At 33.7% G+C, this 144,179-nt stretch overlaps 7 protein-coding genes, 1 long non-coding RNA gene and 1 pseudogene across 15 annotated transcripts; 4 read left to right on the top strand and 5 right to left on the bottom strand.

The window, feature by feature from the left end:
* Positions 1-19,876: 19,876 nt before the first annotated feature.
* On the bottom strand, positions 19,877-24,752 carry LOC132296226 (protein FAR1-RELATED SEQUENCE 5-like). The gene is made up of 4 exons (XM_059794438.1): positions 24,647-24,752; positions 21,577-23,782; positions 21,435-21,493; positions 19,877-19,989 (listed from the first exon to the last, which is right to left on the bottom strand). Exons 1-4 carry the CDS (start codon positions 24,750-24,752, stop codon positions 19,877-19,879), a joined length of 2,484 nt encoding a protein of 827 aa, XP_059650421.1.
* A 7,645-nt stretch (positions 24,753-32,397) lies between these two features.
* LOC132294968 (probable xyloglucan endotransglucosylase/hydrolase protein 33) lies at positions 32,398-35,462 on the top strand. The gene is made up of 4 exons (XM_059793021.1): positions 32,398-32,796; positions 32,890-32,990; positions 33,725-33,933; positions 34,892-35,462. Exons 1-4 carry the CDS (start codon positions 32,559-32,561, stop codon positions 35,292-35,294), a joined length of 951 nt encoding a protein of 316 aa, XP_059649004.1. The 5' UTR covers positions 32,398-32,558; the 3' UTR covers positions 35,295-35,462.
* An 865-nt stretch (positions 35,463-36,327) lies between these two features.
* Positions 36,328-43,952, bottom strand: LOC132294967 (benzaldehyde dehydrogenase, mitochondrial-like). The gene is made up of 11 exons (XM_059793019.1): positions 43,560-43,952; positions 42,230-42,364; positions 41,998-42,140; positions 41,751-41,904; positions 41,422-41,651; positions 40,992-41,081; positions 37,761-37,934; positions 37,539-37,676; positions 37,092-37,229; positions 36,934-36,995; positions 36,328-36,842 (listed from the first exon to the last, which is right to left on the bottom strand). Exons 1-11 carry the CDS (start codon positions 43,630-43,632, stop codon positions 36,569-36,571), a joined length of 1,611 nt encoding a protein of 536 aa, XP_059649002.1. The 5' UTR covers positions 43,633-43,952; the 3' UTR covers positions 36,328-36,568.
* A 7,684-nt stretch (positions 43,953-51,636) lies between these two features.
* Positions 51,637-60,262, bottom strand: LOC132294966 (U4/U6 small nuclear ribonucleoprotein Prp31 homolog). The gene is made up of 9 exons (XM_059793018.1): positions 60,133-60,262; positions 59,809-59,858; positions 59,655-59,720; positions 59,378-59,515; positions 58,111-59,003; positions 57,936-58,006; positions 56,737-56,839; positions 56,485-56,560; positions 51,637-52,086 (listed from the first exon to the last, which is right to left on the bottom strand). The coding sequence occupies exons 2-9, from the start codon at positions 59,809-59,811 to the stop codon at positions 51,979-51,981; spliced, it is 1,458 nt and encodes a 485-aa protein (XP_059649001.1). The 5' UTR covers positions 59,812-59,858; positions 60,133-60,262; the 3' UTR covers positions 51,637-51,978.
* A 1,352-nt stretch (positions 60,263-61,614) lies between these two features.
* On the bottom strand, positions 61,615-67,946 carry LOC132294965 (U4/U6 small nuclear ribonucleoprotein Prp31 homolog). 2 transcript variants are annotated; one of them, XM_059793016.1, is made up of 9 exons: positions 67,825-67,946; positions 67,561-67,614; positions 67,410-67,475; positions 67,084-67,221; positions 65,739-66,631; positions 65,546-65,616; positions 64,417-64,519; positions 64,167-64,242; positions 61,615-62,032 (listed from the first exon to the last, which is right to left on the bottom strand). In XM_059793016.1, the coding sequence occupies exons 2-9, from the start codon at positions 67,561-67,563 to the stop codon at positions 61,904-61,906; spliced, it is 1,479 nt and encodes a 492-aa protein (XP_059648999.1). In that variant the 5' UTR covers positions 67,564-67,614; positions 67,825-67,946; the 3' UTR covers positions 61,615-61,903. The 2 variants fall into 2 exon arrangements, with proteins under 2 accessions (XP_059648999.1, XP_059649000.1); XM_059793017.1 differs by having other exon boundaries at positions 67,561-67,609.
* A 5,348-nt stretch (positions 67,947-73,294) lies between these two features.
* On the top strand, positions 73,295-80,701 carry LOC132294961 (spermidine synthase 1-like). Its single transcript, XM_059793015.1, has 9 exons — positions 73,295-73,682; positions 78,052-78,128; positions 78,239-78,361; positions 78,920-79,024; positions 79,294-79,366; positions 79,454-79,525; positions 79,622-79,817; positions 80,137-80,266; positions 80,379-80,701. Exons 1-9 carry the CDS (start codon positions 73,496-73,498, stop codon positions 80,442-80,444), a joined length of 1,029 nt encoding a protein of 342 aa, XP_059648998.1. The 5' UTR covers positions 73,295-73,495; the 3' UTR covers positions 80,445-80,701.
* On the top strand, positions 73,691-76,989 carry LOC132294963 (uncharacterized). Its single transcript, XR_009478249.1, has 2 exons — positions 73,691-75,041; positions 76,344-76,989. It is a non-coding gene; the product is annotated as an uncharacterized LOC132294963 (long non-coding RNA).
* Positions 80,702-84,389: 3,688 nt separating the features above from the next.
* Positions 84,390-95,121, top strand: LOC132294962 (26S proteasome non-ATPase regulatory subunit 2 homolog A-like; annotated as a pseudogene).
* Positions 95,122-97,884: 2,763 nt separating this feature from the next.
* LOC132294960 (serine/arginine-rich splicing factor RSZ22-like) lies at positions 97,885-106,109 on the bottom strand. 7 transcript variants are annotated; one of them, XR_009478248.1, is made up of 8 exons: positions 105,964-106,109; positions 105,658-105,755; positions 103,872-103,960; positions 100,771-101,014; positions 99,730-99,858; positions 99,526-99,606; positions 98,764-98,997; positions 97,885-98,623 (listed from the first exon to the last, which is right to left on the bottom strand). XR_009478248.1 is itself a non-coding variant. In XM_059793008.1 (7 exons), exons 2-6 carry the CDS (start codon positions 105,744-105,746, stop codon positions 99,534-99,536), a joined length of 624 nt encoding a protein of 207 aa, XP_059648991.1. In that variant the 5' UTR covers positions 105,747-105,755; positions 105,964-106,109; the 3' UTR covers positions 98,648-98,997; positions 99,526-99,533. The 7 variants fall into 7 exon arrangements, 6 of the variants coding, with proteins under 6 accessions (XP_059648991.1, XP_059648993.1, XP_059648994.1 ...); XM_059793008.1 differs by lacking the exon at positions 97,885-98,623 and having other exon boundaries at positions 98,648-98,997; XM_059793010.1 differs by lacking the exon at positions 97,885-98,623 and having other exon boundaries at positions 98,648-98,997; positions 99,730-99,855.
* Positions 106,110-144,179: the final 38,070 nt, after the last annotated feature.

The raw sequence follows: 144,179 nt of genomic DNA, 5'->3' as shown, positions 1-144,179 counted from the left end.
CACCGATCAGCAGTGTGTCGACAAGGTCGCAGAGATAGCTTTCGGAGAGGTTCCATTCTACTATGTTGGGGCTGATGGAGGTTTAAGGTACAAGGGACGGTTAGTGGTACCTTCTGCTGATAATTTGAGGAAGGATGTGATGACTGAGACTCATCACTCTGAGTTCTCTGTTCATCCAGGAGGCGATAAGATGTATCAAGATATGAAGAGGAACATTGCTTTTTTTGTTTCTCAATGTAGTACTTGTCAGATGGTTAAGATTGATCATCAGAGGCCGCCAGGAGCTCTACAGCCATTACCAATTTCGGAGTGGAAATGGGAGAGCATATCTATGGATTTTGTGGAAGGGTTGCCAAATTCTTTCAAGGGGCATAATTCCATATGGGTCATTGTGGATAGGTTGACCAAGTCAGCTCATTTCTTGCCTATTTGCACTGACTACACTTCGGAGCAGTTGGCGAGGCTTTACATTTCAGAGATTGTGAAGCTACATGGCATTCCATTGTCTATTATATCGGACAGGGATTCGAGCTTTGTATCTGGATTTTGGAAGAGTTTTCAGCAGGCTTTAGGTACGGAGTTACACCTTAGTACTGCTTATCATCCTCAGACTGACGGACAGACTGAGAGGGTGAATCAGATTATGGAAGATATGCTTCGGTCGTGTGTTCTGGATTTCAAGGGCCACTGGGAGGAATATTTGCCACTTGTGGAGTTTGCTTATAACAATAGTTTCCAGAAGACTATTGGTATGGCACCATTTGAGGCATTGTACGGTCGACCATGTCGGTCACCTGTTTGTTGGATGGAGGTTGGAAAGAATCGATTCTTAAGTCCTGAGTTCATCAAGGATACCTCTGAAAAGATTGCTCTTATTCGAGATCGCATGCGTACTACCCAAAGTAGGCAGAAGAGCTATGCTGATCGTCGTACTCGGGCTTTGGAGTTTCAGGTTGGGGATCAGGTTCTACTCAAAGTGTCTCCTATGAAGGGTGTTATGTGCTTTGGGAAGAAAGGGAAGTTGTCACCGCGATTTGTTGGTCCATTCATGATTACGGATCGCATTGGAGCTATTGCTTATCGGTTGGCACTTCCGGATACTTTGGATCACGTCCACAACGTGTTTTATGTTTCCATGTTGCAGAAATTTTCTTCGAGATGAGGATCGGTATCAGCATATCGATGTTGGGGAGATTGCGTTGCAGCCGGATGCAACTTATTTAGAGCCACCGTGTCGTATTGTCGATCGACGAGATCAGATTCTTCGTAATAAGGTTATTCCTTTGGTTCGTGTTCAGTGGAGTCATCACAATAAGTCTGAGTCCACTTGGGAACGAGAGGATATCATTCGCTCACGGTTTCCTGAAATATTGGAAGAAGGTAAGAGTGAATTCCGAGGACGGAATTCCTTTTATTAGGGGGGAAGAATGTAATACCCCTAATTTTAAAAAGGATATTCCTGGTATTTAATTTATTATTTAAGTGCATTTTATTTGATTATGTGTTATTATTTTTTTTATTAAGTGCTTAATTATTTTTTTTTTGTGGTGATTTAATTTATTTAAATGATATTTATTTTTAGTTATTTGATTGGAATTACTTGTTAGTATTTTAATTATTTAATTGGCATTAATGGTTTAAGTGTAATTGGTTTAATTATTCTATGTGTGTCTTATTTTATGTGTGTCTTATTTGGTTTAATTGGGTTTACTAATTATTATTTTGTTCAATTAGATTATTTGTTAAGTATTTAATGGTGAATAGGGTAATTAGGTAAATACATCTAACTAGGGTTTTAATTACAGTATAAATTAGGGTTTTATATTATAGCCGTCGTAGGTTTCTACGTTAATTGGATGGGCCGGTTAGGATTGTGAGTTGGACTTAAATGAACCTAGGGTTTAGGAAAACTCTATAAGTATAAGGTAGACGTCTGTGTAGGGTTTTTTTAAACAAAGCACACATTTTGTGGAAGTGGAGAAGGAAAAACGCAGTTTTTCACATTCTGCCCAGATTTCATCAAACATCCGATCCTGCTTCGTCCGTGGTTCGATCGAGCTAAATTTTGGAGGAGAGGTTCACGACTCAGTGACGCACAATTTGAACGGTGAAGATCAGAGTTTGACATCGGGAATAGTGATTCATACTCGTGAACAGTAATTGGGTCGCACAGGTTTTTTTCATTCTGCCCAGATTTCATCAAACTTCCGATCCCGCTTTGTCCGTGGTCCGATTGAGCTGAATTTTGGAGGAGAGGTTCACAACTCAGTGACATACAATCCGAACGGTGGAGATCAGAGTTTGACCTCGGGAACAGTATTTCGTACCCGTAAACAGTAACCGGGTTTTGGAACTCGCCGGGATTTTTTAAGAAGACGACGTTGAAACTTTGAACAAAAGTTTCTGAGGCAAGATTCTATCCTTACTCTTTCCCTTAGGCTTCATACTCTTTGCACTCTTAAATGATTCCAGGATTAATGAAGATTAAACCAAACTAAAATGATATCTGTTTTGCTATGAAACTGGTAGTTACAGTAGTGTTGTATGCTTGTTCAACCTAGACTAAGTATGTTTGTGGATGCATTGTGGTTCTGTGGTTCACGTTTTTCCTTACCACTGCTAGTATAAATTATTGGAAGGATGGGTCTAGATGATAGCTATCTTAACTTCTGTAATAGCAACTGTTGGAACTTAAATACTATGAGGATTTGAGTTTAACACTAGATCGGTTTTGTGGAACACTATAATTTGAGCATGTCTACATACATACTGTGAATATTGTTTTGATACTTACATTATCACAGTTAGTATCAACTGTGGAGGTTAGGATTTTGTGATACATACCCTACATATCTGTATGTCATTTGTAAGGTGTTAAATGGAAGTTTTAATTAATTCTGTCTTTATATCAGACTAAAGGGAACAACTTAAATTGGGCATGTATATGTTGTTGTTGTAACCCTGTTTATCAATGCTTATTTTATCACTGTTAACATTGAATGTTGGATGTTGGAATTTAGTTGATATATACTTGATTTATTGGTATTATTGACTACTGGAGGATTGGGAAGTAGGCACCGGTATGGGACGGTGGCATACTAAGGATGGGTTTGGTTTTTAAAACAATACCATTACCCACCTACTTGGAATAAGGATGGGATTAACTAAAAGTTAAGTCCCGTGGATTTGTATTGTCATGGCAACTACTTGTTGAGCAGCAATACCAGGGATTTTGGATAGATTTTATATATGTACTGTTATGGTGCCTCGGTATGAGCTTGAGCCTCAGGACCGATGGCTAGGGAGCGTATATGCATCGGGATGTGTAGCTGGCTACGATGGTTGGAGGTGTACCCTGTTTAGGTATAGGTACATATGCCCACTTCGTGTGCGTTTTAGCATGTTACCTCTATTCAGGTTGAGACCGGCCTGTTGTCCAGTGAGAGTCCTTTAGTGTGACTATATATATATTTACGGACTATTAGCTATTGTTGAATTGTTTAGGATGTACATGCGTATCGGGCCTCTGTTTGGATTGTAGTAGTATAGAACTTGCGCGTGGGCCTAACCCACTTCTATTTTTCAGGTACACGACAGTTCCAGGCTTAGACGTGTTCGTGCTGAGCAGAGGTCTCTATTCACTCTTCCGACGATGTAGGGCTCTCTCTATAGTTTTATTTCTGGACGTTTATTACATTTGTTCTATCTTCCGTTTGGATGTTTAATAGGGGTCCACTAGAGATGGATTCCCAAGTTGTAAACTGATGGAGTTTTGGAGTTTGGGTTTGATGGATCTTAATAATTATAATATTTTGCGGATTCTATTTTGTATTCCTTCCAGCTTTAATTTCATTTCTTAATTTATTTTGTATTCCGTGTTCATTATAAAATATTAATTGTTTGATATTCCTTCGGGTTTGGGCTTGGGCCTGATCAACTCGTGTCTCGGATCCGAGGGATATCACACCACCTTACAAGAGAAAAGGGACACACAGATAGACACACAGAGAAATAAGAAGAGAACACTAAAGCCCTGCCGAATCTTTGCCTCAAGAAGAACAACAAGCGCGCTATACAAGTGTTATTCTTCATTAAAGCCCTTCAACATTTGAAGATTTTGAATACGAAGAACAATAACGCACGTCACACAAGTGTCATTCTTCATTGAAGCCATTCAAAGATTTTAAAGAACAACAAGCACGCCAGTACTGTTCGATCCTTCGAAGACCTTCAAATTCATCGTTTGAGATCAAGCTTCATCGGCCCTCGATCGGAAATCCAATCAAGTCTTCTTCAATCTTGAAGATTTGAAGAGCATTCAACCACTGGTTCAAGATCAAGCTATCACAGCCCTTGCACTGACTTTTCCAAGGAGATCGAATCAGAGGATACACTCTTTTTATTATAAAGATATTTATAGAGAATTGTACCCGAATGTTAAAAAAAATAATAAAATTGATATTTGCTCCATATTTTGTTCTTTTACGCACAAATTTTGTATTTGTAATAAAGAACAAAATATGGACCAAATATCAATTTTATTAATTTTGAAAAATTCGGTACAATCCTCTGTAAATATCTTTACAATAAAAGAGTGTATCCTTTGATTCGATCTCCTTGAAAAAGTCGGTGCAAGGGCTGTGATAGCTTAATCTTGAACCACCCTTGCACCGGTGGTTGAATGTTCTTTAAATCTTGAATGGTGGATTTGAATTTCTTCGAAGGAGAATGGCACTTGCGTGTTTGTTGTTCTTCAGAATCTTTGAATGGCTTCAATGAAGAACGGCACTTGTGTGACGTGCTTTGTTGTTTTTCTTCTTCAAAATCTTCAAATGTTGAAGGGCTTTAATGAAGAATGGCACTTGTATGGCGTGCTTGTTGTTCTCCGTCTTCAGAGACTTCAGAGCGTTTGTTGAGGCAAAGATTCGACAGGGCTTTGGTGTCCTCTTCTTCTTTCTCTGTGTGTCTATCTGTGTGACCCTTTTCTCTTGTAAGGTGGTCTTGTATTTATACGTCAAAGAGTGTATCGTCTAATTTGGAAACTCCCCAGTTGTAAGATTTTCCCATAAATAAGGGATTTATTTCCTTTTATATTGAAATCAAATAAAGTATTTGTTCCCTTTTATATTAAAATCAAATCAAATTCAAATTTGAATTAATTTGAATTTAACCGCACTTTTCTTTAAAGGTCTAAACCTTTAGGATTTTGACACATGTCCATTGATGAGTCTGTATTTGTGAAATTTAATTAATCAAGAAATATTTAACTTCTTGACCGATCTGACGATGATTAGACCATCACAAATTTTAGGTATATACAGGGACATCTAATTTTTACCTGAAAAATTCAGAAAAAATATAGAGAGACAGTTCCAAACACATAAATTCACTATAAAGAATAAAGTCACAAAAATTTTAGTGTCCTCAAAATCACCACTATTGATATACTCCGAGAAAAAGTTATCCAACCAACCCAAACTCGTCAATGCAAAACATCTGCAATGATCCATTTCCCTTCACTTGAAATTGATTGCCGGACATTTCAACACACAAGCCAATCCTCATTCTCTACACGAAGAATAATTAATGAAATTGTGAACTTTTTTTTATAGATGTTACTGCCACTAGTTGATATTCAAAATCTTTAATCAATGCTGCAACTGTTGGGAAACGTGCAAGTTTTAAAAACTTTTCGAGGGATTTTGATTCATAGATCTTGATTCATCACATAGAGACAAGTTTTATGAAAAAATAAAACATGATGTATCATTCAATTAAAAGATTGAATACTTACATCAAGGTTTGAGTAAACCTTAGATCTTTCCTCTAAAGTGAATGTTCTCACTTATTGTAGATCCCTTTTGCTAGACACCTTTTCCATGGATCTCCATCTTCTTGGTAATTGTTTTGCCTTTAGGAATCACTCATAAGCCTCCATGAATTACCTTGGAAAACTAGGCTTGTGGGAGCCTCCATTAGATGAGAACATAAACCCTAATTTTCTAGAGAGAGAAAATATATATTCCTTTTTCCTTCTACTAAAAATCACCCCCTAAAATATACATAGACCATGTATATTTATAGGCAACATAAAAATAAAGAAAAGGAAACAACAAATCCTTCTCCATCTCTAATTCATATGTCTCAAATCTAATATGATTCCAATATCAAGTTGGGCTATGAGTGAGAATCCATTGGGCCTATTATTTTATTGGCTACAATGAATTAATAAATGGCCAGGTCCATGGACTCAATTCAATTAATTCATAAATTAATTTCTACTCCACTAAAAGAAATTAATTGAACTCCAATTAAATAATAAATAACCTCTAAGTTAATATTGCACTTTGACCCCTCTATGCATAATTAGTTATCGGATAAATAAAGCCATCAATCCGACTACTTAATTAATATATCTATTTTGGTACCTCTGATTATTTCTGGCTCGATCACAATAAAATATTTGTTTGACAAAAATAATAATTTAAATAAATAAATATAGAATAAATCATTTTGTCTAAAAACACACGAAGGCCTTCGAATTTACTTTGTGATCAACCATAATCAATACAAAATAAATACAAGTAGCAATGATGCAAATATTGAAAATCTAACCCTCTAACTATTAATTACATAACTACCCAAAGTGTCGGTCTAAGGATCCCGAAGAATCCGCCGAATAAATCAAAGTAATTATTAATTAATAAAAGAGTCTATACTTTTCTTATGCTTAAGAGTCAAATGCCATGACGGTGATAGGGAGTAATTGCATACGACGGCTCTCGCAATATATCTCAACCTAACGCGGATCCAGTTTAAGTCTTAATTAATTATGAGTCCATCCATAATTACCGACTATGAACAATTTATAATTGCTATTTATATATCATGCATTGATTGCCATCACATACATATATATATAAATATTTCTTGTAATTACATGAACACTATCAATTTCATAGTGAATCGAAACATAATACATTGAATTCACTAATTATATAAATCATAAATATTTCAGATATATCAGGAACATATGTCACTATAATCCAGATGAGAATTTGCTATGCCAGGGCATATAAATCCCAACAGCTCCCATTTGCCCTCATAGCCAATTCAAATTGCACCTAACTCCAATGTTATCCAGATGATGATCAAAATTATTGATCAATGACACCTTTGATAATGGATCAACAAAGTTGTGTTCCAATGCAATGTTCTAACTACAAGTGCATTTTCTTGCCGGACAATATCATGTAGAACATGATACTTCCTCTCAGTGTATCTTGTTCCTCTATGGAACCTTGGGTCATTGGTTTGGACTACTTCTGCACTATTGTCACAACATTGCTTAATAGGCAGGCTAGTATACACCACAGCCTCTAAATCAGTGAGATCAAACTAATAGGCTTCCTTTGCCGCCTTTAAGGCTGCAATATATTCCACCTACAGGTTTGAGTCAGCAGTTGAAATCTGCTTAACAATCTACCAACTGATCTCCCTTCCATTAAGTGAACATACACTGAGTCATGAGCCTCATAGTATCTACTTCTGATTGAAAATCAGAACTAGCATACCTGACTAGGACCATATCATCACATCCATAAATGAATATGATATCATTGGTTCTCCTTAGGTACTTAATGATATTTTTCACAATAAACCAGTTGTCAAGTCCAGTATTGGACTGATCTCTACTGACTATCCCTACTATGTAGCGGATGTCCTGTTTGGTATAGACCATGGCATATATGAGACTCTCATATGCCGAAACATATTGTTCCAGTCTCATTTGCTCAATCTCCTTTGATAGTCTTGAAAAACTACTTACTAGAGAGAGCCATCCATATCAATAAAGCAAGAACTCATTCTTTGAGTTATGCATACCAAACCTGGTCAAAACTTTATCAATGTAGGATTATTAAAATAAGCCTATTTTCCTTTTAACCTGATCTTGCAAAAGCTTGATCCTAGGAATCTAGCTTACATCCTGAAAATCCTTTATTTAAAAGTAATTGAACAACTACCTCTTTATTGATGACACAACTTCCACATCATTCTAAATGAGTAGGATGTCATCAATATATATAGAATTAGAAAAATAATGACATTCTCTTGTACACTCATGATTTATTCACTAAGAAATCTTCTGATATCTTTTTGTAGATTAACTTGCCTTACATAGGAATCACCCTACTAGAAAGTTCTACAAGATCCCAGAATTTATTAGAATACATAGATTCCAACTCTGATTTCATAGTAACTCACCAAAACGATCTGTATCCACATCGGTTCACGCTTCCGTGTAGCTTACTGGGTCCAGCTCATGTTTAACAAGGATGTCCATAATGATCTCACCTAAAAACATGATTCTGTCGAATTGGATGATAATCCTCCCACTACATCAATGTACCAATGCAAGAATCTGTGTAGTAGATGATGCTAACGCATCAATAGGGAATTCATATATTATTTTCAATCTCTATATCAAGTGTGTTCACATGTGGTACATCTGGTACTCATACCAAATTCTCTAACATTATGCTACTAGGTATGTGATTCATAATATGATTCTCCTATAAATAAACAGTGAGTGTAAACAATCAACTTTTATCTTTGAGATCATAAAATAATCCATCCTAGTGACATTTAGAGTAGCTATCAAATCTAGCATGCCTATGATCTGCTTCCAACTTACTTGTCCATATCAAGCGCACATGTGCAAGACTACCCCATATGTGCATATGATTCAAACTAATATTTAGTAAAAAAACACAGCTCAACGGTATCCTTGAGACAGACTAAGATGGAATGCAGTTCATAATGCGCATCGATATCATTAACGCTAAACTCTTAAATGAAAGAGATAATGTAGCATAGCTGATCATAGATCTAACCATGTTAAGTGGAATTCTGTTATTCCTATTCGACACCTAAATACATTTAGCGTCAATTGCGGAAAACTGGTACATAATACCCTTATTGACCATATAGTCTTTGCACTATCCCAAGAAATACCCATACCCTCGATCAGATCGAAGTGTCTTGATAAGTTTACCTAATATGTGTTCCACATCAGTCTCAACCTTCTCAGAAAATACCAAGAGTTTAAGACTTGTGTTGCATCAGATAAATTTATTCAAAACGTGAGTAATCTTGCTTGGATGTTCAAAAGACCACACGTGTCAGTGTGTACCGACTCCAATTGTCCTTTATGTCTATTTCATCTGGCTGATTAAGCCCTAAGAGTTATCTATCCTTCAAAACAGGATTCACAAGTTTGGTTTGGGCTCCCCTGCCTCACTAGGTAATTAACCTTCTTTGACCAATCATTGAATCTTATTTTGATTGATAACAACCCAAAAATAGACATTAAAAATACAATGAGTCAGGAATAACAATTTTTCTCTTAACATTTAATCTAGAATATGCAACATTAGTTTTTACATCCTGCAAATCTTAAGAGTTTGTGATTATAGTATATTAACCATCTTTCAATGCACCAGAAGCAATCGCATATCTATTCAATTTTATAAATCCAGTTCTACAAAATAACAACACAGTTTTTATAAACCAAAAGTGAAATAAGAATGAGATTGCGTTTCACTTCTGTGCATAAAGATAGTTCTCTAATACTAATATCCTCATACTCTCTAATTTCAGATGTAATACTCCCACTGTCTTAACTACAACCTTGGCATCAGGTCAAAAGATAAATATATATCCATATCATCAAGGCTTCTGGATTCCTTAAATCCTTACAATAAATTGCAAACATGTTTAGTGGCTCCAGAATCTATCCATCAGGTATTAATAGACGCAACCACATAACATGGCTCAATGATTAAATATATATTTTCCTATGCCACATCATTGCTTAAACAGTTCGTCCTTTAGTGTTTTAGTTAGCGACAAAAGAAACAATTTTCTTCGCCCTCATACACTGCCTTATTCCCTTTAACCTTTTTGAATACCCATGTTTTGTGCTAGCCTAGTCCTATTATCATCCTTCTTCTTTGCTTTGCCCGTCCACTTGGGCTTAGAAGAAGATGGTATAGACTAGGTTAGATTGATAAGAACGCCCATACTCTTGATTATCCCTTCATCTGTTACCAATTCTATAAGAATATCAGCGAGTGTGAACTCAAACTGATTCCTTATTTAGTTCACTCTAACAGAGTCGAACGAGTTTGGTAACAAGGCAATAATCATGTCAACTTGAAACTTACCACCCAAGTCAGCCTTATTGATCTCCAGCTAATTTTTAAATAATAAACAATCATTTTTCAAAATTCGATTTCATACTGGAGTTCCTTAGGCTATCTTGATGCTATTCAAGTCTGACATAGTACTTTGGCATACTCTCTATCTAATCTCACCAAAACATCTTATTAAATCTTAACATGATACTTGAAGAAAATAAAATAATGTAAATGTTAGCTTTGGAACGTATTCGAGGTAAACTCTAGAATATTGCACCAATTCATCTCATTTGCCTTATTTCACTTATTCAAAGCATTAATGTTCTCTTGGGTATCTTAAAGTAAAAGGATTAGGTTTTAGGAGTAGTAAATACATTTGTACCACCACGTTGTGAATAAAATATCTAAATTCTTTTTCTAGTCATTATAAATGAAGTCCACATACATTGAAATTAGCAAGCAGATAAAATGGATTAGACATAATCAGTCTGAATATAAATGCATTCATACGATAAACAAGGTGAATTATTAATACTATTATGCATATTTAAAATTAAAATGAGTTTGTTAACCACATAATATAATAAATCTCAATCGAACAAGAGATCATTATCATTATTGGTGAACAATCCCATTTAATTAATGCGGATCCCTCAACTCTGTAGCATAATAAATCAACCAATCAATATGTCAATAACTTATCCTGTTGGAGGAGTTCATTATTACTATTGTTGAGATTCATTTACTATTAGGTGAGCATTTCCATTAAAATAGTATGTGGGTCCCTTAACCACTGCATGAAAAATCGGATAACCAATACACCAATAACTTATTCAGTTGGCGAAGTTCATTATTGCTATTAGCGGGCAAATCCCATCATCTCCATATTTCTTAAGACAATGCCTTGTCTATCTATATGAAATGATTCCCGATTATGTTTAGCCTTTCTAAAATCACCTAGTGTAGACCACTCCGTTGGGGAGCTAACACTATTGATTTTAGATTGAGTGTATAACGTTATTAATGCTCTAATAAAAAATAAAATATTAAATATCTTGTCATTATAATCTAGACTCTTTAAATCATGCGTAGGGCCTTATTTTTAAAGATCTAAGTACAATGAACATTTAATATTATTATTTTCATGAGACAACCATTCTTGTAATATTAAGACTCTTCAAATCATGCATGGGGCCTTATGTTTGAAGATCTAATTACAATGGTTTTAATAACGAAGGCCATGGGGTAATGTATAAAAATCCCCGCTCCTACTCAATTTTTAATCATTCATAATTAGGGTTTTGAATTTATTCATTTACATGATATAATGTATGCAAAACGTCTTGATTTTAATCCAATTAAATTTAGAAACTATTTGGACTTAAATGATTCACTAATATTTAATTTGAGGCACACTTCAAAAATAATTTACAAAAATAATTTTTCGTTTCCCAATAAGTGGCCTCTAATTAATTAGTAATCAAATCCAATTAATTTTCATAATTTAATTAATATAAATCAAGTCATTTAATTAAATATCATGGATCTAATGCATGAATACAATAAACAATTAATTATTCCATGCATCAGTTAAATAAATAAATAACAGACAGAAGCAATTTAAATGGCCAATGGATTTAGCTTTTAACATTTAATTGCTCTAATAACTGCATGATGGTCTTCCATCAGCATGAAAACACCCGCAGGAGGTTGATACGCGCTAGGAGAAGCAAAACGAGGCTTGCTACGCACCTGGAAGGTCATTCACGAGCTCCCACGTGCCTCTGGAGAGTCCCAGCGCGTGTCACACGCTCCCACGCGCTTACATGCGCTGGAAAGATGATTCAGTGCATGCCACGTGCCGGCACGCGCGTGGGGAAGGTTCCTTTGTCCAGCGCGTGTTCCTCACGCGCCGGATGGTTGACTTTGTCTGGCGCGTGTATCTCACGCGCCAGAATGCTGACCTTGTCAGCGCGTGTACTACACGCGCTTTTCCATTGGCTGTCCTCTTCAGTGCACCATGGGTGCTGCTACACTGGATTATACGTCCATCTTCCGGCGCTGTCCCTCGCCGCCGGTATTGCTCCGGTCGCCGGAAAATCGCCAAAAATTCCAGAAAATATTTTTAAAATTCCAGAAATTAAATTAGGCCTTAAAAAATTCCAGAAAAATTCTGAAAAATTTCTAAAAAATCCTAGAAAATTCCTGAAGCCTAATTTAACCCTCTCGGACCTTCTTGAAGCTTCATAACATCCTTTGATGAAGATTACATGGCTTTAAATAAATTTACAATTTGAAATACAATGGAAAAAATTAAATTACATCATTGAACTTTCAAACGGCTAAATCAAAGTCTGAATTACATTCATGTAAAGATAAAATTACATTCCAATAACCTATAACCTTCATCCATGGCCCAAACATTCATCATCATTCATTCACAATTATACATACATCATGATCATATAATAATATAAACATATGCATATATAAATTTGGATCCATGATGATGATTTTGATAAAAACATGATCTCTAGTAATGAATCAAACCATGCTCTGATACCACTGTTGGGAAACGTGCAAGTTTTAAAAACTTTTCGAGGGATTTTGATTCATAGATCTTGATTCATCACATAGAGACAAGTTTTATGAAAAAATAAAACATGATGTATCATTCAATTAAAAGATTGAATACTTACATCAAGGTTTGAGTAAACCTTAGATCTTTCCTCTAAAGTGAATGTTCTCACTTATTGTAGATCCCTTTTGCTAGACACCTTTTCCATGGATCTCCATCTTCTTGGTAATTGTTTTGCCTTTAGGAATCACTCATAAGCCTCCATGAATTACCTTGGAAAACTAGGCTTGTGGGAGCCTCCATTAGATGAGAACATAAACCCTAATTTTCTAGAGAGAGAAAATATATATTTCTTTTTCCTTCTACTAAAAATCACCCCCTAAAATATAGATAGACCATGTATATTTATAGGCAACATAAAAATAAAGAAAAGGAAACAACAAATCCTTCTCCATCTCTAATTCATATGTCTCAAATCTAATATGATTCCAATATCAAGTTGGGCTATGAGTGAGAATCCATTGGGCCTATTATTTTATTGGCTACAATGAATTAATAATTGGCCAGGTCCATGTACCCAATTCAATTAATTCATAAATTAATTTCTACTCCACTAAAAGAAATTAATTGAACTCCAATTAAATAATAAATAACCTCTAAGTCAATATTGCACTTTGACCCCTCTATGCATAATTAGTTATCGAATAAATAAAGCCATCAATCCGACTACTTAATTAATATATCTATTTTGGTACCTCTGATTATTTCTGGCTCGATCACAATAAAACATTTGTTTGACAAAAATAATAATTTAAATAAATAAATATAGAATAAATCATTTTGTCTAAAAACACACGAAGGCCTTCGAATTTACTTTGTGATCAACCATAATCAATACAAAATAAATACAAGTAGCAATGATGCAAATATTGAAAATATAACCGTCTAACTATTAATTACATAACTACCCAAAGTGTCGGTCTAAGGATCCCGAAGAATCCGCCGAACAAATCAAAGTAATTATTAATTAATAAAAGAGTCTATACTTTTCTCATGCTTAAGAGTCAAATGCCATGACGGTGATAGGGAGTAATTGCATACGACGGCTCTCGCAATATATCTCAACCTAACGCGAATCCAGTTCAAGTCTTAATTAATTATGAGTCCATCCATAATTACCGACTATGAACAATTTATAATTACTATTTATATATCATGCATTGATTTCCATCACATACATATATATAAATATTTCTTGTAATTACATGGACACTATTAATTTCATAGTGAATCGAAACATAATACATTGAATTCACCAATTATATAAATCATAAATATTTCAGATATGTCAGGAACATATGTCACTATAATCCAGATGAGAATTTGCTATGCCAGGACATATAAATCCCAACAGCAACAACACCACATAGTTCTAAGATTCTCTCTGTAATCTCTCAAGTCATGTGTGTGCAAAATCTCTCAAAATCTAACAAATAAAATGTAGTATACCAAATTTTTAGTAAAGTTTTTTTAGTTACTATAGTGAGTGAGATTCACTTAAAAGCTAAATTAAAGGTTATTTGCGATATCCTAATTGAATTTAATATTGAATGAATGTAACAAGATGAGTTAGTTAAGAAAATATATAAATAGAAGGCTTGAAGAGAAAATTTAGAAATTTGTAGTAGGTTTACTAAGGACGTGGATCTTTTAAGTTAAAACTTCTCTAAGTTATCCTAATTTGAATTTTGTAGACACGTGACATTTAAAATTTATCTACGGCTTGTATTAAACCAAACAGTTTTCAAATTTTGGTAATTTTTTCTTATCTCGAAACGGTGCAGTTTTCTAACTTTCTTTAAATTAGTTGACGTGGTATAAATTAGTTGACGTGGTTCAAAACGTGATTTTGTGTGTGTGTATGTGTGAGAGAGAGAGAGTGTGTGTTTTGTTGAATTATTATGGCATATGGTAATTTGGGAGTGAGTACGAAAAATTGTTGTAATATATTCAATGTGAGGTGTGAAAATTGAAAACTAGATGTAAGTTTGGGATCAGTAGGAATCTAGGACCCCTTTTGCTTGAAATGTGTATATGAGGTACCAAATCATTGTTCTTTGTTCTTTAATTGTGAAGATACTAGTCAAAACTTGAATAAAATTTGAAGAATTATGGAGTAGATTACTAATTGATTTAGAATTTCCAAAGTTCACACAAATGATGTTTCTAGTGGTATAGTACATGGCCCTCCTAGACTTTCTGATTTAAGTAGAATTCTTCACATATGTTCTAGTACTCACTGACTTTGAGTTAGCCTCCTAAAAAATAAGGTTGGACCACGCAGTGTGTTATGGCCAAATGGGTTGTAGGAGATATTCCATAATAGTATAGAATTTTTGTAGTGTTTTAGATATTTAGGTAGAGAAAGAATTATTGTTAACATATACTTCCCTCAATTGGAAAAGAGATGTCTATAAATAAGGAAGTGTCATTTATAAACTCTAACACTCAAACAATCTTTTATAATAACTTTAACTACTTTATTTTTGTCAAATTTTTATTCTACAACGAGATGCTTCATTTTCCAGAGAATAACTCAGTATTACTCATTTTTATGTTAAAATCTGATTTAATTGGATATCTAAAAGTTAATAAAACTTTTTGTTCAACTATATTGAGTGTAATGTAATTCATAATCTATTGTAAAAAGTTTATAACTTTTAGTTTTTTCTCCTTTTATCGAGTCTGTATTTGTTTTCGAATATTATTGTCAAGTGAAACTTGAATATCACAATAGTATTTCCTAATACTAGGTGGATTCTCTTTATATTCGAATTTTATTTTCAAACTGTTTTATAAATTTTATACACTTTATTTACTTAATTCCTAAAACGATTTTGCTGTTCAAATTTGTGTGCAATATAATTTTTTTTTTTTTAAATGGTCGCGAGTGAAAAACACACCTATAATATGCGTATAGAGTGTATAAGCCCTATACATTCTATGATTCTAAAAGGTCTCAAACATTTAATTTTGAAACAAATAAAGAAGTGAATGTTGAAAAGACTAAAGTATCCCTCTATAACTGAATAAAAATAAGTAAAAAATTAATTAAATGTGAAATGACTAACTGTGGAACTTGGCACCTTCATTTTTATTTTTTATTTTTTATTTTTTCACACTTGGTGGTACTTACCCTTTTCAATGATATTCCATAACCATTGACACATAAAGGGAAAAAAATCAAAGTGTAATAATATTTATGCATAGATAATTATTTTCATTTGATTGAATGATAGTTTCGTTACTATACATGTACATCACGTAGAAATAAGGTTTAAGCATATGTTTCTCTCTTACGTGTGCACTAAGAAGGGTTTATCACGGTTAATTACCAATTTTTAAGTTACATGCTCACATTTGCAAATTAAATGGTTGGTGCAAATTTTGTCATAGTATGTATGGAAATGGAGGAATGATTTGCTCTTTAATGGGAATGAGTGGTCTGGAGTTGAGATTGTGACACGGGCCTCAAGTCAATTCTATGAATTTGAGAATTGCTCAAGGTCAGCGAGAACATGCAAAATGGATCGTATCTATACAGTGACGATGAGTAGTCGCAAGAAACAACAAAGAAGGCTCAACGTTTCACTTTGAATAGGGTCTGCTACAAGGTATTATGTTATTAGTCATGTTCAAATGGAAGGCTACAATGGAAGGCTCCTCGAAGGGATCTAGTAAGAATATTACTGCACATTGGAGATTTTTTGCAAGACGACTAACAGATAAAAGGTTAACCCGAATAGGGTCGTTCTTGAGTCCAACTCATACGTTTTTGAGTCATCTTTCTAATAGTATAGGTTCCATCCCATAATTTTGACATGAAACGATCATTTTACCACTGTCAACTAGACTGCTACCAAAAAAAAAAAGGTAGACATACCTGGTTTTCTTGACTCAGGGATTTCCTTAGTATTTCACTGAATCATTGGGGTGAGTGAGAATAATCTTTTGTGGGTTGTTGATTTTATTCTGATATTTTAGCCAGTGGCAAAATGACTTGTAATAATTTTATGTCCATAAAAAAAGTTGTTCTTGTCAAAGAGAATAACTTATTTGTTGCCTTTGGGAGAACTAAATTTTGTATTTGAGATGAGAGGAAATTTAGTACAAGTTCTGAATTAAATTTCCTCCATTCCCAAATTCAAGCCGCTAATTCGATGCTCCCAAGTCTAACATTTGTAAGTTTGTCGGGAAATGATGAAACAAGGGATTTGAGAATAGCCTACAAAGTGAGACTGGGTTTGAAACCATGAATCCTTGAATTTGAGTCACCATCACTGCCTACCAAGAACAAACAGCTCTGTCATATAGTTCTCCCCGCAAACAACGAAGTCAAATACTAATCACATACACATTCTTTATCTCTCGAAAACTTTTGTAAAGAAAAATTATGACGTCCCATATTCTGTGAGTGGTTGTTTTGAGGTTTGACGACAATGTGTTTGACACTTTTTGATTGTATAAACACATATTTGGAAAATTTGTGAACCTTGAATGAAAGATAATATAGTGTAAGCGAACAATATCTGCACGGTATGAACATGTTAAAGGGAGAGGACTTACTCTTCCGTGTTAGTGTTAATACCTAAAATTATGGTCGAAAATTATCACGTGGTCAAAAATCCGGAGGTCTGAACTCTGGCTCGGTCCATGATCGTTGGTGTGAAAAATTAATTTCTAATCATTGTGGTCGGAAGTAAGGCCGAGAATGTCACACCCCAAATTTTTTTAAACAAGAACCCTTTGTTCCGTATATAAAATTAGAGTACAACTTATAAAAAATCTCAACAATCATCCACCTTAACTAATAAATCAAGCTAAAACTCCATCAACAGTTTATTACATAGATACTTCCGAGATAATAATAACATCATCTAAATTAATCCAAGTTCACTGAACCGACTAAATACGGTTCCACAAAAATAACATAATCCTTATTACAATGATCATAATAGGGAAAACTAAGTTAAAACAAATCAATGCGCAACGAGCTAATATTCATCCGTCATATGATCCCATCACTTTCCTACTCAACTTGTAGTAATACTTCCCAGATGATCTCGGATCACGTCCACACAATAAGAACACATTAAACCCATGGCCATAATAAAAGTGTAGTGTACTCACAAATAGGCAGGTTCCTGACCATACTCAAAAGTCATCTTAGGATCATTCTCTAACTACCCTTTCGACTAATCCAAACTCATCCATTAATTAGTAATTATGGTAGTTTATGAAAGACATTATTAATTAATAATTAATACACCCAAATATATTTTTAATTTAAAAACAACACCCTAAAGACCCAACTAGTGAGAGTAAAAAAATTTTGGACATAGCCTAACATTAGATATATGACCCTGCAAAATTTCAGAATCTAATTCTTAATAGTTTTTCCGTACTCTCCATTTTAGTGCTGAATATAATACTTTTTTGGATTTTAATTTAGTAAAACTACCTAAAAATAATCTAAACCTAAATATTTCAACACAAACAGGTAATATATGATAAAATATGATATTCCGGAAAATATCATAATTTTTGAAACATTTATTATATATTTTTTTCTAATTTAAAACTAATAAGAAATAATAATTTAAATACAATTTAACAGTGAGGCCCAACAAATTGGGCCTGGTGAGTGGACTTGGTTGACTAAAATCAGATTCTAAATGGGCCTGAACTAGCCCGCACTCTCCCACACATGCCAAGCCCGAGAGTGGCATTGCAGCCAAAATTCCATCTTTCTCCTTCATTCTAGCTTACACCAAATCCTACCAGCAACCACAATTCATTCTAACTTCAAAATGACGCAAAGATCTATATTAAAACTAATTAACTTCATGGACTTTGTTTCTGTTTACTGCGTAATACTATATTCCTCTTTAATTTCAATTCAATCTATGTGTAAATAAATACAAGGGTTAAGTGCAAAATATCCTCATGATATATAGGGTTATATATAGGGTTTGTATATAACTAGTCCTTACTTTTTGAAAATGTGCATTTTAGTTCATAAAATTAAAAAAAGATGCAAATAAGCCCTCTGACCACTTTTTGGTAAAAATTGAAATAAAATAAATTCAAAAACCCTATTTTCCCCTTTCCTTTTCCTATTCCACCCTTCTCTCCTATCTTCCACCACCACCACCATCCCCAACCCCACCATCACCACCACCACCACTCCTATATATTTCTCGCTTCTCTTAATGGTATATTCAAATACTATGATTGAAACCCTAGACCGACAACATTTTTTGATCTCAAATCTTCCAAAATATATATCCCTCTCAACTGTGTGCCCTTTCGACCACTTTAGACCACTGCCATCTTCTTGTATATGCCATCCTCACCCTAATTCTCTCCTTCTGTTTTGTGGTTTGTGTCCATGGCCGTGATACAATGCAATCTGTGACCCACATGAATGGGTCATGTTCTTTCTATAGATAAGAGAAGACTCATAACAACAAAAAATATATATATCAAATATTCAAGAAATATATATATATATATATATATATATATATATATATATATATATCAAACACAAAGCACCCAGCAAATTGATCAAACTCAAAAAAATAACAAATTATCATACCCAAAGCATACCAAAAAATCATAATTTTTAGCTCTAAAATCCCCTCATCCATTTTGTTCTCTCTGTAAAATCCCTCATTTTCCATTGCTGAGGAAGAGTTACAGAGGTCGCCGTATTGTCACCGTCGTTGAGCCACAGATTAGGCTCCGACGATGACAACTTGCAGTGGGGATGGCACGCCGGTGATGCGTTTTCGACGTCGATGGTTGCCAACAAACTCTCTGGTTAATACCCATCTCGCATCGTCTCCATACTCCTCTGCCATAACAAATCACAGCCCATCCCCATTCCCCACTTAGCTAACTCCCAAAAGCTCAAGATTGATTGTCCAATTTCCTCTCTGAGGTCAGGAACAAAGGAGAGGGTTCGGCTACTCCCTTCCCTTCGAATTAGGCGTCAGATGGATTCTTGGAAGCCCTGCGAATGTGGATGGAAGTACTACCACGGGACTGTTCTTATAACTTCAACTTCAGCACTAGAAGCGGAGGGTTCAAGTTCAAGGCTTAAAGCCGGTTCCCCACTGGAATTTAGCTCTGGTGTTCCTACCTCGGCTGTCAATCAGCCAAATAAAAAATAAAAAATAAAAAATAAAAAATAAAAAATAAAAAATAAAAATAAAAATAAAATGTCTAAAATGGTAATTTTACATTGCCTATTTTTTTTTTTTTAATATTATTTCATTTATATTAGAGAGGGTATTAATGTCTTTTTATGCGAACAGGGGGCTAATTGCACCAAATTGATAGTATAGGAAAGTTTTATACCACACAATGACTGTTTTGCACTATATTGATAGTAGAATGGGATTTTTTGCACTTAACCCTAAATACAAATGCAATAACATCTTTAAATGTTTATAATTTTTTCCTATATACATACATACATACATACATATGTATATATATACATAGAGTCCTGATCTCTTGCTCCCCATGGAGCAAGAAAAATAATCCACACTTTTTATATAGACCGTTAGATTAAATCTAACGGTCATTTTACAAACCCACTTATGGCATTTCCTTTTAAACCAAAACCACTCTCACACTATTTTTAGTTTCTATAATTAATTTTACCATTACCACCTACTCTAACAATAAAAGGTAATTATCAAATTAAAAATAGAAAGCTTTGAAAAAAAATTAATACCGTATATTTTACTAATAAATTTGTTTTTATAAATATCTTTTGGCTTTCACCTCTATTTTTCACGATTATGTCAAACAAACAAAGAAGAATTACCACCTACTCTAACAATAAAAGGTAATTATCAAATTAAAAATAGAAAGCTTTGAAAAAAAATTAATACCCGTATATTTTACTAAGAAACATCTTTACTGCAAATATACTGCAATGTTGTATTTTGGAGCATGAATTGATTAATTGGAATTGAAATTTAAGAAAATTTCATTTAAAATTTGAATAAAAGTTCTTTCTATTCAATTTGAAGATAGACATTTGGTGAAATTCATTATTCAATATGTGAGTTTGATTATTAAATGATGATGATGTACGGACTATGTTATAGTTATTTGTGCATGTGAATAACAATATTATATAACTGAATAATGGAATAAGATGACATTGGTTTTATTCAAAATTGTTAAAGCTTAAACTAAATAAAACAAAAACAAAAATTTTAATCTCTTCATAAAGGGCTGAAACTTAACAAAATTTAAAAACATTTAATCCCCAAAGTCTTAAAGTAAACTCTTCCATGACAAATAAAAGTAAAGCCAAATAATAGACATTTAGGCCTCAAAACCTAGAAACTCCAGTCCATCTGTTTGCTCTTCCTCATATTTTCAAAATTAATGAAATATCTCTCCACTTCGTGTAAACCTGAATAAAAAAAAAATTCAACAACAAATTAATAATTAAGCATATATATATTGACTTAGATGAAATAAACGGAATTATTATTGCCAATAAAGCAAATAAAAAAATTTACAAAATAATGAAAAAAGTTCAAATTCAAACCTTGAACACATTCAATTACATCCATCATCCATATGTTCTGACCCATAAGAAATATTCTCCTCATTGTTTATAGTAGACCTGAAACAGAGAAAAAAAATGCATGTGAAACACTAATTAATTTCATAATTAAGTAATAATAATAAGCATGAGATAATGCTCACTTGTTAATAAGCGTTGGACAATTTCTTTTGTCATGTGACTGTCCAAGTTCTCCACAACCACGACAACGTCTACGATTTGTCTTTTTAGTCTCTCTCCATGACCTCAAACGTTTACCGCATCCTTTTGCTCTATCTTGAAGAGGATCATTAAAGGTTTGTTGTAGATGAATGTCATATTGCTTTTCTAATGATGAAGCATTTTTTCCTCCAATTTTACTTGCATTCATGGCTTTCAGTTGTTCATGAAATGTGTCCAGCGTGTTTATTAACAGTTCCGTACCTTCTTCTGAGAATGCAGCTTCATCAATTACAGCTGATGCAAGTTGAGATACCTTAGTACGTCTCACTAAAACCGACTTATCTTGTGCATCTTTAATCTCTAAACCATCTTTACCAGTAATGCTTCCAACTCTTGCAAACTTTGTCCATCTATTCTTAATATATTGCTCTGGCAAAAATACAACTTGCTTTATTCTAAAAAATGCTAGAATATGCTTGCATGGGATGCCTTCAAATTCAAAACGTTGACAATTGCACTTGACATTATCAATTAGCTTATCGTGCACAAGTTGTCGAACTTTAAGATCTCCATAAAGCACCCTATTGACCTCATAAACACATTGACTTTCATCATCCAATATAATATTTAATACATAAGCATTACTAGCATAAAGCTCTTTCTGAAATTTATGAAAGTATTCCTTTGTAAACATACCCATCATTTGCTTCTCCATAGGCACCATGGATTTCAAGTTTGGCTGTTCATTAATATCAGCATGATCATCAATCACCTCTTCATGTCGTAGATGTCCAACTGCCCTGTTAAATCCTATAATAAAATCCATTAAAGAATTGTCCTTACAGCAATACCTCTTGAAGAATGCATGGGAACTTTCAGCTCTTTGACTGCTTGTCATACCAGCAGAGAAGAATTTATTGGTAAATGCTGGAACCCACTTATGACGCAATGTATACATTGTTCTTAACCATTCATTATTTTGTTGTTTACTTTTTTCAAGCGCGTGGTTCCAACTTTCTTCAAACTCTTCTATTGTATCTGAATTCCATAAAGATGATTTAAAAAGGTCATAGTAATCTCGAAATACAACTGAGTCCAATTTTTCTACAAATTTTTTTGAGATGTGCCAAATACAATACCGATGAAATGTGTCTGGAAGAAATTGAGCTATAGCCTTTGTCATTGCAGGATCCTGGTCAGTAATAATAACTTTTGGAGGACCCTTTGGCATTGCATTAAGCCAAGTCTTAAATAGCCAAATGAAAGACTCAGTGGTCTCGTCATTTAAAAAGGCACATCCAAAAATGATTGTTTTTCCATGGTGGTTAACCCCTGTAAGTGGAGCAAATATCATCCCATAACGGTTAGTGTTGTATGTTGTGTCAAACACAACCACATCATTAAAAAAATTGTATGCTCTCCTTGCACTGAAGTCAACCCAAAAACACCTAGTCATTCTATCATCCTCATCTTTGTCAATTTGAAAAACAAAATTTGGATCCTTTTCTTGTTTTGATAAGAAATATTCATTCAACATATTTGCATCGTGACCTTTAAACTTCTCCCTCATATCTCGTTCATAATTTCGAAGATCTCTTTCTGTACACCCAACATTTTCAATACCCCCTACTTGCGTCTCTAAGATATCAAATTGTTGACACGTAGGCACATTTACACTTGCAAATTGTTGAGCCAGTTGTTTCTTCACATTTGAAACATTTCGATGTGACCTCAATAAGTGTATTTTTCTTGGAGTTGCAAGAGGATGATTGTGGCTCTCAATGAATTGTCTGATTGTATAATTCCCGTCACGTCTTCCTACACTTAACCTTGCTTTACAACCTTCGCGTACATTTCCTCGTTGTCTTTCTAATTTCTTACCACCATCTCCAATGGTCTCCACCATCTGCTTTTCTTTTTTCTTTGTTCTTCTATAAGTTTCATCTGTTTCTCCTTCTTTATAACAAACATATTGTTTCCAAATCGTTTCACCAGTTTCTTTATGCTTCTTACTCTTATCAATCCGTACACTGAAACCAGCTTCTCGTGCATACTTGTTATAAAAATCATAAGCATCATCTAAAGATTTAAACTGTTGCCCTTCTTTTGGTTTTCTTTCATAAGTAACTTGTGGAATGAATGTTCCATCTTTTTGTGTTATTCCAAATTCTTCTACTTCATTCATTCCTAAAAAGAAATATGGAATTTAAATATTGTTATATTTGAATAAAACACAATGCATTAATCAACTAAAATTAATTAAGACATAGTTCTATAAATTAAATTAATGGACAGTCCTATGTAACAATCATTCTTGAACACATTTAGTAATACAAAATGTGGATTAGTAATATATTTGAATCAATTAAAATTAATGAAACAAGATTTTTACTTTATGTATTGAATTAGTGATTTATAAAACTGGGCAAAGGAGGCTGAAGAATGGTAATTAGAATAAGGAACCACACAGAACTTAAAGATTTAAAGGGAAAACAAATTTACTTTTTCAAAACAAAATAAATAAAGAAGAGGAAACAGAAAAATTGTATAGTACCTTAGCCTGCGATTACCGCCTAATCCCTATCAATTCTCTTGTAATTCTTCTTTGTTTGTTTGACATAATCGTGAAAAATAGAGGTGAAAGCCAAAAGATATTTATAAAAACAAATTTATTAGTAAAATATACGGTATTAATTTTTTTTCAAAGCTTTCTATTTTTAATTTGATAACTACCTTTTATTGTTAGAGTACGTGGTAATGGTAAAATAGTGTGAGAGTGGTTTTGGTTTAAAAGGAAAGGCCATAAGTGGGTTTGTAAAATGACCGTTAGATTTAATCTAACGGTCTATATAAAAAGTGTGGATTATTTTTCTTGCTCCATGGGGAGCAAGAGATCAGGACTCTATATACATATATACAAATAAAAACATGACAAAACAATTCCATATGTCATCATATATCATTAACTTACACCATACACACACACTCATGTGAACACGTCTGACACATATGACCTCCATAACCCATAATGAGAGTTACAACAATACTGACCACAACCATTTACGGAGTTCTGAAAAATGCTCCCACCTCTCTCTAACTTTCTCTCTCTAACCCAGCCTTCATCTCCTTCCTTCAGTTGCTCCCTGCTCCTTTCCATGGGAGTGGGGAGGTGATAAACTCGGCGTGTTTCAATAATTGTGCTTGGTGGGTATTTTTTTACGCCGTTTTTGGTTTTGTTCGGCTAAATCCGCTCATGTTTGGTTTGTTTTTGGCCTACATGAGATCTCTGATCTAAGTCGGTTTTGGGTTTTTCCTTGCCTATATTAGATCATTTTCTCTTTGATTTGATCTTGTGCAGGGTTTTGTATGTCGGAACGCCTTGTGACTGTAGCTTTGGAGAGGTTGCCGTGATAATGGCCAAACTTTTGGGTCTCTCCTGTTTGCTGCATTCTCTCATGGTGGTTCCGTTTGTAGAGTTTTGTACTCTGTTTCCTCCCCAAATCTAGAGCTTATTCTTTATTTTTTATCTATGCTTCAAGATTTGTATGCCTCTTCTAGTTTGGCTTTATGTCGCTATACTGCCGCTTTGGCTTGGCCTTTGAATGACCAACCAAAAAAAAAAATTGGCCACATTGATTCCAGACTCACCCATATAAAATACAAATAAACTATCACGAAATAATATTCTAAAAGTTTAATTGCTAAAGTTCAAACAACTCATTAAGCATGATGTACTAATCTATTCTTAATTAGCATCTCATTAAAATAACATTAATCGCATGCCATATTGTGTTAGCAGAACACTTAATAAACGAAGTCATCAATATATACAAGTACACAAAGTAATATTAACTTGTTAAATATCACTAATTCTTCCTTTCTAAACAAATTTTCGGTTGCCGTCCTTTTTCCTGACTACTACAGAAAAGCACAACGTTAGATCTTTACTCTCTCAACAGGTTTCCTTCCCTCACGATGTATAGTGCTATCCTTTTTTATAAAATAAAGCAGTGATAGAGTTATAGAGATATAGGGAGTCAGGTGAGATAATTAAGTGATTTTTATTTTAAATTTAAATTACTTATAAACTAGAACTATCTCAATATCTCGTTTAAATTCAAACGAAGATATCAATTTAATTATATATATATATATATATATATATATATGGGTGTTACAGAGAATCACTAAGGATGGAATTCCGAGGTCATTAAGACTGAGATAAGATATTAAGAAGCTCGACCAACCATGGTCGAGAGTCTCGAGCAAAGTCTCTCAGTCACTATGGTCATAATCAGGAGTCTCAGTCACTATTGTCACGATCAAGAGTCTCAGTCACTATGGTCATGATCAGGAGTCTCAGTCACTGTGGTTATGACCTAGAAAAGTATTTCAGTCACTGTGGTCATGATTAGAAGTCTTAGTCACTATGGTCATGATCAGGAGTCTCAGTCATTATTGCCATGATCAGGGGTTTCAATCAGTATGGCCATGATCGGAGTTTCAGTCACTAAGGTCATGATTAAGAGTCTCGACCAAAGTTTTTCAGTCATCATGACCTAAAAAAGTATCTCGACCAATGATCGACAGTATGCCTAATTGATGGACAAGTTCAGACTAAGATGGATCTAATATCTCTTCGGGTCATAATCACTTGAAGAATATTTAGTGTAATTCAAATGAAGACCAACTGTGAATCCCAATGTCTCAAGAACCCAACAAATCACGTTTGTAAACTTAAAGAAAGCTTGAAATGAAAAAGGACAACTTAACCATGTTTAAGGTCCATAAATTCATAACTACAAATGGAAGGTTCTCCCCTAGCCCAAGTTTAGATCAAGACAGGCATGGCAGGGCAGAGAGCTGAAATAGACTGAAGACCAGATTCATCAAACATGAAAGAGGATGCATCCTTTAGTCAAAAATGGTATGCCACGCAAATTTGTATCTGCCTATGGAGTGTGCAAGTCAGTTAACCAGACCAGCTCATCAAGATGGTTAGGAGAAGTCATTACCAACTTGCAACCAATTAATTTCTAGAAAAACGGATTGAAAGGGATAACACCAGGTTGAAGCCTCTTAAATACCCACTCAAGCCTCACATTGAAGAGGTCTAACACCATTTCTAAAGTTTAAGTCTTTAACATTCATATCACTTAGCAGTTAACTTTTATTTTATCAAGTTTAGTTATCACTATCAGTTTAGTATTTATTTCATCTTTCAGCATTTAATACTTTAGTTTCCATTTCAATCAAGAGTTTGTAATTCATTCATCATTATAATCAATCCAAAGTTCAATGAAGAAAGGTTTGCAGATTCAGGTATATTTATTGTTCAATTAATTTGCTTCAGATTGCTATCTATCTTGAATGGTTAAAGTCCTTTCTTAAAGGCAATAGCAACCTTAAGGAGATGGTCATTCCTACTTTCTAACTTTCGCCTGAATCACATTAGGTCGATGACCCGCCCCAATAGGAATAGTTTGGCAAGATATCTTTGAATCCATCAGGATTCTAGCACGCCCACGTTTCAAGTCAGCTATTCATTGGCCAACGACCTTAGACCACTTTGTGAGCGGGAGAAGATAAAGTTTTAAATTACTACGTATTTTAATTTTATGCTCGAGGAAAGTGCCGCTTATTAAATTCTTATGGGTCTATCTCACCGACTCAAATATTTAAATCACATCTTGATAAATGAGAACAATATTATATGAAGGGAAATAATGGGATTGTTCGTACTAAAGGTTTAGTTTGTTTGGATCTAAAATATTTTTTAATTAGTGATACTCGCACCGAACACTTTTGGTGAATTGTTTAATAAAATAATTTTTAGTTGACTATTTATACCAAATACAACTAAGTGAAAGGCTCCACTTCCTTATTCGTTGCATAATTGACCAATTAAAAGAATAGATCTAACAATTTACTATAACTATTCCGTGTAAGAATCATTTTCCTTTTTTAATATATATACCAAAGGGCTTGTGGCTCAGTGATATCCCGACATAAACATTTGTCAAACACCATAAACTAAAAATAAAAAAATATTTTACTTAAAAAAAATATATATTTTACAGCCTAAATGTTCAGTATTTATTATATCATAATTTTATTGAGGATGGAGAGAGAGTGAGAGAAATCTGACCATAATTTGGTGATACAAGGAAAATATATATATACACACATTGCTATTTAGTAATGGATAGAGACAGAAATTTAGCTGCATAACTTTCAGTTTTATATTCATTACAAATAATTTCAGATCTACATACTCCACTAAAAAAAAAAAAACATTATATACAATTTAATTCATCACTGTTTTAAGATCTGAATATTAAAAATGATTTAAGACTGACACCTGATAGGTTTCTACAAGGTTAAAACCATTTTAGTAAAAAAAAAAATTAATGTGATGAAATGCGCATGGAACGATGGTGTGATGTTAAACTATTGATAGAATTTGAACATTAATGGCGAAAAGTAACCACAACCTATCCAATACCAAATTGTCCATTTTTGCTATTCCAACATTCCTTCGTGAACTTCCTGCATAAGTTTCGACTAAATTACTTTCACGTAAATTCTGTTCTTATAGTTCTTATAAATTTGATCGAGTATATCAGTATTGTAGATTTTTTCTAAATTTTCAGTTGAAAGAACGATGAAACGAGGTCATGATAGACTTGCTCTTAAAATGCATGTGATAAATACCTGAAACAAGGAGAAATTATTAATTGTTTTCTTCTATACCATGAGATTGAAAAACTTTAATGCACTAAAAATACCGATTACATGATATTACCCGGTAATTAAGTATAAGAAACTTGGTGATCTAAACTTAGGGGTGACATTTTATAGTGATCTAAACTTAGGGGTGACAATTTAAGTCTAAACCTATTAAACCGTCCAAACTCGTTATTAAAATTAAATTATTTGGTAGCCAAATTTAAGTGAGTGGGTCAATGATGAGTAAAAAATGAGTACCCATTTAATTCAAGAATCAATGATGGATTAAAAGTGGATATCTATCTTAACCCCTCAAACAAAATCCTATTTTTTTCATTTTTTTTATCTCTCTCCTCTCATTTTTATGTCATTAAAAATAATAATAATAATAATAATAATAATAATTAAATTAATAGTAATAATATTATTAGAAGGGTAGGTGTTCTCCCTTTTTTTCTCTCTCCTCCTATTTACTCTTTTCTCCATTTCTCTCTCCTCCGTTTTTTTTTATTTTTTTTATTATTATTATTTTTTTTTTAAGGCTGTGATAACTTTCAAAATAAGTTGTATAATAATAAAAAAAAAATAAAAGGAAAAAAAAATTGTAATGAGTGAGACCAAAAAAATTAATAAATTTAAAATAAAAATATTCTTTATATTTTCTTTTTGTATTCACCAATTAAAATAATTTGACAATTTGTATCTAAAAATATTTGAATAATTGGATTGGATGTTTGTTAACTAACTCATTTAACATCCAACCCTTTTATAACCCATCATAAATGGGTTGATAATATGTTATTGACCCACTATTAACTTGTTGATTCATGATTAGCCCAAAATCCGTCCAAATCTATCCAATTGACACCCCAAAGTCTAAACCAAAAAAAATTAATGTTGAGATTTATTTATACTATATTAATAAATACACTCTTGTGAATCATTTTTTCAATTCAAAATTCTAGATTTAATTGATTCACCAGATATCTCAATGCACAGAATCATTTAATAATTTATTAATGCACAGAATCATCTAATAATTTATCGTTTATAATGTAGAACCAGAGCAATACACTTGTAGAATCAAATGAACACATTTATGCGTGTACGTGTCCAATCTTAATTGCCATCCTTTTCGGTTGCTTTGGACACAGAAAGATTCCTCTACAGTCATATTTAGAAGCGGATTGATGGAGAAGTTCAAGGTTCAAACGTAACACAGAAGAAAAATAATGGGATTTCGTATAGTTTATTATTTACCCTTATATATTGCAATACACATTGTACGTGTTAGACATTTCTGAATTTTGTTGTTCATATGATCATATCTCTATTACCTTGAGTAAGAATGGGTTAAAAAGTTCTTCTAACAGTTTATCGGGTTGCGATTCAGAACCAAATTTGACCCACAACATTACAAAATAATATTATCGTGCTTAAACAATTAAATTGCGATTCAACACACGGACAGAGCCAGTTAAGGCCTGGGGCATGTGCCACTCAACTTCTTAAAAATTGTATTTTTGTATGTATAATTTTTTAAAATTTTAAAATTACCCCATTCAAAATATAGAACATTTTATTTTTGTATGTATAATTCTTCAAAATTTTAAAATTGCCCATCTCAAATTTCTTTTATTGAATTGTGCTCCCCTAAAGGCTGAACATAATTTCTGGCTCCACCCACAGGCGGGACAGACCTACAAGTAAGAAGGGGTGGAATTTTGTTTTTTTAGCATTAAGTAGTTGTAATTTCTCTTATTTTCAATTATATACTTTTGAAATTTTACCATGGTTCTATGAAATTATAAATTAAAAAAAAATTTACTTTTGTCCCCTTACTCAATATCCTCGTTCCGTCCCTACCTGCACGTTACTTCAAACTCAAAGTAATGGTGTAAGAACTAGCTACAGTGGAGAATACATAGCTACAGCAGAGAATCCATAGTTTGGTGATTCACAGAAAAAAAAATAATAATAAACTAAAATAAAAAATTTATAAAACGACTACTGCACATTTCATGATATAGTAGTGGATAGAGACAGATTTTAGCTGCGTAACTTTCAGTTTAATATTCAGTGCCATTCACTTCAGATCTACCTGCTCCACTAAAAATAAATAAATAAAATAAAAAACCCCCATAGTTTACAATTTCAGTACTGTTTTATGATCTTAGTATTCAAAATAAGTTGAGACTGACACTAGATAGATTCTACAAGTTTAAACCATTTTGGACTTCCATGAGACTATTATTGTTCATTTTTGCAATTCCAACATTTTTCCAACGACTTGCTCTCATATGAACTTGCTCTCATATGAACTTGACAGAATAGTAAAATTATTCTATCATGACATAAAAATTAAAGGATCGAATCAAGAAATAATTTCTCTACATATAAAGTTACGTACATTTGATCATTCTTAGTTTCTACAATGACGAGAGTCTCGCATACTGAACTATTCCTTTCTATATTATTAACTCGTGCTTATATTATAAATTTGTTCTGATTTTTTTATTAGAAGAACAACTTCATGATAAACTTGCTTTTGCACAAACATGAATCGAGTTAGCTTGTGATAAATACATGGGCCACGGCCAAAATAGAGAGAAAATGGTTCTCATTTATGATCTAGTTCAATCAAAATTCTTCAACCACAAAAAGTGAATAGTTTATGATAAGACTACGTATATTTAATCATCTAATAATTTCTCGATATGAACATATTAATGCACGTACACGTCCAACCTTAAATGCCTCCATTGTGAGGTTGCTTTTGAGAGAGAGAGAGATTCCTTTAGTCATAATTTGTGCCGTGATTGGAGGCGCATTGATAGAGAAGTACGTACTATATATACATACATTCAAACGTAGTAGAGAAGAAAAATAATATGATTCGTATATTAATTGTTTACCTATATAAATTTATTGCAATACACATCGTATATGTTGAGAGAGACGTTTTTGAATTTAAACAATAGGATTCTTTGAACTAAAAGTTCACGTATTTATTACATCATACATATATTTTGGACCATTGGTGATGTAGGCAGAAGAATAACATAGTATGACAAAGAGATTTAGGGTTTGTTTGATTCAATTTTTTATAAATATTTGTTAATTTTTTATAAAAATTATATATAAACTTGTTAATTGTTAAGTCATCAAATTTCAAAAAATTCAGTTCAAAAAAAAATAAAAAATAATTCAAGCAAGTGATTTTTTTTATTATTATAATTTTTTTTTTGTGTGGGTGGTGAGGTTTTATTAAGAAAATTAAAACAAACTGAGACTATATCATTGAGTGACGGCACGAAAAATCACTCACAGGAGATAGACCCACCACTCTTGTGAGTGGTGACAGGCCACAAGGATAAAAAAATTTATGACCATGGGTATATATTTAGGATGTGTTTGGCGGTATAGAATTAGAGTTTTGGAATTAGAATTGGTAAAATTTGAGAAAGTTTTGGTTGAATTTTCTTAGTTGTTTTTTTTCAAATTTTAATTCCAAAGCTTCCATACAGCCAAACACACCCTTTAGCTGCATTTAAAAATAACCCACAATGTACAGCTTCATTGTTGTTTTAACATTTTTATATAAAAAATAACATAAAAGAAAATTAAATATTTTCTTCTTTTTTATTATTATTTTTTATTTTTATGGTTAACATGTTCCTTGAACTAAATTCACTCCGTCCCTCCACCAACCATATGTATTCACATTCAAACTTTGTTATATATATATATATATATATATATATATATATTCAAGTATATGATACTGCCACGATCTCTACCAGAAAGTGTCCTCATTTCCTTAGCTCGCTCTTAACTCGCACAAACATGAACCAAGTTGGCCTATAATAAATGCATGGGCCATAATCAAAACAAGTGATGCTAACGTTCACATAATCTCCCAGCTGGTACCCAATTAGATCCACCAAGACACTTACATATTTATACACATGTACATGTCCAATCCAGAACCCTCCAATTGGTAAAAGGACCGCAATACCCTTCCAAACATGCCAAACTCACCCCATATGAATTTCCCAATCACTGTCTTTTATGTATCGAAACCACCCATCAATTTAATTTCTTATAAGAGATATGGCCAGCTTGCAACAACTAAGCAAACATATTAACTTGATCAAATATATATATATATATATATATATATATATATATGACCATATCTTATGAACCCTTTTCATCATCTAAGTGACAAAGTATGGAATTATTTCAAGATGGGTTGCTTTTATTTACTCTTAGCTTAGTGCTATGCAGTAGTAACACTGTTTTGGTTTCTTCAAGAGGTGCATTTTACACAGCACCAACAGTCCCACATTTGACAGATGGTTTCAGTCATGTCTCAGTCAGTGAAGGGTTCTCTGAATCTTTTGGTCACTCCAATGTCCATCCCACCAGAAATGGGTCCGGCGTCGATCTCGTTCTCAATAAATCCTCCGGTAAAGTCCAAGCTATCTTTCGACTGTATTTCTTCTTATTCAAATTTTAAGACGACGATTTAATGCTTCCAAACGCGCGTGTGTATATTACAGGCTCTGGATTGGTCTCCCGGAACAAATACCATCATGGGTTTTTTAGTGCTGCAATTAAGCTCCCTTCTGGTTTCACATCTGGAGTTGTGGTGGCCTTCTATGTAAGCTCTTCTTTTCATGCATAATATTTACATATATTTGTGTGTGTCAGTGTGTGTCATATAGTATATATGTCACATAACAATGCATATATTTCTGAACCTAACATATTTTCTTTATTTTAAAAATATTATTAATTGGGACTGATTGGAGGGACAGACTGAATAATAATTTAAAAAAAAAAAAAAAAAAGAAGCAGAACTTTATCATTGTTATTAGTAAAAATGGCTAATCTCAGGATTTAAACTCACAAGTCAAGGGGACAAGACTATGGTAATTGCGAGTACAAAGCCTTATCGGAAATGTTATTTTCTTATTTTCAAACTGTGACTTAAGGTTCACAATATACATAATTATGGTTTGTCGTATCGTTCGATACGCGATCTTTTTTAAGTTCGATACGTGATTCGTATTGACCAATTTACACTGATTTTGTCCGAATCCTTTATACCGCGATCGTGACTGTTACTGCGAACCATAACATAACCTTGTCGGAAATCAGAATGGTTGTTTTCTTGTTTTCAACCTTTGGTGACACAAGGTTTACTGTAGAACAACATTATGCCTAGAGATTTACCTTCGATTACTATAATATGTATATATTTATTTATTAATATTAATGTGTGTATTTTAATAATTCCAGTACATGATTTAACATATTATATTATGTGCACCATGTTGCATCAAACATGTGGATGTGAAAGCCCAAAAAGTGACAAAACATTGGGAAATGCAGTTGTCTAATGCAGATGTATTCCCTCACAACCATGATGAGATAGACTTTGAGCTGCTTGGTCATGAGAAAAGACGAGAGTGGGTGTTGCAAACAAACATCTATGGCAATGGAAGTGTAAGAACAGGAAGAGAAGAGAAATTCTATCTTTGGTTTGATCCAACACAGCAGTTCCATCATTACAGCATTCTCTGGAACAACCATCATATAGTGTGAGTAACCCTAATCCAAGCTCTCCCTCTTTCTCTGTTGGAAATATATAAAATATATTTTCAAATTAATTTCTTAAAGGTCATATATAACTTTTGGAATACATCACAACTTTTAGAATTTTACTTTCAATATATATATATATATATATATTGTTCAGAAATTTAGAATTTGTTTGGTTTATCGCTTAGGGCATGTTTGGCAACCATTTCCGTTTTGCGTTTTTGTTTTCATCCGAAACCGAAACAGAGGGATTGGTTTATAAATCTGAAAATAGTTCTCAATAATTCAGAGAACAGAAAACAGTTTTCGGAGAATAATAAAAGACAGGTATCTCAAAACAAGCCTTTTTATAATGAGTTTTCAGAAAACTGAACCAAGCAGAATTTTTTGTACAGTTCTTAGAGTTACAAATCAAGCAGGCCCAAGGTTTCTATTGTGGAGTGTGTTCAATGGTTGTTGAAGCATGTTTACTTTTGTAAAATTTGTTGCAAGATGTTTTGGAAGCAAAAATATAAAAATGTGTTTGGTCAAAAAAGTCAAAAACTGAAAAACACAGAAGGGCTATAGTCAAAAAGGTCATTTAGAGTGGTTTTCTTCCCTAGTGCTTCATCGCTACAATGTTTTGTTACTGTGCAAAACATTAAGAAATACCAATGTGGTGTTTCTGATTTGGGCTTCTTTTCGACAACAAATGCTGATAGTATTCAAATCACAACAAAAGTAAGCACACATTTTTCAATGTTTGCTTTGCTAAAGTACATTATCTGTAAGAGAAAACACGAAACAAAAGTAGTTGCCAAACAAACCCTTAAAAGACAGTTCCCAAAAGTAGTTTTCAAAGATAATTCTCTAAAACAATTATGATTTTCAGTTTTCAGAAAACACACACTTCTAATATTTCCAACATTCTCTCTGGCTTTCATGATTCTACAACAAACTGTTGATGAACCAATGCAGGTTTCTAGTGGACAATGTACCAGTGAGAGAGATTCCACACACTGACGCCATTTCTTCTGCGTATCCATCAAAGCCAATGTCACTCCACGCGACGATTTGGGACGCATCAGAGTGGGCAACTCATGGAGGAAAATACCCTGTCAACTACAAGTACGCGCCATTTGTGGCGTCCCTTGCAGAAATGGAGATGGAAGGCTGCGTATTGCATTCGACAAACTCAGCTTCACCGTGTTCTAAGAGCAGACTTTCAAGCCTGGATCCAGTTGAGGGGGAAGAGTTTGTGAAGTTATCACAGCAGCAGATAACAGGGTTGGAGTGGGCAAGGAAGAAGCTCATGTTTTACTCATACTGTAAAGACACATCCAGATATAAAGTCCTACCACCAGAGTGCAAGGCAAAGTAAAACCATTTCTAATTTTTTTTTTTTTTGTTAAATCATTCTATTTTTTATATATAGAGGTGAATAAATTGAGGGGTTACTTGTATAATTCATATCAAGTTATCAGAAGTCAGAACCAAATAGTTTAGCTTAAACATAAAGAATTATAGAGGTATTGTATTATATTGTTTACATGGACCAATCTCAACTAATTTCCTTTTTAGATGGTTAAAAAAGTGATGCAATTCTATTTTGGATGGTAAGAGTCTCATTGAGGTTGCTTCATTGTGACTTGAAGATCACGGGCTCAAAATTAAAAATAGTCTCATCATGCGGAGGTAAGTTGCGTACATCTAACCCTTCTTAGATCCCACAATAACGGAAGCCTTGTGTATAGTTTTGTTTTTGTACAAAGGTCATTGTTTGGGAGAAATTTATTAACATGGTCACGGGATCATTAGTCCTGGACCAATTATGTACTGATACATAAACAAATCCGTCATCTTATATCAACTCCAACTCACTTTTATCGGGCCAATTATATACTGATATATAAACAAATCCATCACCTTATGTCAATTACAACTCACTTTTACTCATGTGTCGATACGTGATTGACTGAGACCGTGCAACTAACAAGCGTGAGAACTCAAATCCAAGTGTTCCACTTTATGCAAAATGTCAAAGGTCAGATCACTTTCTAGTTTACCAACCCAACATACAAACCCCACAAAGATAGTACATGACCTTTTTTTGTCATGAACAAAGTTTGAAAAATCAACTGAAATAAATATATATAGGTATGATTAATGGCGGGAAGAACTGAAATACATCTAAAATGAGCTGTTTGACAAAAAGCTTCTGCTTTCAGATGGTCAACAAATTTTTTGGTATCTGCCGACTAACAAATCAACTGAATAAGCACACAGCTAAGAGCTAAAAGACAAAATGGTGCAAGTTCTCCCAAATCTGTATAGAACAAATATATTGTTTGGGGCCAAGGAAAATTCTGTTTTTGAAAGTAAATGTCAAAACTAAAACATAACTACGAAGTCTACGATCACACAACTTCAGATAATTTTCCATTTTAATATGAAATCTAGGAAAAATAAAGCAGTTTTCATTAGCCTTAACCACAGATTGCAACATAATTTATTTGTATCAGCCATTTCCAACAAAAGAAGCCAAAAAAAAAAGGGTCTTTGATCATCATCATCAATGTCAAGCAAGTCCGACCTAAGATTCTGTTGCGGCCTGCTCTTTATTTTCAAACGAAATCTGAATCGAAATGTGAGAAGTTATAACCATGCAGGATTTTCCAAGGGAGTAACAACGGCCTTTACTTGCAAGTAGTTACTGAGACTGTAGATTCCCTTTTCTCTGCCATGTCCGCTCATCTTGTAACCACCGAAAGGGATTGCAGCATCAAACGTATCGAAGCTGTTAATCCACACTGTCCCAACTCTCAATGCACGCATCAAGGTGTTGGCGGTGCTGAGGTTCTGAGTAAACACCCCTGCAGCCAGCCCATAACGAGACGCATTTGCCCTTCGTATCACATCATTAAGATCCCTGCAATCAGCCAGCAAATAAAATGGTGAAGGTGAAGATGCACAAGCACTCCAATAATATAGGCAATACAGAGGATTTTTCGTCGACTCACTTGTATTTTAAGATAGATTGCACCGGACCAAAGATCTCCTCCTTTGCAATAAACATATTGTCCTGATTTAAGTTAAAATTATGTTAGTTTTGATGATACATTGACCTCCACAGTGGAAAGGTAATCTTACTAACTATTTATGGTGCAAGGAGATATACCTGAACATTAGAGAAAACCGTGGGCGTGATATAGTAGCCCTTGGTACCAAATCTCTCACCTCCAGTCTCAAGGGTAGCTCCACTGTCGATCCCAGATCTTATACACTTCAGGATCTTTTCAAATTGCTCCGAATCAACCTGATTTTTTCAGCAATGCAGCAATTAGAACGATTTGATATATTTTGCAGTACTAAAAATAAGTAGCAAATTGTAAGAATTTGAAAATATGATTTTTCATTCAATAAATTGATATTTCAGTTTTGGGAGAGTTGGTTTAAATTGAAAATTTTATTGGTTGAAGCACGTAGCAACATAAACATTAGCATACAAGTTAGACACAAGTTCAGGCTTTCAAACAAAGTTCAGCAGCTGAGTTGAAAGATAATGTCAAGCATGAAATGTGAAGAAAAAGGACAATTATTATGTAACGGAATTCTGAAAATCTACCTGGGGACCTTGTTCAATTCCCTTCCTGAATGGATCACCAACGACACGTTTCATGGCACGTGCTTTTGCTTTCTCTACAAACTCATCATAGACGCGTTCATGTACATATGTACGAGAGCCAGCACAGCAGCATTGTCCCTGCGGAGAGAATGTGTAACCAATTATTTCAATTCTCCATGAACATGATCCCACCCATTTTCAAAGACAATTGATTGGACATACCTGGTTAAAGAACAGAGCAAAGTGAGCCAGTTCAACGGCCTTATCCACGTCAGCATCCTCACATACAATGAAAGGGGATTTTCCTCCCAGCTCCAAGGTCACTGGCTTAAGATTGCTTTTAGCAGCCAGTTCAAGTACAATTTTTCCGACTTCTGTTGATCCAGTGAAAGCAAGCTACGAATGCAGTACCAAATGTCATTATAGGAACAAGTGAGAGCAACTAACAAATATATTTACTCTAAGATACATACAAGTGAATCAACTCCATCTCAGGTGAAAAGATTAAAAAAAAAAAAAAAATTGTAATCCCATCAGGAAACACAATCTGTTTCTTCCAAATCATGAACTTTGGTTATTAAGCAAAACAAGTTTCTTCGGTCCAAAAAGTTCAAACATGGGGTAACAATTCTCTACGTAACTTATAAATCATCCTGTTAGCGGCATTGCATTGCTTGGTGCAGTGGTAAAAGCCTGAACTGTAAAGCATGAGAATGCAGGTTTTAGTTCGAGGACTATCACTTTGGGCAAAAAATTGGCAACGGTGAAGTTCTTACCTAGTCCATTCTTTCCACCACATTCAATTAATAGGTACCACATTGGATAAGTAGGGGTTCTTGAGCGGGATGAGTTACCAACCCAGCCTCAAAAACCCACGGTATAGAACCTTCAATCCAAGCCCATCCCCAACTCAAACTCAAATATTGAGTTTGGTTTGGAAAATCGGGTCGGCTTCGAGTTAGCCTAGGGTTGGGTTGCTCCTTCCATAAAAATTCTAAAAACTGAATATAAAAATATTGAAAAACTACAGCCAAGTGTCAGTAATTAATTATTCAAAGATTTATTATACAGCAAATCAAGATTTAAATAAAAAAAATCTGATCACGGTTGTAGATAAATATAATATAACATTAAGTTAAAAATACATACAAGGAATTTGGGTTAAGCTCGGCCCTTGGTTGGGTTTGGCTTGCCCGAAACCTCAATCCAAGACCAACCCTTGTGGTAAAAATGATTGTCCAAGCTATGAAAAAGATTTGAGTTAGGTTTGGGTAGCCTTACCAAGTCGCAACCTTATGGAAAATGGCCTTCACATATCCAGCTAATCACAAAATTCATGATATTGATATCACAATCACAACCACCTCAATCAAATGTTCATCCAACAAAAAAAAATTAACTCATGTCTGACAAACAGAGAAAGAGTAAAGAGTAAGGGAGAAACAGGTTGGTGAGAAGGAAGGAGGGAGAAACATTAGGGGAAGATGTAAAATAGCTGGTGCAAGAATAATAATATTTTAAAAATATATGGAACAGGATAAACAAAGTCAAAAAGACAGAAATTACAGAACTTATACTATAGTATAAACTTCATAAAAATAAATTAACTCATTAATTAATTATTACTTCTTGTAAAAAATAAAATAAAATAAAATAAAAACCATCTACATAAAAGGTGGATGATGCCACAAACCGGCAAGGGAAAGTGACGTTGTTAACCTTGAAGTCACCCAATACAGAGTAGAACAGTGAAATAATATTCATGGAATCAACTCCAAATGGTAATTAAGGTTTTTGTTAAGTTGCGTTGAGCATTGTTAAAATGATGTATTTAAAAAAATAAATAAATAAATAAAATATCAGTTATTTAATAAAAATATATAACTTTTTATTCATTTGAAAGCTGGAACAAGAACCAAAACATTGCCATTTAGAATAAAAAATGAGTAACATAGATCAAAATTGATTCTTAGTTTCCAATGTCAGTATTCAATTCATTCAAACACAATTTGAGAACTACTTCAATATGCGAAAAAGAAGCGGGATTTGTTCTTTGATGAAAATATCGTTAAAAATTCAAAAGATTCTGAAAAGAAAAGGTATTCGAGGACTAGCCCAGAGGTAAGGATGGCAATTGGTCAAGTTGGCTAGTATTAGGTGCATATAATAAGTGCATACGCCCAAATCCTGCCTATTTAATAAATGTGAAATGAAGCCTAAACACGGACCCAACCCATTTAAAAATGCATAAACCAAAACCTGACATGTCTAATCTATTCTTTTCCAACAAATTAAACTAAATCTAGCATTGCATATACTTTAAGTAATTATAATGTTAAACACTATTATAGGGATAAAACAAATAATTAATGAAGGTTAAACATTATCAATTATAGTGTTAGGTTCAAATGGATCAACCAGAACTAGGCCTGTTTATGCACTAATTGGAAAGGCCAACCAAAACCACTAGTTATTTAATTGAATAAAAAACATCAAAGTGAACCATTACAATTAGCTGCCAAAAGTTTCCAGTGTAAACAACTGGAACTGATTTCCTCCAGAACTATGTGTACTCAGCTAGATTCAATTTAGCTTGTATCTTGAAACACATTTTTTTTGGTTTTGTCCTAGTTGATCTTTGGACACATTTGGAGATGAATTTATTTTTATTTTTTTTTGGATAAGTATTTGGATAATACTTCATCATGCAAAATCATATTTATAAATGACCAATTTATAGAATTTACTGCCTTATTGTCTTTCACCTCATTCATAGACACTTATGTAATACTGCATATACTCCCCCAAAAAAAAAAATTTCGTTCAGATGTTCTTTCACTACATATAGAAATAATATCACATTTATCTTCCTAAAATCTCATACCTCTATGAGACTTGGCAGTTTCCTCCATCCATCCAGTTTGTATGGTCATGTGATAGTTTAACAGTCTTAAACAACATTGAGAAATTCTAAACATGGAACAAGAAAGTGAAATTACATGAATTGCATTCCCTATGGGCTATGGGTTAAAATATTTAGGCTGTGCTAATTTCAAAATTTAAGCTCGAATTTAGATGTGTTTTTGTGCCATAAGCCTTTCCACTTAGACGCATATAGGGGCTAAATTTGAGCAGATTGGATAGACTGAGAAATAGTTCATGCGAAACCCAAGGTATGAAACCTTCAACCAAGTCCAATCAAACCCAACCTTCAACTCAAGTTTCGCAATCCACAACCCCATGTCCGGTTATTGGGAGGCTGACGTATAATATCATGCCTAAGGATCCAAAATAGTATATTTTTGCAATGGACGAGCAAGCACATACTTCCTAGGGCATTCATCACAAACTTAGATAAATCAACCTAAGTAGAGCAATCTTGCAGACAATTCTTAACCTGTACCGAACTCATATATGACTGAATAATAAATACATTTTAAGGTTTTAGATTACCTTATCCACATCCATATGTTTGGCAAGAGCTGCACCAGCAGTGGAGCCGAAGCCAGAAACCACATTAAGAACACCTGGAGGAAGCCCAGCCTTTCCAAAAATAATCATAAGAATAAATATTAAGATAGCACATATTTATTATCAACACAAACTAAAAAAATTCAGCATGACTCCTGATGAAACTGTACATGACTACTGTAAAATGTTCGGAACATATATAGGACAATGTGCAGATTATAAAAATGTAAAACCAAATTTAATTTTCTGTTTTTTGGCATGAGAAACATCCTTTGTGCTTTTAGTATACTCTACTTCTCACCATAGATGTTCTTTTTTTGGCTACAAAAATCAAAATTCGACTCCAATAATCAAAATTGTATGACAGGGAAACATTCTAAAGAAATGAATGGAAGTTTGATTCATGAATTACCTCAAGGAATAGCTTTGATACATATAAAGCTGACAGTGGTGTCTGCTCTGCGGTCTTCAAAACAACAGTGTTACCGCATGCTAATGCAGGCCCAACCTTCCAGGCATACATGAGAAGAGGGAAGTTCCATGGGATAATCTGACCTGCAACACCAATTGGTTCGTGCAGGGTTTGCACATGGTGCAGGCCATCAGCAGGAACTGTGAGACCATGAATTTTATCGGCCCAACCTGCAGAATTTGTAGATAAAAATCTTAGAATTTTATTAAAATCTGCAGAATGGTAGAGATTGAAACATACATCATCATAGTGTTTTCACTTCACCCTACCAGCATAATATCGAATTAGTCTTACAAGCATCGGTACTTCAATGTTAGCAGACTGTTCAAATGGCTTTCCATTATCCCAAGTCTCAAGTGCTGCAATTTCATCATTATGCTTTTCAATCAAATCAGCACAGCGCAACATTATTCGCGATCTTTGCTGGATGCATCAAACAATAGATTATTTAAATAAAATTTTTTATATATAATGAGTGAAACATGTATAAAATGAGGACGGAGATAAGAAAGTTACATAAGCAGGCATTTTTGGCCAGGGTCCTTCATCAAAAGCCTTGCGAGCAGCAGCAACTGCTCGGTTGATGTCTTCTGCATCGCCTTCAGCAACACGAGCAATCACATCCCCTGTCCTAGGGTCCACGGACGGAAATGTTTTCCCTGATGCCAGATAAAATCTTACACAGTTGATGAAATGATGAAGTTTATTCATTAGGCTGTTCCCGGGAATAAAAGTATTGAAAGCTCACCGGATGCAGCATCCACAAATTGTCCATTGATAAGAAGCTGAGTGTAATTTACATTAACAGGTGGTTTGATTGGCTCCTCAACTAAAGCAGCAGTGCTATATTTGCTGATTCCTCTGCCAACATTAGATTGTTTACCTAAACAAAACAATAAGAATTTGTTGTAATTAATAAGAATGGTACAACTATAATTACATGCTTCAATAAACTTAGACACTTTGTGTTTTTTGTAACAAGGATTTGGAGATCATTGAGCCAGCAAAAAAAAAAAAAATTTTGAGTCACACAATAAGATAAAGAAATTTCAAACTGCCATAATAAACAAATGAACATTGAAATTTACTTACACTAAAAAAAAAAAAAATGAACTTTTTAACATTTATTGATATTTTAGTTAAAATCCCATTTCCATTTTTTTTTTTTAAGGTAAATACATCCATTTCGATTATTATAGAGCTAACATATTAGAAAAAAAATAGATATGTTATATAAATAAGGAAAATTTTGGTGGGGACTACTAGTATGTTTAGGGTAGTTTACCAAAAAAATTAAGTACATATATAATAGGAGAAAGTGAGTGGGGGTGGCCGCCCCCATTGACTAGTACATAGGTCGGTCCCTGTCATTGCTGAAATGAAATCAACAATTTGAGCATGAAAAGAGACGTATGACACTAAAATGTGAAAGTCTCATTAAAGCGTGAACTATGAATAGAATCACAATCCAGATCCAAGAATTGGCACATTTTTAAGATCACCCATGATTAACTTTGTACGAGATGGCTTAACCCCAGTTTGAACATATGTGGAGTCACACATGGGCGGATATAAGCATTTAATTTATCTTGAATACATATATACATAAATATATATAATGCAATAAATTTTATCCATGATGATAAGTGTAAAAAAAAAAAAGGTGCTAATTAAAAAAGATAACAATCACATTCAACAAATCACCATGTTTGACTTTAATAATAATTACCAAAAATATATATGACCTATAATTTGAAACAAAATATAATAATCTCTTGTTACAATACCTAACGTGTTAAGAGATCTTGTAATCTGAAAATTAAATCGTATTTCACTAGGTGAATTATATCTATTAAAAAAAAATAGATATAGACAAAAAAAAAATTAGATAAACTACAAGTCTTTCCGAATTATTTCATTCTCAATCTTTTTCTTTTTTTTATCCCTGAATCCGAGATTGCAAAGAACATAAAATCAATCACAGAGAAATTAAGGTGAAAACGAGCTATATATATAAATATACATACTATACAATCACTCAGCATAACTGAACAGACGAAGAAAATGACTGTGTTTACCTCGAGAAAGCAAAGCAACAGAGGACGAAGCAAACGAGCGAAAGAGAACAGATGGCATTCTTCGAACCGCCATTGCAATGAAGCTCGAGCTTTACCAACAAATAAACCTCTCGTTCTCTCTCTCGATATATATATATATATATATCGATATTGAATAGTGTATATAGTTATATAAACAAAACTCCGTATCTCTCTGTTTCAGTTTCTTCTCATCGCTATCACGAGGGCTTCAAATGGTGAAAAGTCAGAGAGATTGGATGACTAAAATGCCGTCGTCTAAGTGTAGAGAGAGAGAGAGACTGAGTTACCAACCTCCTCTGGATGGAGGCACCAAAATTATTGGCAAAGATATGAAAAGCAAAACTTCACAATGAGGACGACCTTATGTAAATAACACACACTGACACATATATATAAGAAAATGTTATGGTCAATATCAGGTATTGAATCGTTGGATTCAATGGTTGAGAGCGTGAGTTTATCGTGAGCGCACCCACATAATAGTGCTGCTCTCTCTGGATATATCATATTTATATATATATATGTATATATATATATACACACGTGGATGACTTATCTTCTTAGGTTACCAAAAATGTTGGGATATGGGCTTTATGATTGTATAATATTCAACTCATTGGCTCACACGATCGCATCAACTTTTTTTAAAACAAAAATAAAATATAAAAAGATAGATCATAAATCACATCCTACCAAAAAAATATATATATATAGGTTTTGACTTGGAAAAGATGGATCATAAATCACATCCTACCAAAAAAAAAAAAAAAAAAAATTGATTTTGACTTGGAGTGATTTTAGGGTGAAATTGACCTTTCCGAATTACTAGTGTAAAAAAGGAGTAAGAGTCAGAGTAAATTTGAGAGTCAAAAGCGTGATATCTTATTTATTTTTTTATTATAATTATGTATAAATATTGAGAAAAGTATTTAATTATATTAAAAGAGAACTGTAAAAAATTATACTATCAAAATTTTGTATCAAAATCTATTTATAATAGACTAGATGAATTGGTCAAACATTTACATTACATTTTTTTTACTTTATTTGACCAAATTAATATATCATATAAGTTTTGAATAATAATAAGTAATACATTTGACTACTTTATATGAGCTCATTTCTAATAGATTATATGAAGCGGTAAAACTTTTACATTCTATTTCTTTTCACTTCATCGAACAAATTAATATATCATCTTTGATTTTCTATTTAGATTGCATGGATAGGAGAAACTCTACAATTTTTTTTTTTTTTTTGTTTTACTTCATCTGCTCAAATTAATATATCATCATAGACTGTTTATTTAGAGTACATGAATCTGTCAAACTCATACATTCTCATCGTACCAAATTAATACATAATCTTTGATTGTCTAATATAATTTTAAAATAATGATAACTAGTCAAAAGTCAATTGCATTAACCTATCTTAATGACTTCGCGATATCAATCTTCATTTGCATAAATCTAGTAAAATGCATATAAATTTAGTAGAATGCATCTAGAGATGACAACGAGGGCAGGTATACCCTCTCCCGCTCCCACAACCATTTAGAAACCCAAAACCACAAAAACAAGAGAACTGTCTACCACATCTCTGTAAGTGTTTAACATTTTTACTCTCGCGGATACCTACCCCCGCCCCGTTTAAGACCAAAATTTATTTATTATTGAAATAGATTTGCATTCTTTTTTTTTCCCTCATCTTCAATTCTTCACCATTGCAAATTTCCTTTTAATCAAATTCATTTGTTACTTTAATATTATTATATAGGATACTTAATATATAGTAGGAAATATATATACTAATGAAATAAAGGTACTTCAGTAATTTGTCTATCTAAACGGGGTTGACAGGGCGATGCAGGGCAACCTCCCCCGCTCTCGCACCAAACCTGTGCGGATTTTTATTACATCAAACTATCCCCGCCCAATTAAGCAAAACGGTCCCCAAAAAATGTCAAAAATGGTACGGGGTAGGCGGGTAACCGTGGGGGTGGGTCAAATTGCCATCCCTAAATTCATCCGACACTCAAACTATGTATCAGAGCTCATTATTTTATTTTATGATAAGTCTAGAAATACAGATTCAAATGTTGAGAATATCTATTTTCACACCAGATAATAATTCTATGATTTCTATCGATGATTTATGTAGTTTTTCATGTCTTAAGGGTGATAATTGAGAATTTGTGAGAACTAACTTAAAAATATATTATTTGACAAGGAATAGATGATAGGAGATATTATAAGTTAATCATTATGTACTCATCCTAAAAATAAAAAATAAAAAAGTTAATGGTTACCATTTTTGTTCCTTATATATAATGAATTTCCATTTCACCCACCTTCTTTTCTCTTGGAAGAGATTATTATTAAAATCATTTCCCTTCATTTTTTTAGTTATCCCAACACATTATTTAATTATTTTCTTTTATATTTTATCCAATGTTATCCTCTTTTCATTTATCCTCCTAGATACATGGGATATGGAACATTGATGAGTCTATTAAAATTTAATTTTAAAAGTTCAACGTGATTTTAGTTTGAGGTATGATGAGGAACATATTTTATTACAATCCTTGAAAAACTACAAGTCTTATTGGCATTATAAATAATAATTATTATTATTATTATTTTCAAATTATAAATAATTATTATAACTTGTTTGAAAATCACACATACAAATATACAATCGTTTTAAATTAGTCAGCCATGTTATTAAAAATTAAATCTAAACTTTAGAAGAAGCTTCTTAAATAATTAGACTTTAAAATACTTCATTTGAAATCCTTGAAACTTAAAGTCAATCTGATCAAGACAACTCAACTCAAATCACCTTCCATGTAAAGAGACATGGCAATCATGTCCATGAAATATAATGATTACATATAAAATTATATGGTATGTAAGTAGGGTTTAAGTTTTGAGATATTCAGTCCATTTATTTATTTGATTCTCGATGATATGCTCAAATAATGAGACCACTTTATATATATATATATATATATATATATATATATATATATATTCCCATAACATGGTGCATTAGCATGAGCTGTAAAGTGGTCTCATTTCACATATATACAACTCAAAATATAAGATGCTCAAATAATGAGACCACTTTACAGCACCATGTTATGGAATGTTTCTTTTATATATATATATTCACATATATACAACTCAAAATATAAGAGGCAACTTCATCCACCGGTGTTGACTGGTCAATATAGAAATGTGTGCAGAATTATAGATGGTGTTATATATGTATCAATTGTTGACATGATCTAATTAAAATTGTAAGAGAAGCAATTGAGCCCCCAAAAAATTTACATGGATAACTAAAGAAGAGACTCGAGTCCGAGCAAACTATAATAATATAGGAAAATGATAAAAGCATCCCAATTTTTTTTAATTTTTTTAAATGTACTATTTTTAAAATAAAATAAATAACTAAATGACTAAAATTTCCTTTATAATGTATTGACAATAATGTTATTGGCAATAATGTTATTTCAGATTAAAAGTGAAGTGCATTTATAAATTAGAGTGTATTTATCACGTCCCAAACATTTAATCTTAGTTTGACAGTGGAACAAATTTGACTAATTTTATGTAAGTAGAAGTAATTTTATGTAAGCATAAGTAGATATCAACACTGAATATTAATGATATCAATCTTATCGAATAGTAATTTTGACTCTAAATCATTATTATGTATTCAAACATTGTTATGTCACAACTCGTCTTATCATAAATATTAATGACATCAGTCTTGGCTCATATGATTCAACAAATTATCCTATTATGACTCCAAATCATTATTGTGCATTCAAATATTGTAGTGTCATAACTCGTTGTATAATAATATTAATGACATCAATCCTTACTCATATGATTTAGCGAATTGTCCGATTTTCACTATAAATCATTATTCTGCACTCAAACATTGTCATGTCACAACTCGCCTTATCACAAATATTAATGACGTCAGTCCTCACTCACACGATTTAGCAAATTGTTCGATTTTGGCTCTAAATCATTATTATGCACTCGAACATTGTTATGTCACAACTCGTATTATCAGAAATATTAATAGCGTCAGTCATCACTTACATAATTTAGTGAATTGTCTGATTTTAACTCTAAATTATAATTCTGCAATCAAACATTGTTTTCTCACAACTCGTCTTATCAAAAATAATAATGATATCAGTTTTCGCTCACATGATTTAGTGAATTATCCGATTATGATTTAGTGAAAATATTAATGATATCAGTCATCACTCATATGATTTAGCGACTTGTTTGATATTGACTATAAATTATTATTTTACATTCAAACATTATCATGTCACAACTCATCTTACTAAAAATACTAATGACATCAGTTCCTGCACTTACACCGATTTCACGAATTGTCTGATTTTAATTTTAAATTATTATTCTGAATTCAAACATTATCGTATCACAACTTTATCTTATCCTAAATTTTATCACCATCCTTATTTTTATTCCAAATAAATGGAACGACAGTCTTATCATCACTTTAAGTTAATGATGATGAGTGCCCTTGAGTTGTGACATGACATGTCTTTGAATGAGTGCTGAAACTTATCTACATATATTTCTTTTTATGTTTGTCGGATCTTTTTCATATTTGGAACATACTATTTATAAAATACTTATTTAATTGTTTTTTTTTTCCCCCTAAAATTTAGTACCGTGACACTGTTTTTGAATAAGAAAATCTCCAATCGTTGTGTATTATTTTTTGTGTAAATCTGATGTGTCAGAATAAATTTACACAAAAAATTTGGATCATTTAAGATATTCCGTAAGCTTATTTCATGTGTTATGGTTTTATTGTTATAATAAAATATAGTTTGACCCATTGTAGCATTATAAATTGTTGTGTGGTCCATAATAAAATAATAATCCATTTTGAATAAATAATACACTGGTCCATCCATTTCTAAGAAAAAGTTGGTTTGTTTTCCCATTTTTCAGAAATAACCCAAATTTGACTTCAGTACCTTGTAGTATTTGGACTCTAAGCCCATGCATTAATAAAAATTCCTTTGAAAAACAGAGTGCCCATCTCAAACGGACTCCCGTTGACAACCCAAATAATAGGAAGTTACCTACCGTGTGCTTTATAAACCAAGTTTAGGTCGGAAATCTGAATTGGGACAATTGAAAAGATATGAAAAAAGAAATGTAATGGGCATGAGAAAGTGATAATACTTATCAGCAAAGCCAATAATATCACCAACAGGCCTGTGAGTCCCAACGAAAAAAAGGCCCGTGACAACTAAAAAACAGTAGTCAATCATATCCACCCTGCCCACCAAAATAATAATAATAATAATTCTTCACATCCTTCACGAGTTGGTTAGGCCCCACATTCATCGGACCATTGAGCCATTGCAGTCAGCGGGTGCTTTGTAAATCTTAGTGACCAATAATAATGTTGTTCAATAAAATTACAACAAGTGTTAAATTAAATTAAATATTATTTAATTTTTATTTTTGAGCATATATTAATTTTTGTTTTTGAATAATTATTTTAAATTTATTGGACCACGTCAGTAAATTAGATGAAATTTATTTAACCTAAATTGGACCCAAATATTGTTTAAAAACAAAACGCCAAAAATAGATGGAGCAAAAATAGGGTTTGCAGTATGGCTAAGGTGTTATTTGTGTATAGAAAACAATGAATTTTTAACAAATTCAATATAAGTCTTTTTAAATAAAAATTTTGACAAATTCTTAACAATTATAATCAAATTGCTTTCTTTGTTTTTTAAACTATTATTAACTTTATAGTTGTAAATTTAAACATTGAAGAAATCATATAACGGATTATATATGATGTAGAACTGATTATCCAAGCTTTTATAACCCATTTGGACTGTCGGGTCAAACGGGTATGCAATCAGATTTTACAACGAAAATTAATGGGAACAAAAAAACTCAAATAATGGATTTTATATTTTTAAAATATGTTTATAACCAATTGGAATAGGTTTGACCAATGAAACCTCCTTGAACCAGTAGATGAAAATTTTCAGGAGAGTCATCAATCAAATCCTACCACGTGCTTGAAATGAAAAATTAAAATTAAAATTAAAAAAATAAAATAAAAATTCGTCTAGCTGGTTAGGAACTTAGGTCCTACGTCTTTATTGCTGAATGACCATTCAACTGCCGTTGGCAAGTGATAAGTTATCTTTCAGTGCACTATAATAATACCAAAATACCAAAATTTTACTTATGTGATGCATTGTGATTAGTCAGGGTCACGTAGTTTTAATTCATGTAATAATTTTTTTTATTATAATTAGTTGGGATCATGTAGTTTTAATTCGTGTAGTAATTTTCTTGATGGGCATGAACATTAAGTTCATTGAGACAAGGTTAAGAAAGTAAGACCCATTTGATTCAATTTCTTAAAAACATGTATCTAAAATTCCTAAATCTATTTTCAAAGATTGGTCTCTAAAAACTAAGATTAAAAAAAAAAAAAAAAAAAATGGATTTACTAAAAACAGATTTTTGTATTATAATTTTTTATTTTCAATTTTTCAAAAATAAATTAAACCAAACAAACCTAACTCTTCTTTGAGTTGGTGTTGGAGAAGTTAAAAGAAGGATACGTCTGGTGATACAAGCAAAGGAGTTAATTGTGTATAGAGACATCAACAACTCAAAATTCAAGTCTAAACAAATTCAATACAATCATTTTTATAAAAATAATCAACAAAATATTTAACAATAATGTATCAATATACACACACTCAAATAGCCTTGTAATTCTACATTTAGCTCTACTCACCCTCACTTTTTATGCACTAGATTTGTATATTGAATATTTTATGTGTCGTCAGATGGACAGGCATGAGATGGATAAAAAGCCAAAAGGATCATTATTTTGTGTCTAGAAAATCTCATAATATTTTCTATTTTATTATTGTGCCCTAAAAAATGAACTTATAATAGCACTTGCCACGACTGATTAAGGACAAGTAAATATTCGGTCTGCTCAGTGCACACGGCTAATAATCCAAGTCATACATGCACAATTAATCTATATGCGTGCATAATACACGTTGACGTGAGAAGAATCACAAACACAAACAGCTCAAACTAGTCCGATGATGTGATTGTTTTATTATTATTGTTTTTTAATTTTTATTATTAGTTCATGGGCTTTTAATGAATTCCGTTGCCTTATAGTATGATATCCGCCAAAAGTTCCTTTAAACAGGGGACAGCCCTCTTTTAAATAGAAATACCAAGAAAGAGATTCCTTCATATAGGGGATAAACCAGAAGTTAAAAGAAATTTAAAATATGTTTCTGCTTTTTTGGTAAATAAATTTAAAACATGTCCTCAGGCAAGAGATAATGAAATAAACCTAAAATTTTATACCAAAAAAAAAAAAAAAAAAATGTATCCCTCCATATGCTTTCTTTTACTTCCATTTCTTTCCCACACAACTGGGCCACTCCCTGTGCATAAAAACATATGATCCAACATTATGCTACTGTCTGTGCATACAAAAAAATGTCTCTAACTACTACCTAACCCAACATTACTCACACTATTGTCTGTGCATCAAAAAAAGTGTGCCAGTGTGATTACCACCTAATCCAACATTATGCTATTTTCTGTTCATCAAAAAAATATGTGTGTGACTACCACTAAATCCAACATTATGCTATTGTGAATTATCTAACACATTTTTAAGTATAGTCCGCTCTGATATGTACCACGTCACGTGTCTAATTACTCGACAAAAATGTGATTACCACCTAATCCAAGATTATGCTATTGTCTGTGCATCAAAAAATATGTGTCACTACCACCAAATCCAACATTATGCTATTGTGAATTATCTAGCACATCTTTAAGTATAGTCTGCTCTGATATATACCGCATCACGTGTCTAATTACTCAACAAAATCTATACAAACATAGCTTACTGATTTTATATCAAAATAAAAACCTATAGACCGCAACACGTGTCTAATTACTCAGACAAAATCTATACAAACATAGCTTACTGATTTTATATCAAAAACAAAAACCAGTAGATTGTGCCTGGACAGACAAATATGTATCGATGAGCGTACAAAAGAAAAAGGATAGCCTAAAGCACGTGCTTTTTAACAAGCAGAGTAACGTCAGCAATTAGACCAGTTGAGCAAAAACCCTACAGGATACTGAATTTCACCCAAACAGGCAGCTAGCATATAGCTAGGAATGAAGTTAGAAGTGTATCTAATCATTTTCCTTGGGACCATTTATAGGATTCCTCAGATGAATTTAGCATCTAATGTGCTTGGGCCGGCTACCGGTGGGCAACGTACAAGATACCTGGAGGGGGCTCAGGTCCTCTTTATCTTTGAAAATGTTCCAATTTCTGAAAAGTAAGTGCTTTGAGTTCCACTTCCAAGCTGACTTGCATGTGCCTGTGGATTTGAGAGCTCAATCCCCTGCAAAGTGAAAAAGACATTGTAAGCAACCGAATGAAGATAAATCAACTATAAAGGAAAAAAATTACTTAACCAAAAAAACCTAACAGATATTTATAAGAAATTTTCATGGCAACAATCAGAAGAGTTTAATTACTTCCAAGTAGGTCTTACAATCCTCTTCCATAGCTTCAATCAAATAAAGAGGATAATGATTATCAGAAAGTACAAGACACATTCCTCCGCAATGACTACTAATTATATCCCCCACTTCCCATCTAGTACCATCAAAAATCAAATCTTTTCTCATTTTACATAGTTGCCAACACAGAATAAATAAAAACACAGTAAAGGTTTTTGTTCCACCCATGACAAGGTTAGACGTGTTCTATAAATATGGAGAACTATAAACTGATTACATACCATCTTATATTCTCTAAGTCAAGCCCCAATCTAACATGGTCTTTTCAGGCTGGACCACCTTGAATGGCATGAGCCTTTTCTGTCAGGAGATTGTAGTGGTGGGCATGGATTCCTGTGTTTGGATCCTTTCTACACAGGGGAGTTTTACAGGGCGGTCTTTCTACAGGAGTCTTACAGATGATTCAGGGCATTCTTTTCCTTGGAAGGCTGTGTGGTGGTCCAAAGTGCCCCTTAAGGTGCCTTTTTTTTGCCTGGACGATTGTTCTAGGGAAGATTCTCACTCCAGAGTCCAGACGACTTGAGGAGGAGGAAACAAATTGTTGTAAATTGGTGTTGTATGTGCAAGAGAGATAAGGAGATGGTTGATCATCTTTTGCTGCACCGTCCTTTGGCCCAAGATAGTTGGGGCCTTTTAGTTTGCTTGGGGTCCATTGGGTTATGCCTAGGTCCTCTAGGGGTCTGATTGAGGCTTGGAGAGGATAAACAGCGAATGCCCAAGCCCGTGACTTTCACCTTTGTGCATTTGGTGGTGCTTATGGACAGAAAGGAATAGGAGTTCCTTTTTGGGGCACTCTGAGAATCAGCAAAAGTTTCATTTCCTATTGGAGCTCTTAAGTTCTCTATTCTTTGTTCTACTTTTTGTTGGGTTTTGGGGAAAGATTGTAAATCCATGGGGAGATTCTTGATTTTTTGGACTCTTTGAGAATTTAGTGGCTTTTTTGGCCTTGTGTAGTTTTATTGGGATGTGTCCTTATTTGAACGCTTTCTAATATAATTTTACTTAAAAAATAAAAATTGGAAAGAGCTGCATGTGAGGAGACTTGCACGTACAGCTTTTAAGGGGATCTGGCACCCCCTACACACTCCCTTAGGCTTGTGTGTTGAAAAAGTCACTGATTCTATTCTACCTTTGGGTGTTGATAAACTCACCGATTCTTTTCTACCTTTGGGTGCTGATAAACTCACCAATTCTATTCTATCTCTTAACATCCGTCCATAACCGACTTCAGGGAAGACATGGTGTAATGGACAACCATTCCTAGAGTATCTTCCCCTGAGGGGAGCTTAGGGTTGGTAATATCCAACGATCTCTCTAAGAAGAGTGCAGCAGTATCATATCAGAACACTTCATTATTGATGTCAGACAGATTGTCTCCTTTATTGTTCCTATTATTGATTAGAACCTCTATACGTCCTTCACTTTCTCCTTCCTTCATGATAAAATCAGTAAGAAGAAGAAGAAGAGAAAAGAAAAACTACAATTGGGACAATAAATGAATGCAAAAGAATTTTCTTCACCCATTGCACTAAATCATTCGTAAAACTCATTTCCCTAATGCAAACAAGCAGAGAGGAGATAGAGGAGGGGGACCACTTAAAGCTAGTGTAAGCAAAATGGAGACACCATGAAACCAAATAAAATGATTTTCCAATTTGCTACTTCCATCTCGATTAAAGCAGGCAGTTGATAGTCTTAAACTTGAAAGTAGCAAAAAAAATTACTTTTGATTAGATCAACAAAAATTAAAATATTTTTCTTAAAACTTCTGCACTCGTCAAACCCAACCAAGTAGTACTTGAAGATCTGAATCTCAATTTAACTCTAATCAAGATTAAGTATAACACCTAGAACAACATTTAAAATCTTCTTTCCAGTATGAATTGATCTTATTCTTATCACTCGAGCAAAAGGATTGTGTGAAACATATTCCAATACGACAATTTCTTTAACGTCACACAAGACACTTCCGCACATCTTTCAGAATCAGCATTCAGCAACTGCCATTAAACTTAATGAACTCAATTTTGCAGACAACAAAAAATATTATTATTTAAGCAATTGTACCGGTGTTAATAATTAATTATTATTATTTTTTTATCCATACAATTTCTATTCTTTGAATTGAAACAAATTAGAATAGTCTATATTCAACAAAATCATTTTATAAGCAGTTAAATTATCAAGATTTCAACCTAAACTCTTTTCAGTATTGCCTGTGAACCTTTTCATTTTTCAAGAAATGTAGAGGTTCTAATATTGCAATAGTTTTTGGACTTTCATCTGATAATGCAAGAGTTTAGCATTACAATGTCAACGATGTCATCATGTGTGTTAATGGTCATTATTTCGGACCTTTCTAGGCAGTTGGCTTCCATTAGGTGACAATGGAGACCTGGTAATGGACTATCAGATATGATCTAATATAGGTTCTGGAACCTGTTTCTACATCTCTAGTTTCTCCATATTACGCCTAGTTGATGGACTTGATGGTCAAGTGACATTGTTTTGAACTCCATTTTAGAATATTCACTGGTTTTACACATGAATGCTCATAATAATTGAATTGTGACGTGTGGATGAGTATTCCGGTGGAGCCAGCTCAGGGGGCAGCTGCGGCCATTCTGGCCCATTATCTCTGTTAATAAAAAAATTCTCAATTTTTTCTTTCTTTTCTTTCTTACTGTATTAGGTTTATAGGATAATGATAACCAAGTACCTTAAAAACAGTGCTAAGCGTAGGCTTTGAAGTTTTCTGTTTTTTTTTCCCTTCACTTAAGATTTTTTTTTTTATTTTTTATTTTATTAATATTTACTTTCTTTAGTTTCTTCTTCCTTAACTCATTAATTGTTCCCTCCTCAAGCTTAAACCAGTAATGAGTTCTACCTAAGAAAAATTTTATGAACCCTTATTTTAAATATAAACAATTTAGACATGAATATGAATAATTATATTTATATTTTTAATAATCCATCATTTTACTATTTCTTTGCTAAAAATGGACACACACAATTGAGTATAAAGAGGATTCATCTAACCCAACTTCATTTATATTTTTAGTATTTGAAATCATAAGGGTAGTTTTGATAAGTAGAATCATTTTCTTTTCCTTTTTATGCTATCCAAACTAACAACTTTCTTGAAAAAAATTCCTACTAACCAAATGCATGCTGGAAACTTGACTTTCCTTTCTTTCACTTCACTTTCTTTCGCTTTCACCTTCCATTATAAATTTCCGTCCTAACCAAACGGACCCATAGAGTTTGGATGATACACAACCCGTTGAAGAGTTCATTGAGAACCTCTCACTATGATTATTGTCCATCTATTTTGATTGGGTATATACAAATGAGGCGGATGAGGGTTTGATTCGGTTAAGAAAGAGTATTGAGGATGGTTAAAATGGTCATTTAATAAAATCAATAAGGTCATTTGTGTCATTTTGCTTCAAATAAGGGCATTTTCAAAATTTAGAATTTATCAAATGATTGACTTAACGGTCTATTAACGAGGGTGGTAAAAGTAATTATGCAAAACCACAAGGGAGGTTGACTACACTTTTTCAAAAGGTTTCAGCCATGGGTAATTTAACCAAACCTCAGGGGAGGTCTGAGTAATTTACCCCATAATATATATATATATATATATATATATATATATATTTGATAAGTAGTAATTGTATAAAAGAAGCGTTCAAAAGGGGAAAGCATCCCTCACAAGAAAAAGGCCAAATAGGGCCTCTATACCCTCAAAGAGTCTAAAAAATCAACTATTTCCTCCATTGATTTACAATTTTTTCCTAAAGCACAACAAAAAAGAGTACTAATAATGGAGAAATTCATATATATATATATATATATATATACATATATCATGATCTTGTGTAGTATGGTCCATGGTAAAGATTATATGCTCAACCAATCAAACTTGAATACATATTAGCAACAGTTCAGTTCAGTTTCGGTTAATAACGGTTCTATAGTTTTTTATGCAGATCATTTTCCTCATAGAACTAGACCAAACTGTGCGGTCTGGTCAGGTTTTACTAGTCCCACCTGTTTTTTGGTCAGCCCTAGACTAAAGGATATATATATATTGTCACTATTCAACATTTTGTTCCTTTTAATAAAAGATCAACATCTATATCACTGCCTTGGGGATTAAATGCAGTATAACAATGAAAGATTTTCACAGGAATGTAAGAAGTGGAATGAACCTGCACAGGTGTAAAGGCCAAACTTGAAGTCAGTCCTGAAGTAGCACCACTGCTTCCATAAGGCTTTTCCTTGAACCTGGAAATAGTACAAAGCTAATGAGATTAAAGTTGCTCCAATTCAGAACAAGTAAAAACAGCTTATAAAATGAGAAGGAAGATTATTCAACTTCACATGGAGAGTGAAAGAAGTGAAACTGTAGTTTGGCTGGTTGTTAAAGGTACAGGAATAAAGAAGTGCAGAACGAAACCTACTTTTTAGCAACTTTGGCAGCAAGTTTGCTCTGACCGATGGATACACGCAATTTTCCACTTCCAGCCTGACCGAGCATTCCATATCCTTCCCCTAACCCGTCACCTATATTTAAATAGAAACACATAATAAACAACAAGGATAGAAAAGAAATGGATTCTGCATTCTAAAGTGACTCTATGTTTTATTACATGGACAGTTGGACTCTTCAAAAGATGTGTAAAAAAACCAATTTCGGACACACACCAATTGGACATGGGTATGCCATGTCTCCAACACCTCTGATTGGATATGCACCACACAAGAATATCCAATAATTTCAAGTTTACTAAGTAATTATAGGAACACAATCTTGCACATACATTTTATTACATTATTGTTTCAAAACGAGTGAAGTGCCTAAAAATAAAAGAAAATGAAATAATATTTAACATTTAGCTATGCCTACGTGTTTTTAGGTTTGAAAATTTGATAAAACTGGCGCTTACAATGGCATACCTACCTAAGCCTATGAACATAGCTTTTAAGATACAAAAAATGTCAGAAACAACAAAGCATGTTTTGTTTAGTTTGTTGATAGCAATTATTAAGAATGTGAAAAACATTTTTCAAAGGACTAAAAGGACTAGTCTCTGAAAATGGATTTTCTAACTCTGCTTTCATATAATATAGTTCTTAAAGAAGCTGTCAACTGAACTTATATTCAAATTATTTCTGTTTTTATTTTCTTTGAAAGCAGAAAATTGAAAATTGAACCAGGCAAACCCTGTAGCCGATTGTTTAAGTTTCTCGTAATATTGAAAGGAACTAACAAGAGAAGATATTCAGTTTAACCCTGGGGAAAAAAAATAAAATAAAGAAGAAGAAGAAGAAGAAGAAAGGAAGAAAAAAAGTATTGAGAAACTATACAGGAAAGGAAAAAATGGCAGAGAAACACTAGTAAATGCTTATAACATAACCATTCATGCAACATATAATGATGCCCTCAAAGCTCTTGCCTATGTCTTCAAAGAACCAAAATTAATTATCCACCTAGCGACATGCAGTAAAAAACATGTAAAAGGTAGATTCACCTAGAGACATGCAGTAAGAAAGATGTAGCAACGTGCAGTAAGAAACATGTAGAAGGTAGATGCAACTAATTAAATTAATAGCTACAACTACTCATAATTCTACATGTTCTGAAGTCCATAAAATTTACCTAAAGAACTCTCTTCAGGAATTCCAAATTGCATCCGATTTGCCAGCTTCCTCATGTCCGTTATTGCATATCTAGAATATAAAAGATTAATTGACACAATAAACTAATAACAACAATTATGAGAAAAAGAGAGAGAGAGAGAGAGAGATTCATGCACAAGTCAAGAGAAACTTACCTCTCTTTCATCTTTCTCAGCCGGCGCCCACCTCTCTTCTTTTTGGGCTCAGAATCAGGAACAGGAAGTGGTTTGGGTTGCTTCGCAGGAGGTGGCTCTTGCCACTTCTCAATTTTCTTACGGATCTCCTCCCGGAAGGATCTTCCAGCCTTCCCAGTTGGATCGCCTCTTGTGGAATCTACACGTGCAGCAAGTGTTGATTTTGCAGCCAGTACTCGGCATGCACGCATCCGCAGAGAAGGGGGCGTGCTCTGAAATAATTCTGTTTGCTCAATATAACCTACACGAAATTGTGATGTCGCAGTGGAAAACCCTGCCAGGTTCTTTTTCTTGGCACCAAGAAGCTGAACATTGCAAGCTGGCATCTTAGCTAATGCTGATAGACCTCCAGCAGTACCCATAAGTTTCGCTGCCACGGCACTCCCAACTATGGCAGAAAGATTGGGAGCAATATAACCCATTCTACTCTCCACAAAATCAAGGACTTTCTTTTTTGCTGAATCAAGAGCAAGAGCCCGATCACATGCATCAACTGTCTTTTGGAGGACTTCCGTTGGAAGTGGCTTGCCGCTAGTAGTTGATGCTGTAACAGAAACAACCATAATGATAGCAGAGGGTAAAAGCCCTTCCAGATCAACAAGGGTTAAATCCATTTCATTCCCAATCTTCTTAACTACTCGAGCGTAATCAATTGGGTGATGAACAAGTGATTCAAGCTCTGGAAATTTCAAGCGATACTTGTCACGTATAAAATTGTGGATAACAACAATTTCATTCTCGATCTCAACTGACAATGCATTGCAATCTACTATCAGCTGGTATTCAGGATCATCTTCCAAAACTATTCCGTGAATCGACATATCAGACCCCTTTTCAAGTGCATCTTCAACTTTCTGCAACACACATTATATCACCATTTTCCCAAAAAAACATAAGTCACATAATAATCACCATATCTACAATTACAAAAGCTTAAAGAATGCAAAAGAAAAGGAAAAGGCAATTTGAATCCTAGGTATTAGAGATATGCAAAACAAACATTTGATATGCCCATCCTCTGCAATTAAATTTGAAATTTTTGGTCAAATAAAAATTTCAGAACAAGGAAAAATATAAGAAACTGAAGCTAAGTTCTGAAAGCAGAAGCACCAAGCTACACAAACACAGTTCACATATCAATTGGGTATTTCAACTTTTTTAGTTCACAACTAGATATAGGGTTTACCATGTAAAAAAAAAAAAAAATGCATTTAAAAGAAAAACCGACCTGCATAATATCGATAAAGCGCTGTGATTTCTGCAATTTCGAAACACTATCAAGGTCATCAAAACTAAGAGCTTCTATGTGCTCGAGGTCCCCAACAGTATCTTCTTCCATGTTCTCTGTATCCACATTATCCTCATTCTGAAAGAAATAAAACTTATCACAACAAAATACAACAACACGATAAAGCAACAAAGTAAACATCTTCATATACCTAACAATACATTCTACGAGAATTAAAAAACTATAAACAAACAAAAATAAATAAAAATGCACTCACAAGAGTATCGGCTTCGTTATCGGATAATTCATCGAGGTCTGCCAGGAAAGAATCAGCAAGAGTTGCCTGAAACAAACATAGCATAATTTGTCAATATGAATACATTTATATGAATATGATATATACTCATTAGACCAAAATCGTGAACACAAACCATCTTCGTAAGCTTCAAGCTTGTTCTGCCCACAAATCTTCGAGCTTGTTCTGCAAAAAAAAAAAAAAAATAATCAGATACATAGAAAAGAAGTTAACTATAAAACTTAATATGTTAATTAAAACTCCATTAGAATTACTGATAAACACCCGAAAATTAAAAATTAAAATATATATCCAAAAGATCAAACCTAGTTTAGGAGTAATTGCAAAAACTAGGGATTTTGCGGAAGCTCTATTTCATATATGGGTACAATTGCAAAATATGATACAGAGACTCTAGGGCATAAGTCTAATTGACGAGTACTGTGAGAGAGATAAATACCTTCAACCTCGTAGGAGAGAGAGATGTTGTATCGCGATTGAGGAACTCTGAGTACAATCTCGGAGGAGAGAAGGAGAGAGATTAAAAATTAATCAAATAAATAAATAAGCGACAACCGACTTGGATGGGCTTGCACAAGGCTCGTAACTTGGGCTGCCAATGCTAATGGACTATGGTCAAGAAAATTGACCCATATCGTCTTTTCCGGGTCAATCCATTATCATCTCACTTAAATGATAAATCTACTCTAATTTGTTTGTTTGTTTGTGTTTTTTTTTTTTTTGGTACAAATAAATTCATGATACAATATACAAAATGAGAATGCAATTACCTGGATAAATTATGTTGCATTATTAATTTAATAATGCTAGAATATTGTATTTCGATGTAATATATTATATGAATATCGTTTCTTCAAAATAAATATTACATTATGAATATTTTTTTGATAAAGTATATGTAACATAATCTGTCGTCGAGTTAGAGTATGGAGAGGACTCTAATTTTGTCACCACCATCATCATTGCCCTCAATCACGCGTTACTAGGTGAGACACATGAATCATTTATTTTCATTGTCTTTCTTTTTCTTTTTTGTATTTTTAAGTGCAAGATTCTGTGCTATATAATATTATTGGTCAAATAATTGTTCTATAAAATCTTACTTTTATTTATTTGTTATTCATTTACCACATTGAACGCCATAGTTTACCTCTATTTTGTCAAAAAAAATTCTATTCTACCATCACCTTCTATATTGTCATTCCTCAATGTTACTAATTCTAAATAGGGGCGAAAATTTGTGCTTTTATGTCGTTACATAATATGAGTATCTTGTTATATCCATGCCAGGTGATAAAGTTTGACACTGTGTGTTATGACAAATTGAGAAATCAAACAACTCCTGATTAAAAATAAAAAAGCAAATGCACCGTCTACTGATAACGGGGCGAAGTTAGAGCGGGTTTGACTAAACCCTTTTTCGTGCCATTAGAAAATCTATCATACGAACTCCGCCCCTACTTCAAAACAGATTTGTAATTATCATACCATCTTCGCCTCTACTCCGATAGACAAAGTATTGACTCTACCCCATGTACTCCCTTTAATTGCGGGATGCAAAAGCGAACCGAATTATGTCACTTTTATTACATAGTAAAAAAAAAAAAACTAACCCAATGTGCTCAAATTGAATTGATAAATAAGTTGGCCCAACTTTTAAATTATAATAATGGATACTTCCAACAAAGTAACAAGTCTTAAAAATATAAATTATATATTTTATATATAAAAATAAAAAAATTTAAAGGTACATATATAATCGGGACAAGTTCATCATTAAATCCGCCCCCACCCCAAACCCGCTTCGAGTTTTCAATTATTTTACCATTCTCATCCCAAATTCATTTAGGGGTCACTAAATCCACTCCATTAGGGGCGGGGGCGGGGCGAAACCCGTCAGGTCAAAACAAATTGCCATCCCTAGCACCATCATCACATCAGATTTTTTTCACAATTCACTATAATTTCAAATTTCAAACGATCCACAAAATCCAAAAGAAGATACATAGATATACAATTCTGCCCCGTTAAAATAAAATAAAAAAAAACGAAGAAGACAATATATTGAATTTGAGAGACCAAATAAAGACCCTTCGCCCTCAAAGGATCTCCTTTCCCAAGCAGATTCTTTACCTATCCTTTATCCTCTATATGCCTTTGTCTATCCATTTCTATATACTTGTATATTAATTCACTCTGTATTTATATTGTTATATGTGAACGTGTTCCGATTTCTGAAAATGTATCTTTGAAAATGTTCCGATTTCTGAAAAGTAAGTGCTTTGAGTTCCGCTTCCAAGCCGACTTGCATGCGCCTGTGGATTTGAGAGCTCCATCCCCTGCAAAGAGAAAATGACATCGTAAATCACTGAATGAAGATAAGTCATCTATAAAGAAAAAAAATCACAACCACAAAACCAAACAGAAAATTTATTAGACTTTTTCATGGCAACAATCAAAAGAGTTTAATTACTACCAAATAAGGTCCTACAATCCTCCTCTTCCACAACTACAATCAAACAAAGAGAGTAATGACCATCAAAAAGTACACGGAACATTCCTCCCCACAACTACAATCAAACAAAGAGAGTAATGACCATCAAAAAGTACACGGAACATTCCTCCCCAATGTATAAGTAGTTACTAGTATCATCTAAAGATACTGCCACCTCTCAGGACAAGGACCATTCACGATAACTGTTTTGATGTCACCCTCAAAATCTGCTTGCAGAAGCCCCCAATGGATTGACCATTTGACAGCTTACCTCAGCATTAAGGCTTCGGCCATGACAGCAGCAGAAGCAAGGCACTGATAAATATAACATCCCTTAGGTTCTTAGTTTAGTAGACTATGGGTTGTCATGCTCTGATTGGTCGGTTTGACAAAGTTAGTTTGGGCATTTAATGCCAACCCACTTGTACTACTAGTTCATATCTGACCATCAAAAGATTTCCTCTTCCTTCCCTTGTGACAGGCGGAGAAGCGCCCCCCGCTCAGCAGCGCGAAGGGCGCCCCCCAACTTCCCTCTAGTGCTCAGCCACCAAGCTAATACCTCTTGAGAGGATTCCTCTTGAGAGTTTCAAGAAAGGGCACATTGGGTCGGAGTTAAAATCATTTCCACCATTATGGAGCTAGCTCATAATGCAACAACTATAGGCTAAAATGTTGTGATGATAAGATATAGTATAGTTCTTAATCTAGCACCTAAAACTATTCACCATTGTGAGTGATCAAGCACTACTGGAATGATGTATGGTTCAGGCGATTTGATGGTGTAGAATAGTGGTTCTTAGTGGCCTTAGAGGTGGACAACCATTGCGGTTTGCTAGTAGGGGTGCACACTGTTCGGTTTGATCCAAGTGGGATGAAACATAACCAAATCGGTTCAAGCAATTCCAGAAATATTAAAACCAAATCAAATCGTTGGAACTTGTGGAACTGAACAGAACCATAGAAAACTAGTTCAGTTTGATTCAATTCTACACTTCTGGGCCTTTTATAATTCAGCCTAAATGACGAGAAGGAGGGGGGGGGGGGGGGGGGGGGGACGTGAAAAGTGTGCCAAAAAGGTTTCAGATAGAGAATCTAGAAATGGGTATACAACAAATATCTCTGTTAATGTAAAAATAAAAAAGAAGAGAAGAGGTGATGATTCGATGATACTTTTGGAGTATAGAGATGAGAATCGGATATTAAAAACAAAGTTTATGAGGAGAACAGAGCAACCATTGGAAGAGAGATGAGGAAGCTAGGGTTTATGTCGCTAAGGCCAGGAATGATCCTGTGTATGTGGTCTATCGGTAAGGTTATATGCTCAACCAAATGATCCTATGGTAACACGAGATACGACTATGGGTCTCGGTGCAAAAAAAATAATAATAATAATAAGCCTTTTATATAAAAAATGTGCAAAAAACACCCCTACAGTTTAGTATATGGATATAAATCCCTAACATTTGAGAATATGTGCAAATTGACCATTAATTTTGGTCAAATGTTTTTATAAAAACAAAAAATACCCTTCATATACCGTTAAAACCTGAAATTAGTGTTTTTTATTTTTATTGTCTCAAGGACATTTTAGGTATTTCAGTCTTCAAATTGACAAAATGTTCTTACTTGCTCAATTTGGAAAATGTTTTCTTGCACTTTACCCAAATACATATATATGTGTGTGTGCATTAGCAATGGTTCAATTCAGTTCCAGTTAATAACGGTTCTTTAGTTTTGGAACCGTAACCCAAACCAGATATTTTTTCTCATCGAGACAGACCAAACCGTATGGTCCAGTACTGTTTACCAGTACTGCCAGTTTGTTGAGCACCCGTAGCCTAAAGGCTCATTTTTTTCACTATTCAATTTTATTTATTTTTTCCTTTTAATAAATGATCAACATTTATATCACTGACTTGGGGATTTAATGCAGCATAACAACAACAAATTTTTACAGGAAGGCAAGAAGTGGAATGGACCTGCACAGGTGTAAAGGCCAAACTTGAAGTCAGTCCTGAGGTAGCACCACTGCTTCCATAATGCTTTTTCTTGAACCTGGAGATAGAACAAAGCTAATGAGATTGAAGTTGCCCCAATCCATAACAAGTAAAAAAGCTTAAAAAATGCAAAGGAAGATCATTCAATTAACACGGAGAGTTAAAGAAGTACAACTGTAATTTGGCTGGATGTTAAAGGAAAAGGATTAAAGAGGTGCAGAAAGAAACCTACTTTTTATCTCCTTTGGCAGCAAGTTTGCTCTGACGAATGGATACACGCAATTTTCCGCTTCCAGGCTGACCAAGCATTCCATATCCTTCCCCCAATCCGTCACCTATTTTTAGAGAGTAACACATAATGAACAATAAGGATAGAGAAGAAATGGATTCTGCATTCTAAAATGGCTCTAAATTATGTTACATCATTACATGGACCTTTTTTCCTAAATATGTTACATTGACTCTTCAAAAGATGTGTAAAAAAACAAAGTCGGACACATGCCAATCAGATGTGGGTATGGCATGTCTCCAACACATCTGATTGGATACCACACAAGAATATCCAATAATTTCAAGTTTATTAAGTAATTATAGGAACACAATCATTTACATTCACTTTGTTACATTATTGTTTCAATACGAGTGATGTGCCTTTACATACAAGAAAAATAAATAATATTAACATCTAGCTATGTCCCCATGTTTTTAGGTTTGAGAATTTGATAAATCTGGCGGTTAAACACATACCCACAATGGCACGCCCGCCTGAGCCTATGAATGTAGGCTTTAAGATACAAAAAATGTCAGAAACAACACAGCATGTTTTGTTTAGTTTGTTGAAAGCAGTTACTAAGAATTTTGAATATGAAAAACTTTTTCAAATAACTAATATGACTAATATCTGAAAATGGATTTTCTAACTCTGCTTTCATATAATAGTTCTTAAAGAAGGTGTCAACTGAACTAATTTTCAAATTGTTTCTGTTTTTATATTATTTGAAAAAAGAAAACTGAAAACTGAACCAAGCAAGCCTGAAGATAGCCAATTGTTTAAGTTTCTCATAACACTGAAAGGAACTAACAAAAGAAGATGTTCAGTTTAATCCTGAAAAAAGGCATTCAGAAAAAAGACAAAGGAAAGGAAAAAAGATGCAGAGAAATACTAGCAAATGCTTATACCATAACTTTTTTGCAACATATAACGATTCCCACAGAGCTCTTGCCTAAGTCTCCAAAGAACCCCAAATCAATTATTACCTAGCGACATGCAGTAAGAAACATGTAAAAGGTAGATGCAACTAATTGAATTAATAGTTACAACTAATCATAATTCTATATGATCTGAAGTCCATAAAATTTACCTAAAGAACTCTCTTCAGGAACTCCAAATTGCATCCGATTTGCCAGCTTCCTCATGTCTGTTATTTCATTCCTAAAATACAAAAGATTAATTGACACACAAATTAATAACAACAATTATGTGTGTGTGGGAGAGAGAGAGATAGAGAGAGAGAGAGAGTTTCCAGAATAAATCAAATAGAGAAACTGCCTTACCTTTCCTTCATCTTTCTCAACCGACGCCCACCTCTCTTCTTTTTGGGCATAAAATCAGGAACAGGAAGAGGCTTTGGTTGCTTGGCAAGAGGTGGCTCTTGCCACTTCTCAATTTTCTTACGGATCTGTTCCCGGAAGGATCTTCCAGTCTTCCCAGTTGGATCACCTCTTGTGGAATCTACACGTGCAGCAAGTGTTGATTTTGTAGCCAGTAGTCGGTAAGCACGCACCCTCAGAGAAGGGGGTGTGCTCTGAAATAGTTCTGTTTGCTCAATATAACCTACACGAAATTGGGATGATGAAGTGGAAAACCCTGCCAGGTTCTTTTTCTTGGCACCAAGAAGTTGAACATTGCAAGCTGGCATCTTAGCTAATGCTGATAGGCCACCAGCAGTACCCATAAGTTTTGCGGCAACATCGCTCCCAACTATGGCAGAAAGATTGGGGGCAATATAACCCATTCTACGCTCCACAAAATCAAGGACTTTCTTTTTTGCTGAATCAAGAGCAAGAGCCCGATCACATGCATCAACTGTCTTTTGGAGGACTTCCTCTGGAAGTGGCTTGCCACTAGTAGTTGATGCAGTAATTGAAACAACCATAATGATAGCAGAGGGTAAAATTCCTTCCAGATCAACAAGGGTTAAATCCATTTCATTCCCAATCTTCTTAACTACTCGAGCGTAATCAATTGGGTGATGAACAAGTGATTCAAGCTCTGGAAATTTCAAGCGATACTTGTCGCGGATAAAATTGTGGATATTAACAATTTCATTCTCAATCTCGACTGACAATGCATTACAATCTACTATCAGCTGGTATTCAGGATCATCTTCCAAAACTATTCCGTGAATCAACATATCAGACCCCTTTTCAAGTGCATCTTCAACTTTCTGCAACACACACCATATCACCATTTTCTCAATACATAATTCACATAATAATCACCATACCTATTACAAAAGAGAAGAAAAGGGAAAAGGCACATTGAATCCTAGGGTACTACAGATATACAAAACAAACATATCAAATGCCCATATCCTCTGCAGTTTAATTTGAAATTTTTGGTCAAAAAAAATTACAAAACAAGGAAAAAATATAAGGAACTGAAGCTCAACAAGCTAGATTGTTGGAAATTGTATCTCAATCCATAACCTAGGTGCCTATTTGTAGAGTTCCAAACTCAATTAATAGAAACCCAACTAGAATATGAATTTGAGACCCAATTTCCAAAATGGACAAACACAGTTCACATATCAATTGGGTATTTGACTTTTTCAGGTTAGTTCACATATAGAAGTACGATTTACCACGTAAAAAACTTGCACTTAAAAGATTAACCAACCTGCATAATATTGATGAAGCGCTGTGTTTTCTGCAATTTCAAAACACTATCAAGATCATCACAATTAAGAGCTTCTATGTCCTCTAGGTCCCCATCAATATCTTCTTCCATGTTCTCTGTATCCACATTATCCTCATTCTGAAAAAAATAAATAAATAAATAAAATACTATCACAACAAAGCATGGCAATATGATGAAGCAACAAACAATAACACTGAACCAGCAAAACAAACACCTTCATATACATAAAATTAAATTCTATCACTCACATGGCACCAAAAATAAAAATCATAAAAAATATTTTTTAAAAAAATATATAAACTCACAAGATTATCGGCTTCGTTATCGGATAAATCATCAAGGTCTGCCAGGAAAGAATCAGCCAGAGTTGCCTGAAGCAAACATAGCATAATTTGTCAATTTGAATACATTATATGAATATGATATACTAATTAGACCACAATTGTGAGTACAAACCATCTTCTTATCTTCAATGTTGTTCTGCCCACAAATCTTCAATCTTGTTCTGCCCTTAAAACAAAATAATCAGAAAATCAGAAATCAATGCAAAAACTAGGGTTTTTTTTCCTTCCAAAAACTAGTTTAGAAGTAAATGCAAAAACTAGGGATTTTGACAAAAGCTCTATTCCATACTTGGTTGCTGAAAAGGAATTGCAAAATATGATACAGAGACTCTAGGGCATAAATTTAATCGACGAGTACGGTGAAATAGATAAATACCTTCTATATATATATATATATATATATATGTACGACTAGCTATTCGAACAATCTCGGAGGAGAGAGAGAAGTAGCTGTTGTATCTCCGGATTGCGGAACTCTCTGAACAATATCGGAGGAGAGACAGACTTATACATGTAAAGGGCGGCAACCGACTTGGATGATTTGGGCTTCCTTGGCTTAATGGACTTGGACCCAGTACAAAATATGAGTCATGGGTTAATTTAAATTACCAAACTGGCCCAAACTCGTTGTTCTTGTCCAAAGTTCCAAACCTGTAAGGGGTTGGTTAAATAAATAGATAATAATTATTAAGATAGTATAATTAAAAATAATTATTTTAAAGGATAATTGTGTAATTATTAAAAAATGACATGTATCACATCATCTTATCTCTAAGGGGTTTAGTTAAATAAATAGATAATTATGGACATCAAGAAACTCAAAGGAAAAAATATATGCATTCATCCACAGTGAACCTTCTTCTCAAAATATTCTGGATTGGCCATGGCAAATAAGTTAAAGAATGTCACCTCATCGGTCAGAAGACGAGCTGAAATGTTATCATCATTTTTTGAAGAATAATTTGTGTTGTTCTTACAGCGGTAAACAATACAACATAAGATTGTACTGTTCTATTCATGAAAAATCTATAAAATTTACTCTGTACATTTGTTACACTTTTCTTTTTTTATTCTCGTACTCAAAATTTATGCGTACAAATGTATAAGCATTTTATTTTTGAAGCAACTATGTTATGGTTATATTCGTTTATATGGAATTGGAGTTTTGAAATTGAAGAAAAATAATTAATAAAATTGAACTAAAATTTTCTCTAATTTCACAAATTATAATTTCAAAACTCCAATTCTATTATCACCACCGTATCACTGCCCCCTTGTTGTGTTAATAACGTTACATATGAATTGTTTTTTTGTTTTGTTTCATTTTTAAAGTGTAAGAGTCTGTATTATATAAAATAATTGATCAATAAATTCTTCCTTTCATTTATTTGTTATTCATTTATAACATTGAACGTAATTAGTTTATCTCTATTTTGTTCAAATTTATCATATTTTACTAATATAGCCTTCTATATTGCCATTTTTTAGTGTTATTATCCTAAATAGGGGTGGCAATTTGTGGGTTTTTTTTTTTTTTTTTTCTCCTTCCGTAGTTACACGATATAGGTATCTTGTTCTAAAGGTCGACAACATGATTATTACTTATATCAAGATTTTTGATACGATTATTAAACATATATCACGGCACAATTTGAATATCATGTTTGAAAAATGAGTTCTATCTAACATTATATGAGAAAACACTTATGGTTTTAGGATTTATCTATTATCTGTCATGCCTCAAAAATTCTAACACAAGAATCCTTGTGTTATATTAAAATCTGGTACGTGACTCACATCATTCATCCACCATAATCCATGATAAATTCAGTAAGAAAACATTTTTTTAAAAAATCCATCAATCCAAAGGAAATCTATTACATCTCCAACTAATTTAAAATTCCACCAACTCAGTGAATTTTATTACAAAGTGTTTACTAAGAAACAATAATAAAATCAATATGTGGAAATTCAAAAAATCTCCTTCTCCCATTGAGCCTCCTTTGCAAGCTAAATCCATGTGCATCTGAAAGTAATAAAGGGGTGAGCTCACAAGCTCTGCAATAAATTGCTAAACACTATCATCTTCAGCAAGTCAACCCTTACTTAAAATCCGTATATATATACATATATAAGTGACCACGAAATATCCACTAATCATTGTCATTCTATAACATTAACTCAAATTGTGACCTTGTAACCCATCTATAATTTAAATTACTAAAATTTCACTTACCTCACATGAGCCCCTACCTCCTCTCAACCAGTTAGCGTTCTATTGCCAATACCTCACATGAGCCCCTGGCTCCACTCCAAATAAATGGTGTGAATTGCATAGTCCCTGACTACCAAAAACACACATGTGGTTGGGTTGTACGTCTACTCACCTACATAGCCCCTGAACACGTCCACATACTAAAGGCACCTTTAGCCCAATGACCATAACAAAAGAGTAATTCACTCCCGTAGACAGTCCTTGACTGCGCTTAACAAACTCATCATTGGGTAAGTCCCTGACTATCACTCCAACTAGTTTAATTGCTTCAATTAAATACTATTACATTTAAATAATTCATACTCATAATATTATGAGTTTATCAAACACCTTAATTAATTAATACCAACATACCAGTATCAACTCATAATCCTAATTACAATAAGTTGTAAACCATTATATAAGCCTATTCTATGGTGGTAAAATTTCCATTCATTCAATCAAAATAAACCATTGTCTTGCACCAATCTGAGACTTATTCCTCTTTATTTTCATCCAATCAATCTGCAAGTCTATACTTAGGATTTCATTGCCACACAAGTACTGAACAAACTAATCTTAAAAGCCCAACACCCATTTGCACAGGTCCATAAAATACATCAATGTAGTTACACTACTCACATCCAACAAATATGTTGATTAAAACAAAATACCATATATGTACGGAAACCAACGACCAGTTGTATGATAATTGAACACCCACCTCTACTTATGTAAATGAATACCTGCTATATATATATATATATATCCACACAAGTACTGAACAAACTAATCTTAAAAGCCTAACACCCATTTGCACAGGTCCATAAAATACATCAATGTAGTCACGCTACTCACATCCAACAAATATGTTGATTAAAACAAAATACCATATATGTACGGAAACCAACGACCAGTTGTATGATAATTGAACACCCACCTCTACTTATGTAAATGGATACCTGCTATATATATATATATCCATCATTTATGTATCTATCATAACATGCGAATTATTTAAAGTATCATTTAGAATCCATAATTCTTTCAATTAAATACTTCCTCTAAAATTAACTATAATCACATGTGCCTAGATCACCTCACCTCATAACTTTGTACGTAATCTCCAACCCACTAATTAAAATAAATTATCATAAATCATGAATAATCATCTAAAATCCAAAACACAAATATACACAGAATTTAAAGCTTTGCCTGTAATTGCAATCGGCTTAAGCTTCTTTGCTTCCCTACGATAAATTTGCCTTATATCCCGATAATAGTAGTGTAGATAAAAAACTAAATACAACTAATTCTAGATATATATATATATATATAACACGTCTCTAAAAAATAAGGTTGTTACATATCTCGAGAGGGTTTCTATAATTATTTAAGGTAAAAAAAAAAACAGGAGGATTCAATATACTGTTAATGAGGGATATTTTGTGCAAAGAGAAAAGGCTTTAATAAATGCCCTTGTAATAAGGTTAAAGGGTATTCCTCAAGGTATAATTAATCGGATTGAAATTTATTATAATAGTAATTAACAGATTTTTTATTTTATTTTTTATTTTATATTATTATTATTATTTTCCTTTTTTTTTTTTTATTTAAATTTAATAGATAAGCATACACTCACACTCAAGCATGGTGAAGTTGATAAGTTCCTTTTTGTTTTTCAGATAATCTTAACAATTCCTTTTGTATACTTAAATTACCTTTATTTTATAAAAATAATAAAAAATAAATAAAGAATTAGTAATAGAATACGATAAAGTTTTCAATTTTTTTTTAATGGGTACTCACATACACTTGTCTCTTTTTGAGACTTGAACTTCTGACCTCCCTTTGAGAAGTAAGAGACTAATACCTTATGCCACTGGCCTTTTGGTAGTTTTCAATTAATTTAGACCTTCCCAACTACTATTATTCATATATAATGAAAAACAACAAAAATAGAAGTCAAATTAATTAAAACTTTGTTAATGGTGGACTCTAATTCTAGCAAACCCAGTAAAAAATGGTTGTTGTCTCCGAATATAGATTAAGTTTTTTTTTTTGAAGAACCAAATATAGATTAAGTTGTTGGGTAAAATAATATCAATAAAGTTGTTGGGTAAAATAAAAACACTAAATAAAAAAAAATAAAAAAAAAGATGCTTTCACAGGAAAATAATAAAATTTCCCTGTTTATATTATAAATTTTCTTACTATCATATATAATTCCCCTAGGATTTCATTCTTTCCAAATACTTAATTTTTTAATTTAGACTTAAAATTTAATGAAACCCTATCTTCTAAACACAAAATAGGATATGATCAGGGTAGCCTTAAATCACTGAACATATATTATAATATAATATAATATTTTATTATATATTAAAGGGTAAAGGGCAAAAATATATATATATATATAAAATTAAATAAATAAAAAAACTTGAACTATTGTTCTTTTGCAAATAACCCTCCAAACTAAAAATGGCCCTATGAACTATTGATGTGTTGCAATTAAGGACAAATCCATTATAAAAGACTATTTTACCATTTTTCAATAAATTTTTATTTCTTATTAAATTATTTTTATTATCTTTTATTTTATCTAATTATTAATTATACTATTTACCTTAATTTTATTATTAGTTTCATTTTATCATAAAAATGAAAAAATAAGAAGATTTGGAACTACCATTTTGTAAAAATCATTAACTTATTATTAAAATTTTATTACTTATAATAAAACTTATTATACCCAGTTTAAATATTGTTACTATAGAATAATACATTTCCTTTCTTATAATATATTGATAAAAAAATAATAAATTACTTAAATAAAAAAACCTTTTTTTCATGTAATATATTCATAAAAAAATTCTTTTTATTTAAACAATTAATTTCAAAAAATAAATGTAAATATATAAAAATTTAATGAAGAATATGTTATCAAATAAGTATGATTTTTTTTTTTCATAATTTATTTCAATAAGAAAAATAGATTATGAGTAATTAAATAAGAAAATGTATTATGGTCATTTAATAAAATATAATATACCATTGGAACACTTTGCAACAAAATATAATAGTTTAAAGGTATTATGCACAAAATAAAGTTCAAAGGATTATTTGTAAATTCAAACATAATTCAGGAATTTTGTTGTACTTTATCCTATATCAAATTGAATTTAAAAAAAAATTTAAAACCGCCAAATTGAACTAAACTACTTTTTTTCATGGTCGGTTGTGATTCGTTTGTATTGATTTTATAGTTCAATTTGAATTAAGTTTCAATTTTTTAAAACCTGTGGAACCTATCTAGTTCTTAAATAAATAAAATTGGTTCAATCCGAAATTTGTGCATCCTAATAAAAAAAAATAAAAAAACCTTTTATTATTATTTTTTTCGAAAGTTGAAAGCAACTTTATTTTGAGAAGTCCAAAATAACTTTGTATTATATATTTATATATTATTCTCACACTATGAGTGGGTCTGACAAAATGAGAAATCCAACAAAGCCCTAATTGAGAGCCCAATAATATCAAAACAATAATTTAACAACCCCTACTTAGAAAGAAAGAAGGAAAGCAAAAGACAGCAACGCGTCTTTACTAAGCAGATTCTTTGTGCGTGATACCTATTCTTTATTCTCTCTCTACGCCTTTATATATCTATATATCTATATATATATATATATATATGAACGAAGAGTGAGATTGTGGCCGCTTATCAGCAACACACACTCACTCACTGTCCGCAGTTTAGGGTTTTAGAGAGAGAGAGAGAGAGACAGAGTTGATGGCCGAAGATTGTGGGGTTTGTTCAGTTCCATCTGCTGATTTGCCCGTGAAGAGGCCGCGAGAGGACGAAGAGAAAGGTGTCTCTGTTTCTGGTGCAATGGAGGACGACAACAACAACAAAGAACCGGAGTACATGTCATCTGTTATTCCCGGGTGGTTCTCTGAGATCAGCCCAATGTGGCCTGGTGGGTTTTTTTGGTACTCTTATCGTATATATCTGTATGTATATCTGTATGTATTGTGGTTTTTTGAGATTGTTCTTTAACTCTGTTTTTCATGTTTATAATGTTTATATTTCATTTTTTTTAAATATGCTTTTATATTCTGTTTTTTTTTTTTTTTTTGTTTTTTTGAAATCTGCCTATGTATGCTCTTTAATCCATGATCAAAGTCTTAATCTTCTGCGTTATGAACCTTTTTTTACGTTTCTTTTCGTGTTCATATCAACATGTTCTGTTTCGTTTTAGGGTTTCTAATGGATGATTTTTCTTATGGTTCTTTTTTTATATTCTTAGTTCTGCCAGAATTTTTTTACCAACTAAATTTTGGGTTGGGAATGCGAAATTTTTAGAGTTCCAGCTAAATTTCCTACTAATTTTATGAGGTCCCTTAAATTTTCAGCAAAACAATCTTGAACCTTGAAAAAGTTAAAACAAAGGGATGTTCAGTTTCTCACCAGTGCAGACTATGCTTTTTTGAAGTTTTCGGTTCAAAATTGATTTTGTTGCCAGGCTGAAGTTACAGAATTGCAGTTGGCAATTACTTTTCATTCTTAGTCAATTTACCTTTTATTTTTTCTTTTGGTTTGTCTTCCATAAATTTAAGAAATAATCAAATGCATTAGCTTTTACCCAACTTATTATTTGAGGAATGAAAGATTGTATTTTTGACAAAAATACATGAATAGTAAGTAAGAAGTTCGGAAGGAAGGTTATAAGAAGTTCGAATAATAAGGAAATGTATGAGAAAAGATATGTAACTGAAGTAGAAGTTTTACTAAAAACAAGAATTAGAAAGACTTTGTTTTTCAAATTCAAAATTTTTATCTGTCCACATCAAAGAATTGAAGAATATTAAATTATAAAAATCCTACAATGGGAACAATATGAAATTTGATTGTGCTTTTTTAAGTGGTGCTGTAAGCAATTGCCTAGTTTTTGAGCTGTCCCTGGTACTGCTTCACATGATTAGGGTCATTATATTTGTAGGAATTAGAGAATACCCATGTGCTTATATGAGTCTGTTGTCAATCAAATGTACTGCTTAAATATTTCTTGTTAGAAACATCTGCAGTTGATATGGACAAGAATCTGCCATGTTTATTCATACTTGTCTAGTTTTTTATTGGAGCAGCAAGATGATCCTTGCATTGGGGATGTTGTAGTGGCACTATGTTAGAAAGCATGTATAGGTGTATGGTTTGTCTGATTTTATTATCTTGGTATCGTGATGCAGCCGACATATTACAATTGGACTTCTGTTCATGTATATGTTAGGCTGATATGACTGTCCTACATATCAAAGCTTGTTAGATGGAGCCTAATGTCACGGGCCTAGAGATTTGGCGCAGCGGCACGGCCCGTGCGGCACCAAGGCGTTGCTTCAGCTCGCGTAAGCGCCCTGGTCAGCCACCACGACCTGCCCTCCCAAGGATACATGCTGACTAGTTTCGGCCTGCCATGGCCTCGTCAGGGGAACGGCTCCAGCTCCCGACCAGTTTGTGCAGGGATGGCCAACTCCCTTCTTCATAGTCAAGTCCACGACCAGCGACAAGCACCTCGAACTGAACCGAGTCGACCTGCCTGAACTCTGAAGAGGTACCATCCTGTGCTCCTGCACGCCCCTTCCCTGGAACCATTCCCAGTCAAACTCTGCTCTTTGCCAACCAGCATGCGTGTCTTCCATCCTCCAAGCGTCTTAGGAATCACTTCGTGACATTCTCCCCCACCCAAATCCTGCGACGTCCTCGTCGCAGTGCGGCGCTTCACTACTGCGTCCACTCCCTTCCAAAGTCTGCCTCCATGCGGTATGCTCGCCTTCCCACCATCGCTTCCTTGTGCAGCTCCCTGCACTGCACTCGCCCAATGATAGGCCTCGGACCAAGGGGACGTCCATTCCTCAAGGACGTGACTCTTCTCCGTCATGCCGCCTCCGCGACATCCCGAGCAAGCAATGGCCTTCTGCCGACTTGATGCTCGCCCTTCACCATGGTTTGCATCACCCAAGGACTAAGCACGAACTTTGGTGCGCGCGGCCCTCCGGCCCTTCAATGCGCAACTTCAACGGACGCCTCTTCCTGGGGAGATGGAGGCTCTCCCCCCCCCCAACTGCATTGATTCCTCCACATCGACGCAACTTCAATGCACCGTCTTCATTCTCTGACCCCTCCCGGACCGACAAGGGGGCACCCCACCGTGCTTTACCCCAAGTCCTGCTCTGATACCATTTGTCACGGGCCTAGAGATTTGGCGCAGCGGCACGGCCCGTGCGGCACCAAGGCGTTGCTTCAGCTCGCGCAAGCGCCCTGATCAGCCACCACGACCTGCCCTCCCAAGGATACATGCTGACTGGTTTCGGCCTGCCATGGCCTCGTCAGGGGAACGACTCCAGCTCCCGACCAGTTTGTGCAGGGATAGCCAACTCCCTTCTTCATAGTCAAGTCCACGACCAGCGACAAGCACCTCGAACTGAACCGAGTCGACCTGCCTGAACTCTGAAGAGGTACCATCCTGTGCTCCTGCACGCCCCTTCCCTGGAACCATTCCCAGTCAAACTCTGCTCTTTGCCAACCAGCATGCGTGTCTTCCATCCTCCAAGCGTCTTAGGAATCACTTCGTGACACTAAGCATGCAACGCAGAATGTAAGGGGTGTGTCTAATAAAGATAAATATTAAATATGTATAGAAAAAAACTAAAATATTCAGCACAAACTAGGAATTTCTCAGTATGTCATTTCAATGGATTAGCTAAATCAATCTGCATATATATATTTTCAGTTTGTATATGATGTTAATTAAATCAATGCACATTTGAATTTTGAAGCAATTCAATACATACAACACAACTAATCAGAATTTGTTTCAAATGCAATTTTTGACATAAACTTGGAGGATCAAGTAAATCATTGAGCATGACTATATATTTTTTCAATATGCATATACATTAACTCAATCAAACACCATTAAAAATTTTCAACAATAAAAGCAATAATCATGTAGATGTTAGTCATGGATTATCTTGAAATTTAGAGTCAAGCACTAGACGTTATTAATGCATGTAGTCAACCATAAGCTCATGAATTCAGTCAAATATACAATACAAAGGTATCATTGCCAATGCCTGAAAAAGAAACCAGATGAGATTATGCATGTGATCTTAAAAAGAGAAGTCGATCCTAATAGTTATTAAATGAAGCAAAAAATCCATGATGCGCAGTAGAGTATGTCAATTTAAGGTATTAAAAAAAAAAAAAAAAAAAAAAAAAAAAAAAAAGACGATACAAATGAATGACTAAAAGTAAGAGGCGCGTTTTCTTGAGTCCGGAACATCTAAAAGCATGAACCAGAGGGCTTTAGTGAGCATGATTGAAGGGGTCTGTTTTGTAGTAGGTTAAGGCACTCTGGTTGAGCCTTGACATTAGGCTTTTTTGGAGCTTGGGCGTGCCTTTAACAACTATATGTTAGATTGGGGTCCTTCACATATTGGATGTAAATATTATAGTAACAAATAATGGTTGGGAGATTTCTACAACATTTTGATTACCTTCCTGTCATGTCATGTATATAGATGCCTCACAATATTTGAAGTGTCCGTGTACCATGGTACTGGCTTTGCAATTTTGGGATATGCCTTTTCGACTTGTGATCTATTAGTCGTAGGTAACATTTTGGGCTATTTCTATTTCTCGAAGACTAGTCAATAAATACGTTTTTTTTCCCCTCTCCTTCCCTCCCCTCTGAGCTAGTCAAGGCCTTGTTTGTGGCAGTGCATGAGGTAATTTCTCCTTTTTTCCCATCTAACTTGTATGTGTGTGAAACATTGAATTTGTGTTGCCAAAAAATTGAAATACCACTGTTTTGTTATGGGATTCTTCTAATGAGACGAGTAGTGAAGAAAGGAATTATTTTTCTAATTTCATTTGGAACAAGACACTTTTAATATGATTACTGCAGCTGAGTCTTAATCTTGTAATATTTATGTTACTGTTTAATACGGTGTTACTTCTGCAGTTGTATGCCCAAATGATATCTATTTTTTTTTTTTTTTTTTGAATTATAGTAGATCTTAGGCAGGCATTTATTGCATTAAGTTATCAGTAAGAAAATTGCTTTAATTTAGTTCATATAAGTTCATATATATATTTATATAGCTGTAGTGGAAATATATACGTATATACATATATATGTGTATATATATATATATATATTCTCACTTCAATTAATACTTCTAAATTTTTGAAAACTTCTGAACTGGTTTCTGATTTCTGTAATATCTGTCCTTTTCCTTAATGTTTTATATGATATGCTACATGAAAGTCGTTTTTAATGAATACAGGAGAAGCACATTCGTTGAAGGTGGAAAAAATCTTATTTCAAGAGAAGTCTGAATACCAGAATGTTATGGTCTTCCAGGTATTTGATGATCCGGAACTTAGAAGTTTGTTTTGCATTCACCTCTACTCTAGTTCTGGCTGTAATTATGTGATGCTGAACATGTGTTACTTTCTCTTTTCTTGTTGTAGTCTTCAACATATGGGAAGGTTCTTGTTTTGGACGGGGTGATTCAACTCACAGAGAGGGATGAATGTGCATATCAAGAAATGATCACTCATCTCCCACTTTGTTCAATTCCCAACCCAAAGAAGGTGTTTACTCTCTTGTAATAATGACCTGTTACACAAATGAAGATCAATAAGAATTATAATATGCTTTTCTGATATTTTTTTACCGAGTTGTTTCAGCACTAGAACAATGATGAACCTATCCAATCCTTCAGTGTCATATTTTGTCTAGTCGATCTTAACTCAAGATATGGACCCCTTAATGGGAGTGCATCTAAGCTGATCTGCATGTTTGAAACATAAGCATGTAGTGAAGAGAAGGGTGAACTGGGGGAATAGCTGAAAGGTTTATTGACATGGAAATGGTTCAATAGATTTGGTGATTGACATGAGGTCCATGAGAGTGAAATCTTCATTAGATTTGGTGCATATAAATCCTGAAATGAGACCTGTGGTTTGTGAGACTTGTGGTTGAGCACCATTTATGCTTTTGGTGTTTCACCATTCCAAAACGAATACAGGACACCTCTCTCTCATGATGAGGCATCTTTCCATGTCAAAGCTTCTTCGTAAAGAAATTGCAAAAACATTATGTGTTATCAACAGTTGCTGGTTTTGATTCCCTCCTCTCTTTCAATGCAGGTTTTGGTTATTGGAGGAGGAGATGGTGGTGTCTTGCGTGAAGTGTCTCGCCATTCTTCCATTGAGCAGATAGATATTTGTGAAATTGATAAGATGGTAGTTGATGTGAGTACTAATTACTTTGTTAGCTTTACTTTTCCTTTTGGCCTTCCTGTAATGCTAGACTTTTTACTCTCAAACTAGCATTGGATGTCATCCCTTGGACAGAAGTTGACGTTCTTATACATGTTTGGAGAACATTATGAATTTGGCTTCCAGCTGAATCAAAATGACTTCAAGACGGGCTCCTTTGATTTTGAACTTTTGAAAATACGTATTTGATTAGTTTGGATGTAATTTTGGCATAACACGTAAATTTGTTTCTCGTCTTCCAGGTTTCTAAACAATTCTTTCCTGATGTAGCTGTTGGGTATGACGATCCACGAGTGTCACTTCATATCGGTGATGGTACGAGTGTCACATTTTCTTTTCTTCTCTAGCCTTCTTATTTCTCCTGTGAATTCATGCCTTTTGGGTTCTTTATCAAACTCGCAGGAGTTGCCTTTTTGAAAGCTGTCACTGCAGGAAGTTATGATGCCGTCATAGTGGATTCTTCTGACCCGATAGGTGATAATAAATTTTCTGCAAGTGATTGCTTTGTTATTGCATTCATCAGAAACGTTCTTCTTGTAAGTTGCTTAGTCAATTCTGTATATCAATCAGGTCCTGCACAAGAACTTTTTGAAAAGCCTTTCTTCGAGTCAGTAGCAAAGGCTCTCCGTCCTGGAGGGGTTGTGTGTACTCAGGCTGAGAGCATATGGCTTCACATGCACATAATTGAAGACATTGTTGTAAACTGCCGCCAGATATTCAAAGGCTCTGTCAACTATGCATGGACTACAGTTCCCACATACCCAAGGCATGCACTTTGATATCTCTCTCTCTCTCTTCCTGTTAAAATTTGTGTGTGAGCATGTGGGGGCACATCCAATGGACAAATGGTAAAAAGGCATACAAATGGTGTATACATATATAATCAAAGGGGTGGTTATGGCCTTTTAATGTGCTGAAGTAATCTAATAAGGGGGTGTTTGCATATATAATCTAGGGTTATTCATATCATCTGTCCTAGATTACAAGGCTTAGACTCTTCTGCTTGTTATTCATTGAAATGACATTTGCCTATATTTATGCAAGAAGTGTTAACTGTCTTCATATTACTGGTCGATATATTTCAGTGGTGTAATTGGTTTCATGCTTTGCTCAACTGAGGGGCCATCGGTTGATTTCAAGCATCCAGTCAACCCGATAGATGCCGATGACTGCCATTGCAAATCAAAAGGACCGTTGAGATTCTACAACTCAGAGGTGTGGTTCTTCTCCATCAGATTAATTCTCATAAACTCTTCCACATGGTTTTTGTTTCCTTTTCCTTTTTCCTTTTTTGTTTTAATTATTTTGTTTCCGTTTTCCTTTCCAGATTCATTCAGCAGCTTTCTGTTTGCCATCTTTCGCCAAGAAGGTGATTGATTCCAAAGCTAAATGAGGAAAAGTTTTTGGAGCACCTAAAAAGGGGCGGCATTTTAGAGTTCCGGCTCTCATCCACACTAATGGTCCATTCAGTTACAGACCACAGAATAAGATGAGGTTTGAATTGATTTCCTTTGTAGGAACGCAATGGGAAGAATTGTATGATTATTGATTAGCTTATCGATCAATGTCTTTCTCATAACTCGTACTTGAATGACATTGGCAGTTAATTTATTACAAATAGCAGTTTTATATATGATACATTTGTCAACAGTGTTAAATTGGTTGTAGTTGCTCTGGCTTTTATGTTTGCAACTATCGCCTGAATTTTTGAGATTTTAAACTCTAATGAACTTGAAAATCTTATGGTCATTTTTGAGGAAATACAGCTTTAGAGAGCAGAAGAAACAAAATTTAAGTACCACAGTCTCAGTTGTTAAAAGAACGTGGTGATAGAAAAATCTGGAGACTTTGCTGGAGTTCTCATCCAACGTTGTTGTTATGTATTATTAGTTTTGCCCTTCTTATTTTTTATTACTATTAGTTATGTCACTTTCAATGCATAATATTCTTCTAATGTTATAAATTGTAGTAATATACGTATCCTTGATGCATCACTCTAAAAACTTTTTCTTTATTTTGGAATTACACTTTGTAGCCTTTGCACCACTCAACATTGAACTTAAATACTCACTGATTAAGCTTCTTCTCTCTGTTGCCCCATTTTGTGTGTTTTTAATAATAATAATAATTATTATTATTATTTTTGAATAATAGGTTGTCATTGGTCTTTCTATGCAATAAAATACTGGGTAAAGTGCAAAAAACCCTGAACTTTACTCTCCCCCAAGAAACCCCTGAACCTCTATTTTGACAGAAAATCCCCTAAACTGTTTATGTGTTTTTGCCAAAAAAACCAGACCACACGGTTCGGCTTGATTTTGACGGTAAGATATGCATTGTAATTTCAAAATGACAATTTTGCCCTTATTACTGATGATATGTAATGAATTCAATAAAACTTCCCAACTTCATTCTTCTTAACCCCAACTTCCATTCCCAGTAGCTTCATTCCATACCAAATCGGCATGTCTCTTTGTGGAGCTCTCATTCCCTAGTTATTGGCAGTAGTTAAGGCCATGTTTGGTACTAAAATAATTAGAGAAAGAACCTTCCACTTAAGGGCAATTTGGTAATCTTACATCATAACTCTAGAGAATTTTTGATCCATTCTGAATAAGCCCATCCAGACTGCCAATGTCATCGTCCACTGTGCGTGGCAGCTGCGTGACATAACGTTCCAAAGTGGGTCTGTCTGTAGCATTCATTTATGTGATAATTACTCTTAAATTTAGAGATGCACCATTTGACCAATTTGATCAAAAGAACTAACAGTAGACCAGTCCCTCCATTTCCACACTAAAAGAAGAGATCATGAATGTAATACGCAGCTGACATACAATTGTGACATATAGAAGTAAGCACCAGACCTTGCATTTGATGTACAACACCATGTAGATGGAGTGTCAGCCTCAATAGTTTTAAACCAGTAAAATCCACCTTTCATTCTTTCATCTCGGATTAACCATGTTAAGAGAAATGGTAATGAGGTTGCTCATAAAGTGGCCAACTAATAAACAAAACACGAACATAACAAAAATATAATAGAACCAAATATACAGCAAACCAGACTACTCCAAAGAAACTTAATATTAAATTAAGACATGACCATCGTCATGAGAATCAGAGCTTAAACAGTTTCTGTTGAAGGAGATCATCCAGCATTAGCCAACATTGCAATTTTCGTTGCGAAAGACTACTGAAGTAAAAGAATCAGTCACTTGCGCCTCCATCCCACTTGATGAAACCGAATTTGCACCGACCAAACTACTTGACGGACTCAAAGTAGCCATCTGACTCACGGCACCACCCGTCACTCCCTTAAGCCTTTTATCCCCCACAAGCTGAGCCGCAGAAGAACCACCAGATACTATTTGTCGACGTTTGCGGCCTTTCCTAACTTGAGTAGATCCCCGACTATTAGAAGTGGCCAACGAAGATTGAGTCCCTGTACCCCTATTAGACTTCGCCTTTCCTTTCTTCCCGCATTCGCCATTTGGTCTCAACGCTTGGTAAAATCCTCCCCTTAATGGGAGAGGTAACCGGAGCATAGTTCACATTTTCCTCCAATTGCATCGATGCCACATGACTTTGTGATGAAGACCCCGGAAGTAAACCCCCTTCAGGCACAGAAAATTGTTCCCCACCAGGATTAAAATCAACCACCATTCCTTTGCCGTGGTTATCCACAACAGGCAAAGTTTGTATTTCAATAGCTCTTGTGGACCCCTCCCCTTGACCATCTCCTCCAGGAATCCTATTCGGATCACCAACACTTGACAAAGCGAGCGGCTGATTAATGGAAGGTCTTCCCAAAGGTCTCCCAAAAATCCCACGTGAATCACTAGGCCAGTCAGGAAATTGACGAGCCAATGAGGAAGTAGGAGGATGACCCATATCCTCCGCCCCATCAGATTCAGTATCATCCACATATAGCCATTTTTTGGTTAAGTTATCACCCTTAACCATCACCCACTTCTTTCTCCGGTTGCCACAGCCAACCCTTCAACCCCTAGCCAACCCCATACTCCTTAAAGTCCAGCAAAGAAGATGTCCAATAATACCACACAGAAAACAAAAATATGTAGTTTTTCATACCTGACTTGAGCACTAGAGGCCATTCCAGCCGGACTAGTTAAAACAACATGACGCCGAGGAGGCTGCAAAATGTCCAACATACTCTTTTCGGACTAGGTTGTGATTGGAACGTTTCATTTTTTTTGGAAAAAGGTCCATAACCATATCGCTTTGTTTGGAATCGATTATTCTAGGATTTGGAAAAGGAATTTGAATTGGAATAGGAATTGGAATTAAAATGAAATTCTATTTATATGTTCGGAACAAATTGGATTTAAAATGGGATTTTGAATAAAAATAATATAATATCATTTTTGCCCTTGTTTAAATAATAAATGAAATATTTATTTTATTGTAAAATATACTCCAAAGTTACATCAAGAAAATCAAGAAAACAAACAATGGGAATGATTACGTGATGGAACTCTGAAATATGAAATTTATTATTATTTTTTTAAAAAAAAGAACAATTATTAAAGATAATATTGGCAATATGGGCTTATATGTGTGTGTGTATGTATATAAATAACTTATCTGTGTGAATTCTGAAGAATTAGATAATACGACTTTGGTACACAAATACTAAAGTATTGGATTCCATGACTTTTGTTACAAAAAAAAAGAGTAAAAAAAAATTATTGGATATGCTCAACAGTGAGAGGAAAATATATATACAGATTAAAACAATGGTATTATTATATAGAGAAAATGAAGGAAAACACTAGAGATTGAGATATGGTGGTAGATATTTAATAAGATATGGTTTAATAAGACGAATGGTTTAATAACAAGAAGAGGTTGGAGGGTTAATTAAAGAAATATATAATTAATGATTATTTATCCAGTCAAATCCTGACTTTTTAGATGAATTTGAAATAATTTACAATTAAAAATGTATTTGAAATCCTATAAATATCAAATCTCATTTGTAATTCTTGGTTTTAAACGAGACAAATTCTGTTTTCAAATCTAAATCCCATCAAATCCAGCATCCCAAGCTAAGAAAGGAACCATACAATTTTTTAAAAAATTATTATTAAATTAGATAAGATATAAAATATACTTTTAAAATTATTATTAAATTAGATAAGATATAAAATATACTTTTATGTGAAGTCAAACACTAATTACTAATTTAATAATAATTAGTAAACATAGAGAAGGAAACATACCTGTTTTGGTAACTAAACATAGGGAAAGAAACATAGCTTTTTGGGAAAGGAAAGAAACGATTATTTAAACTAACATATAAGTACTGGTTTTAGGTGTAGTTTTGTTTATTTCCAAAGAAGCAAGCAATAACGAAAGAAGTAAGAAAACAGTGGCTATGGCTCAAGCAAGCAATAACGAAAGAAGCAAGAAAACAGTGGCTATGGATCTGGATCCTGAGGATTTGGCGTTGAAGCAGAAATTAGAATTGTACGTCGAAAGGGTTCAGGACTCTGATCCGGAGATACAGAGGATGACACTTGAATATATGAGGTATGTAAATTTAATTTAAATGATTGTGTTTTTTTTTATCCCCATTATTATTATTATTATTATTATTAATTTTTTTTTTTTTATCCCCATTAATTTTTTTTTTTTGAACAAAGCGCATCAGCAGATAATGACCAATAAAAGAAAAAAAAAAAAATTAAATATAACCATGGTTAGATGTTACTCCCCTTCTCATCACCCTTCTCACCACCACATCCCAGCCTCCTACCACCGCCCCAACCATGCCCAAAAATTGAGAGCTAGATCCAAAAATTGACTTGGTGGAGGAGGTTCTGATTTTGGGCTTCAATAGGGTCGGTGGGGAAGAGGTGGTTGACGATCGGGTATGTATTACCAACGGCGACAGACTGTGTTAATCGGCGAGGAAAGAGCAGTACCACCGGCGCAAGCACTGGACGGCGATGAGATGTGCCGGTGCTCTTACTCGGCCGACGCCGTTTTGATGCCGACGACGGTGCTCTGTGTGTTAGAGAGGTTTTGGGCATGGTTGGGGCGGTGGTAGGAGGCTGGAATGTGGTGGTGAGGAGGGTCGTAAGATTAAACCATGGTTAATGTAATTTTTTTTTTTTATTTTACACATGGCATTCTCTTATTGGCTCTTATTGGTCCATGTCAGCATCAACTCTGCTTTTGCGCAAGCTTTGTCCTTATTTTTTTCTTTTTGTTTCTATAATAGTTTGTGTTGATAAAATTAAGGTGCACACTACTACTACCTTTATTTTTTGATTTTATAAAAATAATATACAAGATTTTGTCACAACAATTTTTTTTTTTTTTGGTATTTTTTTTTTTGAAAATTTCAACCATACCAGTTTATTCAAATAACGTGCATATTTAGACTGAGATCTCCTAGATAACATTTTTTTCCCTTTACAGACAGGAAATTCTTAATGCAACAAGCTCAATGGCTTCAGTTCCGAAGCCATTGAAGTTTTTGGGTCCTTATTATGGAACCCTTAAAGCTTTTTTTGAAACGATGGCAGATTCATATTTGAAGGTATATACTGTTCATATATATAGGCTTCTATACGCTACCATTGGCCTCCAATTATAACCCATCTGATTAAATTCTTATTTTGATGTAGAAACTTTTAGCAGATGTACTTTCAGTTTTGGCCTTAACCATGTCAGCTGAAGGAGAACGCGTATGTGAGATAACTTTAAATTTTACTTTTACTTCTTATTCATTGTGTCATAATAACACGATTCATTATACCATGCTTCTGTTATCCTTTGCATTATTGTCTATTAACACAATCTTTTGGGGGTCTAATGTAGAAGTTTCTCTGTTGTGTATATCTAAATAGATTATTCTACTAGCTTAGGGCCTGTTTGGTAGCTGTTTTGTTTTGGTGTTTTTGTTGCAGGGCTTTATTTTAGGCCCAAATACATGTTTGGTAGCCATTGTTTTGTTTTAAACAGTACTAAAACATTGTCAAAATTTGGGCCAAAAAATGAAACACCAAAATGGTGTTTCTTCTTGTTTCAATACTGCTGGCCCAATAAAAGCACTGTAGCGGAGGAAGTAAGTTAGGCCGATCACTGTAGCGGATGAAACAACTTTAAAAACGACTTGCTACAATCGACGCGAAATTTTCTCTCCTTTGAAACCCTAGAGTCTGGCGATTTGGGAGGTGACCCAAACGTACCTCGCGATATTGAAGAGTGCAAGTCCTTTGAAGCCCTAAAACATTCAATAATAGATTACAAGGAGAGGCAATTAGTTTTCTCTTTTGCAGTTGTGTGAGGCGATTTGAGAGGCGATTAGTTTTCTGTCTCTGTATTCAGCGTCAGAACGAAGCCCCAATCTTTCACTCTGTTCTCTCCCTCTCAAAATGAAGACGAGTTGTAGGCTCAATCTTTCACTTTCTTAAAATATTATCTAGTTTGCACTTACTTTCATGGCGATGTTGATTTTTTATTTTTCAATTTCTCCATTTCTAGGTTTTAGTTGAATTTGGATTTGTTCAACCCAGATTTCAATTTCTCCATTTATTTTTAACTTCTATTTCTCTCCATGAATTCATGAATTAACCAGGAATTCAATTACGGAAGCCATTGATTTGATAGATACCATTTTGGGGATGTATTGATTTGTACCCAAATATTTATATCATTGCTACAAAATTAAATTTTGAGTCCTGAGCATTTAACTTTAATAATTAAGTGTTTTTACATATTCAAGGACAAGTCCAAGTGCGAGTCTCGAAGGCGAAATTGGCTACCGAATTGAAAAATCAAAGCAATGTTGCAGAACCTTGGAATCAGGCTGCAAAATCTTGTGAGCCTCCAAATGGTCCGGGTGAACCTCTTGTGGTTGCTATTAAAAAACTTTAATAAGCATTGCTTGCAGGTACTAGCTCCTAGTTTCATTTTGTCTTACAATTTTTAGAAAAAAAATTGCTTCAAATACTGGGTTTTAGATTGTTTAGTGTGTGATTGAGTAAAAGTTGATCATTTATTTGATGCACTTATTATGTGTTCTAACATTGAGTAAAAAATTTAATGATAGGACATGTTGCTAACATGGTGATTGCGCCTAATATGTGAAGAATTGTAGCATTAGTTTTTACATATCAAAGTTAAAAAGCCTTAGTTCTTTCCTTCTCAGTTGAATGATTGTTGTGCTTGTTATTTCTTTGTTGATCTAATGCTACAACATTGTAAATTTGGCTTTAGGATCTAATTGGCATCTGAAATATATAAAATTCAGGAAAAAAATGTCATGAAAACTTGAGTTGGTGTGGATGGAAAATTTTGGTAACATGACTAAAAAAATTAATGTTTTTTACTATTATCCATTTCTGATCAAGTGTATACAGGTTCTTGGTAGAAGATTGGAGACAGATAAATTTTGGCATTACTTTTGCACAAAGTGGCTGCTCTCACACTAGAACCCATATTATTGCACTTGTCAATCCAAAACTTTACTTTAGATTTAATGAGTTTTACCCTAATGTAGGTTGAAGTAGGAGTTATCATTGTTTGAGAATTATGTTAGGTTGTATATTTCATTGCATTTTACATTATCTGATGCGTCATCAAACTTTTCTGAATTGTCACAATCTAATAATTGTTTGGTTCATTTGTTTTGGTGATGACTCCATCTTATCTCCATCATGATGCTTAGTTCAAACTATATAGCATTACCTAAAATGCTATAGAAATAGAAAGGAACAGATTTTGTTGTGGAGTTGAAGTCACGGGTTGAGAATAAATACCATGTTTGATTAGGTATTATTCACTATATTCGGATGGAAGTTGATGATGCTGTTTGTAGTAATGACAAATAAAAGGTACATTTGATGTGTGTCCGGGACTTCGGATGACCAATAGTGATGGGATTATTTTATTCTGTTTCCATGGAATTTGAAGGCGCATAATTTTTTAATATGGAGTTGTTCTAGAAAATTGAGTACTTGGGATTTACATACGTTTGGAACAAGGTAATGCCATTGTTCTAGCTTTGAAATAACCGTATTTCATCACATGTGCAGAGGATTGTATTTCTAGCTAGCATTGTCTGATTGCCTGACCTTGCTGCTGTGTACTACAATTGCTTTGTCTAATCTTCTTCGTGTGCTTGGTTGTGCATGTGTTTGGTTGCAGCTGTGTACTGGGATTGAGCTTGAGCTTGAGCTTGGGGTCATTTTCTCAAATTTACAACTGGGTTCAGTGATCCTTGTTTGGAGTGAATTGGACTTGTGAATTGTGACTTGTACTTCCCATTGCCAACATGTTGTTATCAGTGCCTTGTTATTTTAGAAAGTAGTTCAAATAACTAGTACAATGTGTAAACTGTGTATTGATGGATGTGTTTCAGATCAGTGGCAATATAAAGTTCAGATTAGTGCACAATATGCCGACAATGTTGTAAATTTATTTTTCAGAAAGCAGTTCAAATAACTAGTACAATGTATTTTTCAGATTATTGTAATTTTTTTTTTTTTTTGGTGTTTTGGATTAGTTTATATCATTTAAATTGTAATTTTCAGACTTCGGCCCAAACACACAATGACATATCCTGAATTGAATTAAACTTGGACGTCTCATGATTGCATAAAAGTTCTATTGAGATAAGTAGTACTAAAAACACTATTGTTGGGTTAAAAATACATTAAAAATATACAAAATTGAAGCAGATTATTCCAAACAACTTGTAAATAGGTTATTATAAATACGTTATAAAAACAAATTAAAAACAATGATAATCAAACATGGTTTTTTTTTTTTTTTTTTGGCAACAGTTGGAGTAACCAAACATGTTTTGTTTTCAAAGTTCTTGAAACGCATGACCTACCAAACATGTTTCTGTTTCCTACATTTCTACAGCAAAACATCGTTCCCAAATGTGTTTTCGATTTTTTCTCAAAACACTCCTAGAGCAAAAACAAAAACACTGTTTCTGTTTTAGCCAAAAACAAAACGCATGCCAAATGGGCCCTTGGTGGGTTGCATTTGACAGTTCATCTGATTTTTTGTTTCATTTGACAATTATTTCAGGACAGTCTAAATTATAGACTGTTCGCTTCTGAAGGCAACATTGGTTCACGGGGTCATGAGTATGTCAGGTGAGAACCATATGTCTTTATACAGTTAAAATTATTTATTCGCCCATTTTATTAGACATTTAGGTCTCTAAGTTTGGTACATAATTCTTATATGTAGCTTAACTCTAAATTATTTGCATGCCAATAATTAATTATTGCTTGTTTGTGATAGGAACTTAGCCGGAGAAATTGCACAAGAGTATGCAAAATGACAGGTTAGATTTTATATCATTCAGAAATCTTATGATAATCTTTGCTCATTGGGAACTGAAAACAGGTTTTTGATCAACCCTATATTGAATTTCGGTTTTAAAAGGGCTGTGTATTCACATGCATACTGTAGAATCTGAAATGTTCATAATGTTTTTGTTTATATGATCAAATTAGTTGGTCCATCTTTCTTTTCTCAAATACTTTTACGACAATTGTCGACATATATGTCGGGTGTGGGATCAGTGCTGTCGCAGTCTAGTTATTCACTTGTAAAGAAGTGTAATTTTATTGACTTTTTTATTTTTGATTTGGAATGGTAGTGACAATCTCATTTATATATACTACATTCTTTATAGCATTTTATTTGTAGTTATAATTGTTAAAGACTTTAACATATTCTTCCTTTATATGAACCATTGCAGGATGAAGAGGCCCCAATAGATGATCTAATGGAGCTTGTACTACAAATAGTTGCCTTCCATATGAAGGTATGACTCAATTGAAAGCTTTGAGTGGTTCACATACAAAAATACAGTTTTAATTGTTAGCATGGGTCAAATCAAGTGTTTGTAATGAACCTCTAATATTTTATTTCGGTATTGTGGCCGTTGTCATATAATCAAAGAACTATTGGTTTTTGTTTTTGATTAATTATTATTTTTTCTGCATTGCAGCACAATGCTGAATCTGAGGCTGTAGATCTTTTGATGGAGGTATATGACTGTTTTATTATGTCTTTGTATTTATTTCTCATCTGTGCATGAATTTACTATATAAAAATGATCTCTTGAATTATTTTAGGTTGAAGACCTTGATTTGTTACTGGAGTATGTCTACGGGAGAAATTATAAAAGAACATGCTTGTACCTAACTAGTGCGGCAAGGTAAGTAATATCTTATGGGCAAAATTGTAAATCTGTGGGGGACTTGTGGATTTTGTTGATAGTTTGAGATTATAGTCCAGCCGCTTTTGGCTTTTTTTTTTCTTGTGTATTATCGAGAGCGCTCCCCTCTTGAGCATCTTTGAATGAAATCTTACTTATCAAAAATTCTTTTTTTGGGTGCAGTGCATAAGAAATTGTTAGTAGATTACCAAAAAGCAGACATTGAGTAGTTAATTGGCATTTGGTTTTGATTTACTTCTACAGATGCCATCTTGCATCCTGAAATGAGTTCCGTAGGCATAGAATCTTTTGAAATAATTACTTTAATTATTTAATAATTTTTTTTAATTTTAACAAAAAAATATAAAGGGTAATCGTAGTAGAGAGATCTATGTTATAAACAATTGTGTATGTCTAATACACATTCATGAACAAACATCCATATTCTTGCTGACGTTTTGCATTTCAAAATAATGCAGATGTCTTCCTCGACCAGATGATATGCTAGTCCTAGGTATTGCATACATGATCATCCAAAATTTGAAGAATATCCAAGTGCACTTCAGATTGCGTTATTCCTCGACAGCATGCAGGTCTGCAATTTATTAGGAATATGGACTTACTTTATTTATTTATTTTTATTTTTTATATGAAAATTTGAAATTTGTGGTGTATGACCAGTTGCAAGTATTGTTAAATTTGTGATGAAATTAATAGAAAGGTTAAATGTTTTTTTCTTCCCGCATCCTTCTTTATGTTGGTTCTAAAATTTCAATGTACACCTTGGCAGTATGTAAAGCAGGTTTTTACATCTTGTGATGATCTGCTGCGAATGAAGCAATTATGTTACATCCTTGCTCGGCATGTAAGTATTGATTTTTTTAGTTTAAGTTATTTTCTCATCGTCGTTGACTTTTACATCTTTTTGCTGTGCAAATGAGGCCATTACCCAATATTGTTCCCATATATGCGGGGTGTTGGTAAGGATAGATTGGAGTCGGACCTAATCTTCTGCATTGTTTTTCATAAAGTGGTTACTCTCATTACAAGCCGCATTCTAATAATCGTTAGTCAAGTTTTTACCATTGCACCAAGCTTTTTCTTATTGCTGCTCGCAAACTGGAGACATACTACTTGTTTTGCTGCATCATTTCGTTGTTTAGTTATAGATGATGCAGTTTGAGTTCTGGTATGGATGGAAGTCGTAGTTTCCTTGATAAACCATTTATCCAGTTTGATTTTACCTGGAAATTATATGTACCTGTCTCTGTATGTTGTCTTTCTCTCATGAACATGCTATTCATGTTACTATTGCCATAGAGGTCTGGTGAACTTGTTCACACAATTAGTGGCATATTTTTCAAAATTTTCTGAGTATGTAATTTTAGCATGCTTTGCTTATTGTGTTTGCTTCTGATTCCTCTATAGTGTCTTGTCCATGGAGTGGCTATTATCAGTTGTGACTTGTGCCCTCCTTTTTTGTTAGATGGCTGATCTGTTTTTGCTAATTAGGAGATTAATAGAAATAGAAAGTATATAATAACTAATAGAAAGTATATTACTGACAGTCAGATGCCTGGGAATTGCAGTTTCTTTTTTCTTGCCTTCCCGTCAAGCATCAAGTTAACTTACCTTTTTTTTTTTTTTTTTGGTTTTTTCTTTTGAAAGGTCAATGATAAATTGCTTGCTTATTGAATTTCTTTCATGTAGGGTATAACATTTGAGCTTGATGACGAGATGACTACAGATGATGAAGACAGGGAGGCATTGCAAGAAATCATCAATAACACTAAATAAAGTGAAGGCTATCTTACCCTTGCTCGTGATATAGAGGTCATGGAACCCAAATCTTTCGAGGACATTTATAAGGTTGATCTAGCCATCCATATTTAATTATTGATGTAATTATTATTTTATGATGTTTGTTGCTACAAGTATGACTACCATCTTTTTGTTTTGTGGCTGTTGCGATTTTGGTTGTCATTCTGTTCCACTCACAAACAATATATAACTTCATTCCATTCTAAATCTAACGAAACTCATGATGTACTTGCTTGGATTTGTTTAGGCAAATTTGCTTGATGGCCGGGCTAGTGCTGGTGCAAGTGTTGATTCTGCCAGACAGAATTTAGCTGCTACATTTGTCAATGCATTTGTAAATGCTGGCTTTGGACAGGTGAAATTTTGTATTCTCCACGCGCATATGAACTAGTGTCGGTGGGTTTTTGTGACATCGATTGCTTTCTGGTTGCAGGATAAGTTAATCACAGTCCCATCAGAAGCTTCAAGTGGTGGTTCTTCAGGCAACTGGCTTTTCAAAAATAAAGAACATGGGAAGGGCAGTGCTGCAGCAAGTCTGGTATCTAGTTCTTTACTATCAGTCTTCTCTGTTGTGCATGAATGTATTGTCGGCGGACTCTCATCAGTATTCCTCATTGTAGGGTATGATCTTGCTTTGGGATGTTGATTCTGGACTTGCTCAAATTGACAAGTATTTCCACAGCAATGACAACCATGTCATTGCGGGTGCATTACTGGGAGTTGGAATTGTTAACTGCAATTCTAAGAATGATTGTGATCCTGTGAGTTTCACTTAGTATTTTTAGCATGCATAAGAACATCTCTATGACTGTTGATCTGTAGTTTGCTCACAGAGTTTCTTCTCCAGGCATTGGCACTGCTTGCTGATTACATATATAATGAAGATGATTCTATCAGAATCGGAGCGATAATGGGCCTGGGCATTGCTTATGCAGGTGCTCAGAATGAGCAGGTGGATCCCTTGATTTTTGCCTGCTGATTATTTTCTATTTCACGGCAATAATATAATGTGTGGCTGGCATGAGCTACCTCTTTTTTGTTCTTTAAATTTGAAAGTTGCATGATTGGAATCCTTCAATCTATTCAACACTGTGATTGCATTCACTGTAATTGCATAGATTGCAACCATAGATTGTTGAGCATATGAAGATTGTTTTGGGATTAAAAAAACAAAAAGGGCTTACAAAGGTTACTGACTTGGCCGATTGTTTCATTTTCTTTAAAATATGTTTTGTTCCTCTTGAAGCCAACTTATCTACATTCATTTTCCAGATCTTCAGTAAATTGGCTCCTATCTTTGGAGATGCAAAAGCACCCCTTGACGTGATTGCATTCACTGCAATTTCGTTGGGCTTGGTATATGTGGGTTCCTGTAATGAAGAGGTTGCTCAGGCAATTATATTTGCATTAATGGACCGAAGTGAGTCAGAATTAGGAGAGCCCCTTACACGACTTTTGCCTCTTGGACTTGGTCTTCTATAACTTGGGAAGCAGGTAACATCAAATTACAAGCCGCGGTTTCCTTTTTTCAGAATTTACTATGGCTGTTGGTTTGAGTTAATTAAGAATGAGTAATGCTATCAAGTGAGCTCCCTCATGATGAGCTATGAGTTGTCCATATTTTAACCACTGTATTGAAAGATGCATTAAATAATTCAGTTGATTTTTCACAGATCTCAAAAAACTGTCTGAATCCAATGGTAAAATATAGAGAGCTTATATCTCTTGTCATGAGGGAGCTCTCTTGATTGCATTACCTCATTGAGAATTATGCTCTCTGAGTTTTCTTATTTCATTTTGTGTTATATTTGGAAAAAATTTAGTACAATGTGTAAACATGATACTTAAAAGCTATATTTTATTTTTGGGATTCCTTTTTTATATCTAACAGGAAAGTGTGGAGGGAACAGCAGAAGTTTCAAAGACATTAAATGAAAAAAATCAGAAAATATTGTGATGTGACCTTGCTTTCGTGTGCCTATGCTGGAACAAGGAAATGTGCTCAAGGTATTTAATAGCCAGTGAATTGCACTTTTAGATTCCTGTTACATGCATGAAACCTAACTGTCTATTTATCTCATAGGTCCAACACCTTGTAGGTCAGTGTGGGCAACATCTTGAGAAGGATGCAAACCATCAGGGAGCAGCTGTAGTTGGACTTGCTATGGTAGCAATGGCTGAAGACCTGGGCGTTGAGATGGAAATTCGCTTAATGGAGCATCTGTTACAGTACGGTGAGCAGAGTATCAGAAAGGCAGTTCCTTTGGCCCTTGGTCTCCTATACATATCAAATCCTAAGGTCAATGTTATGGACACATTAAGTAGACTTGGTCATGATACGGATACAGAAGTAGCAATGGTATGGACATGCAAGAGCTAGCTTTATATCCCGTTGTTTTCATCGTCTTCGTTTCAGTATTGTCAATAGAATTTACTTGCTTTATAGGCTAAAGCCTTAAAATTTGTTTTTATTGTACAGGCTGCCATAATCTCCTTGGGGTTGATAGGTGCAGGAACCAACAATGCTAGAATAGCTGGCATGCTTCGGAACCTTTCGAGTTATTACTACAAGGAAGCTAGTCTTCTCTTCTGTGTAAGACTTCTCCCAAGCTGCTACTTTCGGAAATTTCTCTTGAGCCACTTACAGACACACACACATGTATGTCTTGTCTTCATCTCTAAGGTTCTGAACTTGCAACGAAAAAGTACTTAAAATTCTTCTTTGAAAGTTTTATAAACTTGTCTTATATTTTACGTGTGTGGGTGGATACTAAATTTCACCGTTTTTGCAGGTATATTCCCCTTTCTCCTATGCTGGAGGGTTTTGTGATCTTAAAAGAGAATCCAGGCTACACGGAGGAGCAATAGTTAGTTATGTTGATCGTTGTGCAAGTGAATCCAACCTCCTTCATTCTCTTGTTTTTTTTAGGGGTAGTAATTTTTTTTAAGAATGATAATTGAGAAAGCAATTATTATTATTTTTTTTGTACAAAATTGCATCAATAAAATGAAAAGCTTTTAAAGTTTATATTACAAGATGACGTGTGCAAACCTTGTGAATAATTTTGGCTCTCGAACTTGAAGTGCTTGTTACACTACAACTTAAAAGCACTACCCAAGCCTAGTTGATGCCCATTAATTGGCTATGAGCTTGAGCACATGTTTAATCTAAAATGCAATTCTTAAAATATTTTTTATACCAAGAATTGCATTTTAGATTAAACATGTAGTCAAGCTCATAGCTAATTAATGGGCATCAACTTCTATTAATTAATATTTTCTTCGTTGCCACACACCGGCATGCTAATAAAACTTCAAATTTGAGCTCCCAGAAACATACATATTTAGCTAATGGCATGAGAAGACACTTATAGGTGTAATAAATAATAATTGACACAACTTTTCAAGATTAATTAACAAAGCCAAAAATAATAATCTATAAACTTTACAAAATATAAAGAGATGGAAAGAGCTAGATTGGCAAGAGGTGAGCGCGAGTGCAATCAAAGATCACCAGTCCTTTAAAAAATAACAATCAAGCTCACTACAACTGTTCTCTTGGGGCACACGAGAAAATAAATCAACTCTCAACTCTTAATTGCCGAAAGATGCTGAAGAAAAATTCCAAAATATGTAAAAATGTAAACAATATATAATGAAAGCTCATGAAAACTCAATAGAAAGGAATAGACCCAGATAGAGAAAAGTGTATAAAGACTAGTAAACTTTTTATAGAGGTTTTTTTTTTTTAACATTACAGGATGGAGAGCCTCTAGAAGCCAGATCTCCAAACACATTCGGCTACAAGAGACTTTTTGCTCAACAAGTGATCGACAACATTGCCTTCCCGAGCCAACCAAGCTAAGGAAGCACCTTTACAAATCTCAAGGCCGGAGAGAAGAGACATCATGAAAGACGACCAAATACTGTACTACTCCACATAAAACCTTTGACAGCTTCAAAACTACTACTTTCAAGCATGCTAGTGTCCAAGAATAAAAAGGGATACTCTGTAAGTTCTCTTGACAGAAAACAAGCCATCATTAATGGAAGCACCCCAAACTCCATCCATTGAAGTTAAGAGGAATTTGAAGAACGATGTCACGATCTCTCTGATTAAAATGTTGATTAACCCGGACGGACAAAATTCCATTTATGTATGAGTCGAATGATCAATCAAATTAGCAACTGAAAGAGGTTTTGAGGTGACTGAATGATTGGTTACTCCAGGAAGCCAATTATCCGACCAACAATTGACCTTTGACCCATCTCCAATTCTCCATTTCATCCTGACCAGCCAAGACACTCCTCCACACCCATGAAGCTCTGGCTTTGTTAGCAGCATCCACAAAATTACAATTTTTTTTTTAGTATTTTTGCTTGAAAGATTTAAACAAGAGCTTTTTGGCCAGCAAAGCCAAATTGAAAGGTTCCACATTTTTAAAACCCAGACCACCATTAGCTTTAGGCTTACCTTTAGCTTTAGGCTTGCAGAGATTGTCCTAGCTAATCCACTTGATCTTGTTAGATTTCTCCTCTCCACTCCGGCCACCAAAAATTAACAATATGGCTTTAAAATTTAGTATAGGAAGTTTGAAATAAGCTAGGACAACCGAAAGCAATGCTTTAACCATCACACCTACATATAAGCACTTCACTTTTCCCTTTCCCAGGCGATGTGGGATTGTGCACCCATAACTGGCCAGTGTGGTAGTCGGTCAGTATCTCGCACCCGCCCACAGCACACCCGCCCACAAGGTCATTACAATCCAGCCCCCTTGGAGGCCCCGGCGTCCTCGTTGGCACACTTCCGGCTGGATCTGGCTCTGATACCATTTGTAACGACCCAGTCCACCATATAGTATGATATTGTCTGTTTTGGACCTAAATCCGCACGGTTTTGCTCTTGGGTTTTACCCCACCCTTCCGGCCTTAGACAATAAATTACCTTTGAGGATACTATGTCCGAGATGAACTTCTTTTGGGGTTGACATACAGATTTCAAAGCCACTAAACCACCTTTAAGTATGCTAGAAAACCACCTTTAAGTATGCTAGAAAACTGCAGTTCTCTCCTTCATCCTTAAATGGTTGTTCTCCTTCTCCATACCTTCCTACCAGTAACATATAATTGACTTGCTATGATAACATCCAAACATTATAACATCTGAAAAAAGCCATTAAAAGCTAAAGTACATGAATCGATAATTAATTCGTTAATGTGCTGTGATTAATAAAAACCACCACACAACCATTGTTGGAAAGCTCTCTTCTTTATCAATCAGAAAAGTCCCAATAATCCTTGTTTAACCTTCTCAGCATGAAGAGAGCTCCAAAGGAGAACATAATAACATCACTCCCAGAGAATAATCGAAAGAAAACCACAAGTACTTTGGAATTGGTCTTGCTAACAGCTAAACTCACTTTGCTATATTTATAGTTTTGCACAGATCTCCTCCTTCATCGTTGGTTAATCACAGTTTAAGTAACCAGCTTACTAGCATAAATTTTGACAGACATCAACAAACAGACCAAAATTATTAGTGACCCAATAGTGAGCTTGCAAGGAAGAAGCCTAACTAGTGAAATGCTGGGGGGTACCGAATTTCTGGGAATTCCACGAGAGTCTTTGGAGGTTAAAACCCAATCCCCCAGTCAAACCAAAAGAAAAGAACCTAAAATAGTAACGAACAAAAATTATAAGAGAAGGTAATGAATTTTATTGTCCTTAGATTCAATTCATGAAAATCCAAGTATAAGGGACATTTAGTCATTTAGTTTAAAAAAAGATGAAGAAAAAGAACCACATTTATTAAAATAGTGGAGTGTATTATCATTTTCCCAAGTGCAAAGACCTACATGACCGTAATTAACAAAATAATAAAGTGTTCTAAAACAAATTGCAATTTCAGCAAATGCAAGAACGAACATTCATGCACAAAGTACTCATCGAACCACGGTCACAAGTGAGCACCACAACAACAATTGAAACGCGAAGGTTTCAATTACTTTAGCCTGAAATGGAGACTTACAAGGCAAGAAACATGAAGGTGCAGTGCGCTAGCCACTCTAGTACAAGTGGCTGAAGATCTTTGGGTAGGTTATCGCAGTAACAGTTACATAGCCATTACTTTCATTTCCTTGAGCGACTATGAAGGTAATACTCTCGAGCCACTACGAAGGTACATCTCTTTGGGAAAAGTCACCACATATAATTCCTACAGTTCGAGTTCACTACCGCAGCTTGAAACATGGTTACCCAAAGAAGAATAAAAACCTTCATCTTCCTCTACCACCAGGCAGAAAGGGTCTTAACTACAACATCAGAAGCTTCGCTACAGAAGATTGCACATAAAAGTGGTGCACGCAACCAACTTCCTCAACGTTTTCAGTTTCAATTGAGAGTCACTCATTAAGCACAAGGAGCTATGACGAGGGGATGATGGGGTGCAGAGAAGCAGATGCAGAGACTATGCAGTGGTAAACCATGTGCATTAAGTGGCGAAATGTTGCCGTTTTAGCCGAAAATGACTTCAAAACACAAAACATGGAATCTTTTAGAAACATCTACTTCAATCATATTAACGTTTAATAGAATTTTAGAGTAAAACATATAAACAGCAGCAGTATAGCAATTAAAAGAACAAAAGCGACTTCCAAGTTTCAGTAACCTGAATAGAGCAAGCTGACGCTAAAAACAGAGGCCAAAGCACCCATTTTGGCAGCTTAACAATGCAGAAGCCGTCCAAAGCCAAGTTCAAAACACACCCATTTGTCATCACATGAACTCAAATAACCCTATTCTTGTTTGTTATCAATCCTATCAGGACTACATTACAGCAGAAACTTCATCGTTTGTTGTTCTTCCCCAATTAGCTTCAGTTCCAGCCCCCAAGTCCTAATCACTGCAGAAAAGACCAACTCACATAAGCTTGAATGTAAATTATGTTTCTTAAATATACAAATAGATAGATAGATAATAAGATATATATATACACACACACACACACACACACACACACACAGAGGGAGTCAGAGATGGTCTCTTGCACACAGTAGATTCTAATCTGGTGTCTTTAACAAGTGATGCCCAGCTTAGAACCGTAACAAATCAAACCTATGTTTGAGTTTCCACACCCTCATCATCAAAACATGATTTCTCCCTCCTTGTGTATATATTGAGGGGAAAGGGAGCAATGCCTCCATCCAAATGACCATTACGGATCATTTAATCAAACAATTGATCCAGATGGTTATAAATTGTGATTCTTTTTACAAGTCCTCTTTCTTGACACTTGTCAATTCAATCGAAGGTCGAAACCAAATGACAATTAACAGCACCAAATAGCAGGACATTGGCAATTAGTAAATGGCATGAGATTAATTGCTGAGCGCAGCCGAGGAAAATTTCCATGCATGGAACCATGACATACCAAAAGCATTAAGGTAAATCACGATAACCATGACGATATGGAGGTGACCTGCTGTAGCCACGGACAAAACCAGGTGACACACTGCATGTGTGAGAACAATAACTAGTGTATGCATAAAAAAAGTTTTTTTTTTTTGAAAAAAAAGAAGATAAAGAACAGTGAAAGCATATTTGAGAAATTTTGGTGTCTGGAACAAGGACATACCCGTTAGCATAGGGTGAATCACGGTGAGAGCGGCGATATGGTGGCGACTTGCTGTAGCTACGGCCCCTGCGAGGAGATATGCTGCGGCGTCGAGGAGGAGGAGACCTTCTTCCACGAGGGCTGTAACTTCTACCACAAAGTGCAAATTTTATGACAATATATAATCTTATACACAAAATTGTCAATAATTAGGATTCTCACGATGCACTCATTAAAGACAATAAAATACTACCATCAAACAGTTTCCACAAAATTTCTGCTAAAACTACATAGAAAGTATGAAAAGTAAATTAATATATATATAGATGTTTATGTGTGTGTGTAGTACTACTTTTTATTAATAAGACACAAAAGGAGAGAATGTTAAATGAATTCAATTACTTGTCGACAATAGCACAAACTACAGAAAATGCTGCATATAAATGGAAAGACAAAATATGCTATAGACTAGGTGTGATACATACGAATAAAAACAAAAACAAGTGAGCTAGAATGCAACAGGCATAACTGCAGTTCACACAATAGAAAAAAAAAAAAAAAAAAGCATCAAAAGGTCCACTAGTGGGTTGTGTTGGATTTAACAATGCATTCCTTGAACCCATAGTGTTGATAAGAATGATTAATATCATAATACTTGGATTGATTCAAAACACACACACATCAAAGAGAGCGCATCATACGTTGATTCTTATAAATTGCTGATCATGAAATATAGCAAGATCCCCAAAACCACTTGGAACAGATTAAACATTCAAAAAGATAGTTTTGGTGGGGGGTGGAAGAGGAGAGACAATAATGTAAAAGTAGTTGGTTTGAAAATAAACAGAAAAACACATACAGTATATATTATATAGATAACAATAACCGCATTCATCTAACAGAATCAAGCAGATAATAATTAAAGATTAATAAAAAGACAGAATCAAGCTGATTGCATAGAGAAAATACATGTTTTCCAGAATTTCACGATTGCAAGTCAGAGAAGGCTGTAAGGTGTCAAAAATAAAACAGAAAAAATATGGGGAGAACCATGGAACGCACCTACGCCCATAACTCGGACTTCTACGACGTCGAGGACTGGGGCTTCGACGATACCCACTTCCTAAGCCTCGTGAACCAATGCGCAAGCGACACTCTCGGGCAAAATGACCAGGTTCACCACACTCGTAACACTTCAAGTCCTCGCCTCCACCACGTCCACGCCCACCACCACCACCGCCTCCACCACGACCTCCACCACTTCCCTTAGAATTGTGTGAAAGCTCAACACGCCAGCCGTTTTTCCCTGTTAAATCAACTTTCATCTAAATGAAAACCTCAAAGGTTTACAGAGCAGGATAAAAACAAGCATCATTCCTCATAATTAATAAATGATACAAAAGATTGTTGTCTAGCATAATCTACAGTAATCCTGAATAATACAAGAATTTAAATGTAGGACAACTAAATAGCGTTGACAATTAACACACAAATTATTACTCATGAAGGAGGTCCAGTTACATGAAACTCAGCCGGAGCCAAAGAATTGTCTCAAAGAGCACCCATAAGAGGGAAAAAGAAACAAATTGACAATACAGATCAGAAAATTCAGGTAAGATATTCTTCGGTCATTAAAGCTATATATATATATATATATATTGAGCCAGTCACATGAGACTTATCTGCAGCCAAAGAATCATCTTTAAGAGCATCCATGAGGGGGAAAGAGAAACAAATAGAAACAATATATACCGGAAAATTCAGGTAAGATACTATTGGGGCATTAAGTTATCCATGTATGTTATAAGCAATTATATATATATATATATATATATATATATATATATATATATATATACAGACATTCTCTATATCCTTTGAAATCCTTATTTATCATCCTCTCTCTCACTCTCTCTCTCTCTCTCTCTCTATATATATATATATATATATATATTGAGCCAGTCACATGAGACTTATCTGCAGCCAAAGAATCATCTTTAATAGCATCCATGAGGGGGAAAGAGAAACAAATAGAAACAATATATACCGGAAAATTCAGGTAAGATACTATTGGGGCATTAAGTTATCCATGTATGTTATAAGCAATTATATATATATATATATATATATATATATACAGACATTCTCTATATCCTTTGAAATCCTTATTTATCATCCTCTCTCTCTCTCTCTCTCTCTATATATATATATATATATAAATTCAGGTAAGATACTATTGGGGCATTAAGTTATCCATGTATGTTATAAGCAATTATATATATATATATATATATATATATATACAGACATTCTCTATATCCTTTGAAATCCTTATTTATCATCCTCTCTCTCTCTCTCTCTCTCTCTATATATATATATATATATATATAGAAACAAATAGAAACAATATATACCGGAAAATTCAGGTAAGATACTATTGGGGCATTAAGTTATCCCTGTATGTTATAAGCAATTATATATATATATATATATATATATATATATCTACAGAAATCCTTATTTATCATCCTCTCTCATATATATATATATATATATATATCTACAGACATTCTCTATATCCTTTGAAATCCCTGAGAGAGAGAGGATGATAAATAAGGATTTCAAAGGATATAGAGAATGTCTGTAGATTGAGAGAGAGAGAGAGGATGATAAATAAGGATTTCAAAGGATATAGAGAATGTCTGTAGATTGAGAGAGAGAGAGAGGATGATAAATAAGGATTTCAAAGGATATAGAGAATGTCTGTAGATTGAGAGAGAGAGAGAGAGAGAGAGAGAGAGGATGATAAATAAGGATTTCAAAGGATATAGAGAATGTCTGTAGATATATATATATATATATGAGAGAGGATGATAAATAAGGATTTCAAAGGATATAGAGAATGTCTGTAGATTGAGAGAGAGAGAGAGGATGATAAATAAGGATTTCAAAGGATATAGAGAATGTCTGTAGATATATATATATATATATATTCATGAATGGACTTACAAGGCATTTCAAAGTAGTCCAGTGTAGTATGTCATTTAGTGAGAGAGGATGATAAATATATATATATATAGAGAGAGAGAGAGAGAGGATGATAAATAAGGATTTCAAAGGATATAGAGAATGTCTGTAGCTCATGAATGGACTTACAAGGCATTTCAAAGTAGTCCAGTGTAGTATGTCATTTAGTGAGATCCCATGGGACATGCTCCATCCATGGAGCAAGCCACTCATTGATGATATAGTTTCAGTCAATAAAACTAAAGTATGAAATGATGCTTTAGAATTATCAGAGTCAAATAGGATTCACTAACAACAAATTTCAACTGAGGCGTCATGGAGCATGTCATTAACTAATGATTTAGTTTTAGTCGATGAAATCAAAATGGGGAAACTAATAACGTACAATTGTAGGGAAGCAATGGTTATACTACTAGCAAACTGGGAATTTAGAATGTTGAAAAATATAACTTGGTAATAGGATTAGATATGGGAACAAAATGCGTGAACTTTATGTGGAAATATGGAAACAGATCCACTTGCAATAGTCAAAATTACATACTGTGGTATATGACAATCAATTTACCACAAACACGCTCAAGCAATCTCACCTAACAATTCATTAAAAAAAAAATGTTATGTAACTAAACTATTAGACTACCAGAAGATATAAGGGGAGATCTCGAAAACAGAACAAACCTATATGACTTATTATTTCTGAATAAAAGAATTGACAAATTAATTATCTACCAATAAAATTCATGGTGATATAATTTGAGTTGTATAGTTTGATACCTAAAAAAAATAAATGGAAATGATATTCAGAGAGAACATCAAGTAACAAACTAACATTGCACTTTGCAGTATAAGCAGTAAAAACTATGCCTCCACTGGCAAGAAACGGGCTTTTTAGGACATACCCCACAATTATTAATCATTAGCATGATAATTCCAATTAACATTCAAGGCATAGCTAGAAACTGCTTATGTATTGCACAAATTATAACAAAAAATACATGAGAATAGCACATTCCAAAAAAGTAACTAGAAAGGTTGGATCAGTAGTATTAAACAAAAGTAAGTGAAGAAGGCATTAAAACAATTATCAAGTTTTCTTGGCAACTGATACTGACATAGAAAGTATACTTTGTACTTACCATCTAATGCACGAATTGCATCTAAAGCGTCCCTCCGATCATCAAACTCAACAAAGGCATAACCAGGCGGTCTTCTTGCAACCCAAACACTGCATTAATTCCATGGACATGTAAGAGGCCAACAACAATCATAATGCAAGATGAAAAAGATAAAAGAAATTCACCAAAATATTAGGAAAGAAAAAAGGCCAAACCCAAAATAAGTGGTATAGCACAAAAATTTTCGTCAACCTCTTTACTGCACATTGAGAATAGAAATAACATATAATCATATGAAGGAAATTTTCATACATTAGCACCATCTATGCAATTTACACATGGCCAGCTATTGTGGTTAAAACTATGTAGTCTTATTTAAATTTGCGGTAAATCCAAACTCATGCAAAATTTTAATGTTTTATATAGGCAAACAAAATTGTGAGATAATTCCGTTCATATAAATACTCAATATAGCATTGACCATGTAGATTTCATGATGATGGACAGTGGTGACAAGTGACAACCAGAACAACAGCAATATCATAAGTATATATCAAGTTACAAAAATCAGATTGTGTAGGTAGATGGGTGTGCACCTGAACACACTACACAGGCAAGACATAGCATCTAAATTCTTAAACACATTTTTTGCCAGGTAGACCCGCACAAAACAAATGGAACGACATAGATCTACAGAAATATTGTTGACAATAGAATCAATTTTAGCAAAGAAAATTATATTTTGTCCCCTGAACAGAATTTACATTTTGTAGAGGAAATTTTGAGAGGCGGCCACGGTTAAGGTCCGACACAGGCTATGTGCTGACCAGCAGGATCACACAAGCATGGACCTAGTCCGAACTTTTGAATATGGTTCAATAGCTTTTTCTCGTGCTAGTACCACAAATAGGATCACGGGTCGACCCTATAAGCATGCTATACAAATACAATAGTACAGCTTTTTAGAATTTCATTAATCGTAAACTGGAAGAATAAAAAAGTGAATTTAACCCTATTCCCATCCAAAATGATCTTGGATGAATGTGAAAATATGAAAACAAGCATAATTAACAAATTTTCAAACCCAAAATGCTTTCATAAAAGATGAACTCATGCATGTTCCAGGATTCAATTGTAAATATATGATATAACAAGCTTCAATCAATATGCCTAGCATTAAAAGATATTCATTCTCCCAAAAGAAAGCATAGTCAATAAGAGGTACCCTGTGAAGCCAGTTTCATTTATATCAAATTCTCACTCATTTAATCCTAGTGCAAAATGAACATTTAGGCATGGGAAAGATTTACCAAACTGATGTATGGGCGTGCTAAAACACAAGCCCCAGAACCCCAGCACATTTTAATACACTCAGGGTAGCATGAGCATGCCTAAGAATATATAGTTTCTTTACACCAAAATTCATACTTCCAAACGTTTTTGTCTTAAAATCTTTTACATGCATCCAGATAACAGATGGAACTATCTGGATTGTACGAATTGTCAAATAATTCACAAGCATTAACCCAGCAAACAAAATTCGTAGGCATGTCATGGGCATGCCTGTATCAAGGCGTCAGATTTATGCGTGCCCAAATTTTATTAGATGACTATATGACTTATGGTCTATTCAACTTTTTTATTTATTTATTTTTAAACAAAACACTAAAGGCAGAAACAAACTAATTCATGTACCATGCGAACATATCAACCTCAAGACGCACCATTCACCAATATTTCAAACACATATTAAATAACATCACATCGAACACATATTCAAGAGAGTCTTATAAAAAATAAAATTCACCTCCTGAGAACGCCGTAGATTCGGAATTCATCTTCGAGTTCTCTTTCTGAAACTCGCGGATCCAAATTCCCAACATAAACTCGAGACATTGTCGTGACCTACCCAACATACAACAAAACGCCTAAACATTACTTTCTTTCCTGAGAAAAGAAAATTTCCAGCAAATTTTCCGTAACAACAAACGGAACCTTTAGAAACCCCTAGGTTTTGCTGATACGAAGTCAACCAAAAGATCCAAAACTAGAAAAATATATATATATAGATCTGCAAGCGATCACTAACTGAAACCCGAAATTGATAGCTTACCTTGCAAAATTCTTACGGTTTGTGCCTCAATTATAGAAGTGCGACTGGCTCCGTAACAAATCGCAGAGCCCTAAAACCCTAATACGAATGAGAGCAACTGGTGTAGCTTTTTAAATTGGGCAAAATTAGTTAAAAAACACTTGCATTTGACATTTGTGTGCAAACAATGTGGAGCAGTCACGTGAACAAGTGGGGCACACAGCAATAAAAACTAATAAGGAATTGCCACGTATTCTCTGACTGATAAAGAATGACATGTGGACAACAAAATAAAGATAAAATTATTTATTTTTTTATTATTTATTATTTTGTCTCTCTCTTGGAACTTGCAATAACAATTTCCAATTCACAAAACTGGAACTAAATAGACTTAAAATTATTTATTTTATTATTTTTTATTATTATTATTTTTTTGTCTCTCTCTTGGAACTTGCAATAACAATTTCCAATTCACGAAACCCAAAAAAATACGTAATAATAAAAAATATGAAAAAATTAAATTTGTTGCTAGTAGAAAAAAAAAAAAAAAAACTTAAGTCTATTTAGTTCCAGTTTTGGTTTTTGGCGTTAAAAAAAAATAAACTTAAGTCTATTTAGTTTCAGTTTTGTTTTTGGCATTTTATTTTAATTTGAGTGTCTTGAATACTAATGATGAGGGCACGGTATTTCAGTTATCCATAATGATATAGGAAATTTTTTAGTTTGGGAAAAAAGATATTAGGGTTTTAAATTTATGGTGAGTTGGGAAGGAGAGAGAGAAAAAGTTTATGCGTTGAGAGACGAAGAGAAGCAAGATGACACTGCTCTCTAAGCAGATGGAAAGAGGCACTCACTGAATAACAGTACACACATAAATTAAGAAATTTGAACAAAAAAAATTTGATAAATCAATAACAATCCTATGAATAGTATAAAATTTGAGATTTGTTTCGACCTAAAATATATATTTTTTAAAGTATTTTTCTTTTTCAGGTAAAATGTTTTTTTTTTATTTTTACTTTGTCAGTATTTAGTAAAGATCTACATCGAGGTTGAAGTGTAGTCCATCTAGCGGGACATGTAAAATAACTTGCTGAAAATTTATGGATAAATTATTTTTGTTAAATTTTAATATTTTTTTTCTTCGTAAATATTTTACGATAACCAAACCTTAAAAAATATTTTACGTCCAAACAAAAAAAAGCCTTAATTCCATTATAGAGTTTCACATATTCTTTCTTCACAAAAAGAGCAACTCTTACAACCGGTATAAAAAATAATAATAATAATAATAATAAATAAATAAAAAAAAAAAACTATTCTGATTCTTCTATAGCGCCTGCAACCAATTTTTAATTTTTTAGTTGTTCAAGACTTCCAAAGAATAGGATGAAGTTGGATATGGCAAGAGGGGAGAGAGTGAAAGTTTAATCAGAAAAGTGCAAATAAAGGGAATTAATCACAATACACAAAAAGGAGGGAGGAAGAACTTTCATGGTTTATCGAGAGGGCACTTTGGTCATTAGATTTATTACTTCAGAGTAGGGATGGCAATTCTCTCGACACGGTGGGTTTTCACTCCGCCCCCACTAATGGGACGAATTTCATAGTCAATTTCCTATATAGGTTTAGGACGGATATAATAAAATAATTGAAAACTTGAAGAGGGGGCAAGGGCGAATCCAGGAATTGGATTTAATGATGAACCCGCCCTGACCCTCCCCGATTATATATTTATATTTAAAAATTTTATATACATATATATTTAATATTTTTAGAACTCTTGTTACTTTATCGGAAGTGTGAGTTAATATATTAATATTCATTACTTTGTAGTAATTTAAAGTTATGTCAACTTATTTATCAGCCCAATTTAAGCACATTGAGCTAGTTTATTAAATAATAAAAGTGACATAACCAGCCCCACCCCACAATTAAATGGAGTATGCGAGGCATAGTCTTTACTTCGTTACTGGAGTAGAGGTGGGATGGTATAACAATTACAAACCCGTCTCGGAGTTAGGGTAGGAATGGTATACCAATTACAAACCCGTTTCGGAGTTAGGGCGGAGTTGGTATGATGAAATTTTTAACGGGGTAAAGTAGAGTTTAGTCAACTCTGCTCCAACTCTGCCCCATTGCCATGTAAGATTATTTATTTAATTGTGGCTCACATGATTTGGACATATGACATATTACTTAATGGTTAAGTAAATAGGTATCAGATTAATATTATATTATTTGGTCAACTTATAATTACCTTTTTGGTAATTACTTATTGGAGAAGCGTTTTCCTTTCTTATTCTTTACTTTGATAGAAAGTAGAATTGTATTACTAAAAGGAAAACTGGTCCTCTCTCTGCCTTTATAAAAGTGCATATATTCCATCAATTATGTACAATTAATGATACAACACGTAAAAGTTTTATGTGTGCAAAAGGCCAAGAGAGAGAAACCAATTTCTACCTTTGCCTGTTGATCAGAGTTGCAGATTAGTTCGTGGTTAAAGGATCTAGAAGTTAGATTTAATCTCAACAAGGTTTGATATCATGAATCGAGGTATTTATATTTAACTATTTATTTATGCATTATAAATATGTGAAAATCATGATGTTCTAAGATTATAGGATTCATGTTTATTTGTGATGAATGGTTTAACACGAATAATTATAGTTTTCATATAGTATCAACGCTTACGGTTTATGAACTTATTGTTTTCCTTTAACGTTGCATAAATAATATGTATAAATAAAAATAAAATTAAATGATTGCATAATCTATTCATTTGGAATCCGTACTGTACGTGTTTTTGATCAATTTGTGGGTTCCTATGTTTTAATCAGTTTGTCATTTATTTGGTTTACATACATTGAATTTCGAGCCTAAATGAATTACCAAAAAGTTAATTAAGGCTTACGCCTTATACTTGTATACATGAATAATAAGACAAACAAGATAAAATCTATTAATGTGTTTGCCTCCTGTTTCCATACATGATTGGAATAGAACATGGGATTGAAAAGAAAATAGCATTTGTTTGCTACTGCTTTAAAGAAACTCAGTGGGTGTCCACCAATTACAAATTACAAAGACTTATTATTATTATTATTATTTAAAAATTAATAAATATATAAAATTTGTGTATTTGTTTATTTTATTAAAGAAGTTTAAATTATTGTTATAAGTATTTGTCCAATGATTTGAAGATTCTAATTTTAATTTAAAAATAAATTAAAATTAAAATTATTAAATAAATAAAATATATGTATTGATTTATTTATTTTAGGAATTTGTATTTCTAGAATAATTTGTGAGTTTAGAAATTTAATCTAATAAATTAGACATGCAAATAACTGGTTGTTTTGTATCCAAACATACATACTTATTGTAGAATCAATTTTAAATTGATTCAATTATGATCTTTAAGTCCGGAAATAAAATAATATATTTTATTATGTATATAAAATAAAAAGATATTTTCTATGAAATTTCGGACTATTAAGTTTTTAAGATTGAAGTTGCTTAAACTTTAATTGACAATTATGAGTATGTGTGTATAATGTTAAATGGGTAAATTAATAATTAATTAATTACTAGTTAATTTAATATTCATATTATGTGTGGGTTAGTAGCTACCAAAGTGGCCTAACTATAATGGTCGATGAATATTAATTTTAGTAGTAAATATAACTTAATGATGAATTAATTACTGTCTAATTTAATATTCATATTATGTGAAGATTAGTAGCTACTAAAGTGGCCCAATCATAATGATTGATGAATATTAATTTTTGTAATAAACATAATTAATCATAAATTAGTTACTATCTAATTTAATATTCATATTATGTAAAGGTTGGTAGCTACCAAAGTGGCCTAACCATAATAGTTGATGAATATTAATTTTAGTAGTAAATATAATTGCAATATTTCATGAATTATGATGCTTATAATTTTTTGTGATATTCATGAATATTGATTTTATTTAATTATGAGAAATAATTCCTCAAAGGGAATTGATTTTCGAGTGATTAAATAAAAATTAAAAGGTCGTGTGTATTTTTTTTTAATTATGTAAATATAAGATATTCAAAGGTAACTTATTTGTTTAATTAAATAATGCATCACCAATAAAGGTATACATATAAATACATGTAAGCATCATTATTAGTATTTTATAGTTGCCACCCAAAGGGGTACTATAGTTATACATTGTATTTATATTTTTAAGTTATATATACGTATTGTTAACTCAAAGCATTATTGTTGTTAAGATTTTATCTTATTATATTTATTTTATTACATCCCTTAATGCGCATGCTACATTTGTTCTGATTCTCAATATGACTAACTTCTCATAATGAAATGAGCAAGTTGAGTTCAAAATTTAGATGTGTTAAATCTTCATTTAACATTTTAAATTGAGAAACTTACTGTTATTACTGATAAAAACAGTGAGGAAGAAAAGATTCTCCATAAAGCTTGGGAGAGATCGAACAGATTAAGCATTATGGTTATGTGAATAATTGTTCCTCATAGTGATAGTGCTAAGGAATATTTGATTATAAGAATGTTTTCATGTTGTAGATAAATATCTAAAACGAAAATTATTAATTGATATAACTATTATGGATTTTTTGTTGTACTCGTACCATGTATGATCATATTTTTAGATGAATAATGTTGCTGCAAAATTGAGAACCTTATGGATGATTGTGAATGGGAATTTTCCTATTCAATTTATTCTCAATTTCTTGTCTATTCAGTATGGGTCATTTTTGAATTAACACTATTAAGACAAGTGGAAAGTGATTTAATTAATTATTATGTTAATTTATGAGGAGACAAAACTTAAGTAGTAAAGTAATCATTATGTTCATCTGACGACTCAATAAGTTAGAAAGAAATTTGGGAATAAGTCAGAAAAGGCAATAAGTGAGCAACACCCAAAATTAAAAGATTTAGGTCAATCTACTAAAAGAAAGTAATGTAATAATGAAAAAGTGTCATTAATGTATTGAACACTTTTAGAAAAATTACATGACATATAAAGAATGATTCGAAAAAGAAAAGTACGCTTTTGGCTTTTGTATATTGCGAATTATTTGTTGAAATTCTTTTTAATACATGATAGGTTGACTTAAATACTAATATTTATGTTTCTAATAGATGCACGAATTTTTTATGGCCTAAACCACAAATTCAAATAAGAATTTCTTATTTATGATAATTGGGAAAAAGTTTTGTTGAAACCATTGTGACACTATGTTTAATGTTAGACAATGGATTTTATTTAAATTGTTTTAACACTTTTATGTTTATTCAATTTCTCATAATTTGATTTTATTTCAAAAACTTTATGTTAATGGTTTTTCATTTAAATTTGGTAATGATATTTATTTAAGAAATTATAATTTGTGAGTTATGGCATTATTGTTGATGATTTCTGTAAATTCAAATTTGATGGTTTATTTATTAAAATCTTTTTGATCTTGTATCATAATGTTAAGCGAAACTCAATTAATAGAACATTTATCTTTGGCATAAAAGACTAGGTCAATATCTAGTGAAAAGTTAGGAAAATTAGTAAAAGATGTGATTCTTCTGAATCTAAACTTTATTGATTTTGATGTGTGTGTGTAGATTGTATTAAGGATAGACAAACTAAACGCACAAAGAAATGAGCTACAATAAGTACATAGCTTCTTGAAATTATTTGTAAACCTTCTGATGTTCTATTTTTTGGAGAAGAAAAGTATTTTATCGCCTTTATAGTTGATTTTTCACGTTATGGATATATCTATTTGTTGTATGAAAAATCTCAAACAGTGGGTACTCTTGAAGTATACATAAATAAGGTTGAAAAACAATTAGATAGAAAGTGAAAATCATAAAGTCATATAGAGGTGGTGAATATTATGTAAAGTATGATGAAACAGGTTAATACTCTAACCGTTTGTTAAACTCCTTGAAATGTATGCCATTTGTGTTTAATACACTTTGTTATATATGCTACAGTAGAAGCGTGTAGCTGTAAGGCGTAATCGTATTCTTATGGAATTGGTTAGGAGTATGTTAAGTAATTCCTCGTTACCCATAATGTTGTGGATATTAAGTAATCTAAAGGGTACAAGTTTTACTATCCGGAACATAGTACGATAATTATTGAAACCGGTAATGTCAGATTCATTAAGAATGGTGAAATCAGTGGGAGTGATAAAAATAAGAATTTGATCATTTCAGAAGTTAGGGTACAAATATTTTTATCCATAACTTATAAGGAAATAATTGTTCCTTCAGTTGTTGAACCGTATAACAACGAAGAATAATTAAATGATCAACAACTCTATAATGAGATTGTCACCAATGAATAGATTGTAGAAAAATCATAAGGAATAACATTAAGACGATCTCAAAGAGAAAGAAGATCTGTTATTCCGGATGACTATATGATATATCTGCAAGAATCTGATTTTGATAAATAGTGAGATATATACGGATCCGGTTACATATTCACAAGCTATTAACAGTAATGATTTTACTAAATGGATTAGTGTCATGAATGAAGAGATTATAAAGAAACCTTCTCTCTAGTATTTAATAAGGAATCTTTTAAAATATCATGGCATTAGTAGCTTCTTATGATTTAGAGTTACATCAAATGGATGTGAATACAATTTTTATGAATAGGAGTTTATAAGAGGAAGTCCATATGGAACAACTTGAAGACTTCATATTAGAGGGTAAAGAATTCATGGTCCGTAAACTTAAGATGTCAATACATGGATTTAAACAAGCTTCCTAACAATGGTATATTAAGTTTAATGATACCATTATTTTTTTTGGTTTTAAGAAAAATACTGTTGATCAGTGTATATACTAGAAGGTTAGTGGGAGTAAGTTTATATTTCTGATTCTATATATTGATGATATTTTATTTGTTAGTAGTGATCTTAGTTTATTATATGAAACTAAAAGTTATCTCTAAGAACTTTGAAATGAAATATATGGATGAAGCATCCTATGTGATAGGAATAGAAATATTTCATTATAAATCACATTGATTTGTTTTTAGAATTGTCTCATAAAGCATATATTAAAAGAGTTCTAGAAGATTTGGTTGGAGGAACAATATTATGGAAAAGTGCAAAGTAATTTATGATTATTTTGTCTATTAGTAGCATGCTTTGAGGCTATAATTTATGGTTGCAGAATTTATTTCAGGACTTGGAGTTATAGGTACCGTTTTCAGATTACTGAAAATTTATGCTGCAATTGTTGATTTTCTTGTATGAAAAATGATAGGTATTCTAAAGTTGAAATACTTTATCATTAAAGAAGATATTTAGAAACAACAAATGTCTATTGAAATTATAAGCACACAACTTATGATTGCAATCCATTAATGAATGGACTACCATCCAAGACATTTATAGAACATGTTGAAAGAATGGGTCTTAAATGTAGTCAATGATGATTATTTTTTAATTGTGGATTACTTAAATAGTGCTTATATATATTCGACATTTTGCGCTGATTAAATGTATTTCTGATATTTTTTATTAATTAATGTACATGTACGTATTACTTTAATAAGTGGTAATATGAATAGTCTTGGAAAAGACATTATTGTTAGATCATTATTGATACTTCTCATTTATAGACTATGTTGAATAGATTACTAGTGTTGTGGTACATGGAAGGGATTGTGTCATTTAAGAATATATAACCGCCATGACTTGCATTGGTAATTTATTTACCATGGTATTTATGATGACCAATTTAATGAGTTAATCTGATTTATGGTGCACATTAATGACTATTTTACTAAACCACTACAGAAATTATCATATGTGCCAAGTGGGAGAATGTAAGATTATTTATTTAATTGTGGCCCACATGATTTGGACATGTGACATATTACTTGATGGTTAAGTAAATAGGTATCAGATTAATATTATATTATTTGGTCAACTTATAATTACCTTTTTGGTAATTACTTATTGGAGAAGCGTTTTTCTTTCTTATTCTTTACTTTGATAGAAAGTAGAATTGTATTACTAAAAGGAAAACTGGTCCTCTCTGCCTTTATAAAAGTGCATATACTCCATCAATTATGTACAATTAATGATACAACACGTAAAAGTTTTATATGTGCAAAAGGCCAAGAGAGAGAAACCAGTTTCTACCTTTGCCTGTTGATCAGAGTTGTAGATTAGTTCGTGGTTAAAGGATCTAGAAGTTGGATTTAATCTCAACATGGTTTGATATCATGAATCGAGGTATTTATATCTAATTATTTATTTATGCATTATAAATATGTGAAAATCATGATGTTCTAAGATTATGGGATTCATGTTTATTTGTGATGAATGGTTTAACACGAATAATTATAGTTTTCATGCCACCCATACTTTAGAGAGTTGGAGCGCCTTGGGATAATAATGGAGCGCAAATATCAGCTCCTTGATAAATAAATAAATAAAAAAAAATTCGATATTTTCATTTTTGGCCACTATTTACGAAAGTATCGCCACTGTACAAATCAAAATATTTTTTACCAAACTTGTTTTTTGTATTTCTATTTTAGATTAGTTACACGCAGATCAAACAATAAAAATAATAATAGTAATCAAAGCGGGAGAATTTGTGTGATGTAGTGGGGAACAAAAAGAAAGGGATGAAGACGTTTGAAAAAATTAATACATGGTATGAGACTACATTATTTGACTCATTTCGACACGCAAATAAATTTTTTAACTTTATTCAGATTTTTTCTTGCTCGTTGTGATTGTGCTGAAAATTGCGGATTGTGGACTACAGATAAGATGGGTTGTTACTAAAATTCTGGGCTGAGTCGTGGGAAAGCGGGCCGGACACATGACAAACGAAGAACAAAAATACAACCACCACATGGAGGTGGGCTCAAGAGGTTACAAGGAATGGGCTTACATGTCGGTCAATTAATAAATGGCTGAATTCAAAGAAACAAAAGTGGACATCATAGCTGAATTTTAGTCCGCATGAACAAAGTAGTGGGTGGTTAGGCGGAATAAAAGGAGTAGGGCACGCAGTTGTGGTATCAAGGACAATGCCACGTGTCATATTCGGTAGGATGCCACGTGCCAGATACCATGTAGGTTGATATTCAATTCCACCCGCTAATTAACTTAGGTGTTGTTTGGCACTTAATTTGTTCAATTTTTTTTTTTTTTTTAATTAAACGTTTATCTAATTGAATAGATTTTACAACACAATTTTGAATATCACTAAAAATAATAGGGGGCCACCTAATGTTGGCTATCATTTCTAGAGGAGTTGCTACATTGAAAGGAAAATGATTCGGACCGATATCTTAAATTTATTTATTTAATCGATGGGTTGATTATCTCTTTGATATAGTAAATGTAATTCACATTTGAACTTTTCCACTATATTAAGGGTGTATTCAGGTTTGGATTTGGAATTAATGAAATTTGAAAAAAAAATTAGTTTAATTTTCTTAAGGATATGTTCTGTTGCATATAATTGAAATTGGTAAAATTTGAAAAAAAAAAAAAAAAAGACATAAATAAATAAATAAATCAATTAAGAAAATTGAACCAAATTTTTTTCAAATTCCATCAATTCCAATTTCAAAATTCTAATTCCATAAAACCAACAAACCCTTATAACAATTAAGAAAATTTGAAATTGAAATTGGTAAAATTTGAAAATAACGACTAAGAAAATTGAATCAACTTTTTTTTCTTTCAAATTTTATCAATTTAAATTCTACGCAACTAACACACCCTAATTGTTCTTCTAAAAATTCATCAATTTTAATTTTAAAACTCCAATTCTATGTAATTGAACACACTCTAAATAAATAAAAACTCATCGACTAAACTATTTCGGACAAATAAGTCTAAACAACATTGCTCCATCGAAAAACTTGTCTATGAATTTTCAAGAGGTAATACCAAGAATTAGCGGGATAATTTCAAATCTCAAAAGTTTGACAAGCTCCAACATGTCCCCAATCAATTTTGTCATGATTTGCTTGAAGTTCGTGTATCTTGTTAAATCAAAGACACACACAGCTTACCTCACAGTCTTGACCCCCCATCATTTATAGCTTTCTTGTCCTCACTACTTCAATCATTGATTTTTTCATGCGGTTATATATATGTACATTTATTCTTATTTAGGTTTTTGATGAGATTGATTTGTATGTTAATATGTTAAGGGGTTTGATTGCGGTTGTGTGATACATACTCCCTTACTAATAAACGTAAAGTCCACAAATAATTAATAATTTGACCTAATTTTACACAATTTTTTTTTTTTTTTTTCACTATCTAAATTGCATTACAATTGAGATTTGCAAAGAGATAAATAATAATTTCTTTTTTAATTGCGGTTTTACCTTATCTAGGTTTTTATACCATTCTTATAGATTTGAAGAATGAAATGATCAATTATGAATAAATTTGTGAAAGGAGGAGCGTTGTGTTAAACAACTCACGGGGTAAGGAAATACCCTCCGTGAGTTATTAGATTAGAACTAAGTTGAATCTCATGATATGAAAGTGATTAGTTCTTATGTCAATTCCATTGGATTCTAAAAGACAAAGGCCGGAAGGAAACAATTTTGACAAGCAATTTGTCTTTGGAATTGATTTCTATTGAAAGGGACAAAAAAGTTGCCATCCTCTTCAAGCCTACAAGCAGTGGAAGATACATTTGATGTCCGTACAATTTCCATGAGATGCTATCCATAGTAAAATACTTCTCGTTGGTAGGTTAAGGTGAGTGAGGCACATCACCAACCATTGAATTCTCCCTTTGGCTATCAAATGCTTCAATTAATTAATTTACCAGAAAAAAAAAAACAAAAAAACAAAAAAATTTGCTTCAATTAATTTTTTGTTTAGGGGTAAATCACACTAAATTTCTTCAACTTTGTAGTAATTACTCCGTCTTTTCTCTTCTTTGAAAAATTGCAACGACTTTCCATGGTACACCTTTCGTCTCAATCCGCACAGGTGACCCAATGGTTAAAGGGTCTCACAGAGACGCATTACATTTGTGGTTTGCTGAGATTTGGTACTTAACGCTTTATACTAAAAATTGATATAAACTTAGCATTACAAGGGCAAAATTGGTACCATAAGGATAAATTTGGTGGTATGAAATTTTAAATTGTTTACTTTTGCAAAAATCAACCAATGTTACTCATTAACAGAGTCAGAAAATTGGTGACAAAACCACCTCTAGTAGAAGAAGTTATTATACTAATTTTATAAACAAAGAGGAGATCCTTGTAATAATTATAAAATTCAGAGGAGGACTCTCTAGTTTACCTTTTTATTTATTTTTTTAAGGGACTTGTGATTAACAAGAAATTATTTATTATAATCGTTACAATGATGACGTGATATAACCTACGACTACAAATAATTTACCAAAACAAAATGAGCCTACAATAGAACCAAAAACTATTTTATGTGATTTGGTGGAGTGTTTATAGTAGTCCGTTGTATAACGTTAGGGGTGGCAAATTACGACACGACACGAGTTAAAAGGATTTGGGTTTAATATAAACGGGTTTGGATCATACAAAAATCGACACGATTAATCTGTCAACCCGTTTACTTAACCATGTCGGGGTATGATTGAGGGGTTCAACCTATGTAACCTGTTTATGACCCATTTAACTCAACATGTTATAATCGTGAATATGACATATGTAACATATTACCTGTTTAAGCCCAATTACTATAAATAGTTAAGTCATTTCAACATAAACTTTGTCTATGTTTTATGATTTTTATTTTTATTTTGAATATTTGGATTAATTATGATAATTTTTACTATTATTTAGTAAGTATTTGATTAAATATTAAATATCACCTAAACAGGTCATTAAACAAGTTAACATATTTATCTGTTTATTAAACGGGGTTAAACAGGTCATTAAACGAGTTAACACATTTATCAGGGTTGGGTTTGTGTTGAGAATTCTTGACACGATTATTAAATGGGTTGGGTTTGGGTTTATATATTTAGTATTATACCTTTATATCGACACGATCTGAACATGAATTGCCACCTCTACGTCACGTCATCGTTACAACGATTGTAATAAATAATTAAAATTAAAAATAATTTGGTCCCACGTAGTAAAGGTTTGGTCCTCTCTTGGCAGGTGCTTTAATACTGCATTCACCTTCACGAATATGTGTGTGTGCGCATGACTATATGTATAATTTATATGCATATCTTTTTCCTGAGGATCATTGTCTGTCCATATTTTTTTAGGAGTAACAATCTACGAAGATGTAAATGGATTGGCTGTTTGCTTGTTTCTTTCGGTTCCTGTCTAATCCCATTAGTCACGAAAGGCAAGTGCTGTTATAAAATTGTGAGCAGTTATCACTAAGTATGATATTTTGAATTATTGGACTGACTTTTTATTTATTTATTTGAGTAGTATTATCACTTATCAAGAAAATACAACCCCAATATTAAAATTTTATATGATCAAAAGTTCAAAAGTAATGCCATTTACATATGCAATCCGGGCCGGCCCACTATTTACATATTTACTTTAACCTGTTGAAAATTCCATCCTATTGGGCCCTCCTAACATGGGCGTGGACAAAATGAAGGGTTCGCATCACAAAATTGGACCACTGAAATGGTGGGCCTAACCCATCACAGTCCGACACGTGTCGCTAACAATTGGTCCACATAATACAACTCATCGAGTGGGGTGTCAATTTTGGCATCGGACATTGACTAAATGGGAAAAGGCGTTGGTCAGCACCAAAATTTTTGGGTAAAGCATATTAGGGGACCCTTAATGACTATTTTTTTTAGGTACACACTGCATTCGTCATCTACCATGCCACTAATCTCTCTCTCTATCTCTCTATTTTCTCTCTCTACACCCTTAAAAATTCGTTAAAGTATATCATGGACCTCATTACCCTCATCCATCATATTCTAGAAAGTTCTTAAAATACAAAATGTAACAGGCATTATCCTAATATTGCACTTAAATCACAAAACATAACATTATAAAAGTAGATCACAAACACATATATAGAATAAAAATGACAAATGAGAGAATCGAATTTTATATGGGATACGAATATAACACAATACAAAAACGGTGATACGGTAAATCTAAAAAAGAATAGGATATGAATTCAGTGAGATTATATAAATAAAATGATAATATAATATGTTACTATATATATATATATGCACTGCAGTGTGTAAATAGTTTTTGTGTATTTTATTTGCATAATTATGAATAAAATCACTAATTTGGAGCTTAGAGTTAATATATGTTTGTTGTTTTTATTTTAAAAAATGTTATATCATTTTTTGAATTAAATCATAATATACTTTAAGTTCATTGAGAACCATTATTTTTAAAAACAATTACAAAATCACCTGTTGTGTCTTGAAATTGTTTTAAACGTGTTTAATCAGAAAATAAAATATTATACTCCCATGATCTTTTTTGTTTGTGTTCGATTTTTTACCAATACTGCCACGACACCTCTAGGAGAAGTATTTGTGCATCCTTCAATACTTGCAAGTGCGTAGTGAATCAGAGGCTCATTCAAGTTCAACTTAAGAAATAAATTAGTCAAATTCAATCATATTTAGAAGCTCATTTATTGATTATTCTACGTGAAATTTGAACAATCTTTGAGGAGATGGATTGAGTGTTCAAGTTTCCGTGATAACAAAAATATGTAGAGAGTGTGTGCTTGCTTGCACTTTCGAGAAAGAAAAAACAAAAGAAGAATATTTTACATGGTTTAACTTGCATATTTACAAAGCCCTAGTTAAAAAGGTCATTGTACATTTTTTTGTCGATGAACTATTGATATTAATTTGCCCAAATTTTATCCAACAATCTTGGTCTCACATCCAATCTGGTCCAGATAGATGGCTGGGGTATCATGACAACGACAAATTAACATGGGAAGGTACCACACAGTGTTGGTTTAAATTGGAAAAATCATATTGTTCGGGTCAACACAAGATATTTTAATTTTCCAATATAAAAAGCAAGAATAGTAAAAATATCAATGAATTTTGGCCATGGAATTATGTGTTGCGTTCTTTTCCAATAAAAATTTACAAGGTACGTCCTTGTTAACTTTCAAGTGTCTTGAAAAGACGTTATTTCATTGCACATGCAACACCTTATCTATATGTTTCTATGTAAAATAATTTTTTCAGAAAATATTTATTTTTTCAAGTAATATATATATATATTTTTTCGTATTTGATAAAGGTCTAAGTTGAGGTTGTGGTCAAATTTATCGAGTTAAACATGTAAAATAAGTTATCAAAAATAAATTTGTAAGTTGTTTTTATTAAGTTTTAATAAAATATTTTACTTAATTTTTTGACAACCAAACATTAATTTTTTAATATTTTACATCTAAACAAACAAAGTTTAAATCGAAAATACAACACATACAATACCTAGTTATTACATTAAAAACATAACACATGCATGCAATGCTCATCACATAATAAAGTAAACCGTGCGCGGTACATCAAGAATGCAACACACATGCAACAATGTTACATCATTCTCAAATAACGGACATTATTGTATTGTGTTATATTTTCGATGTAATCCGTTGTTTGTATCTATTGCAAATTCGGATTCGTGTGGAAATAATCTTATAGAAGACCAAGAAGAGCCATATCAGATATTTTTAATGTTGAGTTTCTAATTTGAAGCTCAAAGTGTCCACGTTTTCAGAACTTGCTATGGTTTATTTTCCCACACGCAATGTTGATCTCGCGCGCGCGCGCGCACATATATATATATATAAAAGATATTGCAATAGGCCTTCTAAGCTATATGTCACGGGCTTAGAGTTTCAGCACCACTCTAGCTGCTCCCGTGCGGCACCAAGACGTTGCTTTCACTCTCGCAAGTACTTGGTCAGCCTAACTCCCGTGCACACCTTAGCCAACACACTCCCCTCGTGCGCTTACTAGTGTTGTAGTTGCCCTCGCCCTCTCCTCACTTGGCTTGCACACTCACACACACTAAGGCACTTAAGTTGGCAAGGAAAGAACACTTCTATTACTCCAAAGAATGCTTTGTACAAGGCTAGCACTCAAGCTCTCTACAAGGCTCTCAAGACTCACTCTAGGACTTGTTGCCTACAAAATGAAGTCCTACCTCTATTTATAGGCATCCCCATCCCTAATGGACGGCTAGGATGCATTCTAACCAACGGTGGAGATTGATTATCTAGAATCTTCTCCCACCTTCTTCACACTTCCATACTTATCTACTAGTATCTACAACATTCTAGAATTCTCCATACTACTCCACACAACTCTGGAGAACTCTAGAACCTTCCACACACTTCTACACATTTCTACACATATCTAGAATCTTCCACACAACTCTAGACTACTCCGGAAGACTCTAGAAACTCCACTTGCCATGCAGTTGCCAGGCAGCATCCTCCTCAGCGTCTGCGTGTCGCCTGCGTGGCACAACCTCCATAGGCGGGGCGTGACATTCTCCCCCACCCATTTCCGTGACGCCCTCGTCACGGTTTCTTCAGCTGACCCAGCCTCTCGCAGGTCATCAGCACTTGCGCATATGTCCTTGGCCCAAACGTACGAGCGCCCTTCGGGAGATGTGAGGTCCTCACGAGCTCCATCGTGTTGATTGCCACCTCTGGACTCTCCTTCCTGCCCACGAGCGGCACCATGCATGCGGCCTTGCCTTCCTCGCCTCCAAGTATCATCAACGCACCAAGGCATGGTAGTGGCGCGGCGTTGTTCCTGTCCATGAACTCCAGCCCCAGCACCATGTCATGGTCGTCCATCTCCGCAACTTGGAAGTCGGCCTTGCCCTTCCATCCTTGCATGCATAGCTCCACCTCTTTGCACACTCTACTCACGCGTGCCTCCTCGGAGTTGACGGCCTTGATCCATCCTTCCGTCTTGCGCATCTCCAAGCCAAGTCGTTGCGCCTCCTCTGGGGTAATGAAGTTGTGTGTAGCGCCCGTGTCTACCAACGCTTGCACGGCTTTGCCACCAACCTGCGCATCCACATAGCGCACCCCAGCTACCTTCTTTGCCTTGCCCTTCTTCTTGGTGTCATGCGCCATGCTACTCAGCATCTGCATAGCCCCCATGCACCTATCTTCATCGCTGCCCGCATCGTCCACCCTGCCCTTGCCCTTATCCTTCACAAGGGCGCTCATAGTCTTCTTGTTGGGGCAGTGTCGCAATATGTGCGGCCCTTCGCACAAGTAGCACTTCGGCTCCCACTTGCCCTTATCGCGGCGCTCCCCTTTGCCACTAGCCTTAGACCTCTCTCCACGGTCCTTGCCCTTATCATGGCGTGGGCGTCTCTCCTCATCGCTGTGCTCATCATCACTGGACTTGGGCGAGCCACGTTTCTTAAAGCGCTGGTCTCCCCCACCTTTGCCGTGGTCCCTCCTGGGAGACATGGCCCTCTTGTCATCGTGCCTAAAGTCTTCAAGGCGCTCCGCTATAGCCATTGCGGATGCCAAGTCTCTAGGCTCCCTCCTTCTCAGCTCTGTGGCTACCCAAGACTGCAACCCATCAATGAACAAGCACACGCGTTGCCGCTCCGGCATCTCTGGGATCTCCAGCATCAAGTTGGAGTACTCCTTCACATACTCCCTTATGCTGCCCTTCTGCTTCAGGCGCCTTAGGTTGATCATGGCGAGGTCCTCAACGCACTCGGGATAGAACTGCCTCTTGAGCTGCCTCTTAAACTCCTCCCATGTGTCAACTGCTCTTGCGCCTCTACCGGTGAAGCGCTGCCTCCACCATAGAGCGGCAGTGTCCGTGAGGTACATAGTGCCTGTCTGCACCTTCTCCTCATCATCCTCGATCTCCATGCACTCGAAGTACCGCTCCATGTGCCAGAAGAAGTTGTCAATCTGGCGCGCATTCCTTGCCCCATCGTACTCCTTGGGCTCCGGCGCCTTCTTCTTCCTTGGCTTCACCACGACCTCGCGCGCCTGGGAGAACTCCTTCTTGCACTCGGCAATCTCCACACGCAAGTCGTCTACCAAATCATGCAAGTCCCTTTCTTTCTCTTGCGCCTTGTTGGCGATGCCATCAATCAGCTCGTAGAGGTCCGCCATCCTTCTCTCGAGCCTATTAAACTTGGTCTCCGTGTAGACCAAGTGTGTGGCAAGCTTCTCCTCCAAGCTCTGCTCTAAGATGTGGACTTGGTGGTCTCCTCCGCTAGCCATGTCTACTCCAACAAAGCTCCCTTGACGAACCTGCTCTGATACCAACTGTCACGGGCTTAGAGTTTCAGCACCACTCTAGCTGCTCCCGTGCGGCACCAAGACGTTGCTTTCACTCTCGCAAGTACTTGGTCAGCCTAACTCCCGTGCACACCTTAGCCAACACACTCCCCTCGTGCGCTTACTAGTGTTGTAGTTGCCCTCGCCCTCTCCTCACTTGGCTTGCACACTCACACACACTAAGGCACTTAAGTTGGCAAGGAAAGAACACTTCTATTACTCCAAAGAATGCTTTGTACAAGGCTAGCACTCAAGCTCTCTACAAGGCTCTCAAGACTCACTCTAGGACTTGTTGCCTACAAAATGAAGTCCTACCTCTATTTATAGGCATCCCCATCCCTAATGGACGGCTAGGATGCATTCTAACCAACGGTGGAGATTGATTATCTAGAATCTTCTCCCACCTTCTTCACACTTCCATACTTATCTACTAGTATCTACAACATTCTAGAATTCTCCATACTACTCCACACAACTCTGGAGAACTCTAGAACCTTCCACACACTTCTACACATTTCTACACATATCTAGAATCTTCCACACAACTCTAGACTACTCCGGAAGACTCTAGAAACTCCACTTGCCATGCAGTTGTCAGGCAGCATCCTCCTCAGCGTCTGCGTGTCGCTTGCGTGGCACAACCTCCATAGGCGGGGCGTGACATATAGATTAAGACATAAAGCACGGATGTGTATGCTATAAATAAGGAGTGGTTGTTGTGTTGAATACTAACAATGGACTTTGGATAGTCCAAACAAATGGTAAAGCACTGTGTTTGTCTTGGCTTAGGTCGGCATACTTAAATTGCCAAAACTGCTCTTCATATATAAGCATGATGCTTTACCTAACAAACAATGCCTTAAACTTGAGTTGTTTCTTTTTGGTGGCTTTGCTCATCCTCAACCTACTCAGCCGACTAAGCAGTTGTTGCTCTTAATAATTACTTATTATATGCGAATATTCTGACATGGCTTACATAGCTGTCTGACATGGCTCTCACACACACACACACACGCATATATATATATAATTGTATCTATAAAAATGAGTAATATTATAAATAACAATGGGTTCTTTGTGCAACTCCCGTACTAGAGTGTCTCTCTTCTTAAAGTGTCTATCTATTGCATCAACTGGTAAAAAGAGTAGAGAAAAAAAATGATCAGAACATACTTAAAACATTGCCTTACATAATACATTTGAGTTTGAAGTATAAAATCGACAACTTAACTTTGAAATTAGAATGAAATTAGATAAGATCGACGTAAAACAATTCCTTCTCCAAGTCAACAACTCATGCGCATATATATATATATATACCTTTTTACATGAGTTTTGTAGCCAAGAAAATAAGGAAAATAAGTACTATATGTTTGTGTTTTTTTATTTAATTTAATTTTTTTTTTTTTTTTGTTATTTTTTATTTTATGTTATTCAATCAATTCATGAGTTGATAAACCTTGCAATTAGACATCGAAAACCAAAAAAAAAAAAAGAGTTGTGATACAGAGTCTGATGCCATATATATTTATGTGAATGAGAATGAAGTTTGTCCCAACTTTTGATATAATTATTCAGATTTTCACGCTTGGAAGTAATTTCAATGTTTTTTTTCAACATTCTCTACCTTAACTTTTCAATTTTAAAGACTTGTTTGGAGGAATTTGGCACCACTTTTTCCAACATTTTCCATCTCATTTCCTTTTCAGTTTTGAAGATTTGTTGGGAGTAGTTCGGTACCCCAATTTGCCAGCAAAGGGAAAGATATTTTAGCGTCCTTTCTTTTTGGTCGTTTTGGCGATTTAAGAAGCAATATACAACTGTTTGATTATCTGATACAGTATATAATATCCACACGAGTGGTGATCTACTCTCCCAAATGGAGGGTTTGTTTGACTATCGCCGAATGAGATAGCAAATCATCTCTCTTTCCATTCAACTTTTATTTTTTTATTTTATATATATATATTTTTTTTGTCACGGTCGGATTTCAAGTTATCTCTCTTTCAAACTCGGAAGGAGGACGGTGACAGTGACGGAGTCAGAAAATTATACAAGAATGATGTCTTAATAATAATAAAATTTCAAACTAATCGTGCTAAACATAAAGAACCTAACATCAATTGCTATTTTTATTGATTAAATTTACAATTGTTCTCGAAACAATTTTCATATATTTTGAAAGCATCATATGATAGTTTCATTATTTATATTACTAAATATATATATATATATTTTTAATATAAACTATTTAGGGAAGGATGCCGTCCGGCTTTGCATGTTTTACAAATCAAAACTGAAACGTTCTTAACGATTCTTAAAAGATTAAAATCCAAATCGAAATTGTTAAAACATATAATCAAATTGAATAGAATCGTGAAAACAATCTGCAATCTGTTAACTTTTCAAATATATACATTTTATGGGAACAAACTCACTGCCAATCACGATTCACTTTTGTGACATGTAATATATTATTATTTATTAATAATAATCTCTCTCTCTCTCTCTCTCTATATATATATATATGTATCGTAGATGGTTCGGTTCAGTCTTAATAGAGTTGGAAACGAAATCAGAACAGTAAATTAACAATTCCTAATTTTGGAACCTAAAATCATAAAAGAACCCATCAAAGTAATTATTGATTAGGTTCAGTTTAGGGTTCCAACAATTAATTGTGCACCCGTAATACTATCACTCATCAACTAATCTTTCATTCGCTGTGCAATTGATTATTCACAATATTCATTAGCAAAAATTGTTTTCTTTGCAGTGACGGGGAGTAAGAAAATGAGAGATAGTAGAGATTAGAGAGAGAAAGTCTCCTACTTTACTTTCTTTAATATAGAAAAAAATATCAAAGGGTGAAGAATATATAATTAGGTAATTTCAAAAATTAAGTTGGGACAATTTTAATATTTTAACAAAAATATAGGCTGCAATGTAAATTACAAGAATTCAGTGGGGCAGCCCTGTACATCCGTGCATGGAGAGGTTCAAGACCTACCAAATACAGTAGAAAACTAGCGGTGTTGTAGTAATTTTCTATGAACAAATTGGAGACAATTGTTATGATCTATAAAGGAAAAACAATAAATTAATAAATATCTAACAATAATATAATCATTTCGTACTAGTAAGAGGATGATTTAATTGATATAATAATTAAGGATCTTATATTTCAATAATATCTCTTCGGAAATCAATTTTTTATGACGACAATAAATGTGTGCATAAATTTTTTATCAATAATAATTAAAAAAAAAAACATATGCACAACTTAATTGACATGATAAATCAACATCAATGTTATGACTTTCTATAGAGAACAAAACTTTATGACTTATGGCAATTTATTTAAAATAGTAGATATAAATGAGACATAAATATGGTAGATATATATATACAAAGCAGAAGTGGAAACTTGTTACTTCTTATAATTGTAACACAAGATGAACTGCACATGGACTTATTCACCATTAATGTTTTGTATTCATGAATAGAGACGAACATGCACTGCAAGCTGTCTTTCCTATCATAATGTTAACCTAATCATGTCCAACCCCACCTATTATTGGGGATATTAGTGTCCTAAATCACGTTTCCCATGTCTTTAATGTTCTCCACAAAAATACAACAATTGGAGCCATTTCAATTTCTTGCCCAACCATGGAATCTTTTCAATTTAGGTGGCGTTTTCATTTTTTTTTAAGGTTTCATGATTTTGAGATTTCTAAGCCTCATTTGGTATGCATTTTGTTTTAGTTATTTTTATTTTTGAACTATTACAGTGTCAATTTTGATAATAAAAGCATATTTGGCAGGAGCCGGTATATGCCCAGGGGGCACTTGCCCCCTCTGGCCTGGCCCCGCCTACTATAGATATAGAAATTTTTTTGTATTTTATATGTGTATATATAGAATTTTTTATACAATGAACCCCCTCAAATTATTAGTTTTTAAATTTTTTCTTATTTTTCTAGTTTTTTCCTAATTTACTCTTCAAATTCCTTAAAAAAAATTAAATTTTAATTATTTCCTTTTTAAGTTGTTATTTTTCTTTTCTTTTTTTCCCTTCGACTCCTTTAAATAATTTTTTTTCCCTTCTACTCCTTTAAATAATTTTTTTTTCTTAACATTGTGCCCCCCCTAAACTAAAATCCTGGCTCCGCCTCTAATATTTGGTGCTGCCTTATTTTATTTTACACAGTGCCAAAATATTTAGTGAACAGTGGTCCAAAACCAAAACACCAAAAAGATTTTTTTATTTTTTTTTGACAACTGTTCATAGCACAAAATCATAACTGTGCATGTTTTTGTTTCCGACATTTTTATATATTTAATTTAAGGCATTTATGTTTCTATAAATACCCCCCTTTGGATCATTTGCAAGTGGTTCATTTTTCATTTTCTTTTATCTCCCTCTCTAAACTTGAACCCAACCCAAGTGGGTTCAAACCATAGGTTAAGTGGTTCGAACCACTTCGACCCAAATCCAATTTCATCGAGCCATATTAAGATTGGTCTGAACCATTTGATTCGGATTGCATCCAATTCAGCATTTATATAGTATAGATGCATTTTTGAGTCAGAGAGAGTATTACACGGAAAAGGTTCACCGTATCCACGAGTTTGTAATGCTACTACTGGTGGATGTAAACCGTTATATCTTGGGAGATAGACGCCACTGCGTCCGTTAGCACCATAGCGGGGCGAATCTGTCTTAAGGACATAGTATTCAATACTAGCCTCGGTCCAGGTTCTTTATTTATTATTTATTAATTTATTACTTTATTTTTCATATTTAATTAAATATATATTTGCATATTTAATTAATCATTTCTTAGAATATTGTTAATTATCTCATAGCATATTAGTATAAGGGTTGTTATATCTTAAATGTCACATGAAGTATATATTTTTACCAACAATCTTAAGACAGAATCATTCCTTGCGTAGATTTTATTATATGCTTCTATTTAAGATATAAATAAGTAGAGATTATACTAATAATTGAGATATAATAAAATAATATTATATACATTATTATATGATAATATGCTAAATATTAATGTATTCAATATTATGTGAAATTGAAGCATGTTATATATTATTGAATTATTTATATAATTCAATATTGTTTGAATTATTTTAATTTTATAATATGATATTATGAAGTATATGACATTACCTTAAACATATGCCAACAAGAGGTAGAAAAAGGTACTTCGTTACTTTTATCAATGGTTGAATAAGATACTGTTATGTATATTTGCTACGAAGCAAAGATGAAATCTTAAAAATATTTAAACATTACAAAAAATGAGGTTGATAGTTAACTTGGCAAAAAGATCAAGGTGTTAAGAAATGATAGAGGTGGTGAATACAAAATACCATACTCTTATAATTATTTAGAACATGGTATCATTTACGAAGAAATGATGAATGCTGTGTTGATAAGTTCTGTTTTAAATCAGAATTTGTGGGGAGTAAATTTTGCTTTTCGCAAATTATATTCTCAATAAAATACCTCAAAAGAAAACTAATGTGACACCATGTGAATTATGAAAAGGTCGAAAACCTTCCTATAAATTTTTAAATATGTGGGGGTGTCTAACTAAGGTTGTGGTTTCTACTCCTAAGAAAGTTAAAGTGGGACAGAGGAAGTATTATTTCTTAAGTTAATTATGTGATATAATTAATCATGTGATATAATATGAAACTTTATTGTTATGCAAGTTCAATATTATTTTTATAAATGTTTACTTTTATTTGATACTATAATATTGAACTACGTAGTTGAATTACTTAATGTGCATTATAATTTAAATTTACAACATAATTTATTTAATATGTGATATTATTGAATTTGTATGAATTCATGATTGGTTTGTGTATGTAATACAACAAACAAAAATTGACTAGTCCAATTATGTCAATTCTCCAGATAGTCAAAGGAAAAATATCTATACTAGTATTTAAGACACGTATAGCTGTAAATGGGCTGAATAAGAGAAGATTTTTCAATAACTCGAATGAGTTTAATGGAAAATGTTATGGATACACTAAGCAAGTACACCGAGACAAGCTAAATCAAGCTAGTTAGCTCTAATGTACAATTTAGCTAAAAGCTAAAATATTATTGAGTTGCAAATTAGTTAGCTTTGCTATAAGCTAAAATGATTAATGAGGTGCATAGAACCTAAAAGGAAGAGGAAAATCTGTTAGTTGGTTCTACCTCTCAACTTGATTGTAAAAAACATGAGGGTGATGAGTAGTCATTTTAGCCATAAGTTATTTGAGCTATACATCACATCTACTCATGTAGGAGTGAATAATACTACTTGTAAAGTAGTAGTTTTTGAAGAATATTTTTCAAAACAAATTACTCTACTACCAAGGTAGAGTACTTAGATAAGTGTGTACTAAAACTATGAGCTACTAGAATTGATAGCTAAATAAACTTAACTTCAAGCTAGTGATGATAGCTGAGAAGTGAATGCTCACTCTGTGGTGATTGTATCCAAAACTTAAATAATATGACAATTATTTGCTTAAATGATTGAGTTATGTGATATATGACACATGAAAGGTTATGATATGTTAATATGACTGACTTAACATGAACCTAAACATGAATAACTTAATTCATAAATACAAGAGATGTAGAAGCAAATATTAATTAGAACCCATTGTAATTAATATCTCTAGCATTAATTCATAGTAACATCTCTGACATATTATAAGAATAAACTAGAGATAAAGTTAATACATATGCACTAGAGACTGGTATACATGCTGGTTGAGAAGCGAATATAGAACCTTGAAAAGGTAGATGAGGTGAAATATTTAATATTTGGTATTTCAAGAGTTAGAAAATCATAAAAATATATCATATATAAAATTTCAGGATTATCCCAAAGTTGTGGGGGATACTATCCATAGATGAAATTTGCTATGAGTTACCTCACCGAATAAGAAATAATTATAAATGTAGGGTTCTTAATCCTAAGAGATTTTGGATAGAACCAAAAATCATTTATAGTATTATAACAATAGTGCATGTTGTTTCCTATGAGGAAAATATTATGGAACAACTAGAAGAGTTCTTTTTCCAATGGAATAACTGAGTTATTTGTTCTAGTTAAAGAGTAAAGTGTGCAAGCTTATAAGTCCTTGAGTGGATTAAAGCTGATACCAAGACAATGACATAAATGTGATGTATAAGTCATTGTATGCCTTACAAAAATTAATGATATACTAATTAGTATATTTGATATGAAAGATTTAACATCTGATAACATAGTATATTCTCAATGGAGTGAGATTGAGATAATACTAGTTATGATAACAAAAGCTTAGCTAACTTTTGTAGATGTAAATCTCAAATATAAATACTAGTCAAAGTATATCATTGGTTAAGATTGCAAGGCATCTTAATAACTGTGTTTAATTACACATTTTCAATTTAGGATCGAATCACTGAAAAACAATAAATTGGGTAGTTGAGATACGCCCTAAATCCAATATTACTTAGATCGAGGTATCTAACTAAATTGGAGGTGTAACAGTGATGCAATCTGGATATGGGATATTAAAGACTTCAAATCCAAGAGTGGATATGTCTTTTATATTAAAGGTGTAGTTGTACATTCTTAATATAACTCAAAGTTAGAAACTTTGAATAAATCAAATAGGAAAGTCAATAGACTTCACCTAGAAGACATTTCAAAATAAGTCTACACCTGTGCCAATAAAGAAAATAATTTTAGGGCACAAAGTATACAGTTGCTCTCACCTAGAGAAACCTCTGCAGAGTGTAATATTTCTAAACACAACCTTGTGGCCACATATAAAATTAAGGGTTGTACTAGAGAGCAATTGTACAGTTCATCGAGGGGAATATGATTAAAAGAGCCGAAAGCTAACGAGTCACCTTAATGGAAACCCAACCTAGTTGACTGGAGATCCCAAGATCTAGGTTCAAAGGGACAACAGAAATTTTGAGTGACTCACTAGAAGCACTGGGAAGATATAAATCTTCTACCCATTTCTATGATGAGACAGTGCTACCTATAGCGATGATTAGGATAAGCTACGCTTTTAATGACTCTTATACCTTGAAAATTCAAGTGGGATATGGTAGGATACTCTTAATAAGAAGTCACCTATATGAGTGTGAAGCGGGGCTGCTTTATGAGAACTATAAAGGCTAAGTTTTCTAGAGCATTCATGAATACCGGGAGTTGTTCAGGGCCAAAATGAACACAACAATGAGAACCAACTTTGTAAGGAAAGGTACTATATGTTTGTTATTTTCTTGGTTTACACAAACGGCTAAACAGTTCAAGACATCGCGTTCACTGGTTAGCCAGTAAATCCGATAGCAATATACTAGGGAAGGTTCAAAGCTAAAAGCTACCTATCCTGATGCAGTAAATTTTTGACTATACTCTCTCTAGTGTTTGCATGATCATTTTTTACATTTTATGCAAATTTCCATTCATGTGGGGGATTGTTGGAAACGAGGCATTAAAAACATAAACTTTGGATGAGATTTGGGATAGATTCCGCTAATAATTTTTTACGGATCTATAGACTAGCGCTTTTCTTTCTACAAAGAGATGAACGTGGTATATTTACTTTCTCAAATTCATTTCCAGGTGAATGAGAAATTAGCTCCAAAGTATGGTGTTTTGATAAGCCTAAATGGGTATGCAAAATGTGGGAAGTGTTTGTCCCACATGGAAAAAATGTTGAAACAAATTGAAATTTAAATAAGCTGAGTTTAGGATTTGGGCTTGGGCTTGGGTCTAATTATAAAGTCCAGATTATTCTTTTTTGGAATTTTGGATTGGGCCTAATTTTGGGCTGGGATTATTTAAATGGGTTTCACAAATGGGTGGGTTTTTTGGGTGATTGGTATTTTGAATTAAAAAAAATTACTTTTTAGTTTTTCTAAAAAGTTACACCTTTTAAATTAAAAAACCACATTTTAGTTTTTCTAAAGGGTTACACCGTTTAAATTAAAAAACCACTTTTTAGTTTTTTTTTAAAGGGTTACACCTTTTTCCGAACCATCATAACCCATGATTGCATCCACTCGAAAAGGCACATTGCAACCTATTGGAATGGATGTGTCTATTGGTAAACAGACACCATGTGAACCATTGCAACTTATTGGAATAGATATGTCTAGTGGTGAATAGACACCATGTGAACCATTGCAACCTATTGCAATGGTTGTGTCCAATAATGAAGAGATACACCCAATTCGAAAAGGCATTTATGTTTCTATAAATACTCCCATTTGGATCATTTGCAAGTGATTCATTTTTCATTTTCTTCTATCTCCCTCTCTAGACTTGAACCCAACCCAAGTGGGTTCAAACCATAGGTTAAGTGGTCCGAACCACTTCGACCCTAATCCAATTTCATCGAGCCCTATTAAGATTGGTCCGAACCATTTGATTCGGATTGCATCCAATTCAGCATTTATATAGTATAGATGCATTTTTGAGTCAGAGAGAGTATTACACGGAAAAGGTTCGCCGTATCCACGAGTTTGTAGTGCTGCTACTGGTGGATGTAAACCGTTGTATCCTGAGAGATAGACGCCACTGAGTCCGTTAGTACCATAGCGGGGCGAATCTGTCTTAAGGACATAGTATTCAATACTAGTCTCGGTCCAGGTTCTTTATTTATTATTTATTAGTTTATTACTTTATTTTTCATATTTAATTAAATATATATTTGCATATTTAATTAATCATTTCTTAGCATATTGTTAATTATCTCATAGCATATTAGTATAAGGGTTGTTATATCTTAAATGTCACATAAAGCATATATTTTTACCAACAACATCGTTCCCAAAAGTGCTTCCGATTTTTTTTTTCCAAAACACTCCTACTACAAAAAGGGCCTAAAATAAAGTACATGCCAAATGGGCCCAAGGGTTTAGTTTGTTTAAGCGTAAAATATATATTTTTTATATTTATTTTTATTTTTTAGTGTTTAGCAAAGGTCTAAGTTGAGATTGAAATTGAATCTATTCACTAAGACGTGTAAAAAAACTTATCAAAAATTGATGAATAAATTAATTTTGTTACGTTTTAATATATTTTTTTGAAAGAAATATTTTACTACAACCAAATACTAAAAAAATATACATAAAAAAAAAATAGTTAAAAAATATTCTTACATCCAAACAAAGGAACCGTAAAATTCTAGAGATTGTGACACTTGGCTTATTGAAATCATAAATCATAAGAAATAGGGCCATGACCAACTTAATAAGCCACAACTTTAAATGAATCTTTTATATAAAAAAAATAAAAAATTACTTTGGGTGGTTATGACTTAATTTGTAAAAGAATAAGTTTTTTTTATTTTTTTATTTTTACCCTAGCAAGAAATTTATTACTAACACATCCACTTTGCTTCTAAAAGAATTTGAACTTTCGACCTTTTACTTTGAAAGACGATACAATACCACTAAAAACCATTACACCACGAATAAGTTGACAAACTTAATTTTAAATTATTGACAAAATTTAAAATAGATAAAATAATTAACATATCATTATTATGATAGAAAATGCAAAACGTTATAAGGATATCATGGAATCCTCAACTCATTATCAACAAAGTTTTCTCCAACTTTTTGAAATTAAAAAAGATATTGTAGAATGGGGAAGAGAACAAAAAAAAAATAAATAAATAAAAATAAAATAAAATAAAAATTATGCAAGCACTCTGACCCGAATAATGCGTTAAACATGTCATCATTGCACTTTCTGCATTTCAAATGAAATTGTCTAGGGTTCAAGTCCTATAGAGATAGGCGAGCGTGTGAGTTCATTGTAAGGATAAAATAATAATAATAAAAGTGTATTGAACTTATTTTTTACAATTTTATTATTCATATTAATTCCTTATTTTTAAAATTATTTTCTTTTACAAATTGGTCAAAACAATAAAACATCACATGTATTTTAGTAAATTCACATGATGGATGAAATTTTTTTTGGTGAATAAAAAAATGTTTTTCTTTTTTATTTTTATTTTAGTATAAATGATAGAAATCTTCTAGTACTTGATCCTCTTGTCTGTGATTTAAGGGCATAAATGTTATTTTACTTTAAAAGTGATGCTAATAAAAAGAAAGTGCAAATTTCACCTTAAACATTTCTTGTCAGTAGTCAGTACTTCGTCATCATGAAAAGTTTACAATTTTTTTTTATATATTTTTTATTTCATTCTCTCCTAAAACTCTGAAACTAATTGTTTCGACCACTTCTCATTATTGATACAGGTCTTTTGGTAAAAGATCAACACACCTCTTTTCAACTTTTATGACTTTAAAGTTCCAATGTGTTAAATATAATTTTCCCAAAGACTGGGAGGATGCTTCTAGAGTCAAACTAGTTAAATATAACTTGTTTCTTAGTTCTACAAGGAAAATTATTATTATTATTTTTGGTCCTGGCAAATAAGAACACCACCAGAATCAACATAGACAATCCATAATGGCCAGCTCCATAATAACAATAGGAATATGAACAAGAGCAACATCACGGGTAATGTGTGTCTGAGACAACCGAGTAAGAACATGGGCGACTCTATTGCCATGCCGTCTGATATGACTAAGATGCACTAAGGAGAAATGCTCCAGCAGCTTTTGCACATCAAAAGAGATGTGATGAATTTCCACTGGACCACACACTACCCCAAACACCGCCTGGACTACAAGCAACGCAGCACATTCAAACCATATCTTATCAAAACACTAAGACAAAGCCCATAAAATTGCCTTCCGAAGAGACACAACTTTTGCCTGTGAAACACTTTGCCCCGGGAAAGGAGTAAAAATCACCGCTTGCAATATGTGACCCTGAGAATTCCTAAAAACAGCCCCTCCACTACCGACCTTTGAATCTAAGCAAAACGAAGCATCCACATTACATTTAACCATCTCTAGAGGAGGGGGCAACCAATGGGAAATAGAAAGAATACCAGACAAGGTTAAATTGTTTTCCAACTCACGGTACTCCAAACAAGATAACGAGGACTGCAAAGACTCTTGAAATTCTCAACATTATGCAGAAGTCCAACTAACAATCCGCAAAGGAGTAAACAAATCACCCTCGAAAACAAATCCGTTTCTCACTTTCCAAATACCCCAGCAACAAAAAGCCACCAGACGAAGCATCTCCTAGCCCTCTTGTCCATTTTACCAACAGATTCATCCACCAATCTTTAAAAGAAATTGGAGAATTAGACATGAAATCAAACCGAACCGGCAATAATTTCCAGACCTGTATTGAATGAGGACATTTAAACAAAAAATGCTCAATGGATTCCTCAACAAGACCATATCTAGGACACATCGGTGACACATCCATACCATGCAACTGGAGGAGGCTCCGAACCGGAAGAGCCAAATTACAACATTTCCACAAAAAAATGTTAAATTTTGGGAAGAACTTTACACTTCCAGAAATGACACCAACCAATGGTCAGTGAAGGAGCAGAAGAAAATAGGTCAGGGGAATTAGTATTAGAAACCCTAGCCATACGAGTTGCCAGACGATAAGCAGATTTGACAGAAAACTTACCATTTGCCTCACCTTCCCAAACCAACACATCAGTTCTTGAACAAAAACTAAAGTTACAAGTTAGAATAACATCAACAACAGGCTGGGGAAAAAAAGAATTAAGCATTTCCACATTCCACCCTGTCCTAGATGAATTAAAAAGATTATTCACGGTAATAAGGGTCACCATAAAAGCAGGCCTAGAAAGTGTGCCTGGTAAACTAGGAACCCAACGATCCTTCCAAATATCTATGGATTGTCCATTGCCCACCACCCATCTCGAACCAGCCCGAATCAGAGACTGTGTGGACCAAATACTACGCCAAGCCCAAGAGGGATTAGATCCCAATTGGGCATCCAAAAAGGAACAATCCGGAAAATATTTAGCTTTAAATATGTTAAAAACTAAACCCTGGGTATTAACTTGAAAATTCCATCCCTACTTAGCCAATAAAGCAACATTATAATCTTCAAAATTACGAAAACCTAACCTCCCATCCTCCTTTGATTGACATAAAATATCCCATTTAACCCAAATAAGATGAGCAGAGTCAGCATCCTTACCTCACCAAAATCGTCGAATAAACGTCATCATTGAATTATAGAGCTTACGGGGCAATTGAAAATAAGACATGACATAGGTGGGTAAAACATTTAAAATGGCTTTAATTAAAACTTTCTTACCGGCCGAAGATAAAAGTAAAGACTTCCAGTTGGCCAGTCGAGAAGCAATACGGTCCAAAATATAATAAAAAACATCCCATTTTGACCGATCGATAAGTGCAAGCATACCCAAATATTTAGCACACAACCCCTCTTCCTGACTGCCCAGCATCTGACACAAGCTAAGTCGATCCTTAGCACATGTATTTTTAGAGAAAAAAAATTGAAGATTTTGAAAAATTTATTTGCTACCTAGATGCTTTTCCATACTGCTATAACAAATTTTTCAAAAAGCCAATCTCAGAGGTAGATGCCTGACAAAAAACAATAGAATCATCTACAAAAAACAAATGTGAAACAGGAGGTGCACAGGGACAAATACGAATCCCCGAAAGGATACTATGCTGGATCGCAATCTGTAAAGACATTGATAAAGCCTCGGCACACAATATAAATAAATACGGAGATAAAGGACCCCCTTGTCTCAGCCCACGAGTTGGTCGAAACCAACCAACAGGACGACCATTAATTATAACAGAATAAGAGACCGTAGAAATACAAGCAGAGATAAACTTAATCCAATGCGGGTGAAATCCAAGTTTAGATAACATGGATAACAAGAAAGACCATTCAATTCTATCATAGGCTTTACTCATATCTAACTTCAAGGCCATAAAAGCCTTCTTGCCTTTACGTTTATTTTTAAGGTAATGAAGAATTTCATGGGTAATCAAAATATTATCAGTGATGTGACGTCCTAGAACAAAAGCACTTTGGGACTTACTAACCACCAAAGGAATAACTTGGCGAAGTTTATTAACAAGTACTTTCGCCACAATTCGATAAGCAACATTATATAAAGATATAGGTCGATAATGAGACACAAGTGTCGGAGATTCAATTTTTGGAATCAGAACAATATTAGTGTGATTCATGCTAGATAATAACTGGCCAGAATGCATAAAACTACGTACCGCATTGATGACATCATGCTTGATAATATGCCAATAGTGCTGATAAAACAAAGGGGTCATGCTATCCGGACCTGGAGCTTTGCAGGGTTACATCTCAAAAATAGCTCGACGGATTTCATCTTAAGTGGGTAGCTGAATTAAATGATGATTCATTTCTAGAGACACTCGGGATGGAATATGCCGGTGAAAATGGTCAACTCCCGTAGGATGATTAGTATGGAAAAGATTGTGAAAATAATTAAGAAACAGGTTTTGAATCTGAGACTCTTCCTCGATCCATCTACCCTGTGAATCCTCAACCCCAGAAATATGATTGCGTTGTCGTCTACGTGCAGTAGAAGCATAAAATTTTTTTGAATTTCGATCCCCCAACCGGAGCTAATTAACCCGGGACTTCTGAAACCAATATAACTCCTTATGCTGCCACAAATAATTCAACTTGCTTTCTGTAAGAAGCACCTGAGCATGATCATAGTCCGCTATATTTTCTTTCAAAAATTTCAAACGGCTTGCAGTTTGGTCAATATGGTCCCGAGAATTAAAAGTAGTAGTGCGAACCTAGTTAATTAAGGCTTTCTTACAGGATTTGAGTTTTTCCGACCAGCGATACATATGTGAGCCATTTATAGACACCCGCCATGCATTTCTAATAATAGTATCACACAAAGGATCCAAAACCCACCGGGCATCAAAACGAAATTGACAGGCTTTCTTAGAAAAAGTAGGCGAAGGTTGAAGAAACAACGCACAATGATCAGACCCAGCAACTGTTAAATGACGTAGGCAAGCTTGGGGAAACAACCGACACCAATGTTGAGTAGCTAAGGCTCGATCCAAGCGTTCTTGAATATGAGCTCGCCCACTTCAATGATTGCTCCAGGTGAAGGGATACCCCTCAAATCCCAAATCCATTAGCTCACAGTCATATACTAGGGAGAGAAAATTCTTCAACACCCAAGGTTGTTTTGGATTACCCCCTCGTTTTTCTAGAGGGGACAATAGATCATTAAAATCACCGATTAGAAGCCATCAGTCTCCCCATTGTTGTTGCATAAGCTTTAGATAGGCCCATTGAGCCGCTCGAATACTATCATCCGTACTAACATAAATGAAGGTAAGAAACCAGGAACCTTTACCATTGGAAAAAAATTACACTGTTATTTGCTACTCACAGTAATCTACAATGCGGAATAAATGTGGAAAGTCCCAAAAAATAGCAATCCCCCCAGCTGCCCCAACCGAATCCACAGCCCATACAAAATTCACCTTTAACCGCCATTGTAGCCACTGTAATTTTCTTAAATTCGTTTTCATTTCAAGTAGAACAATAACATCTGGACAATGTTGGATGTTAAGATGCAACAGTTGTCGAACAGTAAGAGGATTTCCGATACCTTGGCAATTCCAAAGTAAAACCCGTAGAGGAGGATGAGGCAGAAGACCGAAAAGCACCGCTCCATTAGGAAAATGAGCACCAATATCCTTTATACCCGAAAAGGAACCTTGAACAAAAGCACTGAACTGGGACGGCATAGCACTAAGCACCACCACACAACCCACTAACCAGATGAAAACAGAACAAACCAAAAACCGAATACACAGTCACTAAATCGAAACAAAACGCAAAAAGGAAAGCCAATAACAACGAAGGATTCAGCCAAAAACACCCAACTAGAGCAGACTGAAAATAAGACCATACAATATTCACCAACCACAACTAATTACGACAATCAACCTCAATAACCAAAACTGGCAACAAAACACAACCAACAGAGAGGCAACAAAACACCCAGAAAGCACACAACAAGGAAGCCATAATCAAGCGGATTAAGAAGCTAAAACCATCAACCCAACAACAAATTCTGCTCCAAACACAAAATTAAGGGACACCACAGTGTAAGAAAACGATCAAAGCACCGATCACAAAGCAACCTCGACGGCAGCGAGGAAGAAGAATTCGGCTGAACCAGTTGGGGAAGGAAAGCCAATCACCAACAACAACCACAAAACCATCCCTAAACAGAGGATTAAACAAAACAAAGCTCTATGAAATGAGCCAACCTCTGAATTACAGAGGAACCTCGACGGCGGCGTAGAAAAGTTACTGTTGAAGGAGAGAAGAAAAGGAAAGTTCCAAACCCCTTTAATGTTAACGAACTTGTTCCTCTTTTTTCATTCAGTTTCCATTTGTTCTACAAGGAAAATATAAAGTTGCTCTTGGTGATAAATTTTTACTCAATTTTTTATTCAGGCCTTCATAATATTGTTAATACATTTGTCTCTGGATATATTTGGATTGAATTGTATTTTGAGGATTTTGTTAATCCCTACTTGTTTGCACATTAATATATATAAATATTTATTTATTTATCTTGACAATAAGTACACCCCTACCAATTTACTTTTACGAGAGCTCAAATTCACTAGACGGAGCCAAAAAATAAGATGAGGGGGGTAATAATGATTTTTTTTTTAAAAAAAAGTAAGTTCAATGGGTAATAGTAATATTTTTTGGGTGTATAATTAAAAAATTAAATTAACAAGGCTAAATTACAAAAAAAGAAAAAATTCAGGAGGGGAAATTGCCCCTACTGAACTACATGTAGCTCCGTCCCTGGATTCACATCAATCTATTTAGATTTTTCGACTTGCTAAAGATAATGATATTCTTTGATTTTTTTTGAATTTTTAGAATTTAATTTGATGAGAAGTTCATATAAATGAATCCCGAATTTATCTCGAATTAGTTAATAATTCTTGAGTTGTTTATAGATCTACTAGCTATGATAATTTTCTTTTCTTTTTGAAATTCTAAAATAATTTCAAATAATTAGAGAATAGGAACTTATAACTTTAAGTTTCTTAAATAATATGGCTTTCATTTTTTATTTTTTTTTCAAATTAGAATATATGACTTAATTACAAATTATGCATTATTTTTTTGTTAGGTAATCCTCCTTACCAAATTTGATATTATCTTCAATAAAACTACTTAAAAGATATCACAATGCATTACTTTGAGGTGTATTTTTTTAGGAACTCCACTCCCTCTTGTTTAGGAGATTTTGTGCATTGGTATCACAATAACTACATCACAATGCAACATAACTATAGCACAAAATTTAACACCAATGCAATAATAGTAAAAAGTTATGCCAACACATATATTTTGAATATGCAACACTCATACAACATATTATATTATGTTAATACATTGTAACACCATTAAATCATGAATTTAACACATTTATGTACTTGTTACATTCTCGATTTAAAGTTGTTGCATTCAGAATATGAAGTTGTTGCATTAGGTAGAGGACATGCATATGACGAAAATGACATAAGAGAGGATCCTTATTCCTTCTCCAGTTCCTGAAAAAAACAAAGGTCGAGGGTTCAAACTTCAACCTATTAGAGCGAGAAGTAGAGGAACAAAGTGAAAAGGATATTGTGTTGATGTAGTAATAAAAATTCAAAAACAACCGCTCTACAAAATAATGTCTAATATTAGGTCTCTCTCCCAAACACCCCAAATACCAATAAGGTAAGTTGTTGGTTCTTTGAAAGTGATGTGATAAATAATAATACAAATAATATCATGCAGAACAAAATGGGCCCCAAAGAAATGAGCTAGGAGAATGATGTGAACCAGACAAACTCGAGGAAGTAAGGGATAACTTCATATTTACGATGTCATAATAGATAGACTTTAGCTTAGTAATGGTGGTCAAGAGTTTTCTAAGAAAGGCTTAGCTCATTGAATGAACCATACAAACTCGAGGGTTGGCTCGCTAACTTTTTAACTACTACATTAATAGTAATGGTGGTCAAGTGATTTTTAGTTTTGTAAAAAAAAGGAAGAGTTTCGCAATAATTGTATATGCATGTATATGTGTGTATATTAATACAAGGAAAAAAATAATAATTTTCTATTTTAAAAAATATGAAAGATGTATCTATATATATATATATATATATAAATTAAAAAAAAAAATTGCATACACTATTATAAGTAGTATAGATTGGTAACAAGTGGGGCAAGATTCACTTTTCGAGATTCCAGTCATGGCACATGGTTTCCAATTGACTAAAGTTAAATACTTGAAGGCTTGGATTAGTTCTAATTCTCAATCTCCAAACTAAATACATATAAGTGTCACATACATAATCATAAAGGCAACTAGTCATGTCTTATCCTGAATCTTTAAAAATTCCTTGGTCAGCCACCTTTACTCTCGCAAGGCTAACCCATTCACACAGAGCTATATGAGCCATGAGCCAACAACCATATACACTAGCGTTCATTGATTTATACGTGCACGTCTATATTGTTGTTCTTTTTTTATTATCCAGCCCGGTTAATTAGGAGGAAACAAAAGCAACTTAAAGTTCGATGAGCAAGATTGGGGATGGGGGTAACTGATATGGGATTGTACTCGTTCCTATCACCAGTTGTTGTTGAGAATTAAATCCCTTATTCATTATACACAGTGGAAACATCATCATCACACTAGAACCCTTTTCCCCATTTTCTGTTCTTTTCCGGGCCTAAGAATACCAGAACCCTTTTTCAAACTTTTCTATTCAGGTTACATCCTAAGGATTTAGATACATTCATTCCTCTCTTCAAAACACCCACCCTTTCAACCCCTTAATTTTTTTTTTTTGTCTCTCGATCTCTATCCAAACCCATCTCTATTTGTAGAGTCTTTAAACACAATTTCTTATTGGACAATAATTCCACAACTTACTTACAAGGAGTTACTGCATCAATCACAACTCTAAAATAATAGCCTAATAAGTCACAGCTTCCTTCCCAAATCTCTAGCCTTGCTCCTTAAGCCTCTGAGCTACTAAAACGGAATAGGAAAATGTCTTCTACACTTAATAGGCACGATGGACTGGTCCAATTTCACCATAATCTCAAACTTCAGTCTACAACCATGTTGGACTGGTATGCAGAAGTTGGATCAGTCTAATTCTTCGAGAACAGTTTTTGAGCCACAAACCCAACATGGAATTTGAATTCTATAGGGAGTTTGGACAACATGGAAGTCCAAATAATAGGATAAGCAGATAAGGATAACTCTCCTAGTTCATAGTGGATAAGGTAAGAGAATCAGTCCCATGGTTGGACATTACTACCTAGATTCTTCTATAAAAAGAAGGGTACATCAACGTATGACAAAAATTACTTACATAATAGTCTTTTCTTCTTCTTGTAATATAGTACTAACTAATACCACACCAGTGCCTTTTCTCGTTTACCACTTCTGTTTACAGGAAATGAAATCGTTCCCGATCACGACATAATCTTGCATTAACAATCTTCGAAGGAGAACTTCTCAAGGTTTATTCACCAAGGTTTATGTTATAAAGAAGAACTCCTCGAGGTTTATATGAGTTGATTAAAGGTTTATATATGGGAAATAACTCCTCGAAATTTATTGGTTCGAGGGTTGTGTGGAAGGAACTCGAAATTTATTCTTTTTTAAAGGTTTGTAAGAGTTGACTTGAGATTTAGATGCGAGGAAGAACTTCTCTAAGTTTAATCTTGTTCTTAACACCTTTAATCTTTACCTCAACGCCATTTAATCTTACTCTTAACACATTTTAATCTTATTCTTAACACCTTTAATCTTTACTTCAACACCCTTTAATCTTTACTTCAACTACATTTAATCTTATTCTCAACACCTTAATTTAATCTTATTATTAACAACTTCAATATTTGCCTCAACGTCATTTAATCTTACTCAAATATTTTAATCTTCATCTCAACACTTTTTAATCTTGTTCTCAACACCTTTAATCTTGTTCTCAACACTTTTTAATCTTGTTCTCAACAACTTTAATATTTACATTAAATGTCATTGAGAGCGTTGAGGTAAAGAACTTTAATATTTACCTTTAATCTTTAATCTTGCTATTAACGCTTTTTAATCTTATTCTCAACACTTTTAATCTTGTTATCAACAACTTTAATATTGAACTCAACCTCATTTAATCTTGCTCTCAACATATTTTATTCTTGTTATCAACACTTTTTAATCTTATTCTTAGCGCCTTTAATCTTGTTATCAATAACTTTAGTATTTACCTCAACCTCATTTAATTTTGTTCTCAACATATTTTAATTTTTATCTCAACACTTTTTAATCTTGTTTTCAATTACTTTAATCTTTAAATTAAATGTCATTGAGAGCGTTGAGGTAAAGATTAAAATGTGTTGAGGGCGTTGAGGTAAAGATTAATCTAGTTCTCAACATATTTTAATTTTTACCTCAATGCTCTCAACACATTTTAATCTTGTTCTCAATATATTTTAATATTTACCTCATGCTCTCAACCTCATTTAATCTTGTTCTCAATAACATTTAATTTTACTCTCAACACATTTTAATCTTTACCTCAACGTTCTCAACACATTTTAATCTTTACCTCAACGCCATTTAATTTTTGAGAGGCATTGAGGTAAAGATTAAAGGTGTTAAAAACAAGATTAAAATGTTTTAAAAGCAAGATAAAATGGCTTTGAGGTAAAGATTAAAATTGTTGATAACAAGATTAAAAGGTGTTGAGAACAAGATTAAAGGTGTTAAGAACAAAATTAAAAAGTGTTGAGATAAAGATTAAAATATGTTGAGAGCAAGATTAAATGA

Source organism: Cornus florida, unplaced genomic scaffold (assembly GCF_030987335.1).
Source record: "Cornus florida cultivar Cherokee Brave unplaced genomic scaffold, ASM3098733v1 CherokeeBrave_3.0.0_Hap2_Chr02, whole genome shotgun sequence".
Classification (NCBI taxonomy): domain Eukaryota; kingdom Viridiplantae; phylum Streptophyta; class Magnoliopsida; order Cornales; family Cornaceae; genus Cornus; species Cornus florida.
Note: the sequence above shows the minus strand (reverse complement) of the source record. Positions and strands in the feature narration are given on the sequence as shown.

Coding starts and splice junctions, on each gene's coding strand:
- LOC132294965 (XM_059793016.1), bottom strand. Junction 67,222..67,409: donor ATAACGAAGCCGATAATCTT/GTGAGTTTATAT, acceptor TATTTTTTTCAG/AATGAGGATAATGTGGATAC. Junction 62,033..64,166: donor TGGCCTTTACACCTGTGCAG/GTCCATTCCACT, acceptor TTCTCTTTGCAG/GGGATGGAGCTCTCAAATCC.
- LOC132296226 (XM_059794438.1), bottom strand. CDS start 24,752: ATGGAAAGGAGCAGGGAGCAACTGAAGGAAGGAGATGAAGGCTGGGTT. Junction 23,783..24,646: donor GAACTCCGTAAATGGTTGTG/GTCAGTATTGTT, acceptor ATTTCTTTTTAG/GAATGAATGAAGTAGAAGAA. Junction 21,494..21,576: donor TGTCCAACGCTTATTAACAA/GTGAGCATTATC, acceptor TCTCTGTTTCAG/GTCTACTATAAACAATGAGG.
- LOC132294960 (XM_059793008.1), bottom strand. CDS start 105,746: ATGTCTCGAGTTTATGTTGGGAATTTGGATCCGCGAGTTTCAGAAAGA. Junction 103,961..105,657: donor ATCTACGGCGTTCTCAGGAG/GTGAATTTTATT, acceptor GAATTAATGCAG/TGTTTGGGTTGCAAGAAGAC. Junction 101,015..103,871: donor TGCAATTCGTGCATTAGATG/GTAAGTACAAAG, acceptor TTGATTTAACAG/GGAAAAACGGCTGGCGTGTT.
- LOC132294966 (XM_059793018.1), bottom strand. Junction 59,516..59,654: donor ATAACGAAGCCGATACTCTT/GTGAGTGCATTT, acceptor TATTTCTTTCAG/AATGAGGATAATGTGGATAC. Junction 59,004..59,377: donor GCTTTATCGATATTATGCAG/GTCGGTTTTTCT, acceptor TGTGTGTTGCAG/AAAGTTGAAGATGCACTTGA.
- LOC132294961 (XM_059793015.1), top strand. CDS start 73,496: ATGGCCGAAGATTGTGGGGTTTGTTCAGTTCCATCTGCTGATTTGCCC. Junction 78,362..78,919: donor CAATTCCCAACCCAAAGAAG/GTGTTTACTCTC, acceptor CTTTCAATGCAG/GTTTTGGTTATTGGAGGAGG. Junction 79,818..80,136: donor ACAGTTCCCACATACCCAAG/GCATGCACTTTG, acceptor GATATATTTCAG/TGGTGTAATTGGTTTCATGC.
- LOC132294967 (XM_059793019.1), bottom strand. CDS start 43,632: ATGGCGGTTCGAAGAATGCCATCTGTTCTCTTTCGCTCGTTTGCTTCG. Junction 41,905..41,997: donor GGCCAAAAATGCCTGCTTAT/GTAACTTTCTTA, acceptor TGATGCATCCAG/CAAAGATCGCGAATAATGTT. Junction 37,230..37,538: donor GAATTGAACAAGGTCCCCAG/GTAGATTTTCAG, acceptor TGAAAAAATCAG/GTTGATTCGGAGCAATTTGA.
- LOC132294968 (XM_059793021.1), top strand. CDS start 32,559: ATGGAATTATTTCAAGATGGGTTGCTTTTATTTACTCTTAGCTTAGTG. Junction 32,797..32,889: donor CGTTCTCAATAAATCCTCCG/GTAAAGTCCAAG, acceptor TGTATATTACAG/GCTCTGGATTGGTCTCCCGG. Junction 32,991..33,724: donor GAGTTGTGGTGGCCTTCTAT/GTAAGCTCTTCT, acceptor TGGGAAATGCAG/TTGTCTAATGCAGATGTATT.